This window comes from Phyllobates terribilis, unplaced genomic scaffold, assembly GCF_046119375.1.
Source record: "Phyllobates terribilis strain yellow unplaced genomic scaffold, ASM4611937v1 Scaffold_4__5_contigs__length_816908805, whole genome shotgun sequence".
In the NCBI taxonomy this organism is placed as follows: domain Eukaryota; kingdom Metazoa; phylum Chordata; class Amphibia; order Anura; family Dendrobatidae; genus Phyllobates; species Phyllobates terribilis.
Window position 1 is genome coordinate 212,466,915 of NW_027362764.1, and position 144,179 is coordinate 212,611,093.

Sequence of the window (144,179 nt, forward strand, 5' to 3'; positions counted from 1 at the left end):
GCTATACAGAACTTAGACTTATACTTATACTTAGAGAATGAAGGTACTTAGCGCAAAGATTGACCAATACCTGTGTGCCCATCACACTTGTTTTTTGTGTTAGGAAGTGCTGATCAGCTGTTTTTTTTTGTAGTATACATTTGGAGGTGATGACTGCGTTCTTAGTTGGTGGAGAATTTCTCCCATCAGACAACTGATTTTTTTATGTTTGAGAAAAATGGACCGATTATTCTGATCAGACTATGATCAGAGTGTGGTCCGAGTGCGGTCCGATTTTATTTTACTGACCCATTGACTTGCATTGCCGATTTTGATCCGACCTTCGGATCAAGATTGAACCTGTCTCCGTGATTTTCTGCAGTTCATCACAGACATGTGAATGGCCCAATAGACCTTAGAAATTCACGGATAGCACTTGTATGAAAAAAATCGGACGTCTGAATGAAGTTTAAGGTTGTTTTTAATTAGTGCTGGATTCCTTCTGTCCTTTATATTTGTAGACTTTTAGCCCAGGAGAGACATGTTTGATAAATATTAGGTTATTAGGCCACCTTATTTTGGCTAGTGGGCACACGAATTAGCCAATTTGTGCACTAAGTACCTTCATTTTATAAGTATATTTTATATAGCAGTAATTCAACTATTTAATGTCTGCATTCATCTTAGCGCATACAGACTGCTGCTGTATCCTTTGGTTTAACCTGAAATTCAGTCTTAGGCCACAGCCCTCACTATCAGTATTTGGTCAGTATTCTGTCAGTATTTTTTCTCAGGAGTGGGAGCTAAAACCAGGTGAGGAACAATCAGAGAAAAGGTATAATAGAAACAAGTCACCGATTCTGCATTTATCACCCACTCCTGGTTTTGGCTCCCTCTGCTGAGAAAAAGTATTGACCGAATACTGATAGTGGGGCCGTGGCCTTAGAGAAATGATTTTGTGGATCAAGGTCATTGGAGGGGACAATATTAGCCTCACCCCTGCAGCTAGGACCCACAAGATTAGAACTTCTAAGCTTTTTTTATATATGGAAGTAATGGTATGGCTGTGTAGTTGCTTGTCCACCATAGAAAATGATACCTTTTTTGTAAAGATCTGATTTGGCTGTCATAAGAAAGTGTAGAAGCCTTATGCAAATCAAGCAGGACGTGCACCTCTGGGCATGTCAATGCATTTGGACTCTGCTTTCAAGTGCACTGACACGCCCTGAGTGCACTACCAGCCTGATTTGCATAATGCTTCTACACTTGTTTTCTCAAGACTGTCACATCATATGTCTACAAAAAAGGCATCATTTTTATTGCGGGACAAAAACCTATACAGCCATACCATTACTTCCATTTCTAAAAATGTGCCAAAATGTTGCCTTTAATTGTAGATTTCACATACCCGGATTTCCACCTTTCACATTGTCAAGAGTATATGTGTAAAGAGAACGTTATGACGTCTGTTGCCTCTTCTGCTCCATCCTTCCTGTGTCTCTTTGTCTTTCCTTGCTCCTTGGGGATTTTCAGGAGCAATGCAGCAAATCATCTTTCATGGAACGATGACCTCAGGGAAGCTAACAAATTGAGGTGAACTAGCCGGAGCATAAGACACAGTACAGACAGAGCATGCTCAGAACTGGAGAAGGGGTAGAGCTGCAAATGACAGCTCAGTCTGCAGATGGTGCACTGAAAACAGCTATTACCATATGAATGAAGCAGGCTTGCTGAGATCTTTTCATGATTCTTCAATCACACTTAAAACAATAGGATCTCCTGTCGCTGTCATCCATTTTCCAAGCAAAGGACAGGCAGGTGGACCGTGTTATATAGGCTGTCCTCTGTGATCTTCCATCCTTGAAAGCTTCAGGACCTGAAGCCTTCAGCTACACCTGAGCCCTTCACAGTATGCTCTCATGGTGAGTACGGATGACATTGATGGCTTATATATATGTGTAATTAAGATTGCTAGATAAACTATAATACTCCTGATGTTACATAGTAAAGCGCATAATATACCCCATTCATATTTATATATGGATCACTGCACAATACTGGAACCCTCTAACTGATTTAGCATTGGAGGTGACATCCAAAGAATTAGCAGGGATGAAAATACATGTATGTATAGACTATATACATATACTGTATATAAAGACTAATGAACTTTTAGAAACACTTTCCTCCAATTACCACAAAAGTGTCCTTGTACCAATCGTATACAATAAGGTACACATTATTTCGGAATTTATGGAGAATGTACAGTACCTGTCAAAAGTTTGGACGCACCTGTTCATGCAATGGTTTCAATTGTTCTTATTGGAATTTGCACATTGTAGATTCAGACTGAAGGCAGCAGAGACAAGAAGCAACATATATGAAAACAAGGAGGAAAGAAATGTGTGAAGCAAACCAAAATATGTGTTAAACCATAGATTTCTCAAAGTACCCTCCTTTACCCCCTTTGGAATTCTGTTAAGCAGTTTCACCTGACATAGTCACCTGAAGTAGTCACCTGAAATGGCTTTCAAACAGTCTTCAAGGAGCACCACACAGGCACTGAGCATTTGTTGGCTGCTTTGCCTTCTTTCTGTTGATTACTCATTCCAATCCATCTCACTTGGGTTTAGGTCTGGTGATTGTGGAGGTTATGCCTGGAAATGTGTTTTAGGTCACTGTCCTGTTGCAACACAAATGATGGTCCTGCAAAGAGCAAACTAGATGGGATGGCATGTTATTGCACAATGCTGTGGTAGCTATGCTCTCTAAGCATGTCTTAAAATTGGAATAAATTACAGACAGAGTCACCAGCAAAGCACCTCCACACCATCATACCTTCCCTTTCACGCTTCACGGTGGTCATGACACATGTAGAAACCATCCATTCTCCTTTTCTGCATCTCACAAAGACATGGCAGTTGGTACAAAAGTTCTCAAATTTTGACTCATCAGTCCACAGCATAGTATTCCAATGATCCAATGACCAGTCCATGTGTTGCTTGGTCCAAACAAGTTTCCTCTTCCTGTATGCGGTCTTCAGTAGTGACTTTTATTCAGCTATTTGACCATAAAGGCCTGCTTCTTGCAGTTTATTATGGACAGTTGATGCTGAGATTTGTTTGCTACTTGATATCTGTGTATCATTTATGAAGACTGTTATCTGATAAAGTTATCCTCTGCATCAGAAGTAATTCTTGGTCTTCCTTTCTGGTCCTCATGAGAGCCAGGTTCATCAATGCAATTGATAGTTTTCATGACTGCATTTGAGGATACATTCCAAGTTCTAGCAATTTTACAGATTGACTTTATAGTACTGATGATTGTCACTAGTTGACTGGTTTTGCCTTAGTGTGGCGTAGGACAGTTGTTGCATATTGCTGTGCACTGACTGGAACTGTGAACCAGCACGGCCTCTGCAAACACTAGTGATGGTCCCACAAACTTTCTGAAGACAGGTGATTCCACCAATGAACTCTTGACTAGGCATACCTATTCATTAGGAGCCATTCCAGGTAACCACGTGATGAAACTGAGAGAATGCCAAGGGTATACAAAACTGTTATCAGTGTGAAAGGAGGGTACTTCGAGGAATCTAAGGTTTAACACATATTCTGGTTTGTTTTACACGTGTTTCTTTTCTTTTTGTTTCTATATGCGTTCCTTTGTGGTTTCGCTGCCTTCAATCTGAATCTATAATGTGCACATTCCAATCAGAAGAATGAAATCTATTGCATGAACAGTTGTGTTCAAGCTTCTGCCTGGTACTTACGTGGTAACATAGCTGGGCTCCTGTATGGAAAGTGTCCTGGGTAGGAAAACTTGTAGTTCACTATATAAATGCAGCACATGAATCTTACAAAGACATTAAAGGAGAATGAGATGTTTTTATATTTTATGATGCTACAAACAGCCACTGGCATCAGTGCTTGGTACATACATAAAACATTTCCTAACTCTTTGAAGTACACACAAGTATTGGAAAGTTATTCACAGCAAATAACAGTCAAGGCCGATCTTATATACATATTCTTCACATGAGACTTATGTAGTACAGTACACGCTGTCCATTAGAGACACATTTGTACCATTATTCTTGATGAAAACATTTTTTGTACAGAAGTGAATGTTTATATATAATCCCAAGAATCTTACTACAATCTACTGGTAAAAGAGGTATATGTCTTTAATCAGGCATTGCTTAAAGGGAACTTGTCACGTCCTAGCTGCCCTCTACACTGCCCCCATAGCGTTGTTAGTAATGCAATGTGCATCACTAACAAGCTGTTTTCCTGAAAATTTAATATACTTAGATCCTACCTGCGTTTTCAGTCATAGGGGATTGCTTGTCATATTCAATCATGGGTGGGTGCAGCATTCACTCACTGCTGGCGCCGTCCATGTATTAGAATCCTGCTCCCAGCAAGCGCTGATATTGTGGGGTGCAGGCGCACTTGTACATGTCCGGCCGCCTGCGCAGTGAGGCTGTGTGATTACCAGCTTCACTGCGCATGCGCTATGACGCGCTATGTTCCCTGCACATGCGCAGTGAAGCCGGTAATCACACAGCCTCACTGTGCAGGCGGCCGGACATGTAGTGAGTGAATGCTGCGCCCGCCCATGACTGAATATGACAAGAACGCCCCTATGACTGAAAAGGCAGGTAGGATCTAAGTATATTAAATGTTATAAAATCATTATAGCTGCACCAATTTTCATGAAAACAGCTTGTTAGCGATGCACATTTCATCACTAACAATGCTATGGGGGCAGTCTAGAGGGCAGCTAGGACGTGACAGGTTCCCTTTAAAGGTTTATTCCCATTTTGCTAAATGGGTACGTTTGTAAAGTTCTTCTAAATACAAATAACTTTGCAATTTATTAATTATTACGTGGTCTAGGAGTGGTGGCTTAATATATACAGTGCTTACAAGCTCTTTCATTGTGAGTTTGTAAGCGCTGGCTGTCCGGGATATCTGGAGCATGTTGTTAGCTCCTGATCTCACCAGCTTCACTAATTCATATATTACATGGTGGGTTGTTCATTTGAATGCAATACTAAGTATTCTCAGCAAAAGCTGCGGCAGAGGACTATCGGCCTGAGTGCATACTGTGCCAGTGATGGCTGCTGGCTGCCAGGTGACTGATGCCATACCCATTGTCTGATCACCAGGCATGCTTCAGTTGGTAAAGGGCTTACATGTGTGTGCCTGGTTATTAAATTCTGGAATATCAGATTGTCAGAATAGAAACATACTAGAAGGAATATAACATTTTCTGTTACATATTCCAGGAAGAAAAAGAACAGAATAACATTCAACGCTACTGTCTTTTTGTATTTTAACCCTTTAGTGACCAGGGAATGTTTCGCTTTGTGCTTTCATTTTTTCCTCCCCTTCTTCCAAGAGCTATAACATTTTTATTTTTTCCATAAACAGTTATATGATGGCTTGTTATTTTGTGGGGTGAGCTATACTGTTGAATTACACCATTCATTTACCATACAACGTACTGAAAAACGTGGAAAAATTCCTAATGGGATGGATGAAATAGTTATAAAAATGTAATTCCGCCATTGTTTTTTGGGTTATGTTTTTACAGCATTCATTAAGTGGTAAAAATGAACGGGAAACATGATTGTGCACACGACCATTTAAATCGGGCGAGTGCCATCCGTGGTTTTGATGGATAGCACTTGTACCAATGTCAATATATGCGGCCGTACACATGTCCGATTTTTTTTCTTTGGACTGAGTGTCCCGAGGAAAAAATCTTTGACATGTCCAATTTTGATCTGAGTGTCGAATCAAAATTGCCAATGCAAGTCTATGGGTCCGTGGAAAACATCGGACTGCACTCGGATGACAACCAAGTGCGGTCTGATTTTCACGGACTTATTGAATAGAGAAGGTAGAGAAACTTTTTTTTTTCCTCTCCACCTCCCAGAAAAACTGATGCCACTCTGATCTAAGTCTGATTAACATAATCAGGCCATTTTTCTCAGATGGAAAGAAAATGGTCATGTGACACTAGCCTTTAAGTGATGAGAGAAAAAATCTGAACTTTTGTAAAAAGTTTTTTGCTTTCTGTCACCAGTGTCTGACACCCAAAATGTTTTTTTTTCCCACCACGATGGGGCTGTGTGAAGGCTTGCTTTTTGCATGTTGAACCAATGTTTTTACTGATACCAATTTGGGATACATAGCGCTTTGATTGTTTTTTTTTGTTGTTATTTTTTTAGGTATGGAAGAGGGGCAAAGCATTTGCGGTATTGATTTTTTTTCTCTTTAATGTGTTTACCATACAGGTTAGTTAATTTTATATTTTGATAGGTTGTACTTTTATGTAAGTGGCGATACCAAATATGTTCATTTTTTCGTTTCTTTATTTTTAACGGGAGATTGGGGGGGGGATTTGAATTTCTATATTGTAAAAAATATTATTAAATTTTTTTTGTACATTACATTAGTTTTTAGTTTCCTTATAGACCTTGAACCAGTGATCGCTTGATACTAAACAATACTTGATTGCAGTATATAGTGAAAATCTCAGCAACAGAGGCTTTCACCAGCCCCAGCTGCAATGGTAAGCCACCTGCAAGCGTGATCCCGTTACAGAAGGAGCCGATGCATGCGAGTAACGACACACGTTAGATTTAAATGCTGCTGTCAGAGATTGACAGCAGCATTTAAAAGCTGTGGATAGAAGTCATCTCCGGTAGCAGCTCTTAGACAAAGTGTATGCTTGGAACATAGCTAGCATAGGCCGCATGTGGAGCGGGAGCAGCATCTGAGCCCCTTCCACATTTGCAAATCCCTTCCCAGAGCATTTATTAACTTCCTAATGTGTGAAGGGGATAAATGGAGTCTTTCACATTTAACCCCTTCATGACCAGAGCATTTTCCGTTTTCCTTTTTTACTCCCCTTCTTCCCACAGCCATAACTTTTTATTTTTTGATCAATATGGCCATGTGAGGGCTTATTTTTTGCGGGACAAGCTGTACTTTTGAACGACATCACTGGTTTTACCATATCGTGTACTGGAAAACGGGAAAGAAATTCCAAGTGCAGTGAAATTGCAAAAAAGTGCAATTCCACAGTTGTTTTTTTTTTTACCACGTTCACTGAATGCTAAAACTGACCTGCCATTATTATTCTCCAGGTCATTACAAGTTCGTATAGTAGTATAATCCCGGCACACAAAAATAGGAAGACCAAAGGATAATATGCAAATAAAATTCTTTTATTAGACAGATCGTCAGAAAAATCCGACGATCGTTTCAATTATAGCATGATTTTCATCAGGGACAAGGATCTATTATAGAAAACAATAACGTACTTCATGATATATACATACATTATTACACAACAACGTCAATAGATACTTGAAGAGGAGACATTGTACAATCAGTATGCTGCATGACAGAATAAACGGTAAGAATATATATGTCTACACATAAAAGAAGAGGAGAACTTCTTATATATACCTCAAATCAGAGCGTGTTTAGAAAAAGTCATTAATGTAGCTCAATAGAAAAAAAACCCTCATCTTGGGTCCTGTAATTAAAGAGATATGTCAAAATATGCACAAGCTCATTTAGTTTATATCAGAAAACAAGTGGAGGGGATATTAAGTAATTACCTAGGAGTCCATAGGAGTGAATTTACTAGAGTTCTCGTATGTTGTGTTTGAGTCTTCTCACAAGACTATATGTAATATAGGGGCCGAAAGGAAATCTCTTTATATGAAGAAAGCAAATCTGTGCTTAGAGGCCACTCACATTGGTGCAGGAACAATGTTCCGTTGTTCCCAGGAAAGAAGTATATGCTAAATATAGGGATGCGGTAAACAAGAAAAAAGAAGGGTAGTGATCTATATCAACATGTATCCAGAAACCATCGTGAGACATGGGGAACCCTTTTGCCTACCTTAGTGCTGTGCCTGATGGAGTATACGGGCCAACGCGCCGTCGGGTGTACCGTGCTCGCCGCATACCGCGGTTAAATACACTTTAGCGGTGAAAAGAGGAAGTGTAAGAAACATGTGACTTCCGGTTTCCGGTGTGTGGAACGCAGAAGTGGAACACAAGACGGCGCATGTGACGCGCCCCCTGGGCCGTGTATGAAAAGGGGAATACCCGGAACCGAGTCTCTGTGTAATACTGGGGGTTGTAGTCTCCGTGGCGGCGACCCGGTCCCGTTGCTCAGGGTGGTCAAACCAGTGGCAGATCTGTTTACTTGATTTTTGTAATACTTAAATGTCCGACTACGCCACCCGTGGATTGCGGTCATTGAGAACCGCCGCTGCGGGCAGACCGCTGAAGCTGATGTTGTGTGCGCAGCAGGGGGTAGTATGACTCCCCACAGGAGGAGTATAGCCTCAGGGCAGTGAGTGCGGATGGTGGGGGTGATGGTGCGCGGGAGTAGCAGTAATGACTCAGAGTCCAGTGATGCAGTTCAGGGTCTTTACTCACAGTTTACACTCCAAGCCACTTCTGCAGATGATGGCTATCCACGTCGTGCTGTGCTCACCAGGTGAGGGGCTCGGCCAACTCCCAGGTACCTTTGGAATGCTTTTCAGGACCCCCTTCGTGTGTTCTTTCTCTGGCCTGTCGTACCCCACAAGTGACCACATTTCTGTCCAGCTACCTCGGGCCTTGGCGGGCAAACGTATGTTCCGTTTCCCTGGGTCCTATGTGTTGCCTTCCTAATGGGTGTAGTGAGGGGCCGTGCATGTACAATGCCACGGCCTCCGGTTGCTAGCTGAGGGTAGATGCTCTCCTCCACTAGATGAGGGATCCGGTTCCCTTTTCTTGGCCTGACCCCCCTACTCTGGTAGCAGCGGGCGTGCGGTGGCGGCTGGCCGGTCCGCACCCCTGGGGTCCCTTCAGTCTTCTCTTAGAGCTTCCTCCATTCTTCTCCTCTCCGTTCCTCTCCTCCAGGACCAGGCCTTGAGACTTGGCCTACCTGCGGAGCAGAGCCCATGCAGAGCCTCTGCTCCCTCTCACTTGCTGCTACTTTCTCTTCTCTCTGCTCCTTCCTGCCTGACTCTAAGATGGTGCCCACCATATATACTCCTCTATACAGTGCACCCTGGATCTACTCTCCCCACCCACACACTACCGGGTTCCCCCTTTCTAGGTGTTCCCTCCCCCCACTCCAGCCAGGGACAGGGACTGTTGTGCTCACTCTTGGGAGCATTGTCGCCCTGCCCCCCGGAAATGTGGTGTAGTGCATGTGGGTGTTAGGGTCCTGAGCCACACTCCATCCTTACCTGGAAGTGAGATATCACACCTCTGGGTGAGATGCAACACCTCTGTAGCGACCGAACCCTCTGGGCGCTACACATGCGAAGAAGCGTTACACATAAAGGCATAGGCAGCATTGGAGAGCGATGACGGAGGTGTCCCCTGATGGTGACATCTTGTAGGACAGAGGGAAAATTTCAATTCTACAACAAAAGAGAATACGAAAACCATAAGACATATTAAAAACGGATATATAATACATATTGCGATTTTAACAGGCCTATACGGAGGTCAAAACACGTCACGACCCTTGGGGTACTGCATCATATTCCCTGTTTAGACCCATAGGTTCAAGTGTCCGTAGACGAGTTCGTAGACACCAAACATGTATAGGTTCTTCTTTATTTAAGTGCTGAAAAAAAATTCCACAGTTTGCTTAAAAAAAAAGTCACCATTTTCCGAGACCTTTAGCGTCTCCATTTTTCGTGATCTGGGGCCGAGTGAGGGCTTATTTTTTGTGCGACGACCTGACGCTTTTATTGATACTATTTTGGGGTAGATCCCATGTTTTGATCGCCCGTTATTGCATTTTATTGTAATGTTGCGGCGACCAAAAAAACATAATTCTGGCGTTTAGAATTTTTCTCTTGTTACGCCGTTTACCGATCGGATTCATTCTTTTTTTTATATTGATATATTGGGCGATTCTGAACACGGCGATACCAAATATGTGTTTTTTTTTTATTGTTTTATTTTGAATGGGGCGAAAGGGGGGTGATTTTAAACTTTTATATATTTTTTATTTTTTTAAAAACATTTGTTTTTACTCTTTGCATGCTTCAATGGCCTCCATGGCAGACTAGAAGCAGCAGTTGCCTGATCGGCTCTGCTGCATACAGGCGATGACCAGATCGCCTGTATGCAGCAGAAATGCTCACTTGCTATGAGCACTGATCACTGGGCGCCGCTCATATCAAACCAACCATGACAACCACAGGGGTCTGCTGCAGACCCCAGGTTGTCATGCCAAACCATCGGTGACCCGCGATCATGTGACGGGATCACCGATGTGCATGGTAAGTGACGCGCTTTCGTCACGCCAATGTTACCTGCTGCTGTCAGAGATTGACAGCAGCATTTAACTGGTTAACATCTGCGGGTGGATCGCGATTCCAACCGCGGCTGTTGCAGGCACATGTCAGCTGTATGAATCAGCTGACATGTGCCCGGTTTAGCGGGGGCTCAGCATCGGAGCCCGCGCTAAACAGGGGCTTATGACGTTGTGAGTACTATTATTTACCACATCATAAAGGGGTTTTTAAAGGGAATCTGTTACCAGGTTATTGCTATGTAATCGGAGATCACCATAATGAAGAGGCCCTGATTACAGTGATGTATCACTTACTGGACTGTGTTTTGCTGTTTTAATACAATAAGTGTTTTATCAGCATGAAATTATCATTACAGGACAACTGGCCTCATGCATCCTAGTACAACCAAGCCCTGCAAACTTAGTAGCTCTCTCTCACTATACAATGCAATCAGAAAGCTGTGGTGTGGATGGGGTTATACACAGCTCAACTGAGGTCTGCTAAAATTACAGCAGAGAAAACTGACTCTACCATAACTGCTGCACCAAGTAAACGAAGTGACACATTGCTGGAATCAGGGTCTCTGTCCCTACATCATACTGCTGTCAGGTTACATAGCAAAAACCAGCTGACGGATTCCTTTTAGGATGCTGCTTGAGTTACCAGCGGCTTATTATAGTCTGGGAGGAGCTAAGCAGATAGATATACTGTATAATGTTATGAGGAAAGTGTAAAAAGGCGTCCACTGGGTTGTCATAAAATTGATTATAAGCTTTCCCTGTATAAATGTGCATACACAGATAGCTGTAGTGAATATGACCTCTCATTGTAAGCCCATGAGAAGGAGAATAAATTAATAAATTACAAGCTCTACTGAATCTTTTATAGAGTTTTTAGAGACTATATACTATAAACCGCTCAGTTCCTTCTGCTCTATTCCATGCTGCTCAAAGCTAGTTCTCTTTCATGATATACAGTACAGACCAAAAGTTTGGACACACCTTCTCATTTAAAGATTTTTCTGTATTTTCACGACTATGAAAATTGTACATTCACACTGAAGGCATCAAAACTATGAATTAACACATGTGGAATTATATACTTAACAAAAAAGTGTGAAACAACTGAAAATATGTCTTATAATCTAGGTTCTTCAAAGTAGCCACCTTTTGCTTTGATGACTGCTTTGCACACTCTTGGCATTCTCTTGATGAGCTTCAAGAGGTAGTCACCGGAAATGGTTTTCACTTCACAGGTGTGCCCTGTCAGGTTTAATAAGTGGGATTTCTTGCTTTATAAATGGGGTTGGGACCATCAGTTGTGTTGTGCAGAAGTCTGGTGGATACACAGCTGATAGTCCTACTGAATAGACTGTTAGAATTTGTATTATGGCAAGAAAAAAGCAGCTAAGTAAAGAAAAACGAGTGGCCATCATTACTTTAAGAAATGAAGGTCAGTCAGTGCGAAAAATTGGGAAAATTTTGAAGTGTCCCCAAGTGCAGTTGCAAAAACCATCAAGCGCTACAAAGAAACTGGCTCACATGAGGACCGCTCCAGGAAAGGAAGACCAAGAGTCACCTCTGCTTCTGAGGATAAGTTTATCCGAGTCACCAGCCTCAGAAATCGCAGGTTAATAGCAGCTCAGATTAGAGACCAGGTCAATGCCACACAGAGTTCTAGCAGCAGACACATCTCTACAACAACTGTTAAGAAGAGACTTTGTGCAGCAGGCCTTCATGGTAAAATAGCTGCTAGTAAACCACTGCTAAGGACAGGCAACAAGCAGAAGAGACTTGTTTGGGCTAAAGAACACAAGGAATGGACATTAGACCAGTGGAAATCTGTGCTTTGGCCTGATGAGTCCAAATTTGAGATCTTTGGTTCCAACCACCGTGTCTTTGTGCGACGCAGAAAAGGTGAACGGATGGACTCTACATGCTTGGTTCCCACCGTGAAGCATGGAGGAGGAGGTGTGATGGTGTGGGGGTGCTTTGCTGGTGATACTGTTGGGGATTTATTCAAAATTGAAGGCATACTGAACCAGCATGGCTACCACAGCATCTAGCAGCGGCATGCTATTCCATCCGGTTTGCGTTTAGTTGGACCACCATTTATTTTTCAACAGGACAATGACCCCAAACACACCTCCAGGCTGTGTAAGGGCTATTTGACCAAGAAGGAGAGTGATGGGGTGCTACGCCAGATGACCTGGCCTCCACAGTCACCAGACCTGAACCCAATTGAGATGGTTTGGGGTGAGCTGGACCGCAGAGTGAAGGCAAAAGGGCCAACAAGTGCTAAGCATCTCTGGGAACTCCTTCAAGATTGTTAGAAGACCATTTCCGGTGACTACCTCTTGAAGCTCATCAAGAGAATGCCAAGAGTGTGCAAAGCAGTCATCAAAGCAAAAGGTGGCTACTTTGAAGAACCTAGAATATAAGACATATTTTCAGTTGTTTCACACTTTTTTGTTAAGTATATAATTCCACATGTGTTAATTCATAGTTTTGATGCCTTCAGTGTGAATGCACAATTTTCATAGTCATGAAGATACGGAAAAATCTTTAAATGAGAAGGTGTGTCCAAACTTTTGGTCTATACTGTACCTCCTAATTGTAAATCTTTGCAGATTTTGCAGATCTATACAGATAAGCATATAACCAATCTAAGAAAAAATACCAAAAAAAATGCCACAAAACACATGAAGAAAAACCAAAAACCAGGGTATAGAAACAATAATAATATACTCAAATACCCCAGTAATAAAAAATGCAGATAAACAAAAGAGTAATCTATCTCTTTATTAAATCTAACTGTTTTTAAAAACAACACAAGATACCACAAGACAAAATTAAAAGGTCAAAACTGGGAAAACAGGAGGAAAAATGAACAATATGTTATCAGAGGGGTATAAAGGTACAGGAAATAAATAATATTTCACAAAGGAGATGTAAAAAAATTAATTAAGCATCAAGACACCAGATCAAAGATTACAATCTAGCGGTCTGCAATAAATAATGTAACTGCAATAATAATGTAGAGTAATAATACAGCCAGGTAAATGAAAGACTTAAACCACTGATTTCCAGCTCCAGTCCTGAAAAGCCACCAACAGGTCATGCTTTCAGGATTTCCTTAGTATGGCACAGGTGATAATTACATATCCTGCACAGGCAATAATTCCATCACCCGGGCAATACTAAGGAAATCCTGAAAACATGACCTGTTGGTGGCTCTTGAGGACCGGATTTAGGGAACACTGACTTAGAGGGTTTTTCACATAATCATAAAGGGGTACAGTTGAATTGTGCTTGTAAATACAAGTAATTTTGCAGTTTACTGCAAATTAAAATTTTCAGCAGTACTTGAGATATTAACACTTTGTTTTCTTTTTGTTTACAGCTCATAGCCTTTGAGACCGACCACCACTTCTAGACATCAGAACATGGGCAGCACTTATAAGCTCTTTTCTGCTAAATGTGAAAGCACTGGTTTGAAGTTACCTAGGATTACTCTTACCTCCTAATCCTTGACAGCAGTGGTGGTCGGTCTCCCAGGCAACAAGTTGCAAGGGTAATTGTTTTTAGAAAATCTATCCAGTGGTATCCATTTATGAAGATGCAAATAACCCTTTAAATACAGATCCTCCATCATCATGGAATGATTCTCCTGTTTCCCAGTAATGCACCACGACGCGCGTTTTGCGTAATCTTCCTTAGGGAGTGACCTGTCTGTTATTTTTAAAGCCAATTATATTTAGCAAAGATATATATTTCGTTACTCTTTTGTTTTTCCTCTTCTTTGTTGTAATTGGGGTAGGTGAGCAAATCATCCATACAGATAGGTGTCTTTCACATTCCTTGGTAGATATCTCTGAAGGAAGCCTCTGTCGTATTCCCCTTCATAGGCATACACTGGAATACACTGGCTATTTACTCCTTTTTGCATGGTAGACATGTTTTTATTGTATACCTTTAGATAGGAAATCGACCAGAATAAAAAAATAAAGGTCGACACATACCAGCTAAGTGCATTTGCCAAATGGATGTGCTTTTGGAATTACGCGAGTTACGCTAGTTGCATGGGGGCTTATAGATAATTTCTGCATGTGCCTAGTAGCCTTCCTGATTCATATGCCAAATCAAACAAAAAAAAATTAAATATGAACAGACCTGAAAGGAAATCTGTCACCAGGTTTTTGCTATCTCATCTGAGAGCAGCCTGATATAGAGCCGCTGAATTCAACGATGTATCACTTAGTTTACTGGATGCAGCCGTTCTCACACAATCCGAGTTTTTAGAATGAAGCAGAGCAGAGAAACTTAACCCCGCCCACACCTGGCTCTGTATATACAATGTCCATAGACAGTGAGGGGCCTATCACAGGAGGGGGCGTGTCGGACTAGCATGCACACACTGCTAGACTCCCAGCAATAATAAGCTCCTGTTGATAAAACAATCATTGCAAGGAAACAAAACCACAGAGCTTGATAAGAGAGGCATAGCTGAAATCTGTATTGTAAGCCCTACTTTATGCTGTCTTCAGATTACATAGCAAAAACCTGTTGACAGATTCCCTTTAACAAGTGCTGGACTTTTGTTCTTAAGACTATAAAAGGCTAAATTATAGTAAGCTATCAGTATATCATTACTGCATTGGATAAAATGCATTTATTATTGTGGTATGATTTAAAATCCCTTGCCAGATTCGATTGCAGTTGTCTCATTTATCATTTAGATCTAGTGCTGTTAGATGATGTGTGAACTGTGGGCATGCTGCATATTAGATCACATAGCAGGGAATGCATTAAGATATGAACACTTGTTTAAGAGGGGAAGCTAGGTTTCAGTCCCAGGAGTAAAGGCCTGTAGGTCTTGAATGAATACAGATTTATGAGAAATATGTTTGTTTTTTTTAAAGTACAATGACTCCTAAAAGGCATGGGAATTTATTGCGGGTTGTTTAGCGGTAGAGATTCATGACACTGAATTAAAGATCTCTTACCCATTAAAGCCAGCCTGTCACATTTAAAGGGAATGTGTCATCAAATACACTTTTTTTTACAATTGAAGAAATGTAAAGTAATAATATTTAAATTAAAAAAAAAATATATTAACTTTATTTTTATTGATATTAAAAATGTGGAAAATAATTGCTGCTAGGGGGAGCAGCAGCTGAAATTTTCAATGAAAACCTAGAGTACTGATAGCTCGCATTGTGAATGCAGTAAATGTGGGTGGGGTCTGATCACGTGTGTGATGTCACTCCTCCCCTTCTAGACATCTGCAAAAGGATAAGGAAGGATGAAGTTTAGGATTACAGTGCAGAGACATTTTGTTGGTGACTGCAAAGTGATACTAAAATGTGGACATTGCCACTGAGGACATCTGGCAGCACTGATTCTGTTACTGGATGCTGCTTGCTGTATCATGCACTGAGATTTGATCCGCAGAGTGTATCATGCACTGAGATTTGATCCGCAGAGTGTATCATGCACTGGTGTTAGATCCGCAGAGTGTATCATACACTGGTGTTAGATCCGCAGAGTGTATCATGCACTGGTGTTAGAACCGCAGAGTGTATCATGCGCTGGGGTTAGATCCGCAGAGTGTATCATGCCCTGTGGTAAGATCCGCAGAGTGTATCTTGCACTGGTGTTAGAACCGCAGAGTGTATCATGCGCTGGGTTTAGATCTGCAGAGTGAATCATGCGCTGGTGTTAGATCCGCAGAGTGTATCATGCGCTGGGGTTAGATCCACAGAACGTATCATGCTCTGGGGTTAGATCCGCAGAGTGTATCATGCGCTGGTGTTAGATCCGCAGAGTGTATCATGCACTGGTGTTAGAACCGCAGAGTGTATCATGCGCTGGGGTTAGATCCGCAGAGTGTATCATGCCCTGTGGTAAGATCCGCAGAGTGTATCTTGCACTGGGGTTAGATCCGCAGAGTGTATCTTGCTCTGGGGTTAGATCCGCAGAGTGTATCATGCACTGGTGTTAGAACCGCAGAGTGTATCATGCGCTGGGGTTAGATCCGCAGAGTGTATCATGCCCTGTGGTAAGATCCGCAGAGTGTATCTTGCACTGGTGTTAGAACCGCAGAGTGTATCATGCGCTGGGGTTAGATCCGCAGAGTGTATCATGCGCTGGGTTTAGATCTGCAGAGTGAATCATGCGCTGGTGTTAGATCCGCAGAGTGTATCATGCGCTGGTGTTAGAACCGCAGAGTGTATCATGCGCTGGGGTTAGATCCGCAGAGTGTATCATGCGCTGGGTTTAGATCTGCAGAGTGAATCATGCGCTGGTGTTAGATCCGCAGAGTGTATCATGCGCTGGTGTTAGATCCGCAGAGTGTATCATGCGCTGGGGTTAGATCCACAGAACGTATCATGCGCTGGGGTTAGATCCGCAGAGTGTATCATGCGCTGGTGTTAGATCCGCAGAGTGTATCATACACTGGTGTTAGATCCGCAGAGTGTATCATGCACTGGTGTTAGTGACGCGCCCCCTGGGCCAGTGTTGTTGGGGATACCCGGAGCCGGATCAGATGGGGGTTGTAGTCTCCGAGTGGCTGTGACCCGGTCCGTGCCCAGGGTGTCAAGCTCAGTGTGTGGCAGTCCTTATGATGTTACTAGATGTTCTTTTGTGTCGACTACGCCACCCGTTGAATTGCGGTCAGTACGGCCGCCGCTGCAGCAGGGTCCACTGAGGCTGGTGATGTGTGTGCAGCTTAGGTAGTATAACCCCCAACGGGAGGGGTATAGCCTCAGGGGGTCAGTTGCAGAGGATGGGGGTTGTGGTGGTGCAGCGGGGATGGAAATGAGACTCAGAGTCGGGCTGTGCAGTTCAGGGTTTGTTTACTTACTGCAGTTGTTCTGGTCACTCCGGCCTTAGGTGACCACCCGAGCCGTGCTGCGTCCACCAGGTCCTGGACTCGGCCAACCCCCAGGTGATTCTGGAGCGTGGTCCTGAGCTCCCTTTCTGTCCTGTCCTCTTCTCTGGCCTTCCCCACCAGGGATCCACCTATGTCCGGCTCCCTCGGGCCTCTTGGTGGTGAACCCTTGTCTCTGGGTTCCCTGACCCTATTCCTGGTCTGCCTTCCGGGTGGATTTGGTGGGTGATCGTGGCAGATCGGTCCTGCCCACGACCTCCGGTTCCTGGCTAGGGTGTGCTGTAGCCTCTGCCAGCTTGGGATCCGGTACCCTGTTGCCAACTCTTCACCCTCTGGTCTAATTTGGGATCTTGGAGTTCCTTCTTTCTCCCCCTCTGGGTCTTTCTTTCTCCTCTCTCTCTCTCTTGGCCTTGGAGCTGCTCTTCTCCTCTGCTCTCTTCCTCTACAAAGACTGATGTCTCACTGACTGACCCTGATCTAAGATGGTTCCCACCTTATATACTCCCTCTATGTGTGAGTTCAGGTGACCAGCACCCAATGAGCTCCTAGCACTACCCAGACTGCTCCCCCTATCTGCCCCTACACTACTGGGATGTTCCACCCCCCTCCCACTCCAGCCAGGAACAGACTCTGTTGTACCTGCACATTTCTCTAGTGGGAGTACCATCGGTCTGTTCCTCGGAAATGGGATGTGTGTAGTGCATGCAGCTTACTGAGCTCAGTTCCACACTCCATCCTTACCCGGGAGTGGAATATCACACCTCTGGATTGAGGTGCAATACCCCTGTAGCAGCCGAATCCTCAGGGTGCTACATTCCCCCCTGGTAAATCACAGCACGTCCTCGGGCTGTAAGATATAAACATCCACAAACATACATTTTTTTTTTCATAAAACATAAACATATAAAACATATAAAATATCACATATATTATCAGCAATAAACTTTTCATATAAACATTCTTGTTTCTGGTTCCTCCGGTCACGGTGCAACTTGTGACCGGGTAAAGTGCGACAGTCTCTTGAAGAAACACGGTTTCCTATAAAACCGATAGGGGGCGCTTTAGGAAGCGCAACTATATACAAGGGGATATGGCCGCTCTCAGTCCTCGGCCAGGTATTAGGAAAGGAATGACCGCTCTCAGTCCTCGGTCAGTGGGAATAGGGACACACGGGATTAACAGTTCACTCTTGGCTGGTCCCAACGGGGACTATATTTTAACTAGAACAGTTCTTATACCCTGACGGGTAACTATGTACAGTCTCTCTCTACCGTACTTCAACGACGGCGTCCTCCTGCTCCTTCTTTAGATTCTTCAGACCCGTCCGGGTCCTCTTGCTCCTCCTCACACCGCAGCTCCTCCTCCGTCAGGCGATGCACATGGAGGGCGTAGGGTCCTTTGGCACACTTGTGCCGGGTGAAGGTGACCTCATCACCCAGGTAAAGGTCACGACCTCTGTGTCCCTCCGGTAGGTGGGACTCAACGTCTCTCCTGGTCACGAAGACGTCGCCTGGGGTGCGGTGATCCCTGATGAAACCCCACCCATGCTGCAGATTGAACTTTATCACAGTCCCGATGGTACAGGGACCATGCGCTGCACGGGGGTTTCTCCTGGTCCGGCTCTTCTGCTCCGCGCTCCTTATTTGGGCTTGTTGTTCCCGGACCCGCCTCTCTCTCCGCTCCCTCTCAAAGACCTCGAGCTGCTGGCGGCAGCACTCTGCACGCTCCGCTGCGGCTGCCCGAGTCTCCTGAGTGAACCCCATGAGGTCTTCTCCGGTGGGATCCCACTGAAACTGGGTCTCTTCTAGCGGGGGCGAGATCCTCTTCATGGGCTTTGGAGCCGGGATCAGGGGTTCGCACATGGCCCTTGCTTTTTGCAGCTCCAGCTGGATGTATTCCTGGGGCCATACGAAGGGCTGCCCATCCGGGCACGTATGCTGGGCGAACAGGTCCTCGCCCAGGTGCGGTACTTTAGGTGTTATGGGCGCCGTGGTGGTAGCGGCGCCCGGGTTAACCAGGCCTTGCGACCAGGCTTGGGGCACCTTGAAAGTAAAGGGCACCGTAAGAACGGCGGCGCCCTGTGTTACTTGGCCCTGCGACCAGGCCGGGGGCTCCGCGGAGGTAGGGGGCGCTGTTGGAATTGCGGCGCCCGGGGGTACTAGGCCTTGCGACCAGGCCGATGGTACTTCCTGCTTGGCCACGCTCGGGGTCGAGGCGTGTGACGTCACAGGGGTCGCGGCTTCCGTTTGAGGCCTAGTCGGCGGCGGTGACGTTGCAGCGACGGGCACGGCAGGGGGTACTTCGGGCTCTGCGACGGGGAGCTGGGGCAGGCACGCGGTTTCCCGGCTCGGGGTAGTGACGTCCCCTTTACCTGCCTCCATTCGTTCGGCTCCCTTCTCGGCGCCGTCTCCGGCCTTCAGTCCTCCTGCGCCATCCTCAGAGGCGGTCTGTCTCCTCGTCTCGGGTGGCGTGCTCCGCTGACGGGTGCCGGTCTGCTGGGCCATCTCTCGGCTCCACTCCGCCAACGTCTCCCGCTGCACCCGGGCCATCCTCCGTGCGAGGCCCTCCAGCGCGGTCTGTGCACACTCCCGGTCTCGGGGGAGCTGTGCTAGGATCTCCAGCAGGCCTTCTGGAGTGGCGACCTGCAACAGGCTCCTGACCACTGGGTCGGTGCTGCCTGCCTCTCCCTCCATCTCCGGGTGTGTTCTCTCTGGACTCTCCTCCAGACTTCTTGTCTCCGGGTGCGCTCTCTCCAGACTGCTCCAGGCGACACCCATCTTTGTTCTCTTGTTCTGTCTCCGCCCACATTGAGGGTGGTCCCGGGGCAACTTAGTGATTGTCAGTTCCAGGGGCAGTTCTCTTACGCTGATGGACACTTCCAGCATCACAGTCTCTGTTGGTGGGCGCGGTTTCCGCTTTTGGCGCCATTCTTCGACCTGGCCCACGATGGGAGGTGGCCTCTTGCCACCCTCTGGCACGCCCATAATGGCGTCCGCTCCCCCAAGGCGGGAAATCCTTGGAAATGGCGGGAATCGTCTCCCAGTGGCGGGAAACTCCATGGATGGCGGGAAAAAGCTGCAAATGGCGGACAACCGGCGGGAAACGACCTGTGATGGGGCCCGATGGCGGGGACCCTCCGGAACCGGCAGGAGACTTCTTTTTAAGGTAACGATGAACTTTTCATCAGGCACGCAGTACCCGGTTGTTGCGGGCACGTTATCCTGCCGACTACGCCAAAGTTGACGCGCCCCCTGGGCCAGTGTTATTGGGGATACCCGGAGCCGGATCAGATGGGGGTTGTAGTCTCCGAGTGGCTGTGACCCGGTCCGTGCCCAGGGTGTCAAGCTCAGTGTGTGGCAGTCCTTATGATGTTACTAGATGTTCTTTTGTGTCGACTATGCCACCCGTTGAATTGCGGTCAGTACGGCCGCCGCTGCAGCAGGGTCCACTGAGGCTGGTGATGTGTGTGCAGCTTAGGTAGTATAACCCCCAACGGGAGGGGTATAGCCTCAGGGGGTCAGTTGCAGAGGATGGGGGTTGTGGTGGTGCAGCGGGGATGGAAATGAGACTCAGAGTCGGGCTGTGCAGTTCAGGGTTTGTTTACTTACTGCAGTTGTTCTGGTCACTCCGGCCTTGGGTGACCACCCGAGCCGTGCTGCGTCCACCAGGTCCTGGACTCGGCCAACCCCCAGGTGATTCTGGAGCGTGGTCCTGAGCTCCCTTTCTGTCCTGTCCTCTTCTCTGGCCTTCCCCACCAGGGATCCACCTATGTCCGGCTCCCTCGGGCCTCTTGGTGGTGAACCCTTGTCTCTGGGTTCCCTGACCCTATTCCTGGTCTGCCTTCCGGGTGGATTTGGTGGGTGATCGTGGCAGATCGGTCCTGCCCACGACCTCCGGTTCCTGGCTAGGGTGTGCTGTAGCCTCTGCCAGCTTGGGATCCGGTACCCTGTTGCCAACTCTTCACCCTCTGGTCTAATTTGGGCTCTTGGAGTTCCTTCTTTCTCCCCCTCTGGGTCTTTCTTTCTCCTCTCTCTCTCTCTTGGCCTTGGAGCTGCTCTTCTCCTCTGCTCTCTTCCTCTACAAAGACTGATGTCTCACTGACTGACCCTGATCTAAGATGGTTCCCACCTTATATACTCCCTCTATGTGTGAGCTCAGGTGACCAGCACCCAATGAGCTCCTAGCACTACCCAGACTGCTCCCCCTATCTGCCCCTACACTACTGGGATGTTCCACCCCCCTCCCACTCCAGCCAGGAACAGACTCTGTTGTACCTGCACATTTCTCTAGTGGGAGTACCATCGGTCTGTTCCTCGGAAATGGGATGTGTGTAGTGCATGCAGCTTACTGAGCTCAGTTCCACACTCCATCCTTACCCGGGAGTGGAATATCACACCTCTGGATTGAGGTGCAATACCCCTGTAGCAGCCGAATCCTCAGGGTGCTACATTAGAACCGCAGAGTGTATCATGCGCTGGGGTTAGATCCGCAGAGTGTATCATACACTGGTGTTAGATCCGCAGAGTGTATCATGCACTGGTGTTAGAACCGCAGAGTGTATCATGCGCTGGGGTTAGATCCGCAGAGTGTATCATGCCCTGTGGTAAGATCCGCAGAGTGTATCTTGCACTGGTGTTAGAACCGCAGAGTGTATCATGCGCTGGGGTTAGATCCGCAGAGTGTATCATGCGCTGGGTTTAGATCTGCAGAGTGAATCATGCGCTGGTGTTAGATCCGCAGAGTGTATCATGCGCTGGGGTTAGATCCACAGAACGTATCATGCGCTGGGGTTAGATCCGCAGAGTGTATCATGCGCTGGTGTTAGAACCGCAGAATGTATCATGCGCTGGTGTTAGATCCGCAGAGTGTATCATGCACTGGTGTTAGATCCACAGAGCGTATCATGCGCTGGGTTTAGATCTGCAGAGTGTATCATGCGCTGGTGTTAGATCCGCAGAGTGTATCATGCGCTGGTGTTAGATCCACAGAGCGTATCATGCGCTGGGTTTAGATCTGCAGAGTGAATCATGCGCTGGTGTTAGATCCGCAGAGTGTATCATGCACTGAGATTTGATCCGCAGAGTGTATCATGCACTGGGGTTAGATCCCCAGCGTGTATCATGCACTGGTGTTAGATCTGCAGAGTGTATCATGCACTGGTGTTAGATCCGCAGAGTGTATCATGCACTGGTGTTAGATCTGCAAAGTGTATCATGCACTGGTGTTAGATCCCCAGCGTGCATCATGTGCTGGTGTTAGATCCGCAGAGTGTATCATGCACTGGGTATAGATCTGCAGAGTGTATCATGCGCTGGTGTTAGATCCGCAGAGTGTATCATGCACTGGTGTTAGAACCGCAGAGTGTATCATGCGCTGGTGTTAGATCCACAGAGTGTATCATGCGCTGGTGTTAGGTCCGTAGAGTGTATCATGCGCTGGTGTTAGATCCGCAGAGTGTATCATGCACTGGTGTTAGATCCGCAGAGTGTATCATGCGCTGGTGTTAGATCCGCAGAGTGTATCATGCGCTGGTGTTAGATCCGCAGAGTGTATCATGCGCTGGGTTAGATCCCCAGCATGTATCATGCACTGGTGTTAGATCTGCAGCGTGTATCATGCACTGGTGTTAGATCTGCAGAGTGTATCATGCGCTTGGGATTTGATCCGCAGAGTGTATCATGCGCTGGGGTTAGATCCGCAGAGTGTATCATGCACTGGTGTTAGAACCGCAGAGTGTATCATGCGCTGGTGTTAGATCTGCAGTGTGTATCATGCGCTGGTGTTAGATCCGCAGAGTGTATCATGGGCTGGGTTAGATCCCCAGCGTGTATCATGCACTGGTGTTAGATCTGCAGCGTGTATCATGCACTGGTGTTAGATCTGCAGAGTGTATCATGCGCTTGGCATTTGATCCGCAGAGTGTATCATGCGCTGGGGTTAGATCCGCAGAGTGTATCATGCACTGGTGTTAGAACCGCAGAGTGTATCATGCTCTGGTGTTAGATCCGCAGAGTGTATCGTGCGCTGGTGTTAGAACCACAGAGTGTATCATGCGCTGGGTTTAGATCTGCAGTGTGTATCATGCGCTGGTGTTAGAACCGCAGAGTGTATCGTGCGCTGGTGTTAGAACCGCAGAGTGTATCATGCACTGGTGTTAGAACCGCAGAGTGTATCGTGCGCTGGTGTTAGAACCGCAGAGTGTATCGTGCGCTGGTGTTAGAACCGCAGAGTGTATCATGCACTGGTGTTAGAACCGCAGAGTGTATCATGCACTGGTGTTAGAACCGCAGAGTGTATCGTGCGCTGGTGTTAGAACCGCAGAGTGTATCATGCACTGGTGTTAGATCCGCACAGTGTATCATGCAATGGTGTTAGATCCGCAGAGTGTATCATGCTCTGGTGTTAGAACCGCAGAGTGTATCATGCGCTGGGGTTAGATCCGCAGAGTGTATCATGCCCTGTGGTAAGATCCGCAGAGTGTATCTTGCACTGGTGTTAGAACCGCAGAGTGTATCATGCGCTGGGGTTAGATCCGCAGAGTGTATCATGCGCTGGGTTTAGATCCGCAGAGTGTATCATGCGCTGGGGTTAGATCCACAGAACGTATCATGCGCTGGGGTTAGATCCGCAGAGTGTATCATGCGCTGGTGTTAGATCCGCAGAGTGTATCATACACTGGTGTTAGATCCGCAGAGTGTATCATGCACTGGTGTTAGAACCGCAGAGTGTATCATGCGCTGGGGTTAGATCCGCAGAGTGTATCATGCCCTGTGGTAAGATCCGCAGAGTGTATCTTGCACTGGTGTTAGAACCGCAGAGTGTATCATGCGCTGGGGTTAGATCCGCAGAGTGTATCATGCGCTGGGTTTAGATCTGCAGAGTGAATCATGCGCTGGGGTTAGATCCGCAGAGTGTATCATGCGCTGGGGTTAGATCCACAGAATGTATCATGCGCTGGGGTTAGATCCGCAGAGTGTATCATGCGCTGGTGTTAGAACCGCAGAGTGTATCATGCGCTGGTGTTAGATCCGCAGAGTGTATCATGCACTGGTGTTAGATCCACAGAGCGTATCATGCGCTGGGTTTAGATCTGCAGAGTGTATCATGCGCTGGTGTTAGATCCGCAGAGTGTATCATGCGCTGGTGTTAGATCCACAGAGCGTATCATGCGCTGGGTTTAGATCTGCAGAGTGAATCATGCGCTGGTGTTAGATCCGCAGAGTGTATCATGCACTGGTGTTAGATCTGCAAAGTGTATCATGCACTGGTGTTAGATCCCCAGCGTGTATCATGCACTGGTGTTAGATCTGCAGAGTGTATCATGCACTGGTGTTAGATCCGCAGAGTGTATCATGCACTGGTGTTAGATCTGCAAAGTGTATCATGCACTGGTGTTAGATCCGCAGAGTGCATCATGCGCTGGTGCTAGATCCGCAGAGTGTATCATGCGCTGGTGTTAGATCCGCAGAGTGTATCATGCACTGGTGTTAAAACCGCAGAGTGTATCATGCGCTGGTGTTAGATCCGCAGAGTGTATCATGCGCTGGTGTTAGGTCCGTAGAGTGTATCATGCGCTGGTGTTAGATCCGCAGAGTGTATCATGCACTGGTGTTAGATCCGCAGAGTGTATCATGCGCTGGTGTTAGATCCGCAGAGTGTATCATGCGCTGGTGTTAGATCCGCAGAGTGTATCATGCGCTGGGTTAGATCCCCAGCGTGTATCATGCACTGGTGTTAGATCTGCAGCGTGTATCATGCACTGGTGTTAGATCTGCAGAGTGTATCATGCGCTTGGGATTTGATCCGCAGAGTGTATCATGCGCTGGGGTTAGATCCGCAGAGTGTATCATGCACTGGTGTTAGAACCGCAGAGTGTATCATGCGCTGGTGTTAGATCTGCAGTGTGTATCATGCGCTGGTGTTAGATCCGCAGAGTGTATCATGCGCTGGGTTAGATCCCCAGCGTGTATCATGCACTGGTGTTAGATCTGCAGCGTGTATCATGCACTGGTGTTAGATCTGCAGAGTGTATCATGCACTGGTGTTAGATCTGCAGAGTGTATCATGCACTGGTGTTAGATCTGCAGAGTGTATCATACGCTGGGGTTAGATCCGCAGAGTGTATCATGCACTGGTGTTAGAACCGCAGAGTGTATCATGCTCTGGTGTTAGATCCGCAGAGTGTATCGTGCGCTGGTGTTAGAACCGCAGAGTGTATCATGCGCTGGGTTTAGATCTGCAGTGTGTATCATGCGCTGGTGTTAGAACCGCAGAGTGTATCATGCACTGGTGTTAGAAACGCAGAGTGTATCGTGCGCTGGTGTTAGAACCGCAGAGTGTATCATGCACTGGTGTTAGAAACGCAGAGTGTATCGTGCGCTGGTGTTAGAACCGCACAGTGTATCGTGCGCTGGTGTTAGAACCGCAGAGTGTATCATGCACTGGTGTTAGAACCGCAGAGTGTATCATGCGCTGGTGTTAGAACCGCAGAGTGTATCGTGCGCTGGTGTTAGAACCGCAGAGTGTATCATGCGCTGGTGTTAGATCTGCAGTGTGTATCATGCACTGGTGTTAGAACCGCAGAGTGTATCGTGCGCTGGTGTTAGAACTGCAGAGTGTATCATGCACGGGTGTTAGAACCGCAGAGTGTATCATGCACTGGTGTTAGATCCGCACAGTGTATCATGCACTGGTGTTAGATCCGCAGAGTGTATCATGCACTGGTGTTAGAACCGCAGAGTGTATCATGCGCTGGGGTTAGATCCGCAGAGAGTATCATGCCCTGTGGTAAGATCCGCAGAGTGTATCTTGCACTGGTGTTAGAACCGCAGAGTGTATCATGCGCTGGGGTTAGATCCGCAGAGTGTATCATGCGTTGGGTTTAGATCTGCAGAGTGAATCATGCGCTGGTGTTAGATCCGCAGAGTGTATCATGCGCTGGGGTTAGATCCACAGAACGTATCATGCGCTGGGGTTAGATCCGCAGAGTGTATCATGCGCTGGTGTTAGATCCGCAGAGTGTATCATACACTGGTGTTAGATCCGCAGAGTGTATCATGCACTGGTGTTAGAACCGCAGAGTGTATCATACGCTGGGGTTAGATCCGCAGAGTGTATCATGCGCTGGGTTTAGATCCGCAGAGTGTATCATGCGCTGGTGTTAGATCCGCAGAGTGTATCATACACTGGTGTTAGAACCGCAGAGTGTATCATGCGCTGGGGTTAGATCCGCAGAGAGTATCATGCCCTGTGGTAAGATCCGCAGAGTGTATCTTGCACTGGTGTTAGAACCGCAGAGTGTATCATGCGCTGGGGTTAGATCCGCAGAGTGTATCATGCGTTGGGTTTAGATCTGCAGAGTGAATCATGCGCTGGTGTTAGATCCGCAGAGTGTATCATGCGCTGGGGTTAGATCCACAGAACGTATCATGCGCTGGGGTTAGATCCGCAGAGTGTATCATGCGCTGGTGTTAGATCCGCAGAGTGTATCATACACTGGTGTTAGATCCGCAGAGTGTATCATGCACTGGTGTTAGAACCGCAGAGTGTATCATACGCTGGGGTTAGATCCGCAGAGTGTATCATGCGCTGGGTTTAGATCCGCAGAGTGTATCATGCGCTGGTGTTAGATCCGCAGAGTGTATCATACACTGGTGTTAGAACCGCAGAGTGTATCATGCACTGGTGTTAGAACCGCAGAGTGTATCATGCGCTGGGGTTAGATCCGCAGAGTGTATCATACACTGGTGTTAGATCCGCAGAGTGTATCATGCACTGGTGTTAGAACCGCAGAGTGTATCATGCGCTGGTGTTAGATCCCCAGCGTGTATCATGCGCTGGGTTTAGATCTGCAGAGTGAATCATGCGCTGGTGTTAGATCCGCAGAGTGTATCATGCGCTGGGGTTAGATCCACAGAACGTATCATGCGCTGGTGTTAGATCCGCAGAGTGTATCATGCACTGGTGTTAGATCCACAGAGCGTATCATGCGCTGGGTTTAGATCTGCAGAGTGTATCATGCGCTGGTGTTAGATCCGCAGAGTGTATCATGCGCTGGTGTTAGATCCACAGAGCGTATCATGCACTGAGATTTGATCCGCAGAGTGAATCATGCACTGGGGTTAGATCCCCAGCGTGTATCATGCACTGGTGTTAGATCTGCAGAGTGTATCATGCACTGGTGTTAGATCCCCAGCGTGTATCATGCACTGGTGTTAGATCTGCAGAGTGTATCATGCACTGGTGTTAGATCTGCAGAGTGTATCATGCACTGGTGTTAGATCCGCAGAGTGTATCATGCACTGGTGTTAGATCTGCAAAGTGTATCATGCACTGGTGTTAGATCCCCAGCGTGTATCATGCACTGGTGTTAGATCTGCAGAGTGTATCATGCACTGGTGTTAGATCCGCAGAGTGTATCATGCACTGGTGTTAGATCTGCAAAGTGTATCATGCACTGGTGTTAGATCTGCAGAGTGTATCATGCACTGGTGTTAGGTCCGTAGAGTGTATCATGCACTGGGTTTAGATCTGCAGAGTGTATCATGCACTGGTGTTAGAACCGCAGAGTGTATCATGCTCTGGTGTTAGATCCGCAGAGTGTATCGTGCGCTGGTGTTAGAACCGCAGAGTGTATCATGCGCTGGGTTTAGATCTGCAGTGTGTATCATGCGCTGGTGTTAGAACCGCAGAGTGTATCGTGCGCTGATGTTAGAACCGCAGAGTGTATCATGCACTGGTGTTAGAACCGCAGAGTGTATCGTGCGCTGGTGTTAGAACCGCACAGTGTATCGTGCGCTGGTGTTAGAACCGCAGAGTGTATCATGCACTGGTGTTAGAACCGCAGAGTGTATCATGCGCTGGTGTTAGAACCGCAGAGTGTATCGTGCGCTGGTGTTAGAACCGCAGAGTGTATCATGCGCTGGTGTTAGATCTGCAGTGTGTATCATGCACTGGTGTTAGAACCGCAGAGTGTATCGTGCGCTGGTGTTAGAACTGCAGAGTGTATCATGCACTGGTGTTAGAACCGCAGAGTGTATCATGCACTGGTGTTAGAACCGCAGAGTGTATCGTGCGCTGGTGTTAGAACTGCAGAGTGTATCATGCACTGGTGTTAGAACCGCAGAGTGTATCTTGCACTGGTGTTAGATCCGCACAGTGTATCATGCACTGGTGTTAGATCCGCAGAATGTATCATGCACTGGTGTTAGAACCGCAGAGTGTATCATGCGCTGGGGTTAGATCCGCAGAGTGTATCATGCGCTGGGTTTAGATCTGCAGAGTGAATCATGCGCTGGTGTTAGATCCGCAGAGTGTATCTTGCACTGGTGTTAGAACCGCAGAGTGTATCATGCGCTGGGGTTAGATCCGCAGAGTGTATCATGCGCTGGGTTTAGATCTGCAGAGTGAATCATGCGCTGGTGTTAGATCCGCAGAGTGTATCATGCGCTGGGGTTAGATCCACAGAACGTATCATGCGCTGGGGTTAGATCCGCAGAGTGTATCATGCGCTGGTGTTAGATCCGCAGAGTGTATCATACACTGGTGTTAGATCCGCAGAGTGTATCATGCACTGGTGTTAGAACCGCAGAGTGTATCATACGCTGGGGTTAGATCCGCAGAGTGTATCATGCGCTGGGTTTAGATCCGCAGAGTGTATCATGCGCTGGTGTTAGATCCGCAGAGTGTATCATACACTGGTGTTAGGTCCGCAGAGTGTATCATGCACTGGTGTTAGAACCGCAGAGTGTATCATGCGCTGGGGTTAGATCCGCAGAGTGTATCATGCCCTGTGGTAAGATCCGCAGAGTGTATCTTGCACTGGTGTTAGAACCGCAGAGTGTATCATGCGCTGGGGTTAGATCCGCAGAGTGTATCATGCGCTGGGTTTAGATCTGCAGAGTGAATCATGCGCTGGTGTTAGATCCACAGAGTGTATCATGCGCTGGGGTTAGATCCACAGAACGTATCATGCGCTGGGGTTAGATCCGCAGAGTGTATCATGCGCTGGTGTTAGAACCGCAGAGTGTATCATGCGCTGGTGTTAGATCCGCAGAGTGTATCATGCACTGGTGTTAGATCCACAGAGCGTATCATGCGCTGGGTTTAGATCTGCAGAGTGTATCATGCGCTGGTGTTAGATCCGCAGAGTGTATCATGCGCTGGTGTTAGATCCACAGAGCGTATCATGCGCTGGGTTTAGATCTGCAGAGTGAATCATGCGCTGGTGTTAGATCCGCAGAGTGTATCATGCACTGAGATTTGATCCGCAGAGTGTATCATGCACTGGGGTTAGATCCCCAGCGTGTATCATGCACTGGTGTTAGATCTGCAGAGTGTATCATGCACTGGTGTTAGATCCCCAGCGTGTATCATGCACTGGTGTTAGATCTGCAGAGTGTATCATGCACTGGTGTTAGATCTGCAGAGTGTATCATGCACTGGTGTTAGATCCGCAGAGTGTATCATGCACTGGTGTTAGATCTGCAAAGTGTATCATGCACTGGTGTTAGATCCCCAGCGTGTATCATGCACTGGTGTTAGATCTGCAGAGTGTATCATGCACTGGTGTTAGATCCGCAGAGTGTATCATGCACTGGTGTTAGATCTGCAAAGTGTATCATGCACTGGTGTTAGATCTGCAGAGTGTATCATGCACTGGTGTTAGGTCCGTAGAGTGTATCATGCACTGGGTTTAGATCTGCAGAGTGTATCATGCGCTTGGGATTTGATCCGCAGAGTGTATCATGCGCTGGGGTTAGATCCGCAGAGTGTATCATGCACTGGTGTTAGAACCGCAGAGTGTATCATGCGCTGGTGTTAGATCTGCAGTGTGTATCATGCGCTTGTGTTAGATCCGCAGAGTGTATCATGCGCTGGGTTAGATCCCCAGCGTGTATCATGCACTGGTGTTAGATCTGCAGCGTGTATCATGCACTGGTGTTAGATCTGCAGAGTGTATCATGCGCTTGGGATTTGATCCGCAGAGTGTATCATGCGCTGGGGTTAGATCCGCAGAGTGTATCATGCACTGGTGTTAGATCTGCAGAGTGTATCATGCACTGGTGTTAGATCCGCAGAGTGTATCATGCACTGGTGTTAGATCTGCAGAGTGTATCATGCACTGGTGTTAGGTCCGTAGAGTGTATCATGCACTGGGTTTAGATCTGCAGAGTGTATCATGCACTGGTGTTAGAACCGCAGAGTGTATCATGCTCTGGTGTTAGATCCGCAGAGTGTATCGTGCGCTGGTGTTAGAACCGCAGAGTGTATCATGCGCTGGGTTTAGATCTGCAGTGTGTATCGTGCGCTGATGTTAGAACCGCAGAGTGTATCATGCACTGGTGTTAGAACCGCAGAGTGTATCGTGCGCTGGTGTTAGAACCGCACAGTGTATCGTGCGCTGGTGTTAGAACCGCAGAGTGTATCATGCACTGGTGTTAGAACCGCAGAGTGTATCATGCGCTGGTGTTAGAACCGCAGAGTGTATCGTGCGCTGGTGTTAGAACCGCAGAGTGTATCATGCGCTGGTGTTAGATCTGCAGTGTGTATCATGCACTGGTGTTAGAACCGCAGAGTGTATCGTGCGCTGGTGTTAGAACTGCAGAGTGTATCATGCACTGGTGTTAGAACCGCAGAGTGTATCATGCACTGGTGTTAGATCCGCACAGTGTATCATGCACTGGTGTTAGATCCGCAGAATGTATCATGCACTGGTGTTAGAACCGCAGAGTGTATCATGCGCTGGGGTTAGATCCGCAGAGTGTATCATGCGCTGGGTTTAGATCTGCAGAGTGAATCATGCGCTGGTGTTAGATCCGCAGAGTGTATCTTGCACTGGTGTTAGAACCGCAGAGTGTATCATGCGCTGGGGTTAGATCCGCAGAGTGTATCATGCGCTGGGTTTAGATCTGCAGAGTGAATCATGCGCTGGTGTTAGATCCGCAGAGTGTATCATGCGCTGGGGTTAGATCCACAGAACGTATCATGCGCTGGGGTTAGATCCGCAGAGTGTATCATGCGCTGGTGTTAGATCCGCAGAGTGTATCATACACTGGTGTTAGATCCGCAGAGTGTATCATGCACTGGTGTTAGAACCGCAGAGTGTATCATACGCTGGGGTTAGATCCGCAGAGTGTATCATGCGCTGGGTTTAGATCCGCAGAGTGTATCATGCGCTGGTGTTAGATCCGCAGAGTGTATCATACACTGGTGTTAGATCCGCAGAGTGTATCATACACTGGTGTTAGATCCGCAGAGTGTATCATGCACTGGTGTTAGAACCGCAGAGTGTATCATGCGCTGGGGTTAGATCCGCAGAGTGTATCATGCCCTGTGGTAAGATCCGCAGAGTGTATCTTGCACTGGTGTTAGAACCGCAGAGTGTATCATGCGCTGGGGTTAGATCCGCAGAGTGTATCATGCGCTGGGTTTAGATCTGCAGAGTGAATCATGCGCTGGTGTTAGATCCGCAGAGTGTATCATGCGCTGGGGTTAGATCCACAGAACGTATCATGCGCTGGGGTTAGATCCGCAGAGTGTATCATGCGCTGGTGTTAGAACCGCAGAGTGTATCATGCGCTGGTGTTAGATCCGCAGAGTGTATCATGCACTGGTGTTAGATCCACAGAGCGTATCATGCGCTGGGTTTAGATCTGCAGAGTGTATCATGCGCTGGTGTTAGATCCGCAGAGTGTATCATGCGCTGGTGTTAGATCCACAGAGCGTATCATGCGCTGGGTTTAGATCTGCAGAGTGAATCATGCGCTGGTGTTAGATCCGCAGAGTGTATCATGCACTGAGATTTGATCCGCAGAGTGTATCATGCACTGGGGTTAGATCCCCAGCGTGTATCATGCACTGGTGTTAGATCTGCAGAGTGTATCATGCACTGGTGTTAGATCCCCAGCGTGTATCATGCACTGGTGTTAGATCTGCAGAGTGTATCATGCACTGGTGTTAGATCTGCAGAGTGTATCATGCACTGGTGTTAGATCCGCAGAGTGTATCATGCACTGGTGTTAGATCTGCAAAGTGTATCATGCACTGGTGTTAGATCCCCAGCGTGTATCATGCACTGGTGTTAGATCTGCAGAGTGTATCATGCACTGGTGTTAGATCCGCAGAGTGTATCATGCACTGGTGTTAGATCTGCAAAGTGTATCATGCACTGGTGTTAGATCTGCAGAGTGTATCATGCACTGGTGTTAGGTCCGTAGAGTGTATCATGCACTGGGTTTAGATCTGCAGAGTGTATCATGCGCTGGTGTTAGATCCGCAGAGTGTATCATGCACTGGTGTTAGAACCGCAGAGTGTATCATGCGCTGGTGTTAGATCTGTAGCGTGTATCATGCACTGGTGTTAGATCTGCAGAGTGTATCATGCGCTTGGGATTTGATCCGCAGAGTGTATCATGCGCTGGGGTTAGATCCGCAGAGTGTATCATGCACTGGTGTTAGAACCGCAGAGTGTATCATGCGCTGGTGTTAGATCTGCAGTGTGTATCATGCGCTTGTGTTAGATCCGCAGAGTGTATCATGCGCTGGGTTAGATCCCCAGCGTGTATCATGCACTGGTGTTAGATCTGCAGCGTGTATCATGCACTGGTGTTAGATCTGCAGAGTGTATCATGCGCTTGGGATTTGATCCGCAGAGTGTATCATGCGCTGGGGTTAGATCCGCAGAGTGTATCATGCTCTGGTGTTAGATCCGCAGAGTGTATCGTGCGCTGGTGTTAGAACCGCAGAGTGTATCATGCGCTGGGTTTAGATCTGCAGTGTGTATCATGCGCTGGTGTTAGAACCGCAGAGTGTATCGTGCGCTGGTGTTAGAACCGCAGAGTGTATCATGCACTGGTGTTAGAACCGCAGAGTGTATCGTGTGCTGGTGTTAGAAACGCAGAGTGTATCATGCACTGGTGTTAGAACCGCAGAGTGTATCATGCGCTGGTGTTAGAACCGCAGAGTGTATCGTGCGCTGGTGTTAGAACCGCAGAGTGTATCATGCGCTGGTGTTAGAACCGCAGAGTGTATCATGCGCTGGTGTTAGATCTGCAGTGTGTATCATGCACTGGTGTTAGAACCGCAGAGTGTATCGTGCGCTGGTGTTAGAACTGAAGAGTGTATCATGCACTGGTGTTAGAACCGCAGAGTGTATCATGCACTGGTGTTAGAACCGCAGAGCGTATCATGCGCTGGTGTTAGATCCGCAGAGTGTATCATGCGCTGGGGTTAGAACCGCAGAGTGTATCATGCCCTGTGGTAAGATCCGCAGAGTGTATCATGCACTGGTGTTAGATCCGCAGAGTGTATCATGCACTGGTGTTAGATCCGCACAGTGTATCATGCACTGGTGTTAGAACCGCAGAGTGTATCATGCACTGGTGTTAGAACCGCAGAGTGTATCATGCACTGGTGTTAGAACCGCAGAGTGTATCATGCACTGGTGTTAGATCCGCAGAGTGTATCATGCGCTGGTGTTAGAATCGCAGAGTGTATCATGCGCTAGGTTAGATCCCCAGCGTGTATCATGCACTGGTGTTAGAACCGCAGAGTGTATCATGCGCTGGTATTAGATCCGCAGAGCGTATCATGCGCTGGGTTTAGATCTGCAGAGTGAATCATGCGCTGGTGTTAGATCCGCAGAGTGTATCATGCACTGAGATTTGATCCGCAGAGTGTATCATGCACTGGGGTTAGATCCCCAGCGTGTATCATGCACTGGTGTTAGATCTGCAGAGTGTATCATGCACTGGTGTTAGATCCCCAGCGTGTATCATGCACTGGTGTTAGATCTGCAGAGTGTATCATGCACTGGTGTTAGATCTGCAGAGTGTATCATGCACTGGTGTTAGATCCGCAGAGTGTATCATGCACTGGTGTTAGATCTGCAAAGTGTATCATGCACTGGTGTTAGATCCCCAGCGTGTATCATGCACTGGTGTTAGATCTGCAGAGTGTATCATGCACTGGTGTTAGATCCGCAGAGTGTATCATGCACTGGTGTTAGATCTGCAAAGTGTATCATGCACTGGTGTTAGATCTGCAGAGTGTATCATGCACTGGTGTTAGGTCCGTAGAGTGTATCATGCACTGGGTTTAGATCTGCAGAGTGTATCATGCGCTGGTGTTAGATCCGCAGAGTGTATCATGCACTGGTGTTAGAACCGCAGAGTGTATCATGCGCTGGTGTTAGATCTGTAGCGTGTATCATGCACTGGTGTTAGATCTGCAGAGTGTATCATGCGCTTGGGATTTGATCCGCAGAGTGTATCATGCGCTGGGGTTAGATCCGCAGAGTGTATCATGCACTGGTGTTAGAACCGCAGAGTGTATCATGCGCTGGTGTTAGATCTGCAGTGTGTATCATGCGCTTGTGTTAGATCCGCAGAGTGTATCATGCGCTGGGTTAGATCCCCAGCGTGTATCATGCACTGGTGTTAGATCTGCAGCGTGTATCATGCACTGGTGTTAGATCTGCAGAGTGTATCATGCGCTTGGGATTTGATCCGCAGAGTGTATCATGCGCTGGGGTTAGATCCGCAGAGTGTATCATGCTCTGGTGTTAGATCCGCAGAGTGTATCGTGCGCTGGTGTTAGAACCGCAGAGTGTATCATGCGCTGGGTTTAGATCTGCAGTGTGTATCATGCGCTGGTGTTAGAACCGCAGAGTGTATCGTGCGCTGGTGTTAGAACCGCAGAGTGTATCATGCACTGGTGTTAGAACCGCAGAGTGTATCGTGTGCTGGTGTTAGAAACGCAGAGTGTATCATGCACTGGTGTTAGAACCGCAGAGTGTATCATGCGCTGGTGTTAGAACCGCAGAGTGTATCGTGCGCTGGTGTTAGAACCGCAGAGTGTATCATGCGCTGGTGTTAGAACCGCAGAGTGTATCATGCGCTGGTGTTAGATCTGCAGTGTGTATCATGCACTGGTGTTAGAACCGCAGAGTGTATCGTGCGCTGGTGTTAGAACTGAAGAGTGTATCATGCACTGGTGTTAGAACCGCAGAGTGTATCATGCACTGGTGTTAGAACCGCAGAGCGTATCATGCGCTGGTGTTAGATCCGCAGAGTGTATCATGCGCTGGGGTTAGAACCGCAGAGTGTATCATGCCCTGTGGTAAGATCCGCAGAGTGTATCATGCACTGGTGTTAGATCCGCAGAGTGTATCATGCACTGGTGTTAGATCCGCACAGTGTATCATGCACTGGTGTTAGAACCGCAGAGTGTATCATGCACTGGTGTTAGAACCGCAGAGTGTATCATGCACTGGTGTTAGAACCGCAGAGTGTATCATGCACTGGTGTTAGATCCGCAGAGTGTATCATGCGCTGGTGTTAGAATCGCAGAGTGTATCATGCGCTAGGTTAGATCCCCAGCGTGTATCATGCACTGGTGTTAGAACCGCAGAGTGTATCATGCGCTGGTATTAGATCCGCAGAGTGTATCATGCACTGGTGTTAGAACCGCAGAGCGTATCATGCGCTGGTATTAGATCCGCAGAGTGTATCATGCACTGGTGTTAGAACCGCAGAGTGTATCATGCACTGGGGTTAGATCCGCAGAGTGTATCATGCGCTGGGGTTAGATCCGCAGAGTGTATCATGCGCTGGGGTTAGATCCGCAGAGTGTATCATGCGCTGGTGTTGGATCCGCAGAGTGTATCATGCGCTGGGGTTAGATCCGCAGAGCGTATCATGCGCTGGTGTTAGATCCGCAGAGTGTATCATGCACTGGTGTTAGATCTGCAGAGTGTATCATGCACTGGTGTTAGAACTGCAGAGTGTATCATGCGCTGGGTTAGATCCGCAGAGTGTATCATGCCCTGTGGTAAGATCCGCAGAGTGTATCATGCCCTGTGGTAAGATCCGCAGAGTGTATCATGCGCTGGTGTTAGATCCACAGAGTGTATCATGCACTGGTGTTAGAACCGCAGAGTGTATCATGCACTGGTGTTAGAACCGCAGAGTGTATCATGCGCTGGGGATAGAACCGCAGAGTGTATCATGCACTGGTGTTAGAACCGCAGAGTGTATAATGCACTGGTGTTAGAACCGCAGAGTGTATCATGCCCTGTGATAAGATCTGCAGAGTGTATCATGCACTGGTGTTAGAACCGCAGAGTGTATCATGCGCTGGGGATAGAACCGCAGAGTGTATCATGCACTGGTGTTAGAACCGCAGAGTGTATAATGCACTGGTGTTAGAACCGCAGAGTATATCATGCCCTGTGATAAGATCTGCAGAGTGTATCATGCGCTGGTGTTAGATCCGCAGAGTGTATCATGCCCTGTGATAAGATCCGCAGAGTGTATCATGCGCTGGTGTTAGAACCGCAGAGTGTATCATGCGCTGGGGTTAGATCCGCAGAGTGTATCATGCCCTGTGATAAGATCCGCAGAGTGTATCATGCGCTGGGTTTAGATCTGCAGAGTGAATCATGCACTGGTGTTAGAACCGCAGAGTGTATCATGCGCTAGGGTTAGATCTGCAGAGTGTATCATGCGCTGGGGTTAGATCCGCAGACTGTATCATGCCCTGTGGTAAGATCCGCAGAGTGTATCATGCGCTGGTGTTAGATCCGCAGAGTGTATCATGCGCTGGGTTGAGATCTGCAGAGTGAACCATGCGCTGGTGTTAGAACCGCAGAGTGTATCATGCACTGGTGTTAGAACCGCAGAGTGTATCATGCACTGGTGTTAGAACCGCAGAGTGTATCATGCGCTGGGGTTAGATCCGCAGAGTGTATCATGCGCTGGGGTTAGATCTGCAGAGTGCATCATGCCCTGTGGTAAGATCCGCAGAGTGTATCATGCGCTGGTGTTAGATCCGCAGAGTGTATCATGCGCTGGGGTTAGATCCCCAGCGTGTATCATGCACTGGTGTTAGATCTGCAGAGTGTATCATGCACTGGTGTTAGATCTGCAGAGTGTATCATGCACTGGTGTTAGATCTGCAAAGTGTATCATGCACTGGTGTTAGATCTGCAGAGTGTATCATGCACTGGTGTTAGATCCGCAGAGTGTATCATGCACTGGTGTTAGAACCGCAGAGTGTATCATGCGCTGGTGTTAGATCTGCAGAGTGTATCATGCGCTGGTGTTAGGTCCGTAGAGTGTATCATGCACTGGTGTTAGAACCGCAGAGTGTATCATGCGCTGGTGTTAGATCCGCAGAGTGCATCATGCGCTGGTGTTAGATCCGCAGAGTGTATCATGCGCTGGGTTAGATCCCCAGCGTGTATCATGCACTGGTGTTAGATCTGCAGCGTGTATCATGCGCTGGGGTTAGATCTGCAGAGTGTATCATGCACTGGTGTTAGATCTGCAGAGTGTATCATGCGCTTGGAATTTGATCCGCAGAGTGTATCATGCACTGGTGTTAGATCCGCAGAGTGTATCATGCGCTTGGGATTTGATCCGCAGAGTGTATCATGCGCTGGGGTTAGATCCGCAGAGTGTATCATGCACTGGTGTTAGAACCGCAGAGTGTATCATGCGCTGGTGTTAGATCTGCAGAGTGTATCATGCGCTGGTGTTAGAAGCGCAGAGTGTATCATGCACTGGTGTTAGAACCGCAGAGTGTATCATGCACTGGTGTTAGATCTGCAGAGTGTATCATGCGCTGGTGTTAGAAGCGCAGAGTGTATCATGCACTGGTGTTAGAACCGCAGAGTGTATCATGCATTGGTGTTAGAACCGCAGAGCGTATCATGCGCTGGTGTTAGATCCGCAGAGTGTATCATGCGCTGGGGTTAGATCCGCAGAGTGTATCATGCGCTGGTGTTGGATCCGCAGAGTGTATCATGCGCTGGTGTTAGGTCCGTAGAGTGTATCATGCACTGGTGTTAGAACCGCAGAGTGTATCATGCGCTGGTGTTAGATCCGCAGAGTGTTTCATGCGCTGGGGTTAGATCCGCAGAGGGTATCATGCGCTGGGTTAGATCCCCAGTGTGTATCATGCACTGGTGTTAGATCTGCAGCGTGTATCATGCACTGGTGTTAGATCTGCAGAGTGTATCATGCGCTTGGGATTTGATCCGCAGAGTGTATCATGCGCTGGGGTTAGATCCGCAGAGTGTATCGTGCACTGGTGTTAGAACCGCAGAGTGTATCATGCGCTGGTGTTAGATCTGCAGTGTGTATCATGCGCTGGTGTTAGAACCGCAGAGAGTATCGTGCGCTGGTGTTAGAACCGCAGAGTGTATCATGCACTGGTGTTAGAACCGCAGAGTGTATCATGCATTGGTGTTAGAACCGCAGAGCGTATCATGCGCTGGTGTTGGATCCGCAGAGCGTATCATGCGCTGGTGTTAGATCCGCAGAGTGTATCATGCGCTGGTCTTAGATCCGCAGAGTGTATCATGCGCTGGTGTTAGATCCGCAGAGTGTATCATGCCCTGTGATAAGATCCGCAGAGTGTATCATGCGCTGGTGTTAGATCCGCAGAGTGTATCATGCGCTGGGTTTAGATCTGCAGAGTGTATCATGCACTGGTGTTAGATCCGCAGAGTGTATCATGCACTGGGGTTAGATCCGCAGAGTGTATCATGCCCTGTGGTAAGATCCGCAGAGTGTATCATGCGCTGGTGTTAGATCCGCAGAGTGTATCATGCACTGGTGTTAGAACCGCAGAGTGTATCATGCACTGGTGTTAGAACCGCAGAGTGTATCATGCACTGGTGTTAGAACCGCAGAGTGTATCATGCGCTGGGGTTAGAATCGCAGAGTGTATCATGCGCTGGGGTTAGATCCGCAGAGTGTATCATGCACTGGTTTTAGAACCGCAGAGTGTATCATGCACTGGTGTTAGAACCACAGAGTGTATCATGCACTGGTGTTAGAACCGCAGAGTGTATCATGCCCTGTGGTAAGATCCGCAGAGTGTATCATGCGCTAGGTTAGATCCCCAGCGTGTATCATGCACTGGTGTTAGAACCGCAGAGTGTATCATGCGCTGGTGTTAGAGCCGCAGAGTGTATCATGCCCTGTGATAAGATCCGCAGAGCGTATCATGCGCTGGTGTTAGATCCGCAGAGTGTATCATGCGCTGGGTTTAGATCTGCAGAGTGTATCATGCACTGGTGTTAGAACCGCAGAGTGTATCATGCACTGGGGTTAGATCCGCAGAGTGTATCATGCGCTGGGGTTAGATCCGCAGAGTGTATCATGCGCTGGGTTTACATCTGCAGAGTGTATCATGCACTGGTGTTAGATCCGCAGAGTGTATCATGCGCTGGGGTTAGATCCGCAGAGAGTATCATGCGCTGGTATTAGATCCGCAGAGTGTATCATGCACTGGTGTTAGAACCGCAGAGCGTATCATGCGCTGGTATTAGATCCGCAGAGTGTATCATGCACTGGTGTTAGAACCGCAGAGTGTATCATGCACTGGGGTTAGATCCGCAGAGTGTATCATGCGCTGGGGTTAGATCCGCAGAGTGTATCATGCGCTGGGGTTAGATCCGCAGAGTGTATCATGCGCTGGTGTTGGATTCGCAGAGTGTATCATGCGCTGGGGTTAGATCCGCAGACCGTATCATGCGCTGGTGTTAGATCCGCAGAGTGTATCATGCACTGGTGTTAGATCTGCAGAGTGTATCATGCACTGGTGTTAGAACCGCAGAGTGTATCATGCGCTGGGTTAGATCCGCAGAGTGTATCATGCCCTGTGGTAAGATCCGCAGAGTGTATCATGCCCTGTGGTAAGATCCGCAGAGTGTATCATGCGCTGGTGTTAGATCCGCAGAGTGTATCATGCACTGGTGTTAGAACCGCAGAGTGTATCATGCACTGGTGTTAGAACCGCAGAGTGTATCATGCGCTGGGGATAGAACCGCAGAGTGTATCATGCAGTGGTGTTAGAACCGCAGAGTGTATAATGCACTGGTGTTAGAACCGCAGAGTGTATCATGCCCTGTGATAAGATCTGCAGAGTGTATCATGCGCTGGTGTTAGATCCGCAGAGTGTATCATGCCCTGTGGTAAGATCCGCAGAGTGTATCATGCGCTGGTGTTAGATCCGCAGAGTGTATCATGCGCTGGGTTGAGATCTGCAGAGTGTATCATGCACTGGTGTTAGAACCGCAGAGTGTATCATGCACTGGTGTTAGAACCGCAGAGTGTATCATGCGCTGGGGTTAGATCTGCAGAGTGCATCATGCCCTGTGGTAAGATCCGCAGAGTGTATCATGCGCTGGTGTTAGATCCGCAGAGTGTATCATGCACTGGTGTTAGATCTGCAGAGTGTATCATGCACTGGTGTTAGATCTGCAGAGTGTATCATGCACTGGTGTTAGATCTGCAAAGTGTATCATGCACTGGTGTTAGATCTGCAGAGTGTATCATGCACTGGTGTTAGATCCGCAGAGTGTATCATGCACTGGTGTTAGAACCGCAGAGTGTATCATGCGCTGGTGTTAGATCTGCAGAGTGTATCATGCGCTGGTGTTAGGTCCGTAGAGTGTATCATGCACTGGTGTTAGAACCGCAGAGTGTATCATGCGCTGGTGTTAGATCCGCAGAGTGCATCATGCGCTGGTGTTAGATCCGCAGAGTGTATCATGCGCTAGGTTAGATCCCCAGCGTGTATCATGCACTGGTGTTAGATCTGCAGCGTGTATCATGCACTGGTGTTACATCTGCAGAGTGTATCATGCGCTTGGAATTTGATCCGCAGAGTGTATCATGCACTGGTGTTAGATCCGCAGAGTGTATCATGCGCTTGGGATTTGATCCGCAGAGTGTATCATGCGCTGGGGTTAGATCCGCAGAGTGTATCATGCACTGGTGTTAGAACCGCAGAGTGTATCATGCGCTGGTGTTAGATCTGCAGAGTGTATCATGCGCTGGTGTTAGAAGCGCAGAGTGTATCATGCACTGGTGTTAGAACCGCAGAGTGTATCATGCATTGGTGTTAGAACCGCAGAGCGTATCATGCGCTGGTGTTAGATCCGCAGAGTGTATCATGCGCTGGGGTTAGATCCGCAGAGTGTATCATGCGCTGGTGTTGGATCCGCAGAGTGTATCATGCGCTGGTGTTAGGTCCGTAGAGTGTATCATGCACTGGTGTTAGAACCGCAGAGTGTATCATGCGCTGGTGTTAGATCCGCAGAGTGTTTCATGCGCTGGGGTTAGATCCGCAGAGTGTATCATGCGCTGGGTTAGATCCCCAGTGTGTATCATGCACTGGTGTTAGATCTGCAGCGTGTATCATGCACTGGTGTTAGATCTGCAGAGTGTATCATGCGCTTGGGATTTGATCCGCAGAGTGTATCATGCGCTGGGGTTAGATCCGCAGAGTGTATCGTGCACTGGTGTTAGAACCGCAGAGTGTATCATGCGCTGGTGTTAGATCTGCAGTGTGTATCATGCGCTGGTGTTAGAACCGCAGAGAGTATCGTGCGCTGGTGTTAGAACCGCAGAGTGTATCATGCACTGGTGTTAGAACCGCAGAGTGTATCATGCATTGGTGTTAGAACCGCAGAGCGTATCATGCGCTGGTGTTAGATCCGCAGAGTGTATCATGCGCTGGTCTTACATCCGCAGAGTGTATCATGCGCTGGTGTTAGATCCGCAGAGTGTATCATGCCCTGTGATAAGATCCGCAGAGTGTATCATGCGCTGGTGTTAGATCCGCAGAGTGTATCATGCGCTGGGTTTAGATCTGCAGAGTGTATCATGCACTGGTGTTAGATCCGCAGAGTGTATCATGCACTGGGGTTAGATCCGCAGAGTGTATCATGCCCTGTGGTAAGATCCGCAGAGTGTATCATGCGCTGGTGTTAGATCCGCAGAGTGTATCATGCACTGGTGTTAGAACCGCAGAGTGTATCATGCACTGGTGTTAGAACCGCAGAGTGTATCATGCACTGGTGTTAGAACCGCAGAGTGTATCATGCGCTGGGGTTAGAACCGCAGAGTGTATCATGCGCTGGGGTTAGATCCGCAGAGTGTATCATGCACTGGTGTTAGAACCGCAGAGTGTATCATGCACTGGTGTTAGAACCACAGAGTGTATCATGCACTGGTGTTAGAACCGCAGAGTGTATCATGCCCTGTGGTAAGATCCGCAGAGTGTATCATGCGCTAGGTTAGATCCCCAGCGTGTATCATGCACTGGTGTTAGAACCGCAGAGTGTATCATGCGCTGGTGTTAGAGCCGCAGAGTGTATCATGCCCTGTGATAAGATCCGCAGAGCGTATCATGCGCTGGTGTTAGATCCGCAGAGTGTATCATGCGCTGGGTTTAGATCTGCAGAGTGTATCATGCACTGGTGTTAGAACCGCAGAGTGTATCATGCACTGGGGTTAGATCCGCAGAGTGTATCATGCGCTGGGTTTACATCTGCAGAGTGTATCATGCACTGGTGTTAGAACCGCAGAGTGTATCATGCACTGGTGTTAGATCCGCAGAGTGTATCATGCGCTGGGGTTAGATCCGCAGAGAATATCATGCGCTGGGGTTAGATCTGCAGAGTGTATCATGCGCTGGGGTTAGATCCGCAGAGTGTATCATGCGCTGGGGTTAGATCCGCAGAGTGTATCATGCCCTGTGGTAAGATCCGCAGAGTGTATCATGCGCTGGTGTTAGATCCGCAGAGTGTATCATGCGCTGGTGTTAGATCAGTAGAGTGTATCATGCGCTGGTGTTCGATCCGCAGAGTGTATCATGCGCTGGGGTTAGATCCGCAGAGTGTATCATGCATTGGTGTTAGAACCGCAGAGCGTATCATGCGCTGGTGTTAGATCCGCAGAGTGTATCATGCGCTGGGGTTAGATCCGCAGAGTGTATCATGCGCTGGTGTTGGATCCGCAGAGTGTATCATGCGCTGGTGTTAGGTCCGTAGAGTGTATCATGCACTGGTGTTAGAACCGCAGAGTGTATCATGCGCTGGTGTTAGATCCGCAGAGTGTATCATGCGCTGGGGTTAGATCCGCAGAGTGTATCATGCGCTGGGTTAGATCCCCAGCGTGTATCATGCACTGGTGTTAGATCTGCAGCGTGTATCATGCACTGGTGTTAGATCTGCAGAGTGTATCATGCGCTTGGGATTTGATCCGCAGAGTGTATCATGCGCTGGGGTTAGATCCGCAGAGTGTATCATGCACTGGTGTTAGAACCGCAGAGTGTATCATGCGCTGGTGTTAGATCTGCAGCGTGTATCATGCGCTGGTGTTAGAACCGCAGAGAGTATCGTGCGCTGGTGTTAGAACCGCAGAGTGTATCATGCACTGGTGTTAGAACCGCAGAGTGTATCATGCATTGGTGTTAGAACCGCAGAGCGTATCATGCGCTGGTGTTAGATCCGCAGAGTGTATCATGCGCTGGGGTTAGATCCGCAGAGTGTATCATGCGCTGGTGTTAGATCCGCAGAGTGTATCATGCGCTGGTGTTAGATCCGCAGAGTGTATCATGCGCTGTTGTTAGATCCGCAGAGTGTATCATGCGCTGAGGTTGGATCCGCAGAGCGTATCATGCGCTGGTGTTAGATCCGCAGAGTGTATCATGCGCTGGTCTTAGATCCGCAGAGTGTATCATGCGCTGGTCTTAGATCCGCAGAGTGTATCATGCCCTCTGATAAGATCCGCAGAGTGTATCATGCGCTGGTGTTAGATCCGCAGAGTGTATCATGCGCTGGGTTTAGATCTGCAGAGTGTATCATGCGCTGGGGTTAGATCCGCCGAGTGTATCATGCGTTGGGGTTAGATCCGCAGAGTGTATCATGCGCTGGGTTAGATCCGCAGAGTGTATCATGCCCTGTGGTAAGATCCGCAGAGTGTATCATGCACTGGTGTTAGAACCGCAGAGTGTATCATGCACTGGTGTTAGAACCGCAGAGTGTATCATGCGCTGGGGATAGAACCGCAGAGTGTATCATGCAGTGGTGTTAGAACCGCAGAGTGTATAATGCACTGGTGTTAGAACCGCAGAGTGTATCATGCCCTGTGATAAGATCTGCAGAGTGTATCATGCGCTGGTGTTAGATCCGCAGAGTGTATCATGCCCTGTGATAAGATCCGCAGAGTGTATCATGCGCTGGTGTTAGAACCGCAGAGTGTATCATGCGCTGGGGTTAGATCCGCAGAGTGTATCATGCCCTGTGATAAGATCCGCAGAGTGTATCATGCGCTGGGTTTAGATCTGCAGAGTGAATCATGCACTGGTGTTAGAACCGCAGAGTGTATCATGCGCTGGGGTTAGATCTGCAGAGTGTATCATGCGCTGGGGTTAGATCCGCAGACTGTATCATGCCCTGTGGTAAGATCCGCAGAGTGTATCATGCGCTGGTGTTAGATCCGCAGAGTGTATCATGCGCTGGGTTGAGATCTGCAGAGTGTATCATGCACTGGTGTTAGAACCGCAGAGTGTATCATGCACTGGTGTTAGAACCGCAGAGTGTATCATGCGCTGGGGTTAGATCCGCAGAGTGTATCATGCGCTGGGGTTAGATCTGCAGAGTGCATCATGCCCTGTGGTAAGATCCGCAGAGTGTATCATGCGCTGGTGTTAGATCCGCAGAGTGTATCATGCGCTGGGGTTAGATCCCCAGCGTGTATCATGCACTGGTGTTAGATCTGCAGAGTGTATCATGCACTGGTGTTAGATCTGCAGAGTGTATCATGCACTGGTGTTAGATCTGCAAAGTGTATCATGCACTGGTGTTAGATCTGCAGAGTGTATCATGCACTGGTGTTAGATCCGCAGAGTGTATCATGCGCTGGTGTTAGATCTGCAGAGTGTATCATGCGCTGGTGTTAGGTCCGTAGAGTGTATCATGCACTGGTGTTAGAACCGCAGAGTGTATCATGCGCTGGTGTTAGATCCGCAGAGTGCATCATGCGCTGGTGTTAGATCCGCAGAGTGTATCATGCGCTGGGTTAGATCCCCAGCGTGTATCATGCACTGGTGTTAGATCTGCAGCGTGTATCATGCACTGGTGTTAGATCTGCAGAGTGTATCATGCGCTTGGAATTTGATCCGCAGAGTGTATCATGCACTGGTGTTAGATCCGCAGAGTGTATCATGCGCTTGGGATTTGATCCGCAGAGTGTATCATGCGCTGGGGTTAGATCCGCAGAGTGTATCATGCACTGGTGTTAGAACCGCAGAGTGTATCATGCGCTGGTGTTAGATCTGCAGAGTGTATCATGCGCTGGTGTTAGAAGCGCAGAGTGTATCATGCACTGGTGTTAGAACCGCAGAGTGTATCATGCATTGGTGTTAGAACCGCAGAGCGTATCATGCGCTGGTGTTAGATCCGCAGAGTGTATCATGCGCTGGGGTTAGATCCGCAGAGTGTATCATGCGCTGGTGTTCGATCCGCAGAGTGTATCATGCGCTGGTGTTAGGTCCGTAGAGTGTATCATGCACTGGTGTTAGAACCGCAGAGTGTATCATGCGCTGGTGTTAGATCCGCAGAGTGTTTCATGCGCTGGGGTTAGATCCGCAGAGTGTATCATGCCCTGTGATAAGATCCGCAGAGTGTATCATGCGCTGGTGTTAGAACCGCAGAGTGTATCATGCGCTGGGGTTAGATCCGCAGAGTGTATCATGCCCTGTGATAAGATCCGCAGAGTGTATCATGCGCTGGGTTTAGATCTGCAGAGTGAATCATGCACTGGTGTTAGAACCGCAGAGTGTATCATGCGCTGGGGTTAGATCTGCAGAGTGTATCATGCGCTGGGGTTAGATCCGCAGACTGTATCATGCCCTGTGGTAAGATCCGCAGAGTGTATCATGCGCTGGTGTTAGATCCGCAGAGTGTATCATGCGCTGGGTTGAGATCTGCAGAGTGTATCATGCACTGGTGTTAGAACCGCAGAGTGTATCATGCACTGGTGTTAGAACCGCAGAGTGTATCATGCGCTGGGGTTAGATCCGCAGAGTGTCTCATGCGCTGGGGTTAGATCTGCAGAGTGCATCATGCCCTGTGGTAAGATCCGCAGAGTGTATCATGCGCTGGTGTTAGATCCGCAGAGTGTATCATGCGCTGGGGTTAGATCCCCAGCGTGTATCATGCACTGGTGTTAGATCTGCAGAGTGTATCATGCACTGGTGTTAGATCTGCAGAGTGTATCATGCACTGGTGTTAGATCTGCAAAGTGTATCATGCACTGGTGTTAGATCTGCAGAGTGTATCATGCACTGGTGTTAGATCCGCAGAGTGTATCATGCGCTGGTGTTAGATCTGCAGAGTGTATCATGCGCTGGTGTTAGGTCCGTAGAGTGTATCATGCACTGGTGTTAGAACCGCAGACTGTATCATGCGCTGGTGTTAGATCCGCAGAGTGCATCATGCGCTGGTGTTAGATCCGCAGAGTGTATCATGCGCTGGGTTAGATCCCCAGCGTGTATCATGCACTGGTGTTAGATCTGCAGCGTGTATCATGCACTGGTGTTAGATCTGCAGAGTGTATCATGCGCTTGGAATTTGATCCGCAGAGTGTATCATGCACTGGTGTTAGATCCGCAGAGTGTATCATGCGCTTGGGATTTGATCCGCAGAGTGTATCATGCGCTGGGGTTAGATCCGCAGAGTGTATCATGCACTGGTGTTAGAACCGCAGAGTGTATCATGCGCTGGTGTTAGATCTGCAGAGTGTATCATGCGCTGGTGTTAGAACCGCAGAGTGTATCATGCATTGGTGTTAGAACCGCAGAGCGTATCATGCGCTGGTGTTAGATCCGCAGAGTGTATCATGCACTGGGGTTAGATCCGCAGAGTGTATCATGCGCTGGTGTTGGATCCGCAGAGTGTATCATGCGCTGGTGTTAGGTCCGTAGAGTGTATCATGCACTGGTGTTAGAACCGCAGAGTGTATCATGCGCTGGTGTTAGATCCGCAGAGTGTTTCATGCGCTGGGGTTAGATCCGCAGAGTGTATCATGCGCTGGGTTAGATCCCCAGTGTGTATCATGCACTGGTGTTAGATCTGCAGCGTGTATCATGCACTGGTGTTAGATCTGCAGAGTGTATCATGCGCTTGGGATTTGATCCGCAGAGTGTATCATGCGCTGGGGTTAGATCCGCAGAGTGTATCGTGCACTGGTGTTAGAACCGCAGAGTGTATCATGCGCTGGTGTTAGATCTGCAGTGTGTATCATGCGCTGGTGTTAGAACCGCAGAGAGTATCGTGCGCTGGTGTTAGAACCGCAGAGTGTATCATGCACTGGTGTTAGAACCGCAGAGTGTATCATGCATTGGTGTTAGAACCGCAGAGCGTATCATGCGCTGGTGTTGGATCCGCAGAGCGTATCATGCGCTGGTGTTAGATCCGCAGAGTGCATCATGCGCTGGTCTTAGATCCGCAGAGTGTATCATGCGCTGGTGTTAGATCCGCAGAGTGTATCATGCCCTGTGATAAGATCCGCAGAGTGTATCATGCGCTGGTGTTAGATCCGCAGAGTGTATCATGCGCTGGGTTTAGATCTGCAGAGTGTATCATGCACTGGTGTTAGATCCGCAGAGTGTATCATGCACTGGGGTTAGATCCGCAGAGTGTATCATGCCCTGTGGTAAGATCCGCAGAGTGTATCATGCGCTGGTGTTAGATCCGCAGAGTGTATCATGCACTGGTGTTAGAACCGCAGAGTGTATCATGCACTGGTGTTAGAACCGCAGAGTGTATCATGCACTGGTGTTAGAACCGCAGAGTGTATCATGCGCTGGGGTTAGAACCGCAGAGTGTATCATGCGCTGGGGTTAGATCCGCAGAGTGTATCATGCACTGGTGTTAGAACCGCAGAGTCTATCATGCACTGGTGTTAGAACCACAGAGTGTATCATGCACTGGTGTTAGAACCACAGAGTGTATCATGCCCTGTGGTAAGATCCGCACAGGGTATCATGCGCTAGGTTAGATCCCCAGCGTGTATCATGCACTGGTGTTAGAACCGCAGAGTGTATCATGCGCTGGTGTTAGAGCCGCAGAGTGTATCATGCCCTGTGATAAGATCCGCAGAGCGTATCATGCGCTGGTGTTAGATCCGCAGAGTGTGTCATGCGCTGGGTTTAGATCTGCAGAGTGTATCATGCACTGGTGTTAGAACCGCAGAGTGTATCATGCACTGGGGTTAGATCTGCAGAGTGTATCATGCGCTGGGGTTAGATCCGCAGAGTGTATCATGCGCTGGGTTTACATCTGCAGAGTGTATCATGCACTGGTGTTAGAACCGCAGAGTGTATCATGCACTGGTGTTAGATCCGCAGAGTGTATCATGCGCTGGGGTTAGATCCGCAGAGAATATCATGCGCTGGGGTTAGATCTGCAGAGTGTATCATGCGCTGGGGTTAGATCCGCAGAGTGTATCATGCGCTGGTGTTAGATCCGCAGAGTGTATCATGCACTGGGGTTAGATCCGCAGAGTGTATCATGCCCTGTGGTAAGATCCGCAGAGTGTATCATGCGCTGGTGTTAGATCCGCAGAGTGTATCATGCACTGGTGTTAGAACCGCAGAGTGTATCATGCACTGGTGTTAGAACCGCAGAGTGTATCATGCGCTGGGGTTAGAACCGCAGAGTGTATCATGCACTGGTGTTAGAACCGCAGAGTGTATCATGCGCTGGGGTTAGAACCGCAGAGTGTATCATGCACTGGTGTTAGAACCGCAGAGTGTATCATGCCCTGTGGTAAGATCCGCAGAGTGTATCATGCGCTGGTGTTAGAACCGCAGAGTGTATCATGCACTGGTGTTAGAACCGCAGAGTGTATCATGCACTGGTGTTAGAACCGCAGAGTGTATCATGCGCTGGGGTTAGAACCGCAGAGTGTATCATGCGCTGGGGTTAGATCCGCAGAGTGTATCATGCACTGGTGTTAGAACCGCAGAGTGTATCATGCACTGGTGTTAGAACCACAGAGTGTATCATGCACTGGTGTTAGAACCGCAGAGTGTATCATGCCCTGTGGTAAGATCCGCAGAGTGTATCATGCGCTAGGTTAGATCCCCAGCGTGTATCATGCACTGGTGTTAGAACCGCAGAGTGTATCATGCGCTGGTGTTAGAGCCGCAGAGTGTATCATGCCCTGTGATAAGATCCGCAGAGCGTATCATGCGCTGGTGTTAGATCCGCAGAGTGTATCATGCGCTGGGTTTAGATCTGCAGAGTGTATCATGCACTGGTGTTAGAACCGCAGAGTGTATCATGCACTGGGGTTAGATCCGCAGAGTGTATCATGCGCTGGGGTTAGATCCGCAGAGTGTATCATGCGCTGGGTTTACATCTGCAGAGTGTATCATGCACTGGTGTTAGAACCGCAGAGTGTACCATGCACTGGTGTTAGATCCGCAGAGTGTATCATGCGCTGGGGTTAGATCCGCAGAGAGTATCATGCGCTGGGGTTAGATCCGCAGAGTGTATCATGCGCTGGGTTAGATCCCCAGCGTGTATCATGCACTGGTGTTAGATCTGCAGCATGTATCATGCACTGGTGTTAGATCTGCAGAGTGTATCATGCGCTTGGGATTTGATCCGCAGAGTGTATCATGCGCTGGAGTTAGATCCGCAGAGTGTATCATGCACTGGTGTTAGAACCGCAGAGTGTATCATGCGCTGGTGTTAGATCTGCAGCGTGTATCATGCACTGGTGTTAGATCTGCAGAGTGTATCATGCGCTTGGGATTTGATCCGCAGAGTGTATCATGCGCTGGGGTTAGATCCGCAGAGTGTATCATGCACTGGTGTTAGAACCGCAGAGTGTATCATGCGCTGGTGTTAGATCTGCAGCGTGTATCATGCGCTGGTGTTAGAACCGCAGAGAGTATCGTGCGCTGGTGTTAGAACCGCAGAGTGTATCATGCATTGGTGTTAGAACCGCAGAGCGTATCATGCGCTGGTGTTAGATCCGCAGAGTGTATCATGCGCTGGGGTTAGATCCGCAGAGTGTATCATGCGCTGGTGTTGGATCCGCAGAGTGTATCATGCGCTGGTGTTAGATCCGCAGAGTGTATCATGCCCTGTGATAAGATCCGCAGAGCGTATCATGCGCTGGTGTTAGATCCGCAGAGTGTATCATGCGCTGGGTTTAGATCTGCAGAGTGTATCATGCACTGGTGTTAGAACCGCAGAGTGTATCATGCACTGGGGTTAGATCCGCAGAGTGTATCATGCGCTGGGGTTAGATCCGCAGAGTGTATCATGCACTGGTGTTAGAACCGCAGAGTGTACCATGCACTGGTGTTAGATCCGCAGAGTGTATCATGCGCTGGGGTTAGATCCGCAGAGAGTATCATGCGCTGGGGTTAGATCTGCAGAGTGTATCATGCGCTGGGGTTAGATCCGCAGAGTGTATCATGCATTGGTGTTAGAACCGCAGAGCGTATCATGCGCTGGTGTTAGATCCGCAGAGTGTATCATGCGCTGGGGTTAGATCCGCAGAGTGTATCATGCGCTGGTGTTGGATCCGCAGAGTGTATCATGCGCTGGTGTTAGGTCCGTAGAGTGTATCATGCACTGGTGTTAGAACCGCAGAGTGTATCATGCGCTGGTGTTAGATCCGCAGAGTGTATCATGCGCTGGGGTTAGATCCGCAGAGTGTATCATGCGCTGGGTTAGATCCCCAGCGTGTATCATGCACTGGTGTTAGATCTGCAGCGTGTATCATGCACTGGTGTTAGATCTGCAGAGTGTATCATGCGCTTGGGATTTGATCCGCAGAGTGTATCATGCGCTGGGGTTAGATCCGCAGAGTGTATCATGCACTGGTGTTAGAACCGCAGAGTGTATCATGCGCTGGTGTTAGATCTGTAGCGTGTATCATGCGCTGGTGTTAGAACCGCAGAGAGTATCGTGCGCTGGTGTTAGAACCGCAGAGTGTATCATGCACTGGTGTTAGAACCGCAGAGTGTATCATGCATTGGTGTTAGAACCGCAGAGCGTATCATGCGCTGGTGTTAGATCCGCAGAGTGTATCATGCGCTGGGGTTAGATCCGCAGAGTGTATCATGCGCTGGTGTTGGATCCGCAGAGTGTATCATGCGCTGGTGTTAGATCCGCAGAGTGTATCATGCGCTGGTGTTAGATCCGCAGAGTGTATCATGCGCTGTTGTTAGATCCGCAGAGTGTATCATGCGCTGAGGTTGGATCCGCAGAGCGTATCATGCGCTGGTGTTAGATCCGCAGAGTGTATCATGCGCTGGTCTTAGATCCGCAGAGTGTATCATGCGCTGGTGTTAGATCCGCAGAGTGTATCATGCCCTGTGATAAGATCCGCAGAGTGTATCATGCGCTGGTGTTAGATCCGCAGAGTGTATCATGCGCTGGGTTTAGATCTGCAGAGTGTATCATGCACTGGTGTTAGATCCGCAGAGTGTATCATGCGCTGGGTTAGATCCGCAGAGTGTATCATGCCCTGTGGTAAGATCCGCAGAGTGTATCATGCGCTGTTGTTAGATCCGCAGAGTGTATCATGCACTGGTGTTAGAACCGCAGAGTGTATCATGCACTGGTGTTAGAACCGCAGAGTGTATCATGCCCTGGTGTTAGAACCGCAGAGTGTATCATGCGCTGGGGTTAGAACCGCAGAGTGTATCATGCGCTGGGGTTAGATCCGCAGAGTGAATCATGCACTGGTGTTAGAACCGCAGAGTGTATCATGCACTGGTGTTAGAACCGCAGAGTGTATCATGCCCTGTGGTAAGATCCGCAGAGTGTATCATGCGCTAGGTTAGATCCCCAGCGTGTATCATGCACTGGTGTTAGAACCGCAGAGTGTATCATGCGCTGGTGTTAGATCTGCAGCGTGTATCATGCGCTGGTGTTAGAACCGCAGAGAGTATCGTGCGCTGGTGTTAGAACCGCAGAGTGTATCATGCACTGGTGTTAGAACCGCAGAGTGTATCATGCATTGGTGTTAGAACCGCAGAGCGTATCATGCGCTGGTGTTAGATCCGCAGAGTGTATCATGCGCTGGGGTTAGATCCGCAGAGTGTATCATGCGCTGGTGTTGGATCCGCAGAGTGTATCATGCGCTGGTGTTAGATCCGCAGAGTGTATCATGCGCTGGTGTTAGATCCGCAGAGTGTATCATGCGCTGTTGTTAGATCCGCAGAGTGTATCATGCGCTGAGGTTGGATCCGCAGAGCGCATCATGCGCTGGTGTTAGATCCGCAGAGTGTATCATGCGCTGGTCTTAGATCCGCAGAGTGTATCATGCGCTGGTGTTAGATCCGCAGAGTGTATCATGCCCTGTGATAAGATCCGCAGAGTGTATCATGCGCTGGTGTTAGATCCGCAGAGTGTATCATGCGCTGGGTTTAGATCTGCAGAGTGTATCATGCACTGGTGTTAGATCCGCAGAGTGTATCATGCACTGGGGTTAGATCCGCAGAGTGTATCATGCTCTGGGTTAGATCCGCAGAGTGTATCATGCCCTGTGGTAAGATCCGCAGAGTGTATCATGCGCTGGTGTTAGATCCGCAGAGTGTATCATGCACTGGTGTTAGAACCGCAGAGTGTATCATGCACTGGTGTTAGAACCGCAGAGTGTATCATGCACTGGTGTTAGAACCGCAGAGTGTATCATGCGCTGGGGTTAGAACCGCAGAGTGTATCATGCGCTGGGGTTAGATCCGCAGAGTGTATCATGCACTGGTGTTAGAACCGCAGAGTGTATCATGCACTGGTGCTGGAACCACAGAGTGTATCATGCACTGGTGTTAGAACCGCAGAGTGTATCATGCCCTGTGGTAAGATCCGCAGAGTGTATCATGCGCTAGGTTAGATCACCAGCGTGTATCATGCACTGGTGTTAGAACCGCAGAGTGTATCATGCGCTGGTGTTAGATCCGCAGAGTGTATCATGCCCTGTGATAAGATCCGCAGAGTGTATCATGCGCTGGTGTTAGATCCGCAGAGTGTATCATGCGCTGGGTTTAGATCTGCAGAGTGTATCATGCACTGGTGTTAAAACCGCAGAGTGTATCATGCACTGGGGTTAGATCCGCAGAGTGTATCATGCGCTGGGGTTAGATCCGCAGAGTGTATCATGCGCTGGGTTTAGATCTGCAGAGTGTATCATGCACTGGTGTTAGAACCGCAGAGTGTATCATGCACTGGTGTTAGATCCGCAGAGTGTATCATGCGCTGGGGTTAGATCCGCAGAGAGTATCATGCGCTGGGGTTAGATCTGCAGAGTGTATCATGCGCTGGGGTTAGATCCGCAGAGCGTATCATGCGCTGGGGTTAGATCCGCAGAGTGTATCATGCCCTGTGGTAAGATCCGCAGAGTGTATCATGCGCTGGTGTTAGATCCGCAGAGTGTATCATGCGCTGGTGTTAGATCAGCAGAGTGTATCATGCGCTGGTGTTCGATCCGCAGAGTGCATCATGCGCTGGGTTTAGATCTGCAGAGTGTATCATGCACTGGTGTTAGAACCGCAGAGTGTATCATGCACTGGTGTTAGATCCGCAGAGTGTATCATGCGCTGGGGTTAGATCCGCAGAGTGTATCATGCGTTGGGGTTAGATCCGCAGAGTGTGTCATGAGCTGGGGTTAGATCCGCAGAGTGTATCATGCGCTGGGGTTAGATCCGCAGAGTGTATCATGCGCTGGTGTTAGATCCGCAGAGTGTATCATGCGCTGGTGTTAGATCCGCAGAGTGTATCATGCTCTGGTGTTAGATCCGCAGAGTGTATCATGCGCTGGTGTTAGATCCGCAGAGTATATCATGCGCTGGTGTTAGATCCGCAGAGTGTATCATGCACTGGTGTTAGAACCGCAGAGTGTATAATGCCCTGTGGTAAGATCCGCAGAGTGTATCATGCGCTGGGGTTAGATCCGCAGAGTGTATCATGCACTGGTGTTAGAACCGCAGAGTGTATCATGCACTGGTGTTAGAACCACAGAGTGTATTATGCACTGGTGTTAGAACCGCAGAGTGTATCATGCCCTGTGGTAAGATCCGCAGAGTGTATCATGCGCTGGAGTTAGATCCGCAGAGTGTATCATGCGCTGGGTTTAGATGTGCAGAGTGTATCATGCACTGGTGTTAGAACCGCAGAGTGTATCATGCACTGGGGTTAGATCCGCAGAGTGTATCATGCGCTGGGGTTAGATCCGCAGAGTGTATCATGCCCTGTGGTAAGATCCGCAGAGTGTATCATGCCCTGTGGTAAGATCCGCAGATTGTATCATGCGCTGGTGTTAGATCCGCAGAGTGTATCATGCGCTGGGTTTAGATCTGCAGAGTGTATCATGCACTGGTGTTAGAACCGCAGAGTGTATCATGCACTGGTGTTAGATCCGCAGAGTGTATCATGCGCTGGGGTTAGATCTGCAGAGTGTATCATGCGCTGGGGTTAGATCCGCAGAGTGTATCATGCGCTGGGGTTAGATCCGCAGAGTGTATCATGCCCTGTGGTAAGATCCGCAGAGTGTATCATGCGCTGGTGTTAGATCCGCAGAGTGTATCATGCGCTGGTGTTAGATCCGCAGAGTGTATCATGCGCTGGTGTTCGATCCGCAGAGTGCATCATGCGCTGGGTTTAGATCTGCAGAGTGTATCATGCACTGGTGTTAGAACCGCAGAGTGTATCATGCACTGGTGTTAGATCCGCAGAGTGTATCATGCGCTGGGGTTAGATACACTCTGCGGATCATGCGCTGGGGTTAGATCCGCAGAGCGTATCATGCGTTGGGGTTAGATCCGCAGAGTGTGTCATGAGCTGGGGTTAGATCCGCAGAGTGTATCATGCGCTGGGGTTAGATCCGCAGAGTGTATCATGCGCTGGTGTTAGATCCGCAGAGTGTATCATGCGCTGGGGTTAGATCCGCAGAGCGTATCATGCGTTGGGGTTAGATCCGCAGAGTGTATCATGAGCTGGGGTTAGATCCGCAGAGTGTATCATGCGCTGGTGTTTGATCCGCAGAGTATATCATGCGCTGGTGTTAGATCCGCAGAGTGTATCATGCGCTGGTGTTAGATCCGCAGAGTGTATCATGCGCTGGGTTTAGATCTGCAGAGTGAATCATGCACTGGTGTTAGAACCGCAGAGTGTATCATGCGCTGGGGTTAGATCCGCAGAGTGTATCATGCGCTGGGGTTAGATCTGCAGAGTGTATCATGCGCTGGGGTTAGATCCGCAGAGTGTATCATGCGCTGGGGTTAGATCCGCAGAGTGTATCATGCCCTGTGGTAAGATCCGCAGAGTGTATCATGCGCTGGTGTTAGATCCGCAGAGTGTATCATGCGCTGGTGTTAGATCCGCAGAGTGTATCATGCGCTGGTGTTCGATCCGCAGAGTGCATCATGCGCTGGGTTTAGATCTGCAGAGTGTATCATGCACTGGTGTTAGAACCGCAGAGTGTATCATGCACTGGTGTTAGATCCGCAGAGTGTATCATGCGCTGGGGTTAGATACACTCTGCGGATCATGCGCTGGGGTTAGATCCGCAGAGCGTATCATGCGTTGGGGTTAGATCCGCAGAGTGTGTCATGAGCTGGGGTTAGATCCGCAGAGTGTATCGTGCGCTGGGGTTAGATCCGCAGAGTGTATCATGCGCTGGTGTTAGATCCGCAGAGTGTATCATGCGCTGGGGTTAGATCCGCAGAGCGTATCATGCGTTGGGGTTAGATCCGCAGAGTGTATCATGAGCTGGGGTTAGATCCGCAGAGTGTATCATGCGCTGGGGTTAGATCCGCCAAGTGTATCATGCTCTGGTGTTAGATCCGCAGAGTGTATCATGCGCTGGTGTTTGATCCGCAGAGTATATCATGCGCTGGTGTTAGATCCGCAGAGTGTATCATGCGCTGGTGTTAGATCCGCAGAGTGTATCATGCGCTGGGTTTAGATCTGCAGAGTGAATCATGCACTGGTGTTAGAACCGCAGAGTGTATCATGCGCTGGTGTTCGATCCGCAGAGTGCATCATGCCCTGTGGTAAGATCCGCAGAGTGTATCATGCGCTGGGTTTAGATCTGCAGAGTGTATCATGCACTGGTGTTAGAACCGCAGAGTGTATTATGTGCTGGAGTTAGATCCGCAGAGTGTATCATGCGCTGGGGTTAGGTGCGCAGAGTGTATCATGCGCTGGGGTTAGATCCGCAGAGTGTATCATGCGTTGGGGTTAGATCCGCAGAGTGTATCATGCGCTGGGGTTAGATCCGCAGAGTGTATCATGCACTGATGTTAGATCCGCAGAGTGTATCATGCGCTGGTGTTAGATCCGCAGAGTGTATCATGCGCTGGTGTTAGATCCGCAGAGTGTATCATGCCCTGGCGTTAGATCCGCAGAGTGTATCATGCGCTGGGGTTAGATCCGCAGAGTGTATCATGCGCTGGTGTTAGATCCGCAGAGTGTATCATGCGCTGGGGTTAGATCCGCAGAGTGTATCATGCCCTGTGGTAAGATCCGCAGAGTGTATCATGCGCTGGTGTTAGATCCGCAGAGTGTATCATGCGCTGGGTTTAGATCTGCAGAGTGAATCATGCACTGGTGTTAGAACTGCAGAGCGTATCATGCACTGGGGTTAGATCCGCAGAGTGTATCATGCACTGGTGTTAGATCCGCAGAGTGTATCATGCGCTGGTGTTAGATCCGCAGAGTGTATCATGCACTGGTGTTAGATCCGCAGAGTGTATCATGCTCTGGTGTTAGATCCGCAGAGTGTATCATGCACTGGTGTTAGATCCGCAGAGTGTATCATGCACTGGGGTTAGATCCGCAGAGTGTATCATGCACTGGTGTTAGATCCGCAGAGTGTATCATGCGCTGGTGTTAGATCCGCAGAGTGTATCATGCACTGGTGTTAGATCCGCAGAGTGTATCATGCTCTGGGGTTAGATCCGCAGAGTGTATCATGCACTGGTGTTAGAACCGCAGAGTGTATCATGCACTGGTGTTAGATCCGCAGAGTGTATCATGCACTGGTGTTAGAACCGCAGAGTGTATCATGCGCTGGGGTTAGAACCGCAGAGTGTATCATGCGCTGGGGTTAGAACCGCCGAGTGTATCATGCCCTGTGGTAAGATCCGCAGAGTGTATCATGCGCTGGTGTTAGATCCGCAGAGTGTATCATGCGCTGGGTTTAGATCTGCAGAGTGAATCATGCGCTGGTGTTAGATCCGCAGAGTGTATCATGCGCTGGGGTTAGATCCGCAGAGTGTATCATGCGCTGGGTTTAGATCTGCAGAGTGAATCACGCACTGGTGTTAGAACCGCAGAGCGTATCATCCACTGGTGTTAGAACCGCAGAGTGTATCATGCGCTGGGGTTAGATCCGCAGAGTGTATCATGCGCTGGGGTTAGATCCGCAGAGTGTATCATGCCCTGGTGTTAGATCCGCAGAGTGTATCATGCACTGGTGTTAGATCCGCAGAGTGTATCATGCACTGGTGTTAGAACCGCAGAGTGTATCATGCGCTGGTGTTAGATCCGCAGAGTGTATCATGCGCTGGGGTTAGAACCGCTGAGTGTATCATGCCCTGTGGTAAGATCCGCAGAGTGTATCATGCACTGGTGTTAGAACCGCAGAGTGTATCATGCGCTGGTGTTAGATCCGCAGAGTGTATCATGCCCTGTGGTAAGATCCGCAGAGTGTATCATGCGCTGGTGTTAGATCCGCAGAGTGTATCATGCGCTGGGTTTAGATCTGCAGAGTGTATCATGCACTGGTGTTAGAACCGCAGAGTGTATCATGCACTGGTGTTAGATCCGCAGAGTGTATCATGCGCTGGGGTTAGATCCGCAGAGTGTATCATGCGCTGGGGTTAGATCTGCAGAGTGTATCATGCGCTGGGGTTAGATCCGCAGAGTGTATCATGCGCTGGGGTTAGATCCGCAGAGTGTATCATGCCCTGTGGTAAGATCCGCAGAGTGTATCATGCGCTGGTGTTAGATCCGCAGAGTGTATCATGCGCTGGTGTTAGATCCGCAGAGTGTATCATGCGCTGGTGTTCGATCCGCAGAGTGCATCATGCGCTGGGTTTTGATCTGCAGAGTGTATCATGCACTGGTGTTAGAACCGCAGAGTGTATCATGCACTGGTGTTAGATCCGTAGAGTGTATCATGCGCTGGGGTTAGATCCGCAGAGTGTATCATGCGCTGTGGTTAGATCCGCAGAGCGTATCATGCGTTGGGGTTAGATCCGCAGAGTGTATCATGAGCTGGGGTTAGATCCGCAGAGTGTATCATGCGCTGGGGTTAGATCCGCCAAGTGTATCATGCGCTGGTGTTAGATCCGCAGAGTGTATCATGCGCTTGTGTTAGATCCGCAGAGTGTATCATGCGCTGGTGTTAGATCCGCAGAGTGTATCATGCACTGGTGTTAGATCCGCAGAGTGTATCATGCGCTGGTGTTAGATCCGCAGAGTGTATCATGCGCTGGTGTTAGATCCGCAGAGTGTATCATGCGCTGGGGTTAGATCCGCAGAGTGTATCATGCCCTGTGGTAAGATCCGCAGAGTGCATCATGCGCTGGTGTTAGATCCGCAGAGTGTATCATGCGCTGGGTTTAGATCTGCAGAGTGAACCATGCGCTGGTGTTAGAACCGCAGAGCATATCATGCACTGGGGTTAGATCCGCAGAGTGTATCATGCGCTGGGGTTAGATCCGCAGAGTGTATCATGCGCTGGGGTTAGATCTGCAAAGCGTATCATGCGTTGGGGTTAGATCCGCAGAGTGTATCATGCGCTGGTGTTAGATCCGCAGAGTGTATCATGCACTGGTATTAGATCCGCAGAGTGTATCATGCGCTGGTGTTAGATCCGCAGAGTGTAACATGCGCTGGTGTTAGATCCGCAGAGTGTATCATGCGCTGGGGTTAGATCCGCAGAGTGTATCATGCCCTGTGGTAAGATCCGCAGAGTGTATCATGCGCTGGTGTTAGATCCGCAGAGTGTATCATGCGCTGGGTTTAGATCTGCAGAGTGAACCATGCACTGGTGTTAGAACCGCAGAGCGTATCATGCACTGGGGTTAGATCCGCAGAGTGTATCATGCGCTGGTGTTAGATCCGCAGAGTGTATCATGCGCTGCTGTTAGATCCGCAGAGTGTATCATGCACTGTTGTTAGATCCGCAGAGTGTATCATGCGCTGGTGTTAGATCCGCAGAGTGTATCATGCGCTGGTGTTAGATCCGCAGAGTGTATCATGCGCTGCTGTTAGATCCGCAGAGTGCATCACGCCCTGTGGTAAGATCCGCAGAGTGCATCATGCGCTGGGTTTAGATCTGCAGAGTGTATCATGCACTGGTGTTAGAACCGCAGAGTGTATCATGCACTGGTGTTAGATCCGCAGAGTGTATCATGCGCTGGGGTTAGATCCGCAGAGCGTATTATGCGTTGGGGTTAGATCCGCAGAGTGTATCATGAGCTGGGGTTAGATCCGCAGAGTGTATCATGCGCTGGGGTTAGATCCGCCAAGTGTATCATGCGATTGTGTTAGATCCGCAGAGTGTATCATGCGCTGGGGATAGATCCGCAGAGCGTATCATGCGTTGGGGTTAGATCCGCCAAGTGTCTCATGCGCTTGTGTTAGATCCGCAGAGTGAATCATGCGCTGGGGTTAGATCCGCAGAGCGTATCATGCGTTGGGGTTAGATCCGCAGAGTGTATCATGAGCTGGGGTTAGATCCGCAGAGTGTATCATGCGCTTGTGTTAGATCCGCAGAGTGTATCATGCGCTGGTGTTAGATCCGCAGAGTGTATCATGCACTGGTGTTAGATCCGCAGAGTGTATCATACGCTGGTCTTAGATCCGCAGAGTGTATCATGCGCTGGTGTTAGATCCGCAGAGTGTATCATGCGCTGGTGTTAGATCCGCAGAGTGTATCATGCACTGGTGTTAGATCCGCAGAGTGTATCATGCGCTGGTGTTAGATCCGCAGAGTGTATCATGCGCTGGTGTTAGATCCGCAGAGTGTATCATGCGCTGAGGTTAGATCCGCAGAGTGTATCATGCCCTGTGGTAAGATCCGCAGAGTGCATCATGCGCTGGTGTTAGATCCGCAGAGTGTATCATGCGCTGGGTTTAGATCTGCAGAGTGAACCATGCGCTGGTGTTAGAACCGCAGAGCGTATCATGCACTAGGGTTAGATCCGCAGAGTGTATCATGCCCTGTGGTAAGATCCGCAGAGTGTATCATGCGCTGGTGTTAGATCCGCAGAGTGTATCATGCGCTTGTGTTAGATCCGCAGAGTGTATCATGCGCTGGGGTTAGATTCGCAGAGTGTATCATGCGCTGGGGTTAGATCTGCAGAGTGTATCATGCGCTGGGGTTAGATCCGCAGAGTGTATCATGCGCTGGGGTTAGATCCGCAGAGTGTATCATGCCCTGTGGTAAGATCCGCAGAGTGTATCATGCGCTGGTGTTAGATCCGCAGAGTGTATCATGCGCTGGTGTTAGATCCGCAGAGTGTATCATGCGCTGGTGTTCGATCCGCAGAGTGCATCATGCCCTGTGGTAAGATCCGCAGAGTGCATCATGCGCTGGGTTTAGATCTGCAGAGTGTATCATGCGCTGGTGTTAGAACCGCAGAGTGTATCATGCACTGGTGTTAGATCCGTAGAGTGTATCATGCGCTGGGGTTAGATCCGCAGAGTGTATCATGCGCTGGGGTTAGATCCGCAGAGCGTATCATGCGTTGGGGTTAGATCCGCAGAGTGTATCATGCCCTGGTGTTAGATCCGCAGAGTGTATCATGCGCTGGGGTTAGATCCGCCAAGTGTATCATGCGCTGGTGTTAGATCCGCAGAGTGTATCATGCGCTTGTGTTAGATCCGCAGAGTGTATCATGCGCTGGTGTTAGATCCGCAGAGTGTATCATGCACTGGTGTTAGATCCGCAGAGTGTATCATGCGCTGGTGTTAGATCCGCAGAGTGTATCATGCGCTGGTGTTAGATCCACAGAGTGTATCATGCGCTGGTGTTAGATCCGCAGAGTGTATCATGCGCTGGGGTTAGATCCGCAGAGTGTATCATGCCCTGTGGTAAGATCCGCAGAGTGCATCATGCGCTGGTGTTAGATCCGCAGAGTGTATCATGCCCTGTGGTAAGATCCGCAGAGTGAAACATGCGCTGGTGTTAGAACCGCAGAGCGTATCATGCACTGGGGTTAGATCCGCAGAGTGTATCATGCGCTGGTGTTAGATCCGCAGAGTGTAACATGCGCTGGTGTTAGATCCGCAGAGTGTATCATGCGCTGGGGTTAGATCCGCAGAGTGTATCATGCGCTGGTGTTAGATCCGCAGAGTGTATCATGCGCTGGGTTTAGATCTGCAGAGTGAACCATGCACTGGTGTTAGAACCGCAGAGCGTATCATGCGCTGGTGTTAGATCCGCAGAGTGTATCATGCGCTGCTGTAAGATCCGCAGAGTGTATCATGCACTGGTGTTAGATCCGCAGAGTGTATCATGCGCTGGTGTTAGATCCGCAGAGTGTATCATGCGCTGGTGTTAGATCCACAGAGTGTATCATGCGCTGGTGTTAGATCCGCAGAGTGTATCATGCGCTGGGGTTAGATCCGCAGAGTGTATCATGCCCTGTGGTAAGATCCGCAGAGTGCATCATGCGCTGGTGTTAGATCCGCAGAGTGTATCATGCACTGGTGTTAGATCCGCAGAGTGTATGATGCGCTGGGGTTAGATCCGCAGAGTGTATCATGCCCTGTGGTAAGATCCGCAGAGTGCATTATGCGCTGGTGTTAGATCCGCAGAGTGTATCATGCACTGGTGTTAGATCCGCAGAGCGTATCATGCGTTGGGTTTAGATCTGCAGAGTGAACCATGCGCTGGTGTTAGAACCGCAGAGCGTATCATGCACTGGGGTTAGATCCGCAGAGTGTATCATGCGCTGGTGTTAGATCCTCAGAGTGTAACATGCGCTGGTGTTAGATCCGCAGAGTGTATCATGCGCTGGGGTTAGATCCGCAGAGTGTATCATGCCCTGTGGTAAGATCCGCAGAGTGTATCACGCGCTGGTGTTAGATCCGCAGAGTGTATCATGCGCTGGGTTTAGATCTGCAGAGTGAACCATGCACTGGTGTTAGAACCGCAGAGCGTATCATGCACTGGGGTTAGATCCGCAGAGTGTATCATGCACTGGTGTTAGATCCGCAGAGTGTATCATGCGCTGGTGTTAGATCCGCAGAGTGTATCATGCGCTGCTGTTAGATCCGCAGAGTGTATCATGCACTGTTGTTAGATCCGCAGAGTGTATCATGCGCTGGTGTTAGATCCGCAGAGTGTATCATGCGCTGGTGTTAGATCCGCAGAGTGTATCATGCGCTGGTGTTAGATCCGCAGAGTGTATCATGCGCTGCTGTTAGATCCGCAGAGTGTATCATGCACTGGTGTTAGAACCGCAGAGTGTATCATGCACTGGTGTTAGATCCGTAGAGTGTACCATGCGCTGGGGTTAGATCCGCAGAGTGTATCATTCGCTGGGGTTAGATCCGCAGAGCGTATCATGCGTTGGGGTTAGATCCGCAGAGTGTATCATGAGCTGGGGTTAGATCCGCAGAGTGTATCATGCGCTGGGGTTAGATCCGCCAAGTGTATCATGCGCTTGTGTTAGATCCGCAGAGTGTATCATGCGCTGGGGATAGATCCGCAGAGCGTATCATGCGTTGGGGTTAGATCCGCCAAGTGTATCATGCGCTTGTGTTAGATCCGCAGAGTGAATCATGCGCTGGGGTTAGATCCGCAGAGCGTATCATGCGTTGGGGTTAGATCCGCAGAGTGTATCATGAGCTGGGGTTAGATCCGCAGAGTGTATCATGCGCTGGGGTTAGATCCGCAGAGTGTATCATGCGCTTGTGTTAGATCCGCAGAGTGTATCATGCGCTTGTGTTAGATCCGCAGAGTGTATCATGCGCTGGTGTTAGATCCGCAGAGTGTATCATGCGCTGGTGTTAGAACCGCAGAGTGTATCATGCGCTGGGGTTAGATTCGCAGAGTGTATCATGCGCTGGGGTTAGATCTGCAGAGTGTATCATGCGCTGGGGTTAGATCCGCAGAGTGTATCATGCGCTGGGGTTAGATCCGCAGAGTGTATCATGCCCTGTGGTAAGATCCGCAGAGTGTATCATGCGCTGGTGTTAGATCCGCAGAGTGTATCATGCGCTGGTGTTAGATCCGCAGAGTGTATCATGCGCTGGTGTTAGATCCGCAGAGTGTATCATGCGCTGGTGTTAGATCCGCAGAGTGTATCATGCCCTGTGGTAAGATCCGCAGAGTGCATCATGCGCTGGGTTTAGATCTGCAGAGTGTATCATGCGCTGGTGTTAGATTCGCAGAGTGTATCATGCCCTGTGGTAAGATCCGCAGAGTGTATCATGCACTGGTGTTAGATCCGCAGAGTGCATCATGCCCTGTGGTAAGATCCGCAGAGTGCATCATGCGCTGGGTTTAGATCTGCAGAGCGTATCATGCGTTGGGGTTAGATCCGCAGAGTGTATCATGCCCTGTGGTAAGATCCGCAGAGTGTATCATGCACTGGTGTTAGATCCGTAGAGTGTATCATGCGCTGGGGTTAGATCCGCAGAGCGTATCATGCGTTGGGGTTAGATCCGCAGAGCGTATCATGCGTTGGGGTTAGATCCGCAGAGTGTATCATGCCCTGGTGTTAGATCCGCCAAGTGTATCATGCGCTGGTGTTAGATCCGCAGAGTGTATCATGCGCTTGTGTTAGATCCGCAGAGTGTATCATGCGCTGGTGTTAGATCCGCAGAGTGTATCATGCACTGGTGTTAGATCCGCAGAGTGTATCATGCGCTGGTGTTAGATCCGCAGAGTGTATCATGCGCTGGTGTTAGATCCACAGAGTGTATCATGCGCTGGTGTTAGATCCGCAGAGTGTATCATGCGCTGGGGTTAGATCCGCAGAGTGTATCATGCCCTGTGGTAAGATCCGCAGAGTGTATCATGCACTGGTGTTAGATCCGCAGAGTGCATCATGCCCTGTGGTAAGATCCGCAGAGTGCATCATGCGCTGGGTTTAGATCTGCAGAGCGTATCATGCGTTGGGGTTAGATCCGCAGAGTGTATCATGCCCTGTGGTAAGATCCGCAGAGTGTATCATGCACTGGTGTTAGATCCGTAGAGTGTATCATGCGCTGGGGTTAGATCCGCAGAGTGTATCATGCGCTGGGGTTAGATCCGCAGAGCGTATCATGCGTTGGGGTTAGATCCGCAGAGTGTATCATGCCCTGGTGTTAGATCCGCAGAGTGCATCATGCGCTGGGGTTAGATCCGCCAAGTGTATCATGCGCTGGTGTTAGATCCGCAGAGTGTATCATGCGCTTGTGTTAGATCCGCAGAGTGTATCATGCGCTGGTGTTAGATCCGCAGAGTGTATCATGCACTGGTGTTAGATCCGCAGAGTGTATCATGCGCTGGTGTTAGATCCGCAGAGTGTATCATGCGCTGGTGTTAGATCCACAGAGTGTATCATGCGCTGGTGTTAGATCCGCAGAGTGTATCATGCGCTGGGGTTAGATCCGCAGAGTGTATCATGCCCTGTGGTAAGATCCGCAGAGTGCATTATGCGCTGGTGTTAGATCCGCAGAGTGTATCATGCACTGGTGTTAGATCCGCAGAGTGTATCATGCGCTGGGGTTAGATCCGCAGAGCGTATCATGCGTTGGGTTTAGATCTGCAGAGTGAACCATGCGCTGGTGTTAGAACCGCAGAGCGTATCATGCACTGGGGTTAGATCCGCAGAGCGTATCATGCGCTGGGGTTAGATCCGCAGAGTGTATCATGCGCTGGGGTTAGATCCGCAGAGTGTATCATGCGCTGGGGTTAGATCCGCAGAGCGTATCATGCGTTGGGGTTAGATCCGCAGAGTGTATCATGCGCTGGTGTCAGATCCGCAGAGTGTATCATGCACTGGTATTAGATCCGCAGAGTGTATCATGCGCTGGTGATAGATCCGCAGAGTGTAACATGCGCTGGTGTTAGATCCGCAGAGTGTATCATGCGCTGGGGTTAGATCCGCAGAGTGTATCATGCCCTGTGGTAAGATCCGCAGAGTGTATCATGCGCTGGTGTTAGATCCGCAGAGTGTATCATGCGCTGGGTTTAGATCTGCAGAGTGAACCATGCACTGGTGTTAGAACCGCAGAGCGTATCATGCACTGGGGATAGATCCGCAGAGTGTATCATGCACTGGTGTTAGATCCGCAGAGTGTATCATGCGCTGGTGTTAGATCCGCAGAGTGTATCATGCGCTGCTGTTAGATCCGCAGAGTGTATCATGCACTGTTGTTAGATCCGCAGAGTGTATCATGCGCTGGTGTTAGATCCGCAGAGTGTATCATGCGCTGGTGTTCGATCCGCAGAGTGCATCATGAGCTGGGTTTAGATCTGCAGAGTGTATCATGCACTGGTGTTAGAACCGCAGAGTGTATCATGCACTGGTGTTAGATCCGTAGAGTGTATCATGCGCTGGTGTTAGATCCGCAGAGTGTATCATGCGCTGGTGTTCGATCCGCAGAGTGCATCATGAGCTGGGTTTAGATCTGCAGAGTGTATCATGCACTGGTGTTAGAACCGCAGAGTGTATCATGCACTGGTGTTAGATCCGTAGAGTGTATCATGCGCTGGGGTTAGATCCGCAGAGTGTATCATGCACTGGTGTTAGATCCGCAGAGCGTATCATGCGTTGGGTTTAGATCTGCAGAGTGAACCATGCGCTGGTGTTAGAACCGCAGAGCGTATCATGCACTGGGGTTAGATCCGCAGAGTGTATCATGCGCTGGTGTTAGATCCTCAGAGTGTAACATGCGCTGGTGTTAGATCCGCAGAGTGTATCATGCGCTGGGGTTAGATCCGCAGAGTGTATCATGCCCTGTGGTAAGATCCGCAGAGTGTATCACGCGCTGGTGTTAGATCCGCAGAGTGTATCATGCGCTGGGTTTAGATCTGCAGAGTGAACCATGCACTGGTGTTAGAACCGCAGAGCGTATCATGCACTGGGGTTAGATCCGCAGAGTGTATCATGCACTGGTGTTAGATCCGCAGAGTGTATCATGCGCTGGTGTTAGATCCGCAGAGTGTATCATGCGCTGCTGTTAGATCCGCAGAGTGTATCATGCACTGTTGTTAGATCCGCAGAGTGTATCATGCGCTGGTGTTAGATCCGCAGAGTGTATCATGCGCTGGTGTTAGATCCGCAGAGTGTATCATGCGCTGGTGTTAGATCCGCAGAGTGTATCATGCGCTGCTGTTAGATCCGCAGAGTGTATCATGCACTGGTGTTAGAACCGCAGAGTGTATCATGCACTGGTGTTAGATCCGTAGAGTGTACCATGCGCTGGGGTTAGATCCGCAGAGTGTATCATTCGCTGGGGTTAGATCCGCAGAGCGTATCATGCGTTGGGGTTAGATCCGCAGAGTGTATCATGAGCTGGGGTTAGATCCGCAGAGTGTATCATGCGCTGGGGTTAGATCCGCCAAGTGTATCATGCGCTTGTGTTAGATCCGCAGAGTGTATCATGCGCTGGGGATAGATCCGCAGAGCGTATCATGCGTTGGGGTTAGATCCGCCAAGTGTATCATGCGCTTGTGTTAGATCCGCAGAGTGAATCATGCGCTGGGGTTAGATCCGCAGAGCGTATCATGCGTTGGGGTTAGATCCGCAGAGTGTATCATGAGCTTGGGTTAGATCCGCAGAGTGTATCATGCGCTGGGGTTAGATCCGCAGAGTGTATCATGCGCTTGTGTTAGATCCGCAGAGTGTATCATGCGCTTGTGTTACATCCGCAGAGTGTATCATGCGCTGGTGTTAGATCCGCAGAGTGTATCATGCGCTGGTGTTAGAACCGCAGAGCGTATCATGCACTGGGGTTAGATCCGCAGAGTGTATCATGCGCTGGGGTTAGATTCGCAGAGTGTATCATGCGCTGGGGTTAGATCTGCAGAGTGTATCATGCGCTGGGGTTAGATCCGCAGAGTGTATCATGCGCTGGGGTTAGATCCGCAGAGTGTATCATGCCCTGTGGTAAGATCCGCAGAGTGTATCATGCGCTGGTGTTAGATCCGCAGAGTGTATCATGCGCTGGTGTTAGATCCGCAGAGTGTATCATGCGCTGGTGTTAGATCCGCAGAGTGTATCATGCGCTGGTGTTAGATCCGCAGAGTGTATCATGCCCTGTGGTAAGATCCGCAGAGTGCATCATGCGCTGGGTTTAGATCTGCAGAGTGTATCATGCGCTGGTGTTAGATTCGCAGAGTGTATCATGCCCTGTGGTAAGATCCGCAGAGTGTATCATGCACTGGTGTTAGATCCGCAGAGTGCATCATGCCCTGTGGTAAGATCCGCAGAGTGCATCATGCGCTGGGTTTAGATCTGCAGAGCGTATCATGCGTTGGGGTTAGATCCGCAGAGTGTATCATGCCCTGTGGTAAGATCCGCAGAGTGTATCATGCACTGGTGTTAGATCCGTAGAGTGTATCATGCGCTGGGGTTAGATCCGCAGAGCGTATCATGCGTTGGGGTTAGATCCGCAGAGCGTATCATGCGTTGGGGTTAGATCCGCAGAGTGTATCATGCCCTGGTGTTAGATCCGCCAAGTGTATCATGCGCTGGTGTTAGATCCGCAGAGTGTATCATGCGCTTGTGTTAGATCCGCAGAGTGTATCATGCGCTGGTGTTAGATCCGCAGAGTGTATCATGCACTGGTGTTAGATCCGCAGAGTGTATCATGCGCTGGTGTTAGATCCGCAGAGTGTATCATGCGCTGGTGTTAGATCCACAGAGTGTATCATGCGCTGGTGTTAGATCCGCAGAGTGTATCATGCGCTGGGGTTAGATCCGCAGAGTGTATCATGCCCTGTGGTAAGATCCGTAGAGTGTATCATGCACTGGTGTTAGATCCGCAGAGTGCATCATGCCCTGTGGTAAGATCCGCAGAGTGTATCATGCACTGGTGTTAGATCCGTAGAGTGTATCATGCGCTGGGGTTAGATCCGCAGAGTGTATCATGCGCTGGGGTTAGATCCGCAGAGCGTATCATGCGTTGGGGTTAGATCCGCAGAGTGTATCATGCCCTGGTGTTAGATCCGCAGAGTGCATCATGCGCTGGGGTTAGATCCGCCAAGTGTATCATGCGCTGGTGTTAGATCCGCAGAGTGTATCATGCGCTTGTGTTAGATCCGCAGAGTGTATCATGCGCTGGTGTTAGATCCGCAGAGTGTATCATGCACTGGTGTTAGATCCGCAGAGTGTATCATGCGCTGGTGTTAGATCCGCAGAGTGTATCATGCGCTGGTGTTAGATCCACAGAGTGTATCATGCGCTGGTGTTAGATCCGCAGAGTTTATCATGCGCTGGGGTTAGATCCGCAGAGTGTATCATGCCCTGTGGTAAGATCCGCAGAGTGCATTATGCGCTGGTGTTAGATCCGCAGAGTGTATCATGCACTGGTGTTAGATCCGCAGAGTGTATCATGCGCTGGGGTTAGATCCGCAGAGCGTATCATGCGTTGGGTTTAGATCTGCAGAGTGAACCATGCGCTGGTGTTAGAACCGCAGAGCGTATCATGCACTGGGGTTAGATCCGCAGAGCGTATCATGCGCTGGGGTTAGATCCGCAGAGTGTATCATGCGCTGGGGTTAGATCCGCAGAGTGTATCATGCGCTGGGGTTAGATCCGCAGAGCGTATCATGCGTTGGGGTTAGATCCGCAGAGTGTATCATGCGCTGGTGTCAGATCCGCAGAGTGTATCATGCACTGGTATTAGATCCGCAGAGTGTATCATGCGCTGGTGTTAGATCCGCAGAGTGTAACATGCGCTGGTGTTAGATCCGCAGAGTGTATCATGCGCTGGGGTTAGATCCGCAGAGTGTATCATGCCCTGTGGTAAGATCCGCAGAGTGTATCATGCGCTGGTGTTAGATCCGCAGAGTGTATCATGCGCTGGGTTTAGATCTGCAGAGTGAACCATGCACTGGTGTTAGAACCGCAGAGCGTATCATGCACTGGGGATAGATCCGCAGAGTGTATCATGCACTGGTGTTAGATCCGCAGAGTGTATCATGCGCTGGTGTTAGATCCGCAGAGTGTATCATGCGCTGCTGTTAGATCCGCAGAGTGTATCATGCACTGTTGTTAGATCCGCAGAGTGTATCATGCGCTGGTGTTAGATCCGCAGAGTGTATCATGCGCTGGTGTTCGATCCGCAGAGTGCATCATGAGCTGGGTTTAGATCTGCAGAGTGTATCATGCACTGGTGTTAGAACCGCAGAGTGTATCATGCACTGGTGTTAGATCCGTAGAGTGTATCATGCGCTGGTGTTAGATCCGCAGAGTGTATCATGCGCTGGTGTTCGATCCGCAGAGTGCATCATGAGCTGGGTTTAGATCTGCAGAGTGTATCATGCACTGGTGTTAGAACCGCAGAGTGTATCATGCACTGGTGTTAGATCCGTAGAGTGTATCATGCGCTGGGGTTAGATCCGCCAAGTGTATCATGCGCTTGTGTTAGATCCGCAGAGTGTATCATGCGCTGGGGTTAGATCCGCAGAGCGTATCATGCGTTGGGGTTAGATCCGCAGAGTGTATCATGAGCTGGGGTTAGATCCGCAGAGTGTATCATGCGCTGGGGTTAGATCCGCAGAGTGTATCATGCGCTTGTGTTAGATCCGCAGAGTGTATCATGCGCTGGTGTTAGATCCGCAGAGTGTATCATGCACTGGTGTTAGATACGCAGAGTGTATCATGCGCTGGTGTTAGATCCGCAGAGTGTATCATGCGCTGGTGTTAGATCCGCAGAGTGTATCATGCGCTGGTGTTAGATCCGCAGAGTGTATCATGCGCTGGGGTTAGATCCGCAGAGTGTATCATGCCCTGTGGCAAGATCCGCAGAGTGCATCATGCGCTGGTGTTAGATCCGCAGAGTGTATCATGCACTGGGTTTAGATCTGCAGAGTGAACCATGCGCTGGTGTTAGAACCGCAGAGCGTATCATGCACTGGGGTTAGATCCGCAGAGCGTATCATGCGCTGGGGTTAGATCCGCAGAGCGTATCATGCGTTGGGGTTAGATCCGCAGAGTGTATCATGCGCTGGTGTTAGATCCGCAGAGTGTATCATGCGCTGGTGTTAGATCCGCAGAGTGTATCATGCGCTGGTGTTAGATCCGCAGAGTGTATCATGCGCTGGTGTTAGATCCGCAGAGTGTATCATGCGCTGGGGTTAGATCCGCAGAGTGTATCATGCCCTGTGGCAAGATCCGCAGAGTGTATCATGCGCTGGTGTTAGATCCGCAGAGTGTATCATGCGCTGGGTTTAGATCAGCAGAGTGAATCATGCGCTGGTGTTCGATCCGCAGAGTGTATCATGCACTGGTGTTAGATCCGTAGAGTGTATCATGCGCTGGGGTTAGATCCGCAGAGTGTATCATGCGCTGGGGTTAGATCAGCAGAGCGTATCATGCGTTGGGGTTAGATCCGCAGTGTATCATGCGCTGGTGTTAGATCCGCAGAGTGTATCATGAGCTGGGGTTAGATCCGCAGTGTATCATGCGCTGGGGTTAGATCCGCAGAGTGTATCATGCGCTGGTGTTAGATCCGCAGAGTGTATCATGCACTGGTGTTAGATCCGCAGAGTGTATCATGCGCTGGTGTTAGATCCGCAGAGTGTATCATGCGCTGGTGTTAGATCCGCAGAGTGTATCATGCGCTGGGGTTAGATCCGCAGAGTGTATCATGCGCTGGTGTTAGATCCGCAGAGTGCATCATGCCCTGTGGTAAGATCCGCAGAGTGCATCATGCGCTGGGTTTAGATCTGCAGAGTGTATCATGCACTGGTGTTAGAACCGCAGAGTGTATCATGCACTGGGGTTAGATCCGCAGAGTGTATCATGAGCTGGGGTTAGATCCGCAGAGTGTATCATGAGCTGGGGTTAGATCCGCAGAGTGTATCATGAGCTGGGGTTAGATCCGCAGAGTGTATCATGCGCTGGGGTTAGATCCGCCAAGTGTATCATGCGCTGGTGTTAGATCCGCAGAGTGTATCATGCGCTTGTGTTAGATCCGCAGAGTGTATCATGCGCTGGTGTTAGATCCGCAGATTGTATCATGCACTGGTGTTAGATCCGCAGAGTGTATCATGAGCTGGTGTTAGATCCGCAGAGTGTATCATGCGCTGGTGTTAGATCCGCAGAGTGTATCATGCGCTGGGGTTAGATCCGCAGAGTGTATCATGCCCTGTGGTAAGATCCGCAGAGTGCATCATGCGCTGGTGTTAGATCCGCAGAGTGTATCATGCGCTGGGTTTAGATCCGCAGAGTGTATCATGTGCTGGGGTTAGATCCGCAGAGTGTATCATGCGCTGGGGTTAGATCCGCAGAGTGTATCATGCCCTGTGGTAAGATCCGCAGAGTGCATCATGCGCTGGTGTTAGATCCGCAGAGTGTATCATGCGCTGGGTTTAGATCTGCAGAGTGAACCATGCGCTGGTGTTAGAACCGCAGAGTGTATCATGCACTGGGGTTAGATCCGCAGAGTGTATCATGCGCTGGGGTTAGATCCGCAGAGTGTATCATGCGCTGGGGTTAGATCCGCAGAGCGTATCATGCGTTGGGGTTAGATCCGCAGAGTGTATCATGCGCTGGTGTTAGATCCGCAGAGTGTATCATGCACTGGTATTAGATCCGCAGAGTGTATCATGCGCTGGTGTTAGATCCGCAGAGTGTATCATGCGCTGGTGTTAGATCCTCAGAGTGTATCATGCGCTGGGGTTAGATCCGCAGAGTGTATCATGCCCTGTGGTAAGATCCGCAGAGTGTATCATGCGCTGGTGTTAGATCCGCAGAGTGTATCATGCGCTGGGTTTAGATCAGCAGAGTGAACCATGCACTGGTGTTAGAACCGCAGAGCGTATCATGCACTGGGGTTAGATCCGCAGAGTGTATCATGCACTGGTGTTAGATCCGCAGAGTGTATCATGCGCTGGGTTTAGATCTGCAGAGTGAACCATGCACTGGTGTTAGAACCGCAGAGCGTATCATGCACTGGGGTTAGATCCGCAGAGTGTATCATGCGCTGGTGTTAGACCCGCAGAGTGTATCATGCGCTGGGTTTAGATCTGCAGAGTGAATCATGCACTGGTGTTAGAACCGCAGAGCGTATCATGCGCTGGTGTTAGATCCGCAGAGTATATCATGCGCTGGGGTTAGATCCGCAGAGTGTATCATGCACTGGTGTTAGATCCGCAGAGTGTATCATGCCCTGGTGTTAGATCCGCAGAGTGTATCATGCGCTGGTGTTAGATCCGCAGAGTGTATCATGCGCTGGTGTTAGATCCGCAGAGTGTATCATGCGCTGGGGTTAGATCCGCAGAGTGTATCATGCCCTGTGGCAAGATCCGCAGAGTGCATCATGCGCTGGTGTTAGATCCGCAGAGTGTATCATGCGCTGGGTTTAGATCTGCAGAGTGAACCATGCGCTGGTGTTAGAACCGCACAGCGTATCATGCACTGGGGTTAGATCCGCAGAGTGTATCATGCGCTGGGGTTAGATCCGCAGAGCGTATCATGCGTTGGGGTTAGATCCGCAGAGTGTATCATGCGCTGGTGTTAGATCCGCAGAGTGTATCATGCGCTGGTGTTAGATCCGCAGAGTGTATCATGCGCTGGTGTTAGATCCGCAGAGTGTATCATGCGCTGGTGGTAGATCCGCAGAGTGTATCATGCGCTGGGGTTAGATCCGCAGAGTGTATCATGCCCTGTGGCAAGATCCGCAGAGTGTATCATGCGCTGGTGTTAGATCCGCAGAGTGTATCATGCGCTGGGTTTAGATCAGCAGAGTGAATCATGCGCTGGTGTTCGATCCGCAGAGTGTATCATGCACTGGTGTTAGATCCGTAGAGTGTATCATGCGCTGGGGTTAGATCCGCAGAGTGTATCATGCGCTGGGGTTAGATCAGCAGAGCGTATCATGCGTTGGGGTTAGATCCGCAGTGTATCATGCGCTGGTGTTAGATCCGCAGAGTGTATCATGAGCTGGGGTTAGATCCGCAGTGTATCATGCGCTGGGGTTAGATCCGCAGAGTGTATCATGCGCTGGTGTTAGATCCGCAGAGTGTATCATGCACTGGTGTTAGATCCGCAGAGTGTATCATGCGCTGGTGTTAGATCCGCAGAGTGTATCATGCGCTGGTGTTAGATCCGCAGAGTGTATCATGCGCTGGGGTTAGATCCGCAGAGTGTATCATGCGCTGGTGTTAGATCCGCAGAGTGCATCATGCCCTGTGGTAAGATCCGCAGAGTGCATCATGCGCTGGGTTTAGATCTGCAGAGTGTATCATGCACTGGTGTTAGAACCGCAGAGTGTATCATGCACTGGGGTTAGATCCGCAGAGTGTATCATGAGCTGGGGTTAGATCCGCAGAGTGTATCATGAGCTGGGGTTAGATCCGCAGAGTGTATCATGAGCTGGGGTTAGATCCGCAGAGTGTATCATGCGCTGGGGTTAGATCCGCCAAGTGTATCATGCGCTGGTGTTAGATCCGCAGAGTGTATCATGCGCTTGTGTTAGATCCGCAGAGTGTATCATGCGCTGGTGTTAGATCCGCAGATTGTATCATGCACTGGTGTTAGATCCGCAGAGTGTATCATGAGCTGGTGTTAGATCCGCAGAGTGTATCATGCGCTGGTGTTAGATCCGCAGAGTGTATCATGCGCTGGGGTTAGATCCGCAGAGTGTATCATGCCCTGTGGTAAGATCCGCAGAGTGCATCATGCGCTGGTGTTAGATCCGCAGAGTGTATCATGCGCTGGGTTTAGATCCGCAGAGTGTATCATGTGCTGGGGTTAGATCCGCAGAGTGTATCATGCGCTGGGGTTAGATCCGCAGAGTGTATCATGCCCTGTGGTAAGATCCGCAGAGTGCATCATGCGCTGGTGTTAGATCCGCAGAGTGTATCATGCGCTGGGTTTAGATCTGCAGAGTGAACCATGCGCTGGTGTTAGAACCGCAGAGTGTATCATGCACTGGGGTTAGATCCGCAGAGTGTATCATGCGCTGGGGTTAGATCCGCAGAGTGTATCATGCGCTGGGGTTAGATCCGCAGAGCGTATCATGCGTTGGGGTTAGATCCGCAGAGTGTATCATGCGCTGGTGTTAGATCCGCAGAGTGTATCATGCACTGGTATTAGATCCGCAGAGTGTATCATGCGCTGGTGTTAGATCCGCAGAGTGTATCATGCGCTGGTGTTAGATCCTCAGAGTGTATCATGCGCTGGGGTTAGATCCGCAGAGTGTATCATGCCCTGTGGTAAGATCCGCAGAGTGTATCATGCGCTGGTGTTAGATCCGCAGAGTGTATCATGCGCTGGGTTTAGATCAGCAGAGTGAACCATGCACTGGTGTTAGAACCGCAGAGCGTATCATGCACTGGGGTTAGATCCGCAGAGTGTATCATGCACTGGTGTTAGATCCGCAGAGTGTATCATGCGCTGGGTTTAGATCTGCAGAGTGAACCATGCACTGGTGTTAGAACCGCAGAGCGTATCATGCACTGGGGTTAGATCCGCAGAGTGTATCATGCGCTGGTGTTAGACCCGCAGAGTGTATCATGCGCTGGGTTTAGATCTGCAGAGTGAATCATGCACTGGTGTTAGAACCGCAGAGCGTATCATGCGCTGGTGTTAGATCCGCAGAGTATATCATGCGCTGGGGTTAGATCCGCAGAGTGTATCATGCACTGGTGTTAGATCCGCAGAGTGTATCATGCCCTGTGGTAAGATCCGCAGAGTGTATCAAGCACTGGTGTTAGAACCGCAGAGTGTATCATGCGCTGGGGTTAGAACCGCAGAGTGTATCATGCCCTGTGGTAAGAACCGCAGAGCGTATCATGCGCTGGGGTTAGATCCGCAGTGTGTATCATGCGCTGGGTTTAGATCTGCAGAGTGAATCATGCGCTGGTGTTAGATCCGCAGAGTGTATCATGCGCTGGGTTTAGATCTGCAGAGTGAATCATGCACTGGTGTTAGAACCACAGAGCGTATCATGCACTGGGGTTAGATCCGCAGAGTGTATCATGCACTGGTGTTAGATCCGCAGAGTGTATCATGCGCTGGGGTTAGATCCGCAGAGTGTATCAAGCTCTGGGTTTAAATCTGCAGAGTGTATCATGCGCTGGGGTTAGATCTGCAGAGTGTATCATGCGCTGGTGTTAGAACCGCAGAGTGTATCATGCGCTGGGGTTAGATCTGCAGAGTGAATAATGAGCTGGTGTTAGATCCGCAGAGCGTATCATGCACTGGGGTTAGATCCGCAGAGTGTATCATGCACTGGTGTTAGATCCGCAGAGTGTATCATGCGCTGGGTTTAGATCTGCAGAGTGAACCATGCACTGGTGTTAGAACCGCAGAGCGTATCATGCACTGGGGTTAGATCCGCAGAGTGTATCATGCGCTGGGGTTAGATCCGCAGAGTGTATCATGCTCTGGGTTTAAATCTGCAGAGTGTATCATGCGCTGGGGTTAGATCTGCAGAGTGTATCATGCGCTGGTGTTAGAACCGCAGAGTGTATCATGCGCTGGGGTTAGATCTGCAGAGTGAATAATGAGCTGGTGTTAGATCCGCAGAGTGTATCATGCGCTGGGTTTAGATCTGCAGAGTGAATCATGCACTGGTGTTAGATCCGAAGAGTGTATCATGCACTGGTGTTAGATCCGCAGAGTGTATCATGCACTGGTGTTAGATCCGCAGAGTGTATCATGCACTGGTGTTAGATCCGCAGAGCGTATCATGCACTGGGGTTAGATTCGCAGAGTGTATCATGCGCTGGGGTTAGATCTGCAGAGTGTATCATGCGCTGGGGTTAGATCTGCAGAGTGTATCATGCGCTGGTGTTAGATCCGCAGAGTGTATCATGCGCTGGTGTTAGAACCGCAGAGTGTATCATGCGCTGGGGTTAGATCCGCAGAGTGTATCATGCGCTGGTGTTAGAACCGCAGAGTGTATCATGCGCTGGTGTTAGATCCGCAGAGTGTATCATGCGCTGGGGTTAGATCCGCAGAGTGTATCATGCGCTGGTGTTAGAACCGCAGAGTGTATCATGCGCTGGGGTTAGATCTGCAGAGTGTATCATGCGCTGGTGTTAGATCCGCAGAGTGTATCATGCACTGGTGTTAGAACCGCAGAGTGTATCATGCGCTGGGTTTAGATCTGCAGAGTGAATCATGCACTGGTGTTAGAACCGCAGAGTATATCATGCGCTGGGGTTAGATCTGCAGAGTGAATCATGCGCTGGTGTTAGATCCGCAGAGTGTATCATGCGCTGGGTTTAGATCTGCAGAGTGAATCATGCACTGGTGTTAGAACCGCAGAGTATATCATGCGCTGGGGTTAGATCTGCAGAGTGAATCATGCGCTGGTGTTAGATCCGCAGAGTGTATCATGCGCTGGGGTTAGATCTGCAGAGTGTATCATGCACTGGTGTTAGATCCGCAGAGTGTATCATGCACTGGGGTTAGATCCGCAGAGTGTATCATGCGCTGGGTTTAGATCTGCAGAGTGAATCATGCACTGGTGTTAGAACCGCAGAGTGTATCATGCGCTGGGGTTAGATCTGCAGAGTGAATCATGCGCTGGTGTTAGATCCGCAGAGTGTATCATGCGCTGGGGTTAGATCTGCAGAGTGTATCATGCACTGGTGTTAGATCCGCAGAGTGTATCATGCACTGGGGTTAGATCCGCAGAGTGTATTAATGCTCTGGGGTTAGATTTGCAGAGCTTATCATGCGCTGGGGTTAGATCCGCAGAGTGTATCATGCGCTGGGGTTAGATCCGCAGAGTGTATCATGCGCTGGGGTTAGATCCGCAGAGTGTATCATGCGCTTGGGTTAGATTTGCAGAGTGTATCATGCGCTGGGGTTAGATCCGCAGAGTGTATCATGCGCTGGGGTTAGATCCGCAGAGTGTATCATGCGCTTGGGTTAGATCCGCAGAGTGTATCATGCGCTGGGGTTAGATCTGCAGAGTGAATCATGCGCTGGTGTTAGATTCGCAGAGTGTATCATGCGCTGGGGTTAGATCCGCAGAGTGTATCATGCACTGGTGTTAGATCCGCAGAGTGTATCATGCACTGGGGTTAGATCCGCAGAGTGTATTAATGCTCTGGGGTTAGATTTGCAGAGCTTATCATGCGCTGGGGTTAGATCCGCAGAGTGTATCATGCGCTGGGGTTAGATCCGCAGAGTGTATCATGCGCTGGGGTTAGATCCGCAGAGTGTATCATGCGCTTGGGTTAGATTTGCAGAGTGTATCATGGGTTGGGGTTAGACATGCGGCTCTACAGCCTGTATCACATATCATGGGATTATATACGCGTCTCTGAGGGCTTTATCACAAATGATGGGAATACATACACATCACTGTGGACTGTATCACACATCATGGGATTAGCTACGTATCTCTGCAGGCTGTATTATAGGTGATTGGATTAGATAAGCATCTCTGCAGGCTGTATCACACATAATAGGCTAAGGTACGCAGTTCTGTGGTCTGTATCACACATAATGGGATTAGATACTCGTCTATCACACATGATGGGATTAGAGTCGCATCTATCACACATGATGGGATTAGATATCTGTCTCTGCGAACTGTATCACACATGATGGAATTAGATATGTGTCTGCAGGCTGTATCACATGATGGAATTAGATAATTGGCTCTGCGGGCTATATCACATGATGAAATTAGATACATGGCTTGGCTATGTAACTGTGAAGTCTCCTTCAGATGTCTGTAATGCAGGGACCTTTGAATAAGGCTTATAGTGACATAGCAGAACTCAGTCAGTGTTCAGAGCACAGCAGCGTGAAAATTACACTGCTGTGCTCTGAACACTGCAGCGCTAATAGCGGCGATGAACACAGGTTGGCAGCCTGGTATTGTACTACTAATACCAGGCTAACGAGCTGTTCTTACCGCTTGAAGAAGTCTCCACCATACGCAGTGTTCTCAACTCTCAGAGCAGCCCTGCAGCGGTGACTTCTGCATTAAGAACAGCTCAGTAGCCTGAGTATTATGTCAGGCTGGCGAACACTGCTCAACACTCGACGCCCTGATGCTCTGCTCACTGCATCCAGGACTTCCTGTCACCGCTTGCTACAGTACACTCTGTGATCGGTGACAGAGAACAGCTGTGGACTACAACAAAATAGCACCTGGCTCCACCCACAGCTGTGATCTGAACAGGGCTGGTGACACACACCAGCAAATAATGATAATAACCAGCAGTGGCTGCAGAAAAAAATAATAAATAAAAAAAATGTTAAGACATGACATTTCAATTTGTATTAAAAATAATTGGATATATAATCAATAATTATTATTACAAAAAAAATCGCAACACATTCCCTTTAAAGGGAATCTGTCAGTAGAATCAACCCTCTTAAGGGTTAAAATGATACCTTAAAGAAGCACTTCCATCAAAATTGTTATCCTCTTAATCTATTGTAGTCACCATATTATATATCAGTTTTGCTTAAAAACTGACTAGTTGAATCCTTCTAAGCTCTATGTAGAAACACTAAATGTCTTTTCCATGCATGAGTCATAAGTCACTGCAAAATACCCTGGCAGAGGGGAGGATGGAGCAAGCTGGGTCAGGCATTGAAGAGAGGAAAAGAGAATTCCTGTTTGTACATAGAACAGAGAAAAGAGAAGAATTAGCTTGGTAGAAAGGCAAATTGAACAATTTTAAGTACACAGCGGTATATAATATGATGCACTATATTATATATTAAGAGGATAAAAACTTAGAGGGGAGTACTTCTTTAAGCTCTATGGGCCGGACACAGATGTCCCTGAGAATCTGCCTTTAGAGCTGATTTTAAAATAAAGGGGGCATTACCAGTGTGAGACAAGTAATGACTGACAGTCTGCTCACCTGACCTACATGTCTGACACTGGTAATGTGCCCTTTAATTTAAAATAATCTCTGGAGGCAGTATTCTCAGGTAGATTTGTGTCTGGCCCATAGTCCTGAACAGCTCATTTACATATTAAAAAATATGTAGATTTCTTGGGAATAAGACATTGGATCTTAGATATCAAGGTATCATTTTTTTCAGCTTTCCATGACCTACAGTTGAAATCAGAAGTTTACATGCACTATATAAAAAGACAATATATTGATAGGAAAAGACGGCACTGCATACCAGTCAATAAAATTCCAAAGTGCTTGTTTATTAATCCATAATTAAATGATGGAATACAGCCACATCATGCGAAGACAACTGACGTTTCATAGAATAAAAGTGAACTGTGCTCAAGTGAAATTTAAAATCAATGGCATGGCAATCCCACCCCTGAAAGGGGAGGAGGAACAATGAATTATTTATGCTATGCATATGGATGCTTGAGTTCAATATAGTGCAAATCGCATATATAATTTTATACACCAGCAGTATGCATACCAAAATGGACTTACTGAATAGACCAATATCACATCACAAAAGATATATACTGTATATATATAAAACTGGAGATATCTGAAACAATCAAAACAACATTTTTCTTTAAAACAAAAAAATATATATTTTGTTTTATTTTTTTCTCATACCAGGTCACACCTAATATACATCTTGCAATTAAAAATTGCTACAAGTGACCGGTTGAAGGGCAGGCGTACAAAGCAACTAACGTTTTTTCACTTTCCGTATTGTGCACCCTATATACTTTACATTGCACGCCTGACACTCCACACAGTAAACTATATGACGAGAATTGCAGTTCATAAATGAATATATAAGAAAATAAGAACCAACTGATAAGAACACTTATTTCTTTTTATCTTCTGCAAACTTGCACAAATTGCACCTGGAGCCTGAACATCTGTAAAACCCTGTGGTAGAAATCCATGTGGTTTTTGTCACTTTTTCACTAAATAAACTTGGTGCTAATAAGCTTGCTAGGGTGTTACCTTTTTTAGCTACAAAATTACACCCCCCCTGTAGGATTTTTCTATGTATGGGGTCTTGGTTTAAGGTAGGGAGATATTTGAAAACAATCTTTTTAATCTCATGAAACTGCCTGCTGTATGCAGTACTGACAGTAATGGAGTTTTTTTGATTATCAGAATTAGTTTTTTTCTTATGCAAGATTGATTTTTGGAGATCATATTCACCCCTTTTCCGCTGAATTTATTGAATATTTTTTGTAACCTCTCTTGATAGTGGAACATTCCTCCAAAAAGGCATCCTCCCTAGGACAAATCCGTAGGGCTCTGATTAGTTCTCCATATGGAATAGCCCCGATTGTGTGGCTTGGGTGACAACTGCTGGCCAGCAAAATGGTATTGCCAGCCATTTCTTTAAGACATAATGATGTATCTACTGTTTTATTTACTACATTGCCAGTCAAAAGAATGTCCAGGAAGGGTACACTCTTAGCAGGTTCACTTAATGTGAATCGGAGGTTTGGGTCTTTTCCTATCAACATATTTTCCTTGGATGGTTTGCTGGAAAGATGTGAAGGACGGGCACCTACCAGGACATTGAGGCTGAGGCTGTGAAATCATCTGCAGTGTGGTGAGCTTTTTTTCCTCTGTTTTTTATTTATATAAAAAGACACATATAGTTACATAGTTACATACATAGTTTATAGTTACATAGTTTATAAGGCCGAAAAAAGACAAGCGTCCATCCAGTTCAGCCTATTTCTTGTGCACTGCAGCTATTCCGCAGCGTTGATCCAGGGGAAGGCAACAAAAAACCATGCGGTATAGGCCAACTTACATCATTGAGGAAAAATTCACTTCCCGACACCAATCTGGCAGTCAGATTAAATCCCTGGATTAATTAACTATCACTAAGCATAAGATGTAATTTTATTGTTCTCAAGAAAGGCGTCCAGGCCTCTCTTGAACTCATTAAGTGAGTTGGACATCACCACTTCCTCTCCCAGAGAGTTCCAGAGTCTCACGGCTCTGACCGTAAAGAATCCCCTTCTATGCTGGTGCAGGAACCTCCTTTCCTCCAGACGCATAGTGTGCCCCCTCGTCTTTGTCACCATCCTTGGTATAAACAGGTCATGGGAGAGATCTCTGTACTGCCCCCTGATGTATTTATACATGTTTATGAGGTCTCCCCTAAGCCTTCTCTTTTCCAACGTAAATAGGCCTAATTTTGACAACCTCTCTGGGTATTCTAGTCCCTCCATTCCCTTTATTACCTTAGTCGCCCTCCTTTGTACCCTCTCTAGCTCCAATATGTCTTTCCTGAGCACCGGAGCCCAGAACTGTGCACAGTATGCTAAGTGCGGCCTTACCAGCGCTTTATACAGAGAAAGAACAATGTTCTCATCATATGCCCCTATTCCTCTTCTGATGCATGCCATGACTCTATTTGCCTTCGCAGCTGCTGCCTGACACTGGGCACTCCAATTTAATTTGCTATTAACCAAGACGCCCAGGTCCTTCTCCATGTCAGATTTCCCCAATGGTTTCCCATTTAATATGTATGGGTGACTGCTGTTTTTCTTTCCCATGTGCATGACCTTACATTTATCGGCATTGAACCCCATCTGCCATTTTTTGGCCCAACTCCCCAATTTATCTAAATCCTCCTGTAGCTGTGCCCTATCCTCATCTGTATTAACTACTTTACAAAGTTTAGTATCATCTGAAAATATTGCTATTTTACTATGCATCCCTTCCACTAGATCATTAATAAATATATTAAATAATATAGGGCCCAAGACAGACCCTTGAGGCACCCCGCTAGTAACCCTGACACACCCTGAGCTTACTCCATTGATAACCACCCTCTGCTTTCTATCACTCAGCCAGCTATTTACCCACTTGCACACATTATCCCCCAGACCAAGCATTCTCATTTTATATACCAACCTTTTGTGTGGCACGGTATCAAACGCTTTGGAGAAGTCAAGGTATACAACATCCACTGACTCTCCCCGGTCCAGCTGAGAGCTCACCTCCTCGTAGAAGGCGATCAGGTTTGTTTGGCAGGAGCGATCCCTCATGAATCCATGTTGATATGGAGTTAGACAGTTATTATCATTAAGATATTCTACAATAGCATCTCTAAGAAATCCTTCAAACAATTTACCCACAACAGACGTTAAGCTGACTGGTCTATAGTTCCCAGGGTCACTTTTAGACCCCTTTTTGAATATTAGTACCACATTTGCTTGGCGACAGTCTAGTGGGACAGTCCCTGCCCATAAAGAGTGCTTGAATATAAGATACAGCGGTCTGTCTATCACATTACTTAATTCTTTTAGTACCCGGGGATGTATGTCATCTGGGCTTGGTGACTTGTCTATTTTGATATTATTTAGGCGTTTCTGAACTTCCTCCTGGGTTAGGTGGGTGATATTTAGCGGAGGGTTTACTTTATCACTCTGCATTTCCTCCGATAAATTGTTTTCTTTTGTGAAAACAGTGGAGAAGAAGCTATTGAGTAGGTTTGCTTTACCCTCATCGCCCTCTATGATTTTACCCAGGTTATTTTTCAATGGGCCAACTCCATCTGTTTTAATCCTTTTTTTTTTAATCCTTTTTTTTAAACATATACATGTTTTTCTCTATATCGGACATGAAATCAGAATAAATTTTCCTGTTTTAGGTCAATTAGGATTACCATAATTTTTAATATTTGCCTAATGCCAGAATAATGAAAGAGAGAGAATGTTTTAAGGCGTTTTATTACTTACTGCAAAGTCAAAAGTTTACATACACTAAAATTACTATACTTTTAAACAATTCGGGACTGCCCATATGGTGATGTCATGTGTTTGGAAGCTGAGTTAATTAGAGACACACCTGTGGATGTATTTTAATGCACACCTGAAACACACTGCTTCTTTGTGTAGCACCATGGGAAAGTCTAAAGAAATTAGTCAAGATATCAGGAAGAGTTTTGTGGACTTGCACAAGTCTGGCTCATCCTTGAGTACAATTTAAAGATACCTGAAGGTGCCTCGTTCATCTGTACAAACAATTATACGCAAGTAAAAACAAGATGGGAATGTCCAGCCATCATACTGCTCACGAAGGAGACGGGTTCTGTGTCCCAGAGATGAACGTGCTTTGGTTCGACATGTGCATATCGACCCAAGGACAAAAGCAAAAGACCTTGTGAAGATGATGGCGGAAACTGGTAAGATTGTGTCAATATCCACAGTGAAACGAGTACTGTATTAACATGGGCTGAAAGGCCACTCTGCCAGGAAGAAGCCATTACTCCAAAAGAAACATAAAAAAAGCCAGATTAATGTTAGCAAATGCACACAGGAACAAAGACCTTATTTTTTGGAGAAATGTCCTGTGGTCTGATGAAGCTAAAATTGAACTTTTTGGGCATAATGATCACCGTTACGGTTGGAGGAAAATCCAGATAACCCCTTTAAGAATGGAAAATCTGATAGGATCTTTGTTGTTGATGATAAAAGCGATGACATCAACAGCAAAAGAACAGCAACAACAAAGTAGAAGTAATAACTTTAGCCTCCATAAGAATAAAAGACAAAACGCCATCTCGTGATAACAGCCATGAGGTTTTATTCCCACTGCGTTTGGTAGTTTTGTCTCATTGATACCAAAAGAATAAACTTTTGGTACAGGAAAACCTTTTTTTCCACTATCAATCACCACTGAGTGGAAGTGAAGTGCACTGTTTATTATTCTTTTTTTGCAGTGGTGTTTCATAGCACAACACTTCATAATTCGAGGCTCTATGTTTGAAGCAAATGTAAGATTTTCCGAGCATTTGTGCTGAATACAAAGCTTAAATGTGCACAAATTTAAATAGGATCAGCGTATTTGACTGAGCATTACAATCCAAGGATAAGCGGAAAACACACAAAGAGAGTTAAAATGAACACACTGACAGTAAGGTCTCACTCAGATGCACGTGTTTTCTCGTATGTGTTCTATACAAACGAGGAGACATGTACGTATAGAACACATGTTTCTCACAGACAGAAGATGTAGCCATTATAGTGTAAGGTGCTTTTCACATGTCCGTATTTTTTATGGTCTGAGTGTCTGCAAAAAAAATAAAAAAACAAGATGTGACTGTTTTTTATCCAAGCCATAAAAGAAACTCAACAATGCAAGTGTGGGTTCTTAAAAAAACAGATAGCACTCAGATGCCACACTGAAGGCAAAAATGGATGAAAATTAGATCTAGCACAATTATGAAAATTGAATGGAAGCTACAGAGAGAAAACCAATAATGGAAAAATGTGTACCTTTTCTATATCTTTGACCCAAAACCAGGTTATGGCTTATAAATACTGAGCAAAATACTGTGAAAGTAGCCTTAGAGTATGTGTCCACGTAGCGTTTTAGAAGCGTATATGCTGCGGAATTTCCGCAGCGTAAACGCTTGGGAAACGCTTGGTAATTCGCCCCCCATGGTCCCCAATGACAAGCCGCAATGTCAATGCCCATTCTGCGGATTTTTCCGCAGCATTTATGCTGCGCTCAAAAATCCACAGCATGTCCATTAATTTTGCGGACACGCAGCGTAATCGCCGCCATTGACTTGCATTGAAACGCATAATATCCGTGTCAGTACATTTGTACACACGGATATTATGCGTTTCTATGTGCGGATGGTACCCAAGTCTGAGGAGAGGAGACTCTCATCCAGACCTGGGTACCATAGAAACTGTAAAAAAAAGAATAAAAAATAAAGTTTATACTCACCTTCTGATGTCCTCCCGGTGTTTTGTCCACGCCGTCCGGTCTATTGCAATGCTCCCGCTGTTGTGAAGGACCTGCCATGATGTCACTGACGACACATGGCTCAATGATGTCACCGCAGGTCCTTCACACCACCGCGAGCCGCCCAACACACCGGACGCGGCAGAGAGAACATCGGGAGGACACCAGAAGGTGAGTATAAACTTTATTTTTTTATTTTTTACCATTTTATTCTTTTTTTTTAACTAACTTGGTCACACTACTATAAATCCTTGCCGGTTGCATGGATTTATATAGTGTGACCAAGTTGTCCAGCACTTTTCCAAGTGATGCTAAAATCGCTTGATAACCCGCATGCGGAAATGCATGCAAAGACACTTTACAAACGCTTCTACCTGGCGGGAAAAACGCATGTAAAAAACGCATGCTTTTTTCCTGCCAGGGAGAAGCGTAAAAAATGTGCAGCATTTCTGCATCGTGGGCACATAGCCTTAGGATGAGTGGGGCAGACAGCGCACAAAACTTCACCCACTCGCAGTCGTCAATGGCTGAATGATTTTAGGTTCAAGATTGTATAGCCATTGGCCATTGCAGGTGGCTGCGCGGCCATAGCCACAATGCCTGATCTCATCCTTAGGCTAGCTGCAGACAGACATATTTTTGATCCATGTGCACAGGGACAGCCCACGGATCTATGTTAGCCTATATGCTAGTGCACATTATTATTATGTATTATTATAGCACCATTAATTCCATGGCGCTTTACATGTTTAAAAGGGGTATATATAGCATACAACACGCACAATAATATGAACAAAAACGAGTCAGCGACTGGTACAGGAGGTGAGAGGACCCTGCCCATGAAGGCTCACAATCTACAAGGGATGGGTTAAACTATTTCCACATGGACCTAAGGATTGCAAGGAAAAAGTCTGACATGCGCTATGCTGGGCTAATTTACAGACCAATGCAGAAGTGTTGATGTGTTTCTAGTAGACTTTTCCTCTGATTGTTCCTCTGCTGATTTTAGCTTACAGATACTGATGTAAAATATGGACCAAATACTGAACGTATGAACGTGGCCTAACACTCACATACATGATCCCTAAGACCTCTTTCACACGTCAGTATTTCCGGTACATGTGGTGACAGTTTCCACACGTACCGCAGACACTGACACATGTAGACCCAATTCATAGTCCCTTGCCGGCGCTGCGATCAGCTCCAGGAGGGACAATAATGAGAGTAGTAGTGTCTGCTCCTGCAGTGTCCACCTGTAAAAATAAGAAAATAAAAAAATCCTTATACTCATCTGTCTTAAGTGTCCCACGCTGTAATTCATACGATAGATCACGCTGTGGATGCAGGGAGAATGACTCCTGCAGCGAGCGGGCCCCGGACCACCGCTGAGCTCAGTGAGGGATAGGACACCGCTCGCTGAGCGCAGCTCCAGGGCCTGCTCGCTGCAGGAGTCATTCTCCCCTGATCCTTGGTGTCAGCGGTCACATGGATTACAGCAGGGGACACTTAGGACAGGTGAGTATATTGATTTTTTTATTTTATTCTTATTTTTACAGGTGGACATTGCGGGAGCAGACACTACTACACTCATCATTGTCCCTTGCACGTGCTGATCGCAGCGCCGACAGGGGAGTATGATGAGGGCAGCATTCGTACCCAGTGCTTGGGAATAGCACTAACTGTGCCGCTGATTCCCAAACGCCGGTGCGTGTGCTCCTGATGCGGCACACGGGCGGCACATGGTTGCCACACGTGTGACACACATGGACATACGGGACACAGATATCACCTGGAATGGGTTTTTCCGGACGTGTGAAACCGGTCTCACAAAGGGATAAAAAGAAAAGAAAAACACGTTGGAGTGGTGCTTTAAGTCAGGTATGTGTATTAAAGCAGCTAATTGTCAGTGCCCAGCTGTCACAGACCCAGGAGAGAGGACAGTGGTGTATTTTAGTAGCAGCCATTTACTAGCAGTCATGGTGTATCATTTCCATGATCATGTCTCTTGCAAGCTGCGTACTTACTTGACAATTTATTAATGCTTTCAGCCAGTTGTCAGCCTAAAAATAATGGCTTCACATTGCTAGTACTGTATTATTCATCAGACTACAGATCTCGTCATTTGATATGCCTTATTGTGTTTTAATTCAGCTCTTGCTGAGTGGAGAATGACTTTATCTAATACACAGCTTTGCGCTGGCTGTAGCCTTTATGTGGTGATACTGACCATCAATCCAAATATGATTTTAGCATATACGGATTAGGGATATGGTAAACTGATCGGCTGCTGGGTAGTCAAGATCCTAATATAACAGCTAGATCCAATGACTGTCAGTGAGCACACATTACTACTCACCATGACCACAGCTGCAATTTTACTACAAAGGGGCAGTTGGGGGTACGAACCTACAAATTTTCTGCTGCAGAAAATGTGCCGCGAATTCGGCAGCCACTAAAACTGCTGTGGATTTTGCTGAGGAAATACAGTGGATCTGATGCCACTGTCTCACATTTTACTCCTGACACTGAAAAGGATGAAATCCGGCGTGACATCAGCAGTATAAATTGACATGCTGCGGCTTTCAAATCTGCCGCACTGGCGAGTTCACACTGGAGATTTTCTCTGCAGTGTGTTCAAGAAATTTCCAAAATTCTCATGATGACACTCCTACTGTAATACGCAGTGGATTTTCCATCTGCTAAACTGTTATTATACAGCTGCACACCCACTGTAGGGTGACATAGGACACCCACACAGGAGTTTTTCTTCTGAAGTAGTCAAACAGCAATGTAGAAGGCTTCATATTTATTGCTGCAATGTTGTGTTCACACATTGAGACCGCAGAGCATTTTTTCATAAAATCTTCCAAAATTACTACAAAAATGACAGCTTAGCTCCACCGTACAGCAGCGATTTCAGAACATCTAATATTTATGTGTCAACTCAGCACTTAAAGGCAAATGGGTGATCATTAGGAGGTTAATCAGGATGAATGTCAGAGCTGCAACATTTTTGTATACTTGATGCTATAAATACCTTTTATTTGAAGGCACTGAATACAGTGTCTACAGTCGTGGTCAAAAGTTTTGAGACTGACACAAGTTTTGTTTTTTCACTAAGTTCGCAGCTTCGGTGATTTTAGATCTTTTTGTCAGATGTTTCTATGATTACTGAAGTACAATTAGAAGCATTTAATTTACTTTTATTAACAAATACATCAAGATTATAAAAAGACTCAATATTTACAATAAAGATGAACAGCACAACCAGTCCTGAGTCAGTAGTCTCCTGGTCCGGGTTTGGCCAGTCCTGAGTCCGCAGTTTCCTGGCCCCAGTATGGCCAGAGTCCTGTTCACGAATCCTTGGTTCCAGAGCAGCCAGTGCCTGAACCCGTGCCCCCTGGTCCCGGAGCAGCCAGTGCCTGAACCCTCGTCCCCTGGTCCTGGAGCGACCAGTGCCTATACCCTTGTCCACTGGCCCTGGAGCGGCCAGTTCCTGAACATTGTCCCCTGGTTCTGGTGCCGCCAGCCCTGTCCCTGAGTTTCCTGTCCCCTGGTCCTGGTGCGGCCAGTCCTACGTCTGAAGTTCCCTGGTCCCAGTGTGGCCAGTATCTGAACGTTCCCCTATCTGACTCTCCGTGTCAGTGATCCTGGAAAGTATCTACTGAGTCTGAAGGAGCCATAATGGAGCAGCTCACCTAACTCCTGGGGTCAGCTGCTGCAGTACCGGCATCTGCCTAGTAGAGGTACCTGGCGGCTACCTGCAGCCCAGCCTGTCTCCACCTTCTGGAACGGCAGTGAACACCAGGTAGCCACTTAGCTACGCCCCTACCTAGGCAGACCCGGCCCTGTGGCACAGTGGGTCCACAAATTCACATGCGCCAAGGTTGGGCATAACACCATTCATGTGTGGGGTTGCTATTCATCCAAGGGAGTTTTCTCACTCACAATTTTGCCAAATAACACTGCCAGGAATAAAGAATCGTTTCTAAACATCCTCCAAGAGTAACTTCTCCCAACTATCCAGGAGCAAGTTGGTGATGAACAATGATTTTTCCAGTATCATAGAGACCATGTCGCAAGGCAAAGGGGTCTTAATATCTCCGTATTGGGGTTCCCGAAGGTGGGCTGACACCCAAAAGAGGGGAACTAGACTCACATCTGGGGGGAGTCCAAGAGCCCAGGAGGTATCTTAGTTGTTGCCCAAGGCCCCATCTAATAACGTAATTTGTTGGAGGTGCCATACCCCAGGTCACATAGCTACCCGTTGCCCCATGACCACCGAGCCAATGGACTGCAGCATAGGACGGCGCTGCTCGTATTTTGCATATCCTGCCAGCAGTGATATCCCTCAACCAGGCGAGGGACTGCAGGCATGTCCCGTATTAGTGAATGGCGTGCAAATGACTGATCTGTTAGACTCTGGTAGTTTGGTAACCTTAGTAAGGGTCACTATTCCTCATCGGCTGATTCCTGGGAAGATGCTGTGCATATCCGCTGTATCTATGGGGAAGCTAAAGACTACCCTGTGGCCCGAGTGATCATAGACACAAACTGTGGCACCGAGTCCCATGAGGTGAATGTAGTCAAGATCCTACTGCACCCTGTTATAATAGGGCGGGACTTAGCATTATTTTGGGACTTGTGGGCGAAAGGGAGCACGCCTGGTTACCCGGACCACAGCCAGGTCACCCCTATAGAAACCTCGCCGCATAATAAAATTATTAAATAATAAAATTGACATGATCCAGAGTTGGCCACAACCTCTATCAAAGAAGCAGGTCAGAGCATTCCTGGGCATCATGGGCTACTACCGTCCGGTTTATCCCTAATTTCGTCATGATAGCCGCCCCTCTGACGAACCTCCTTAAAGAGGTTTTCCCACGAACAAAAGTTAATTTTAATAATTGGCTGTGTCTGACCATGTACGGAACATATCACATCTCCTAGGCGGGGGAGGAAGCAAAAGATAATACAGACATTACAGCAGGGGATCGCAGAGGATTCATTTTCTGAGGTAAAACATGTTCCTGCCTGTTTTTAAACAATGTTTTACCTCACAAAATGAACTTTGGTTTGTGGGAAAACCCCTTTAAAAGGACGAAGTCGGCTATGGCTAAGTGGTCTCCAGAAGCTGAGACGGCCTTCCAGGAACTGAAGCTAACCCTGTGTAAACAGCCAGTGTTGGTGGCACTGGATTTCTCTAAGGAGTTTGTGGTCTTGACGGACACGTCACAAGGCGGGCTGGGCGCTGTCTTATCACAAGAGGTGAACGGGGAAGAGCACCCCACAATGTATCTAAGTCAGAAGTTGTCATCCTGCAAGAAGAATTACTCCACAGTAGAGAAGGAATGTTTGGCCATCAAGTGGGCATTGGATACTCTAAGTTACTACCTCTTAGGCAGGAAATTCAGGCTAGTGTCAGTCCATGCCCCACTGAGGTGGATGAGGGAGAAGAAGGGGAACGATGCCCAAATGACCAGGCGGTTCCTAGCACTTCAGGATTTTAGCTTCCATGTAGAACATAGGCCCGGAAACTGCATGGCAATGCTGATGCTCTGTTGAGAGTCCACTGTTTGATGGCAGGAGGTACCAAGCCCTCTGGCTTTGGGCAGAGAGGTGATATGTAAGATGGCCGCGGGACAGGTCCTTGAGGGGAGATATGTATCATCGAGGTTGGTAGCTTTGGTGATGTAAGCCTGGGAGAGCAGACTCCAGTATGTATAGTGCTGAAAGAGTTAATAAAGCGTATCAGGGCCCAGTTTTCGAGCAGTCAAAGAGATGGGAGGGAGTGGCTGCTCACATATTCCCACCCCAGGGACGTGGTATGGCAGATAAAATGGAGGCCAAGTGTCTCATTCAGTGTCTGTGATTGGAGGTGTGGAGACCTCCAGTGTGTTTGCTATGATCTGAGCGGGCAAACCCTCATTACTGTATGAACGACTTACTTTCTGTTTTTCACTCTGTGCTGGAAAGGCTGTCTTTTTGTTTGCTTATGCTGAGTGGTTTATGAAATCTGAATAAACCAGACTGGACTTTTTAATGAAAGCGCTTCCTGTGCCTACCTCAACCGCAGCTGAGTGAGTAAAAAACCCTACAAAACATATATGCTGTGGGGAAAATAAGTATTTGAGACACTGCCGATTTTGCAAGTTTTTCCACCTACAAAGAATGGAGAGGTCTGTAATATTTTTCGTAAGTACACTTCACCTGTGAGAGACAGAATCTTAAAAAAAATCCAGAAAATCACATTGTATGATTTTTACATAATTACTTAGCATTTTATTGCATTAAATAAGTATTTGATACAATAGAAAAATAGATCTTCATATTTTTCACAGAAACCTTTGTAATTATGAAGGTCAGACGTTCCCTGTAGTTCTTGACCAAGTTTGCATATACTGCAGCAGGGATTTTGGCCCACTCCTCCATACAGATCTTCTCCAGATCTTTCAGATTTCAGGGCTGTCTCTGGCCAACATTGAGTTTCAGCTCCCTTCAAAAATTTTCTATTGGGTTCAGGTTTAGAGACTGGCTAGGCCACTCCTGGACCTTGAAATGCTTCCTACAGAGTATGACCCATCTTTAATGTTCTTACTGAGGGAAAGAGGTTGTTGGCCAAAATCTTACGATACATGACCCCATCCATCCTCCCTTCAATACGGTGCACTCGTCCTGTCCCTTTGCAGAAAAGCACCCCTAAAGTATGATGTTTCCCCACCATACTTCATGGTTGAGACGGTGTTCTTGGGGTTGTACTCATCCTTCTTTTTCCTCCAAACACGGCGAGTGGAGTTGATACCAAAAAGTTATATTTTTGCCTCATCTGACGACATGACCTTCTCCCATGCTTCATCTGGATCATCCGGATCATCCAGATGGTCACTGTGGACAGGTGTCTTTTATACTGGTAACGAGTTCAAACAGGTGCAATTCATACAGGTAATGAGTGCAGAGTAGGAGGGCTTCTTAAAGAAAAACTAACAGGTCTGTGAGAGACAGAATTGTTGCTGGTTTGTAGGTGATCAAATACTTATTTCATGCAATAAAATGCAAATGAATTATTTAAAAATCGTACAATGTGATTTTCTGTTTTTTATTTTTAGATTCTATCTCTCACAGTTGAATTGTACCTACGATTAAAATTACAGACCTCTCCATTCTTTGTAGATGTGAATACTTGCAAAATCGGCAGTGTATCAAATACTTATTTTCCCCACTGTATGTATGTATATATATATATATATATATATATATATATACATATAATGTAGCTCTTGTGCTCGACGTGGTGATTAATAACGTGATCTTACTATGCAGTTTTGCAACTCAGTTTTCTAGTGTGTAGCCAGGTGAAGCACATAAACACATTATGGGAATTTATTAACGCTTTCAAGCCATGGCCAAGTTTAAATTTTTGTACTTTTGTTTTTTCCCCCCATTCTTCCAAGAACCATAAATTCTACATTATTTCGTTGACATACTTATGTGAGGGATTGTTTTTTGCGGGACGAGTTGTAGTTAAGAAAAACAACTTTCATTTACAACATAGGATACTGAAAAATTGGGAACAAAACCTAAATGTGGTGAAATTGTGAAAAAAAATTAATTCGGACATCTTTTGGATTTTGTTTCCATGCCGTTCAGTCCACGATGAGAATGACTTAGCAACATGATTCTTCCAGTTAGTGTGATTACGGAGATACCAAACTTTAGTAGTTTTATTTTTAAATTCTAGTGGTTAAAAAAAAAAACGAAATGTGAAAAATAAAACGTTGGCTTGTGTTTCCATTTTCTCAGGCTATACTTTTATTTATTTAGTTTTCTGTCTATGGAGGTGTGTGAGGGCTTGTTTTGTGAATGGCAAGCTGATACTTTTATTCATACTATTTTGTACTACGTATTCTTTAACTGCATTTTTCTGAGGCGCTGCGGAGACCAAAAACCACCAATTCTGAATATTTGATTTATTGTTGTGTTATGGTGTTTACCGTATAGGGTAAATAATTTCGTATTTTGATAGAGTGGACTGTTGTGGACGTGGTGATAACAAATATGTGTAGTTTATATATTTTTTTTATTTTTAACTAGAGAAAAGTGGGAAATCTTTTTTTTTTTAATTTAGTTCCCCTAGGGGACTGGAATATATATTGTAGTATATAGTCAAAATGACGATCTCTTATAAAGTCCAATGACAGGAACACAAAGATTGCAGCCAGGAAGGGCTTCAGCAGGCCACCAATTGCCAAGGCAAGCCATCAGCACCCTGCTAGCTCTAGAGGACCGCTGCTGTCAGAGGCAGATGCTGGTTGTATAATACAGCCGTGTGTGGAGCAGGCTCAGCTCCTCAGCCCGCACCATAGACGCGTAACTGACATGCGCTGTACATGAAAGGCAGATGTCGGGAAGGCTTGTCCCATTTATTGTTTTTTAGTCAATATGGTTCAAAAATAACTGCCTGTGGTCAGTGTCCAGTAATGCCTTTCCACAGCTGTTCCAGGTTTGGCTGCAGCAGTTACAAGCACTGTAGATGTATCTCCGCTGCCGCTGTACCACTGCAGCTGATCAACAAAGACCCAGAGAGTGTGAGTAAAAGCTCAGTTATAATATGAGGTTGGAAGCCTATGGATGAAAATGAATTGAAATAGGACAACCCCTTTAAGTGGCAAAAGCAGCTACAAGACATCTCTGGCGGCTTATTTCCTGGAAAACAAAAGGGTCTGGAACCTAAAACTCAAATTGCCCGACCTTTATCTCAGTTGGACGGTTCAGCCATCTTTAATCACTTAATGCACAAGGAAGTAGAGGTAAATCATTTCTGGGGTTCCCATTTGTGAATGGGGTTTACAAGCTGAGCTTTGATTGCTGCTGTTAACCATTTAAATGCTGCTGTCAGTGTGATAGTGGCATTTGGTTCCCCAGTGATGCGATCACAAGGCAACAATGACTTACCACAGCCAATAGTCATGACCAATAGTCATGTTTATGGGAAGAAGAAGATGAGGAAAAAATACTACTGTAAGAAAAGGGAGAATAATCTGCGGGGACACAGTGCAGGCGGCCATTACTCCTCACTCTTCTTCCCTTTGCATTGTATTTCGGGCTGCAGTAAATCCTCAGTGACACGCGAGACCGTCTGCAGCCTGCACTGCACTGGGACTGTCACTACTGCAAGAAGCGCGCTCCCTCCAGCAGCACCAGCTGGAGCCTGACTCCTCCCACCCACGTGACTGATCACATGGTCATGACATCTCTGAAGGTCCTTAAGCTTTAGGAGCTGGCGTGTGACATCATCAGAGGTCTTTCAGCCGCTAGACGCAGCTGCAGTGAGGAGGACTGTGTGAACGCGGCCTCATTACAGGTAATGGCACTGCGCGCTTCATCAGGGAGCAGCGGTGCTGACACGTGACACACGGATCTCTGACTCTGGAGACAACTGGAGCCTCCTACACGTACAGGTCACGTGGTCGTGACGTCATCAAAGGTCCTGTAGCCTATTGTGATTTAGCCTCTGATGTCATTAAAGGTCTTTTAACTCATTATGACCCAGCACCTCTAGCCTGCTGCTAGTATGAGTGCTAGTTGCCCAGAGAAGCTGTCATATTGCAGTATTCTCATTATATCGTAGCATTCTCACTATTATTATCATAGCGCCATTTATTCCATGGCGCTTTACATGTGAAAAAGGGGGTATACAGAGCAAAAACAATTACAAAAATTTGAACAAAAAACGAGTCAGCGACTGGTACAGGAGCGAGAACCCTGCCCAGGAGGGCTCAGAGTCTACAAGGGATGGGTGAGGATACAGTAGGTGAGGGTAGAGCTGGTCGTGCAGCGGTATGGTGGAGCGGTGGTTACTGCAGGTTGTAGGCTTGTCGGAAGAGGTGGGTCTTCAGGTTTCTTTTGAAGGTTTCCACGGTAGGCGAGAGTCTGACATGTTGGGGTAGAGAGTTCCAGAGTAGGGCAGAAGCATGGGAGAAATCTTGTATACGGTTGTGGGAGGAGGAGATAAGAGGGGAGTAGAGAAGGAGATCTTGTGAGGATCGGAGGTTGCGAGTAGGTAAGTACCGGGAGACTAGGTCACAGATGTATGGAGGAGACAGGTTGTGGATGGCTTTGTATGTCATGGTTAGGGTTTTGAACTGGATTCTCTGGGCAATGGGTAGCAAGTAAAGGGATTGACAGAGGGGAGAGGGCGTGGAATAGCAGGGGGGACAGGTGGATTAGTCGGGCAGCAGAGTTTAGGATAGATTGGAGGGGTGCGAGAGTGTTGGAAGGAAGGCCACAGAGCAGGAGGTTGCAGTAGTCGAGGCGGGAGATGATGAGGGCGTGCACTAGTGTTTTTTCAGATTCATGGTTGAAACATTGGGGGGTTCATATAAAGTAGTGGAGAACTTCTTTAATCATTATTGGGGCCTTTAATATCATTTTCTCCCACAAATAACAGTTGGTCGCTGGAGGTCCCAGCACCAGGATATTCTGTAACACTCCAGGTTCTTACATTTCCACTCACTACAACATATTCACTGCTAGACTGTGCCTTGTGCCTCATTCACATGTCTGTGTTTCCAGTACTTGTAGTATCTGTTTTTTTCACGGACCTATTATAACTAGTGATGAGTGAACGTGCTTGGTACTCGCCTGAGCATCTCATTGCTCGAGATGCTCGGCAAGTATTTCCAGGGTTGCTCGACGTGAGCTCGGGTCTCATCCCTGCATGTTTGGCACTCTTTAGAGAGCCAATGAACATGCAGGGATTGCGTGCCACACACTGTAATGCCGTAGCCATGTTGGTTGTGGGCATTACAGTGATTGGCTGGCTGCACAGCGTGAACAGGTGTATATAAGACCGGGCGCCGCCATGCTCGTCACAGTCTACCTTGGAATCAGGCAGAGTAGGGAGAGGTGCTGCTGCATCAGGGAGAGATTTGCTTGTTTAGAGTTAATATAGGTATTCCACAACATATATCTATATCCATCTGAACTAACAGTCCTTCTGAGGACTAATCCAGCTGTATATAATCAGTGCTAGGCAGGCAGGCAGTTTATGTGGCAGACTGCAGTGTATGATACAGCACAAGAGGGTCCATTTAACGTCCTGTTTGATGCTGCTGTAGTAATTACAGATATTTCTAGACATAGAAAGGCAAAAAAATTTTTTATCTTAATCCTGGTTATTTACTTCAAAAGCAATCCAGAGAACACAATTTTTCTGCTCAATTTGCTTGTTGGCACTGCAGAATACAGCCAGATCCTTTCCATATTACAGCGATAAAAATCCAGAAATTTGTAGTGAACATGGAAAATATTGGCCTCCATTTAAATTTTGTTGCAGTGTGTCAGTGAAGTTATTGACACGAGGTCTCTGTGAAAAATAGTAACCTACAGGCCAGCTATTTAAAACTGTGTTTTCCATCACACGTATCACATATCACTGCGGTTCAAATACAGCCATTTGTAGTGAACGTGGAAAATATTTTCCTTCATTTAAAATGGCCAAGGTGCGTGGCAAGGGACGGGAAAGTGGACTTGATGGTGCATGCAGAGGATGAGGTCGAGGCCATGGGCAAGCTGAAATTGTGCCATAACAAACACCCACATCTTGTCGCTCGACCTTCCTGTCCCAATTAATAGGGGACCGCAGAACACCACTATTGAACACAGAGTAGTGTGAAAAGGTTATTGATTGGATAGCAGATAATGATTCCAGTCACTTAACCACCACCACCACCACCCTGTCTTCCACACGGTCAAGTCTCAGTAGCCGTGAGTCTGGACTGCATATTCCTCACCCTGATCCTCCTTCCTCCCACCATGCCGAGTGCCCGGAGACAACTGATCCCACACTTGGACACTCCGAAGAGCTGTTCACGTTTCCATTTATAGATTCGGGCCTCTCGCCTGGTCCACTTGAAGCGGGGCAAGAGGAGATCGCATGTAGCAATGCCCAAATATTTGAGCAGCCACGATCACACAAAGGCGACGGTGGGAAACTGTCACAAGAGGTGGATGATGATGAGACACAATTGCCAGAAAGTCAGGAGGAGGACCAGGGTGCGGAAGTGTAAGATGAGGTGGTGGACGATGAAGTTACTGACCCAACCTGGCAAGGTGACATGCAAAGCGAGGACAGCAGCACACAGGGGGAGGAAGGCGTAGCACCACAACAGGCAAGAACAAGCAGTGTGGTGGCCGCAGACAGAAGGCGGGCAACCTTTCCCCATAACCTCAACACGACGGAAGTTGCCAGTACAACTGTTAGGTCTTCCCGAGTCTGGTTGTTTTTTTAAAGGTTCTGCCAATAACCCCAAAAAGGCCATTTGCACCAGCTGCCAGGCCGGCATCAGCAGGGGTAGCAACACAGCAAAACTGCCAGCCTGACCACCATCAGCATGATCACATGGTCACATGGCAGCAAAGCACCCGACTAAGCAGGCCAAACCCCAGGGTCCAGGCACAGTGTCTGCGGTTGACACCACTGCCTGTTCCGTTGTTGTGCATGCACACCAATCCCCTGTCCATGGTGCATGCCAAGATGCCGCCCGCCCTGCACCTGTCATTGCACACACTCGACTAGCACCATCAACAAGCACGTCTACGTCCTTGTCCCAGCGCAGCGTTCAGTTGTCCCCACCCCAGTTCTTGGAACGCAAGCGCAAATACGCAGCTAACGACACACAGGCCACACTACTAAATTCACACATTTCGCGAATGCTTGCGCTCGAAATGTTGCCTTTTAGGCTCGTGGAGACAGAAGCTTTCCGCAACCTGATGGCAGCGGCCGCCACTATTTCTCCCTCTGTGCTGTCCCCACATTACACAAGCAGGTGTCCCACAACATTAGCCGTGCCCTCAACAATGCAGTTACTGGGAAAGTCCACCTAACCACGGACACGTGGACAAGTGCTTGTGGGCAGGGACGGTACATCTTGCATCCCGCTGACAGCACACTGGGTTAACATAGTGGAAGCCGGGACCCAGTCGCACCTTGGGATGGAACACGTCCTCCCGACGCCGAGGATTGCGGGCTCTGGGTCAGTCAGGTTTGCCCCCACATTCTACAGCTCCTGCACCTCCTCCTCCTCTTCAGCCTCCATCTCTGAAATGACCACATCAGTCACAAGCTGGAAGCACTGCAGCACTGCCTCAGCTAAACGGCAACAGGCTGTGCTGAAGCTAATATGCTTAGGTGACAAACCGCACAATGCTGAAGAGTTGTGGACAGCTCTGAAAGAGCAGGCAGATCTGTGGCTGACACCGCTGAACCTACAGCCAGGTATGGTCGTGTGTGACAATGGCCGGAACCTGGTGGAGGCTCTGAGGAGAGGCAAGCTCACACACGTACCATGCCTGACCCATGTGCTTAACCTCATAGTTCAACGGATTCTCAAAACCTACCCGGATCTGCTTGTCAAAGTACGCTGCCTATGTGCCCATTTTGGAAAGTCAGCTACAGATTCCGCCGCCCTTGCCGTGCTTCAGCAGCATTTGCAGCTTCCGACTCACAGACTGGTGTGTAATGTCCACACTCGTTGGAACTCTACACTGCAGATGTTAGGAAGGATTTGTGAGCAGAAGAGGGCAGTTGTTGACTACCAGCATCAACAAGGTCGTCGGTATTCAGGTCAGACTCCACACATAAGACCTCAAGAGTGGACATGAATGTCAGACATCTGTACCATCCTCCAAAACTTTGAGGACTCCACCAAGATGGTGAGCGGTGATGATGCCATAATTAGCGTCACCATCCCGCTTCTCTGTCTTCTGAAACTCTCTCTGCTCTCAAAGAGGATGCATTGCAGGCGGAGCACGATGAGATGGAGCAAGGAACCATACAGGGTGATTACACACAGCCCAGCCTCATCTCATCCCAACGTGGATTGGGTGACAATGAGGAAGAAGAGGAGGAAGAACAGGAGCTAGTTTCCTAAGCTATAGATGGTACTACCTGCACAACTGTCATACAGTCTGTCCAGCGTGGATGGATGAGGAGGAGAGCATGGTCAGTTGTCCTCTTGGTGAGGACACGGAAATCTTGCCTCTTTGCAGTCTGGCATACATGGCTGAGTTTATGTTACGCTGCCTTTCCCGTGACCCTTGTGTTGTCCAAATTTTGGGTGATAGTCATTACTGGTTGGTGAGACTTCTAGACCCACGCTACAGGGAGAACTTTATGTCTCTTATTCCCTTACAGGACAGGCCTAATAAAATGGTTTAGTACAAGAAGGCCCTTGTTGCGGAATTATTAAAAAAATTTCCATCTGAAAACGCTGGCGGCAGAGGTCACAGTTCGTTGGACAACCAAGGCGTACAGGCGAGAGAGCCACAAATGCAATCCAGCAGAGGTAGGGGAACACTGTCAACGTTCTGGGACAGTTTTCTCAGACCCTCCCATCGCACAGGTCCAAGGAGTGCAAAGTTTCGGAAGATGGTGAGGGAGTACCTTGCTGACTGTACGAACGTCCTCCGTGATTCCTCTGTGCCTTATAATTATTGGGTATCCAAGCTGGACACGTGGCATGAACTGGCTCTCTACGCCTTTGAGGTCCTGGCCTGCCCTGCCGCTAGCATTTTGTCAGAGCGGGTTTTTAGTGCCGCCGGTGGAATTATAACCAATAGGCGCATCCGCCTGTCAACTGAAAATGCTGATTGGCTGGCTATTATAAAAATGAACAAGGGCTGGATTGGGCCAGACTTCTCAACACCACCGAATGATAGCAGCGTAACATAAACTCAAATACAGTGTCTTTTTTTGGGGAGGTCTAACTCTATTCCCATGCACCTCTGTCTTCACACCCAGACATGGGTATACGCTTCCTGATTTTGTCTATTTGCTCTTGTCCTCCTCATTCTCCGCATCCTCATCCTCCACCACCATATCACCACCATATGTACCATATCAACATATCTACGTCTCTTGCAACAAGCATTGTAGTTCCTCCAAATTTTTGGTAGCCATTGCTTCAGTGCCTAGGCAAACAGTATATGAAACCCACTTCTTAATAATGGGAACATTGTTTTCAGGAGGCCCTCCGACCTCTACGTCTCTTGCAAGGGGCATTGGAGCTCCTCCAAATTTTTGGCAGCTGTTGCTTCACTGCATAGGCAAACAGTATGGGAGACCCACTTCCTAATAATGGGAGCATTTTTTGCAGGAGGCCCTCCAACCTCTACATCTCTTGCAAGGAGCATTGGAGTTCCTCCAAATTTTTGGCAGCCGTTGCTTCACTGCATAGGCAAACAGTATGGGAGACCCACTTCCTAATAATGGGAGCATTTTTTGCAGGAGGCCCTCCGACCTCTGCGTCTTTTGCAAGGGGCATTGGAGTTCTTCCAAATTTTTTCTGCCGTTGCTTCACTGCATAGACATACAGTATGGGGGAGAAACTTCCTAATATTGGGAACATTGTTTTCAGGAGGCCCTCTGACCTCTACTTCTCTTACAAGGGGCTTTGGAATGCCTCCAAATTTTTGACAGCCATTACAGTCACTGCATAGGCAAACAGTATGGGAGACCCTCTCCTTTCTAATGGGAATTTGTCGTTACTGTGGCCCTGCTCTATGTATCTTTAAATTCTTAGTGGGTTTTTCCTAAATTTTGGCAGTCGTTGGACTCACTGCATACCCTATAACTTTATAGCAGATCCTCTGCTTTCTAATGGGAACATGTCCATACTGTGGCCCACCTCTATGTATCTTTAAATTGTTAGAAGGGTTTTTCCTACATTTTGGCAGCTGTTGTACTCACTGCATACCTTATAACTGAATAGCAGACCCTCTCCTTTATAATGGGAACATGTCATACTCGTTACTGTGGCCCAGCTCTATGTGTATTTAAATTGTTAGTGGGGTTTTTCCCAAATTTTGGCAGCCCTTGCAGTCACAGTATGGGCATTACCACTATAGGAGACCCGCAGCTGGCAGTTTACTATTGCGGCCTGTGGGTGGGTGACTGCATACTTGCACTTGCATTCCAAGTAACAGAAAACTAAGCAGATGGTGGCCTCTATCATCATCATGGCCTCACTTCGACACTATGAACTCTCCCGAAAGAGAAGCCAGGGCCCACCGGAGTATTCTCTGGTGGGCCCATCCAACCCTGCCGAGAAGCAGCCCTGGATAAGAAAAATGTGTGGGTGTGGGAAGGTTCCCACTCTATGGCTGCTTTTTTAATGTGGATTGCACGTAGTTATGCTTGTTATTTCTGAAACCGCACTGCAGATCAAGCCATTGCCCAACTCTGTAGTCATGAAATTAAAGGCGTAAAGAAAGATGTTTGTGTGTCGAAGCACCACCGACAAGTGCGAGTTGATGTTGGATGGACTGCCATTGCCTATGCGCATTAGAGGACTTGCTGGGAGAAATGACAGCTGTAGTAGATACGGTTTCCCAAGTCCTTTCACCGAGCTAAAAAATATGGCTGTGGTGAAATACAACTCTCACCAACAAGCTGTGGACTGGCTCCATACCGTCCCTGGCCACATTCACTTGACAACGTGTTTGTGGGTAGGCGGTCCTTCCCAGTAAGTTCACTGGGGATGGCACGGGTAATGTTTTGGGACCCGTGCTTGTGGAAGGCAGAAACGATACCGGGAGAAATAGCGGCGGCTGGGGACTGAGTGTGGACACCCGGCCGCCGCTGCCATTAGGTTGTGGACAGCTTCCGCCTCCACGAGCTTAAAAAGCCACATTTCAAATGCAAGCAGCTGTCAAAAATTTGGCAGTATAGTATTGCAGCCTGTGGGTGGGTGGGTGGCTGGCTGCATACTTGCGCTTGCATTCCAAGGAATGGGGTAGTGACAACTGAACGCGCTGGGACAAGGACGTGGACGGTGATTGTTGCAAGTCTGCAACGACAGGTCCATAGCAGGAGGCATCTTCGCATGTGCCAAGTATCACTTATGATGGGCACACTTTTAGGCAGTGACCTCGGAGTCATAGATGCTTCAAGGGGTCTTCCCCATGCTGTTCCCATGTCTTTTCAGCACTGTATGCATGTGTCTGATGATGTGTCACACACCACATGGCCAGATAAGGTTGTAAAATGTTAAAATGACATTCCCAGTGAATGCATTTGTCTTGGTTGAAAGCAGTTCAATAGTGCATCAAAAACGCTACGTGTAAACATAGCCCAAGGTGTGGAGGAGCATTTTTGTTTTTGGTTATTTATTTTGCCCTATATACAAGTCATCATTACCCTGGAAAGGATGTTCCTTAACATTTTTCCCAGGAAAATCCATTTTGGTTTCGTTTTTGTATGTTTTATTGTGAGTCCGTAAAAGTGGTGTAATACCTCTGACAACATTGTTGACAGCAGTAACCTGGGCATCCGAAATGCTTCCAGGGGTCTTCCCCATGCTGATCCCATGTCAGTAAAGCACTGTTCCCATCGATTTGGCCAACTTTTAGGCCCCCTGCAGACCACCGGAAAAATGCTTGAGTTTCCCATAGACTTCTATTGGGCTCGTTGCTCAGGTCGAGCACCCGAGTATTCCAATTTGCTCGACCCGAACAACCAGTACCCGAGCATTTTAGTGCTCGCTCATCATTAATTATAACCTATGTCCGTGTTTTTACATGGATCGCGTGTCCGTGCAAAACAAACCCAGACATGTCAAAAGGGCCAATACAAGTCTATAGGTCCGTGAAAAACATGTACAGCACACGGATGACATCAGTGTACCATCTGTGTGCTGTCTGTGTTTAACATTACAAAGTATAGGAGGAACTTTGTAATTTATTTCTTTCTTTATCCATACCGGAAAAATACTGATGGTAAAAACAGACCTATGGATGACACTCGGATGTAATACACTGATGACACCGGTACCATTTTCTTACGTACGTGTTTCGTACAGACGTGCGAAGGAGGCATTAAAAGGGAATTCTAAAAATATTAAGGTAGCCCATTTCCCTAGGAGAGGCAATACTTTATTTATCACTGAGGGTCTGAATCAAAGATTCAGGATGAGCAACAAAGCACCATTCATTGTCTATAAAACAATGTGTACAGTCGAGTAGAGCGCGCAGCTTTATCCAGCAGTCCCATAGACAGACAGCCCAAATATCAATAAAGAGGGACATACAGGTACAACCCTCTGCAAAGTGCCAGAGTCACTTTATTGCAGCAGTCAGTATGCCAACCCCAATAGTTATTGAGATGAAACATAAAACTATATAAAGAGAATACCAATGACAGTGAGGTGATTATCATGTGAAAATAACTCATAATATATTTTGTCATGAACCAGTTTATTATTTTACCCTGCAAACCTTGAACTCAGTGTTTTCCATCCGCTTTGAATGGAGTAGCAATGCGCATGTATGACTGCTGCTCTATGTAAATGGTACATGGGAACCCCAAGATGGCGGGTGCATAATCCTGTAGATTGGTGATGAGTCTGTAAAACCTAGTTTTTACGATAATGTACATTGCATTAGACCACCATGTTTCTTTTGGCTGATAATGTCCTTTTCTTCTTTCTCAGGTTTCCTCTACTATGTTAAGGTGGATTAATTATGACTGTGACTCCTATTAGGCTTCCTTCTGGATATCTTTACCCAGCACATCTGCAGAATGAACATATCTGCCGTGTTTAATGCTCTGCTTGTGTCAGTCCTGGCTGCAGTATTGTGGAAATATGTCAAGTTATGGGAACAGTTTTCTTTCATTGAGGAGGAGTTGGACCTTACGCGTCAATCCCAGGAGCTGTCACAGGTCCGCATAGACTATCAGGCAGCTCTATATGCTCTTGTGGAAGATGGCACTAAAATGGTTTGCACAGGTAGGATGCATACGGATCGCGTGTGTCGCTTTGAATCGCTTTGTTACTCTACAGAGGCGGAGGAGTTTGTCTTTTTTCATAGTAACTCGTCCATCATGTTGCCCAGCTTGGGTTCTAGACGCTTCCAGCCTGCTCTGCTAGACCTCTCTTCAGTGGATGACCACAATACACAATATTTCAACTTCATTGAGCTTCCAGCTGCTGCACTGAAATTTATGCCCAAGCCAGTGTTTGTGCCAGATGTTGCCCTCATAACGAACAGGTTTAATCCAGATAACCTCATGCATGTGTTTCATGACGACCTTCTGCCCATATTCTACACCATGCAGCAGTTCCCGGACCTAGACCTGGACTCTCGTCTGTTCTTTATGGAGGGCTGGGTGGAAGGCTCTCACTTCGAGTTGTACAAGCTTATGAGCAATAAGCTGCCTCTTTTTAAAGAGCAGCTAAAGACTTTGGGCAGGCTATTATGTTTCACCAAGTCTTATGTTGGTTTAACAAAGATCACCACATGGTATCAGTATGGCTTTGTCCAACCGCAAGGTCCAAAGGCCAATATACTAGTGTCTGGTAATGAAATTAGGCACTTTGCTAAATTCATATTGGGAAAATTGAATATTAGCACTGATCAAAGTGCATCTGAAGACTATATAGTTCTCTTCAGCCGAACAATGGATCGACTAATTGTAAATGAGGCCGAATTACTCCTGGCTCTTGCTCAGGAATTTCAGATGAAAACCATCACCGTGTCTTTAGAGGACCACACTTTTACAGACATTGTGCGCTTGATCAGTAATGCTTCCATGCTTGTCTGTATGCACGGAGCACAGTTAGTTATGTCTCTCTTTCTGCCAAAGGGAGCTGCAGTGGTAGAACTCTTCCCTTATGGCGTAAACCCGGATCATTACACACCATACAAAACTCTGGCAACTCTTCCCGGCATGGAACTCCAGTATGTTGGCTGGCAAAATAAGGAAATAGCAAATACAATCACATATCCTGAAAGGCCATGGGAGCAAGGTGGCATTATCCATCTAGACGCCAGTGAACAGGAACGTATTAAAAAAAGCAAGGAAGTGCCGCGTCATCTTTGCTGCCGTAACCCAGAGTGGCTTTTCCGTATTTACCAGGACACAAAGGTGGATGTAACATCTCTTATACAAGCTATAAGAAGCGTTGTGAAAACTAAGCCTGGTACTAGGAAGCAGAAGTGGGCAAATGGATTATATCCGGGGAAGGTAAGGGAATCCAGGTGCCAGGCTTCTAGCTCTGAAGCCAGCGTAACAAAGCTGTCTGTGACCTGGCATATCCCGTGGAATCTCAAGTATTTGAAAGTAAGAGATGTGAAATATGAAGTATGGATTCAGGAGCAAGGAGAAAACACGTACATGCCTTACATGTTATCTTACCAAAACCACACGTTTTCTGAAAACATTAAACCATCAACGACCTATTTGGTTTGGATCCGATGCATATTTAATAAAACTCTACTTGGACCATTTGCAGACGTCTTGGTGTGCAAAACTTAACACTAAACTATTTATCTACTATTTATGTCCATCCATTACTAGGCAAGTTTTAAATGCATTGTCGCTGAGATTTGCTGCACAATTGACAGTCTGGATTTTATATGTGTAGAATTGTTTTTCTATAAGACAAGATACAAAAATTCTGTTTGGTAAAATTACTCAATGCACCACAATAATTGGAAGATTTGGACTCCACAAGGGATAATCCTATGGTGAAAAACTGCTGTATGAGCACTATGTATATACCGTAATCATAATTTATTTGTTTTTCTAGAGTCGACTTCTACAGAGTATTTGCTGTGATGTGGATCGTGAACTACATTTCATTATATGTTAATTTATTTTTAGGAAGAAAAAAGGATGAGCAACAAGCCAGTTTGACATATCCAACATTCATGGGACAGAGTAAGGACTGTGATGTCTACACTGGTTCGTGGACCTCCTGAACTAATCTCAACAACCTCATATATGCCTATGAGGTTATTGAGTTCGGGTCAGAAGACCCCCAGCAAGTCCAGACATCATGATCTGTACATGGTTTAAGAATGTTGGATGTATAAAGCTGTCCTTAAAGGGGCAATCTCCTGTAGTCCCATAGACAATGAATGGAGCGGAGGCCAACATGTGCAGCCATTGATTCATTCTAGCAGGACATTTCTGAGCCTCGTAGTCAGGATTTCTTTAGGGGTCAGAGCGATCAGTAAGTTGTCACCTATCCTGTGAATAAGTGATAACTTGCCAAGATGGGAGTAAGCCTTTTAGTTAGAGGTTATGTGTACATTTGGACATTAATATATAAATGTTATCTGTGGATCTTGCAAATACTTCACTAACTCATGCACTTGTCTTATGATATAACACGTGTTCTAGACAGGTTCTGCATTTACACATATGTTGGTTGCTATTGGGATCACAGACAAATCCCCTAACTACTAAGAAAAGCTCCAATAAAAACGTATCAGTTGCTACTCTAGATCACCGTATAGGTCTCAACTGAGATAACAAGTCATTAGAGCAGTCTGTGCAGATGTTGATCCAGTGAGCATGTTGGGAGATTTCAGCTCTGAAGCTTGAGAAACTTTGAGTGCAGTAACATAATATTTATTTTATGTATTTATTTTTTTTAAAAGGTTGGTCACTACATTTTATTAATTGCCTATCTGTAGGCCTATCCAGCAATATGTGAGCAGTAATGGTGCGACACCCGGCATCCACAACAACTAACTTTCTGGTGGCCGGAAGTTCTCAGATGCTACCAGAACACAGCAGCTCCATCATTTCTATAGTGGCCGTGTACTGTAGATCTGAAGTGGATCTACAGTACCCTGCCACAGCCACTATAGTTTTGACAGAGCTTCTGCATCTGAAAATTTTTTCCTGCTGCATCTGAAAATTTTGGACTGGATAGGCAATCAATCTTTAATGGTGTAAGGCTACAACAGCAATATCGGGACATCTTATGGTTGAGCTGAACTGAATTAAGCTCCCCTTAGGACGCTATGATGATGTAAGTACACTACAGGTATCTGAAACTGACTTAATTCAAAATCTCTTACATGTTTATCGAGCAATCATGCTACTACTTCTTCAATGAATTGGTACACATGATGTTATATGCATCTGAAAATTAAAAGTGTATTTTTTCAAAACTTTGACAACATTTTAGTAATTATTCTTGGTGCCATGTGTATTTTATCTGTAATGAAATAATAGATTATATAATTAGATTACAATTCATAAATTCAAAAAAAAATCATATTATATAAAGTAGCTATTATAACGTATCTCTTGTGGTCATTTCTAAACGGCTCGTTCTTTCTTAGTCAGCTATTTATACACAGTGTACAGTACTCTATTTTACGATAGAATTGTTTTTATTGGGCATTAGCCCATTATAAAATGTACATATGGCATGTGTGGGACCCCATCGATCACTAGAAGTCCCCCATCCCCTCAACACATGACCACTTGACCATTGAATAAAGCAGAAGGATGCAGATATTATATCCTATGTGACTTGGTTACTGCCATATTCCTTTGCAGTTACCCCTTCTCCTCCAAATGATGTTGGTTACTTGAGCCTCGTCTGTACAAAGACCTAAGTGTCCGATTCACCAACAGTAACTCAGGTAGGAGCCAGAGAGACAACAAGACATGTAGATTCCAATCATGAAGGCAGAAGCAGTTATGGAAGATGTAAAGGGCTATGGTGGAATGATTGGTGGCTAAAAAGAATGGCGTACAGAGAGGCGAATGAAAGATTGTAATTAGAGTTGGTGTGAATCAATTTGCAGGACCAAATCCAGCTGTCAGTAATCTGAGCCGCCCTACCTCCTGGCATCCACCACTTTTCATGAGCTTTTTTGAACCCAGAACCCAGCGCTACAACACTACAGTGCTAACCACTGAGCCACCGTGCTGACAGTGAATTGCTGTGGATTTACTGTGCAGGTTTCTGGAGGGGCTTTGTATCTTGGCCAGTTTCACATACTGTTTATGAAACTGCAACCCGTCCTAGTCAGATGTTAGGATGGTTGCAGCTTGAAAAAACACAGATCTTGATGTGTCTGAAGGAAATAGGAGCAAATTTGTACACACACACACACACACACACACACACACACACACACACACACACACGTACCTGTTCTGATCAGTCAGCTGTGAACCAGAGCTGAAGCAGGACATAAAAAACTGTTCCATGACTGAAGGAGCATATGAGGCTATTTTTTCCTGTCCTGCTGCGTGCTCCGTTAGTCTCCGTGCCCTGCTGTAAACTTGTCTGGCTCAGTGAGAAGAACAGGTTTACAACTGAGGAGGACTTAGGCTGGAGAAACATAACCTCTTCTGTTAACTCAGCTGAGGAGGGTTTTTTCTCCCATTACAGCTCTGCTCCATAGCAGACATGTCTCGAGCTGTGTTTCTTCAGTCTGGACCTATCCTGACACATGACTAGCAGGAGCTGCAGTTTGAAATATGTGATAGGGACTGTTTTTATCACATTCTCTGAGACCACTTTAAGGCTGCTTTTGCGCTTTGCATGCGAGCCATGGCCAAGGTGATGCCGCTATATGGTTGTAAACCCCGTCGCTCAGCATGACCGCACCGAAAAGCAATTTCATTTTTAATGGCTGTGCGGAGAATAGCTGTTGAAGAACCGCATAGCCAGTAACAAGTAAATTTCTTTCAGGTCCTGTCATTTGCAAATGCGCCATTCAGCATGTTGGTTTGGTTTTTAGCAGCCCCTCCGGCTGTAGTATGTCCGCATAGCCTCAGGCTTTAGACCAGTATCACATAAGCATATGGTTATACATCCCTAATATGAATGTGCAATACATACCTACAATGTCACAGGATGCATTAGTACTCAATATTCTCCCAGTAATGGATCAGTGCATTTGTATTTTCATTCATTGCTCTTATTTTATATTGGACAAAAATAGACCCATTTAGAATAGTGAATACGTATTGATGCATCTGTATGTTAAGCACTTTCCATAGACTTCAATGGGCATCTGTAAAACTGCCATATGAATAGCCCTATTGGGTTACATTATCGTTGTATATCAATTCCTGAAAAGCAAACTGATAAAATAGCTTACAATCAGTCCTGTGTGAAAGAAGCCACAGGCAAACAAAGCAAATCAGATTGATAACAAGACTGATGTGATATCATAAGAGACGTAGATGCCAAGTTGTCAGGAAGAACTGAGGTCGCGTGTAACAATTCAGGGTCCATTTAGACTGAAATGTGAAAATAGTCCTTCATCGTGGACCTGAGTGATCTTGTAGCTGAATGTAAGACACTCAAGCGCCTTCTATTGTACTTTACATTTAATGCTGGTCTGGTTTACTGCATTAATCTTCTCACTTATCGTTTTCTCGCGCCGTGTCCATGTCTGTTTCAGTAGAGGTCATGACCATTAACATCGGTGATACACCAGTTTTACACACCAGTTTTTTTCTCATACGTAAAGAGCAGACCATGTTTATTTCAGTGTGCTGGACCTATTTTTGATCCGTTTTTTCGTATGAATTTTTTTTATAATGATCTATTACTCATTAAACAGTAGAATACTGACAACACGGGTATGACATCGGTGTGATATCCTTTTTTTTTCACAGGGCCATTGACTTGCATTGGCAAATTTGATTCACAACATGGATCAAAGCAGGACGGGTATCCACTTTATTTTTTTATCAAGTACCATCAGTACACAAAAACCGACATTTGAAAATGCCCATTTATTGTTATTGGTCCTTTGTACGTAGCACCAGCTGAAGACATAAGACGGCCGTCTCTTGCCCTCCAGCTCCTTGGTGCTTTCAGCAGCGTCAGATCCTGTCTTTCTGTATTCCTGCTGACAGTAACTACATAGCCTGAGGCCATGATGTATAGTCTGCTGATAAAATCAGGGGGGTTTTTAAAGTTACACATACTAGAAATGTGTGTCTAATGTGTAATATCCAACTAGTGACTGTATGTCCTTGAAACTGCTCGGCCTGTCAGTCTTGTGCAGTGTTCTACTGTACCTATAGCGACATAGAGGGAACAAAAATGATCAGAATCATAAAATATGAAAAAAATATTGAAAACTAGACATCAATATCATGTAAAAAATAATTACATATAGAAAAAATAAAGTAAATAATATGTAGACAAAAACATAAATCAATGATGCATGAAACAGACTAGAAGGCACAACATACAAAAACTCACATTAAACCCCAAATAGTACAAGTGCCATGTACTTAGTCTAAATCACTGCACATTAAATAGATGAGCTATAAAAAACAGTCTCTTGGAATTCTGTGACCCAAGCATGGGCAGCATAGATAACTGCAGGCGGTGGTAAAACGCGCGTCGGGATGTTCTCATACCCCGCTTTACACTATGGCTAAAGGTAGGTGTTATTGTACTATTGCTGCACCTATTATTTGTTATGCTTGTTTCATATATGCCATAACTATATTTAAATGAATGTGTCTGTGGCATGTGAATCATTTGTCAAATATACACATTAATTGTTTATATTTTATATATGGGACATTGAGATGTAAGTGTGGCTATTATACCACTATACACTGTGTGCAGAATTATTAGGCAAATGAGTATTTTGATCACATGATACTTTTTATACATATTGTACTACTCCAAGCTGCATAGGCTTGAGAGCCAACTACCAATTAAGTAAATCTGGTGATGTGCGTCTCTGTAATGAGGAGGGGTGTTGACTAATGACATCAACACCCTATATAAGGTGTGCTTAATTATTAGGCAACTTCCTTTCCTTTGGCAAAATGGGTCAGAAGAGAGATTTGACGGGCTCTGAAAAGTCCAAAATTGTGAGATGTCTTGCAGAGGGATGCAGCAATCTTGAAATTTCCAAACTTTTGAAGTGTGATCACTGAACAATCAAGCGTTTCATGGCAAATAGCCAACAGGGTCGCAAGAAGCGTGTTGGCCAAAAAAGGCGCAAAATAGCTGCCCATGAATTGAGGAAAATCAAGCGTGAAGCTGCCAAGATGCCATTCGCCACCAGTTTTGCCATATTTTAGAGCTGCAACGTTACTGGAGTGTCAAAAAGCACAAGGTGTGCGATACTTAGGGATATGGCCAAGGTAAGGAAGGCTGAAAAACTACCACCTTTGAACAAGAAACATAAGATAAAACGTCAAGAATGGGCCAAGAAATATCTTAAGACTGATTTTTCATAGGTTTTATGGACTGATGAAATGAGAGTGACTCTTGATGGGCCAGATGCTGGATCAGTAAAGGGCAGAGAGCTCCACTCAGACGCCAGCAAGGTGAAGGTGGGGTACTGGTATGGGCTGATATCATCAAAGCTGAAATTGTGGGACCTTTTCGGGTTAAGGGTGGAGTGAAGCTCAACTCCCAGACCTACTGCCAGTTTCTGGAATTCAACTTCTTCAAGCAGTGGTACAGGAAGAAGTCGGTATCGTTCAAGAAAAACATGATTTTCATGCAGGACAATGCTCCATCACATGCATCCAACTACTCCACAGCGTGGCTGGCCAGTAAAGGTCTAAAAGAAGAAAAAATAATGACATGGCCCCCTTGTTCACCTGATCTGAACCCTATAGAGAACCTGTGGTCCATCATAAAATGTGAGATCTACAGGGAGGGAAAACAGTACACCTCTCGGAACAGTGTCTGGGAGGCTGTGGTGGCTGCTGCATGCAGTGTTGATCGAAAACAGATCAAGCAACTGACAGAATCTATGGATGGAAGGCTGTTGAGTGTCATCATAAAGAAGGGTGGCTATATTGATCACTAATTTTTTGTTTTTGCATGTCAGAAATGTTTATTTCTAAATTTTGTGCACTGATATTGGTTTACCTGGTGAAAATAAACAAGTGAGATGGGATTATATTTGGTTTTTATTAAGTTGCCTAATAATTCTGCACAGTAATAGTTACCTGCACAAACAGATATCCTCCTAAGATAGCCAAATCTAAAAAAAAAAAGCACTCCAACTTCCAAAAATATTAAGCTTGGATATTTGAGTCTTTTGGGTTGAATGAGAACATAGTTGTTGATCAATAATAAAAATAATCCTCTAAAATACAACTTGCCTAATAATTCTGCACACAGTGTATATCTTCCTTTTTGATCTATGCTGCCCATGCTTGGGTCACACAATTCCAGGAGACTGTTTTTATAGCTTATCTAGTAATGTGCAGTGATTTTGACTAATTACATTGCGTTCCTACTATTTGGGGCATTATGTTAGTTTTTGTATGCTGTGCCTTCCAATCTGTTCCATGGATCATTGATTCATGTTTTTGTTTACATATTATTTACGGTCCTTTTTTCTTATATATTTAATTAATATTTTTTTTGTATAATATTGATGTACATTTTTCAATAAATCTTTGGGATATTTTATGATTGTGATAATTTTTGCTTCCTCTATGTCGCTGTATTTCCTATGTAATTTGTAGGAGGGGATCTGTCTATCTTTGTGAAGAGTTCCTTTTTTTGTTGTGCAGTGTTCTGTTCTGATCAGGACTCAGAAGAGGAGGATGACCAGTGTTATAGGATCTGCAGGGGGTAAAGTTGGACTGAAGATTGTGAATGGGTGATAAGATTAAATAAAAAGGAATCCATTTAATTACAGCATTATGTTTCCTGTTTGTCTTTTGCTGAAATTTCTGTTGCATTAACAAATTTTAACCACACGATGGTGTAAAATAGTCACTGGTCTGGATTTACCTATAAAATAATCTTTTCTTTACAAAAGGAGAAGCAGTGAAGAATGAAAACTTGTATCTTTCTAGAGTAAGTAAGGTTAGTTGATGTAAAGGCTCCCAGATACGTGATGTACACTATGTTGACTGAGAGTGACAAAAAGCTCACATAAGGCATTAACCAGATAGCATGGGGTGTTAACGCGTTTATTTACGCCCACCTCATTATTCTGTGGGACCACAGCTCCCACAACTCTCCCTTCTGGACAAACTTATTGGGACACCAGTTACACCTGCAGGAGATTTTATCACATCTCATTGTAAATCTATGTGCATTAATATGGAGCTAGTCCCCTCTATAGTCACAGCATTCCATTCTTCTGGGAAGATGTTCTGTAAGATTTTAGAGGTGTCTTTGGGAATGTTTGCTCATTTATCCAAAAAAGCATTTGTGAGGTAAGGCGAGATGTTGGACTAGAGGGCCTGTCTCAATCTCCTTTCTAGTTAATCCTAAGGGTACGTGACCACGATCAGGAATAGTAATGTCTTGGATGTAGAGTATTTTCGCTGCATCCAAAACACTGGCGTTCTAATAAACGCGTGTATTTAGGTTACTATACGGATTTACCGCATCTAATGGCAATATATTGGGCAAAATACGCAGAAATTGACATGTTGCGGCTCGGAAACCTGCGCAGCTGGTGAGTTTATGCAGCGTCAAATAGAAGCACAGTGGGCATGGGATTCCTATAAATCCATCCACTGCGCTTGCAATGTAGAATGCAGCGTTTTGGAAGCAGAGAAAATACACTGCGGCCAAAACACTACTATTTCTGATCATGGGCACGTACCCTAATGGTTTTCGTTGCAGTTGAAGTCCATGCTTTGTATGGTAAAATAAAAAGCAAAGCCACCATAAAAGATTTCCCCAAAATTCAAGAATAAACAGCAAAAAACGGCAGCTGTGTTTACCTGCCCAGAACTATTGCTCTACCAGGATGCAGCAAACCCACATAATAAAGATGGCGGCAACACAGGTGTAAAATACTGATGAGATAACCACTCACAGCCTACCAGTTCATGGAGGGGGTGATTGTTAAGTATTAAAATTGCACACAAAAAAAAAACAACTTGTATAGGGCGCTGGTCACACATAAGTAATGCACAGTATCTGGCTTACAGCCTATTAGTAACGCCCATACTATTAGATTAGGCAGGCTGCCCAGCACTATCTATCCCCATGAGGACAGACACCCTAGTTTACAATGCCAGCACTGATGGGCTTGGTTGCATCCTGCCCTAATATACAGCAATATATGGCAGATATCCCATGTAGTTAGAAGGGGAGGGCGTGTGCATGTGTCATCAGCCGAGTGTGTGCATGCGTGGCACGAGCTGGAAGCTTCATGTCCAAAACACTAAATTACTTACCGATAATGTGATTTTCCTGAGCCCATGACAGCACCTACAACGAGAGAGGGGATCCGCCCTTCCAGGACAGGAAACCTACAGAATAAACGTGCTTCTCCTCTCCACCACCTCAGTTGTTTACAGAGCATGAGAGGACACTAATTAATAGTTATATATCCCATGATTTTTCCTTCTACACACCACGTGAATCAAACACCATGAAGGAAATGAAGTGATCAACTTCTGCCAGTAATGGGAGGGAATATAAGGGTGCTATCATGGGCTCAGGAAAATCACATTACCGGTAAGTAATTTGGTGTTTTCCTATCACCCATGACAGCACCTACAACAAGAGATTTACAGAGAAAAAACTTTAAAGTTAGGGTGGGACCACAGCCTGTAGAACAGTTTTCCTAAAGGAAAGGGCAGCAGAAGATCCCAGATCAAGCCTATAGTGTCTATAGAAGGTGCAAGGTGAAGACTGAATCGCAACCTTACATAATGCTTGATGGGGACATCCTTTTTCTTATTGTTCTGCCATGGATTCCCCGGATTAGCACAGAAAGTAGGGTGCACAAGTTCCTGACTTCTATGGAAATTGGAAGCCATCTTCGGAAGATAGGGTAGCTCCGGAACCGGCCCATCTTCTAGGATCTGTATAAACAAAGGATTAACCGACAAAGCTTGAATGTCACTAACTTACCATGTTGAAGTCAGGGCCACCGGGATAATAGTCTTTAATGTGAAGACCCAGAATCTATAAGTTCAAGTGAAGGCTTGTTAGAGCCGTAAGCACTGGATTCAGATCCCAGGGTGCCATATTTGGACTGAAAATGGGCCTAGATCCAAAACTCACTTTCACATTCCTTGCTTATTCAATGCAGGTTGGACACTGTTCCAGTAGTCTACGGCTAAAAAGGTCCACTTGCAATTCTCTTCCTCTTTATATGAGGTGCTGTTAAAGATAAAAGGTGAGACTTCGCCATCTGAATTGATTAGACATAAGTGTCATTAGGGATCTTGGCAGAGTTCCTCCATAATGGTTTACGTAAGATAAAGCTACTCTGTTGTATGACAAGACCTTTACATTGTGACCATACATACTGTATATGAATGGAGCTTTCTTATATACGCATTGTCCGACCCGTCTGTGTCCGTCTCTGGTCAAACAGCGCCTGCTTCCGCGGCACCACAACCCAGTCCTATTATGGCGTCCGGCTATGGACCCCGGTTCTCGGCACCTCCACGTTTTGCTGGCAACCCCGCTTTAGCTCGAGGTTTCATAAACCAGTGCACCCTGCACTTTGAACTTTTGGCACATCAGTTCATCTCCGACCGGGCCAAGGTGGCTTTCATCATGTCCCATCTCACTGGGGAAGCACTGGCATGGCTAAATCCCGTGTGGGAGAGAGGGGATCCCCTGGTGTCCGATCTATCGTCTTTCCTCGCTGCTTTCTGGAAAGTCTTCGATGAACCAGGACGAAAGTCCTCTTCAGCCTCCTCTCTGCTACGTCTCTGCCAAGGGAGTCTCACCGTGGGCCAATATGCCATACGGTTCCGTACCCTCGCTTCTGAGCTTGCCTGGGACAACGAGGCTCTGGTGTCCGTCTTCTGGGAGGGTCTTTCCGGTCGGATTAAGGACGAGTTAGCCGGTCGGGACATTTCTACCACCCTGGAAGACCTGGTGTCACTAGCTACCCGGATTGACATCCGTTTCCAAGAACGTACCAAGGAGGTTGCCCGGGAGAGAAGATTTCCTCGTCTTGCTCCTGTTTTTCAGAAACCGGTTTCACAACCAGCAATTCCCCGGGCATGCTCGCCCGAACCTATGCAGATTGACCAGACCAAGATGGTCAAGTCTTGCCTAGAAACTCGCCAAACCGAGGGGAGCTGTTTCTACTGTGGTAGTAAGGAGCACCTGATCCGTTCCTGCCCGGTGAAGCCGGGAAACTCCACTCGGAGAGGTCGTCCTAGGCATAAGTAAATCCTCTCCGTCCTTGACTTTATCCGTCTCTATCTTCTGAGGAGAGAACCGCTACTTTGAAATTGCTCACCTGGATTCTGGAGCTGCTGGGAACCTCATTTCCTGGTAGAGAAATATCACATTCCCACCAAACCTCTGGCTGAACCATTGGCAGTCGCCTCCATGGATGGAAGACTCCTTCCAGTGACCATCCTGCTCGTCACAGAACCTATAACCCTGCAGGTGGGAATGCTGCACTCTGAGAGGATCTCGTTCCATGTGCTTTCCGGTCTCTCTCACTCCCTATTGCTAGGTCTACCCTGGCTTAAGAGACATGAGCCCGTGCTGAACTGGCAATCCGGTGAAGTTCTCCATTGGGGGCAGGATTGCCATAAGACCTGCCTGGTCCCGGTTCGTCCGCCCCTTACCCCGGCTAATCTACCCGGTTTACCGGCACTTTACTGGCCCTATGCAGATGTCTTCGACAAAAAGAAAGCAGAGACACTGCCACCTCATAGGCCATATGATTGCCCGATTGACCTGGTACCCGGTGCCACTCCACCCCGTGGGCGTATTTACCCATTGTCGTCGGCCGAAACCCGGGCCATGTCAGAATACATTAAGGAAAATCTGGCTAGGGGATTCATCCGGAAATCTACTCTCCGGCTGGAGCCGGATTCTTCTTCGTCAAGAAGAAGGATGGTTCACTACGCCCCTGTATAGACTATCGAGGACTCAACCAAATCACGGTCGAAAATAAATACCCCCTGCCACTCATCTCCGAGTTGTTTGACCGCTTTAAGGGCGCTAGGATCTTTTCCAAGCTGGATCTACGTGGGGCGTATAACCTGGTCTGGATCCGTCAAGGAGACGAGTGGAAGACTGCATTCAATACCCGGGATGGTCACTATGAATACCGTGTAATGCCCTTCGGTCTCTGCAATGCTCCCGCAGTCTTCCAAGAATTAGTCAATGACATCTTCCGTGATCTTCTATATTCTTGCGTGGTGGTGTACCTAGACGACATCTTGGTCTTCTTTCCGGACCTTCCCACACCAGAGGGATATTCGTCAGGTCCTGCTTAGCCTCAGGCCGAATCACCTCTATGCCAAATTTGAGAAGTGCCTCTTCGAGCAGACCTCCCTTCCGCTCTTGGGCTATATTATCTCCCAGACAGGTCTACGAATGGACCCCGAGAAGCTCTCTGCCATCTTAAAATGGCCCCGTCTGGAGGGGTTGAAGGCGATTCAGCGATTCCTGGGCTTTGCCAACTACTACCGTCTCTTCATCCCGCACTTCTCTTCCCAGACTGCTCCCATCTCTGCGCTCACCCGTAAGGGAGCAAATCCCAAGGTATGGCCGTCCGAAGCTGAGGAGGCCTTTCTTTCCTTAAAGCAAGCCTTCTCCTCTGCCCCAGTGCTGCACCGTCCGGACTGCAACAAACAGTTCTTCCTGGAGGTTGATGCTTCCTCCTCCGAAGCCGGAGCGGTGCTCACCCAAAAATCTTCATCCGGGAGAATGGTAACCTGCGGCTTCTTCTCCAAACTCTTCTCCTCGTCGGAGCGCAACTACTCCATAGGACACAGTGAACTGCTAGCCATCAAATTGGCGCTGGAGGAGTGGCGTTACCTGCTTGAAGGGGCTCTATACCCAGTGATCATCTATACTGATCACAAAAACCTTGCATATCTTCAGAATGCCCAAAGACTCAATCTGCGTCAGGCCCGGTGGTCTTTGATCTTTGCTCGCTTCGACTTTATCCTACATTTCCGTCTGGCGGACAAGAATGTTAAAGCTGACGCCTTGTCCCGATCCTTCCTGTCCTCCGATCTAGAGGAGGAGCCTATGCACATTATCGACCCCTCCAAAGTAATGACTATGGCCCCCTTAGATCTGACTCATCTCCCACCCGGTAAGATGTTGGTAGCAGTTCCAGATCGGGAGAAGATTCTTCACTGGGGTCATTCATCTAAACTAGCCGGCCATGCCGGACAAAAGAAAACTTTCCTGCTCATTACCCGGCATTACTGGTGGCCTACCCTGCGCAAAGATGTGGTAGACTTCGTCTCGGCCTGTTCATCTTGTGCCCGCAACAAAGTTCCCAGACATCTTCCAGCCGGTCACCTCTTGCCCCTTCCCGTACCTGCTGCCCCGTGGCAGCACATTGCCATGGACTTTATTACAGACCTCCCTGTTTCTGCCGGTTGTACAGTCATTTGGGTGGTCGCCGACCGCTTTTCTAAAATGGCCCACTTCATTCCCTTGCCTGGTCTCCCGTCTGCATCGGAGCTGGCTAAGGACTTCATCCTTCACATCTTCAGTCTCCATGGCCTACCCCTCCACATTGTGTCGGATCGAGGAGTTTAGTTCACCTCACGCTTCTGAAGAGCTACGTGTAAGCTGCTGGATGTCACCCTGGATTTCTCCTCCGCTTACCATCCACAGTCCAATGGCCAAGTGGAGTGTATCAACCAGATCCTTACCAGCTACCTCCGGCACTTTGTTAATGCTCACCATACCAATTCGGTGGACCTCCTACCATGGGCTGAATTCTCCTACAACAACCATGAGAGCGAATCGACTTCCAAGTCCCCGTTCTTTGTAGTCTATGGTCAACATCCCCGGATTCCGTTTCCCGTCTCCGCTTCTGTGGACAACCCTGCCGTGGAGTCTCTGGCCAGCGAATTTTCCACCATTTGGGAGAATACTAGGTCCACACTTCTTCAGTCCTCTGAGCGGATGAAGAGATATGCTGACAAGAGACGTCTGGATCCTCCTCAATTCCATCAGGGAGACAAGGTTTGGCTCTCCTCCAAACATGTTCAGCTCAAAATACCCTCCTACAAGTTGGGTCCTTGGTTCGTCGGTCCATTTGAAGTCCTCAAACAAATCAACCCAGTGGCCTACAAGTTAAAACTCCCAGCCACCTTACGGATTCCCAACTCCTCAACTCCTTCCACGTATCTCTCCTCAAACTAGTTGTGTTTAATTCTTTTTCCAGCAATCCAGGTACTCCCCCTGCTCCGGTTTCCGCTGAGGACGTTTTTGAGGTAGAGAACATTCTGGCCACCAAGAGGGTAAGAGGAAAAACCTTTTTTCTGGTACATTGGAAGGGGTTTGGCCCAGAGGAGAGAACTTGGGAACCCAGGGAGAACATTCATGCCCCGCTTCTTCTTGAAAAATTTCTTTCTGGCCTAAAAAAGAGGGGGCGTAAAGGGGGGGGTACTGTAGAATCGGCGTCTCTGCCCCCTGCCAGGCAGAGACGCCGTCCCTCTCACCGCTGCGCTCCCTGCCCGGTGTCCTCCAGCGCTCCTCTTCCTGCTTCTGCTGCCGGTGCGCGGAGCTTCCCGGGCACTGTGCTTAGGGCGCGCGCTCCCTCCCTCTTAAAGGGGCCACGCGCGCCGCCCTAAGGAGTCCCCGGCCAATTGCCGGAGGTCCTCCCATATATAAGGCACCTCCTCCAAAATGGAGGTGCCCGAAAAATAGTTGATGCACAGTGTACTTACATCTGCTTCAGCCCTCAGGTCCCGCTGCTAGCCTGACTACTAGTCCTGCACGCCAGCCTGACTACTAGTCCAGTCCGCCAGCCTGACTACTCTCCAGCCCGACAGTCTGTCTTCCGCCAGTCTGTCTATGGGCTTTGTCCGCCTGCTTACCTGGAAGCACCTGCTTGCTACCTGCCGTGCCTACCGAAGAGGAGGAGCCTGTTGGTGCTGGGAGTTTGTGCTGCTGTAGGAGCTGGGAAGGAGGGAAAAACATCTCCAGGACTTTTTCATCTGACCCCTTCCCAGCTACAGAGAGAGCACGTGACCGGAAGTGAGAGCGCTCGTGGGGTGTGAACACGTGGGCTGTGGTGTGGCTGTGGTGTGCGGCGTGCAGCGAGGTCCGACTCGGCTCGCGGCCCTCTGGCGAGGGAGCCAGGCGGAGGTGACCGAGTGGACCGGTAGGGGGCGACCGGAGGAACGAGCGCAAGAGAGCGCTGTGATAGCGTGCAGCGCCGACCGGCGGAGGGCGCCAGGTGGTGGTGACCAGGAGGTGACCAGGAGGACCAGTAAGAGGCGACCGGAGGGGCGAGCGCGCTGTGATAGCGTGCAGCATCCCTAGAGGAGGTGAGTGAGGGGCAGGAGGCCGCGATAAGCGGCCCTACTGAATCCGAGTGTGTACTGTACTGTACTGTATTGTATTTGTATTGTAATTGTATTATATTTAAGTGCTCCCCCCCGGCCTTATTTAAATTAATCCCCTGTCCATACTTGATCGATCTCCCCCCTATCCATATTTAATGCAACTCCCCCGGCCATCTTTAGTGATCCCCCAGTCCATATTTAATTGATCACCCCCTGTCCATATTTAAATTGATCCCCTGATCACCCCCCGTCCATATTTAACTGATCCCCCTGACCACATTTAAACTGACCCCCCGTCCTCATTTAATTGATCCCCCAACCACCCCCGTCCATATTAAATTGATCCCCCCGACCACATTTAACTGATCGACCCCCCCCAGCCCATAATCAATTGATCCCCCTTGTCCATATTTAATAGATTCCCCCTGTCCACTTTTACTGATCCCCAGTCCCTATTTATTTGCCTTATCCCCATCCATATTTAATTAACCCCCTGTCCATAATTAATTGATTGATTCCCCAGTCCACAATTAATTATTTCCCCAGTCCATATTTATTGATCCCCAGTCCATATTTATTGATCTCCAGTCCATAGTTAATTGACACACCGTCCATACTTAATTAATCCACCTGACCTACTTAGCTGATTCCCCCGTCCATACTTGATACTTAATTGATCCCCCGTCCATACTTAACTGATCCCCCGCCGATATCTAATTGATACACTTGCACATCCCTAATTGATCCCCCTCCATACACCTATATATAAATAATTGTGTTTTGGACTTGTATATATATACTGACTGCATCCCCATATTTAGAATGACGTCCATGTTGGCCGGAGCCATGCAGTGTACATCTTGCGCAATGTATGCATTCTGTGAGCAACCGCTCGAGGATCCATACTGCTGCGAGAGATGTGAGCATATCGTGCACTTGGAAGACCAAATTCTGGATCTAAGTGCTCAGATAGCGATACTGAGGAGCATCGACAACATGGAACGGAGTTTGCTGCTCACCGAGCAGACACTCAATGGGTCAATACTGGGGGTGGAGCATAGCGGGGAAGTGCAGGCTGAACAGGCAGGGAGCTGGATAACAGTTAGGAGGGATAGAGGGAAGAAGTATAGGAAGGCTGGTTCAGAACCGGCATTATTGGAGCACGACAGATCCTCTGACCGCCGGGGGAGTGTATGCTCCAGTAATGAGGGGGAGGGGGGAAGTGTAGGGCAGGCAAGACAGGTCCTGGTAGTGGGTGACTCTATTATTAGGGGGACAGACAGGGCAATCTGTCACAAAGACCGGGATCGCCGAACGGTGTGCTGCCTCCCTGGTGCTCGAGTCCGGCACATCGTGGATCGGGTTGACAGGTTACTGGGTGGGGCTGGCGAAGACCCAGCGGTCATGGTCCACATCGGCACCAATGACAAAGTGAGTGGTAGATGGAGGGTCCTTAAAAATGATTTCAGGGACCTAGGTACAGTGCTGGCCAAAAGTATTGGCACCCCGGCAATTCTGTCAGATAATACTCAGTTTCTTCCTGAAAATGATTGCGATCACAAATTCTTTGGTCTTATTCTCTTCATATAATTTGCTTGCAAGGAAAAAACACAAAAGAGAATGAAGCAAAAATCAAATCATTGATCATTTCACACAAAACTCCAAAAAAGGGCCGGACAAAAGTATTGGCACTCTCAGTCTAATACTTGGTTGCACAACCTTTAGCCAAAATAACTGCGAACAATCGCTTCCGGTAACCATCAATGAGTTTCTTACAATGCTCTGCTGGAATTGTAGACCATTCTTCTTTGGCAAACTGCTCCAGGTCCCTGATATGTGAAGGGTGCCTTCTCCGAACTGCCATTTTGAGATCTCTCCACAGGTGTTCTATGGGATTCAGGTCTGGACTCATTGCTGGCCACCTTAGAAGTCTCCAGTGCTTTCTCTAAAACCATTTTATAGTGCTTTTGGAAGTGTGTTTTGGGTCATTGTCCTGCTGGAAGACCAATGACCTCTGAGGGAGACCCAGCTTTCTCACACTGGACCCTACATTATGCTGCAAAATTTGTTGGTAGTCTTCAGACTTAATAAGCCATGCACACGGTCAAGCAGTCCAGTGCCAGAGGCAGCAAATAAATCCCAAAACATGAGGGAACCTCCGCCATGTTTGACTGTAGGGACCGTGTTCTTTTCTTTGAATGCCTCTTTTTTTTTCCTGTACACTCTATGTTGATGCTTTTTCCCAAAAAGCTCTACTTTTGTCTCATCTGACCAGAGAACATTCTTCCAAAACGTTTTAGGCTTGCTCAGGTCAGTTTTGGCAAACTCCAGCCTGGCTTTTTTATGTCTCGGGGTAAGAAGTGGGGTCTTCCTGGGTATCCTACCATACAGTCCCTTTTCATTCAGATGCCCATGGATAGTACGGGTTGACACTGTTGTACCCTCGGACTGCAGGGCAGCTTGAACTTGTTTGGATGTTAGTCGAGGTTCTTTATCCACCATCCGCACAATCTTACGTTGAAATCTCTCGTCAATTTTTCTTTTCCGTCCACATCTAGGGAGGTTAGCCACAGTGCCATGGGCTTTAAACTTCTTGATGACACTGCGCACGAAAGACACAGGAACATTCAGGTCTTTGGAGATGGACTTGTAGCCTTGAGATTGCTCATGCTTCCTCACAATTTGGTTTCTCAAGTCCTCAGACAGTTCTTTGGTCTTCTTTCTTTTCTCCATGCTCAATGTGGTACACACAAGGACACAGGACAGAGGTTGAGTCAACTTTAATCCATGTTAACTGGCTGCAAGTGTGATTTAGTTATTGCCAACACCTGTTAGGTGCCACAGGTCAGTTACAGGTGCTGCTAATTACACCAATTACAGAAGCATCGCAGGATTTTTCAAAGGGTGCCAATACTTTTGTCCACCCCCTTTTTTAGGTTTGGTGTGGAATTATATCCAATTTGGCTTTAGGACAATTCTTTTTGTGTTTTTTTCATTGAAGACAAATTAAATGAAGAGAATAATACCAAAGAATTTGATTGCAATCATTTTCAGGAAGAAACTGAGTATTATCTGACAGAATTGCAGGGGTGCCAATACTTTTGGCCAGCACTGTAGGAAGCTTAGGGCAAGGACCTCCAAGGTAGTTTTCTCAGAAATACTACAAATCCCGCGAGCCACTCAGGAGCGCCAACGGGAAGTTAGGGAGGTGAATAAGTGGCTAAAGAGTTGGTGCAAGGCAGAAGGGTTTGGGTTCATGGAGAACTGGGCCGACTTCGCGGTCGGCTACAGGCTCTACCGTAGGGACGGGCTGCACCTCAATGGGGAGGGTGCAGCGGTGCTGGGGAAGAAGATGGCTAATAGGTTGGAGGAGTTTTTAAACTAGAGACGGGGGGGGGGAAACCAAGGAGATAGGTGGGATGTGAGGCAAGCAAGGGGGAAGGGGAGAAGTGAATATAATGAGGGTGGAGAGGGGGGTGGGGATAGTACAGTTAGATCGTTAGAGAAGAATAGGATGCTAAATAACCCCAAAGTTTTATCTTGCATGCTGACCAACGCAAGAAGCCTGACCAATAAGGCGGATGAGCTGCGGGCGCTTATATCGGAGGAGAGATATGACATCGTAGGTATAACAGAGACTTGGCTAGACGATAGCTACGACTGGGCGGTAAATTTATTAGATTATAGTTTATTTAGAAGGGACCGGAAACAGGGGAAAGGCGGAGGAGTCTGCTTATATGTAAAGTCATGTCTAAAGCCCAGACTAAGGGAAGATATAGGAGAGGGAGAAGAGGGGGTCGAGTCCATGTGGGTAGAGATAGAGGGGGCAAAAAATAATAATAAAATATTACTGGGGGTCTGCTATAAGCCACCAAATATAACAGAGGAGAATGAGAATCTGCTATTAGGACAAATAGACAAAGTAGCAAAACATAATGAAGTGATTGTAATGGGGGATTTCAACTACCCGGATATTGACTGGGAAACAGAAACCTGTAGATCTCAGAAAGGAAAAAGGTTCTTGACAAATATTAAGGATAATTATCTCTCCCAACTAGTGCAGGAACCAACGAGAGGGAAGGCCGTGTTGGACTTAATATTGACTAATAGGCCTGATAGAATAACTGAGGTACAGATAGGGGGGCACCTAGGTAATAGTGATCATAATATTATCGACTTCAAAATGCCCTTCAGTAGGGTTATCAATAAGGGAACAACAAAAACATTAAACTTTAGGAGGGCGAAGTTTGATCAGCTGATAGAAAACCTTCAACTTATTGACTGGGACAAAGTTCTTAATCAAAGGAATACGAATAGTAAATGGGAAACCTTCAAAAGAATTCTGAATACTCAGTGCGAGAGATATATACCGTATGGGAATAAAAGGGCCAGAAATAAGAGGAAACCAATATGGTTGAACAAGAACGTAAAAGGGGCGTTAAATAGCAAAAAAGAGGCATTCAGGAGATTAAAACAGGAAAACAGTAAGGAGGCACTAATGTGTTACAAGGAAAAAACGAGAACCTGTAGAAAACAAATAAAAATAGCGAAGGAGGAAACAGAGAAACGTATTGCTAGGGAAAGTAGATCAAATCCCAAACTGTTCTTTACGTATATAAATAGTAAAAGGATTAAATCGGATAATATTGGACCGATAAAATGTGAGGAAGGCAAAATCATAGAGAAAGATGAGGATAAAGCTAATCTATTAAATAATTTTTTTTCGACAACTTTCACAAAGGAAATAGAACTAACAGGAGAAATGAGAAGTGACAAGCTTAATCCTCCACTAAGTATGACTAATCTAACCCAAGTTGAGGTACAGAAACGCCTCAGTAACATTAAAATAAACAAATCACCAGGACCTGATGGCATACACCCACGGGTACTAAGGGAACTAAGTAATGTGATAGACAGACCGTTATATCTTATATTTAAGGACTCTGTTGAGACTGGGTCTGTACCACTTGATTGGCGACAGGCGAATGTAGTGCCAATATTCAAAAAGGGAGCGAAAAGTGACGCCGGAAACTATCGGCCGGTGAGTCTGACGTCCGTTGTGGGCAAAATTTTTGAAAGCTTCATTAAAGAGGCAATTACGGAGCATCTTGATGCTAATAATCTTTTAATCCCGAACCAACATGGATTCATGAGGAATCGCTCCTGCCAAACAAACCTGATTGACTTCTACGAGGAGGTTAGCTCTCGAGTAGATCAGGGGGAACCAGTGGATGTCGTGTATCTCGACTTCTCAAAAGCGTTCGATAGCGTGCCACATAATAGGTTGGTATACAAAATGAGAATGATGGGGCTGGGGGAAAATGTTTGCAAGTGGGTAGCAAACTGGCTAAGGGATAGAAGGCAGAGGGTGGTTATAAATGGAATATACTCAGATTGGGTAAGCGTCACTAGTGGGGTACCACAGGGGTCTGTACTAGGCCCAATGTTATTTAATATCTTTATTAACGACATAGTCAACGGGATAAATAGTAAAATATCAATATTTGCAGATGACACAAAGTTATGTAAAACAATTAATACAAAAGAGGACAGTGCAGACCTACAGAGGGCTTTGGATAAGCTGGGTAGGTGGAGCATTAAATGGCAAATGAGGTTTAATGAGGAGAAATGTAAGGTCATACATATGGGAAGGAAAAATGGAAGTCACCAGTACTCACTGAATAGGAAATCATTGGGGAATTCAGAGATGGAGAAGGACTTGGGCATCTTAATTGATAGTAAACTAAATTGGAGTGCCCAAAGTCAGGCCGCTGCTGTAAGGGCAAACAGGGTAATGGGATGTATCAGAAGAGGTATAGCTGCAAAGGATGAGAACATTGTTCTTCCATTGTACAAAGCACTGGTCAGACCACACTTGGAATACTGTGCTCAGTTATGGGCCCCAATATATAGAAAGGATATAAATGAGCTTGAAAAGGTACAAAGGAGGGCAACAAAATTAATAAAGGTAATGGAGGGACTACAATACCCAGAGAGGTTGGCAAAACTAGGACTATTCAGCCTGGAAAAGAGAAGGTTGAGGGGGGACATAATAAATGTGTACAAATATGTTAGGGGACAGTATAGAGATCTTGCCCGGGATTTGTTCAAAAGGAGGGATCTTACAGTAACAAGAGGGCATTCACTAAGAATGGAAGAGAAAAGGTTTCAGCACCAGCATAGGAAGGGGTTCTTTACGGTAAGAGCAGTGAGAATATGGAATTCACTGAGTGAGGAGACGGTAATGTCGGATTCACTACACCAGTTCAAGCGGGGACTGGATGCATTTCTAGATACCAGGCAGATTTCAGCGTATACTTAAAAATAAAATAAAATAGTAGGTTGATACAGGGATTTATTCTGACTGCTGGTTTCAGAGTTGGGAGGGAATTTTTCCTCAGGTGAAGATTGGCTAAATCATTTGGGGTTTTTGCCCTCCTCTGGATCAACTTTAGCAATTACAGAACTAACAGGTCGAACTTGATGAACGCAAGTCTTTATTCGGCTTTACAAACTATGTTACTATGTTACCTGGAGGCTCCTGCTGTCACTTGCCGTGACCACCTGTCAGGCTACCCAGAGGCTCCTGCCCGTCACTTGCCGTGACCACCTGACAGCCTACCTAGAGGCTCCTGCTGTCACTTGCTGTGACCACCTGTCAGCCTACCCGGAGGCTCCTGCCCGTCACTTGCCGTGACCACCTGACAGCCTACCTAGAGGCTCCTGCTGTCACTTGCCGTGACCACCTGTCAGCCTACCCGGAGGCTCCTGCCCGTCACTTGCCGTGACCACCTGACCGCCTACCCGGAGGCTCCTGCCCGTCACTTGCCGTGACCACCTGACAGCCTACCTAGAGGCTCCTGCTATCACTTGCTGTGACCACCTGTCAGCCTACCCGGAGGCTCTTGCCCATCACTTGCCGTGACCACCTGACAGCCTACCTAGAGGCTCCTGCCTGTCACTTGCCGTGACCACCTGTCAGCCTACCTGGAGGCTCCTGCCCGTCGCCTGCCGTGCCTGCCAGTCCATCCACCAGGACCACTCGTCAGCCTGCCTGCTGTGCCCATCTGCTATACCGGTCAGTCCCAGCCATCTGACCCGTGGGAGTCACCTGCTCTCTTACAAGGTCGTCCCCAGAGTAGCACCTGGTCCCTCTGCTCGGTCCCACCTTGGTCACAGCCGCCGTACGACCTAGGTCGGTCCGAGTTGATACTTAGTTACGCCCCTCTGGGTCCCTCCTTGCACCGCAGCACAGAGGTTCCACCACCCGGATCCGTAACAACTATGAAGAGCCATAAGGCGCTATGAAGTGCTATGCGGCACTATGCCATGAGGCACTATAAAGCACTATGAGACGCTATACGACACTATGATGTGCTTTGAGACACTATGATGCATTATGAGGCACTGTGAAGTGCTATGAGGCACTATGATGCGTTATGAGGCACTGTGAAGCGCTATGAGGCACTGTGAGGCACTATTATGTGCTATGAAGTGCTGTGCTATGAGGCACTGTGATGCGCTATGAGGCACTGTGATGCGCTATGAGGCATTATGCTATGTGCCACGAGGCGCTATGAGGCACTATTAAGTGACATGAAGCGCTATGCCATGAGGCAGTATGCTGTGATGTGCCATGAGACACTATGCTATGATTTGCCGTGAGGCACTATGCTATGATGTGCCATGAGGCACTATGGTATGAAGTACTAAGATGTGCTATGAAGCGCTATGCTATGACGCACTATGATGTGCCATGAGGCACTATGATGTGCTATAAAGCGCTATGCTATGAGGCACTATGCTATGATGTGCCATGAGGCACTATCATGTGCTATGAAGCGCTATGAGGCACTATGAGGTACTAACAGGCGCCATACGGCACTATGAATGCACCAAAAGGCACTATGATATGCTATGAGTGTTATGATCTGCAACATGTACTAAGGAAAGATAGGGGAAAGCTGTCCCTACAGTAAGACTAAGCTGAATCCCTATGATGTAGCGGGCTGCCTGTTCCTAGTGAACAGACCCGCCTTAGTCCTCGGCTAGTCTGAACAAAGACCTATAGAATTAAGGGAGGGGTCCCTAGAAGAACTAAGGACTGGGACAAAAATGGGATACCTCCTAAACAGAAGTTGTTGCAGAACACAAAAAGACAAACTGACAAAAAGTACTAGAGGTCCCAGAGGACCAAGCGAACTTGACAGAGAAAGGCACAGAAGCACCAGACTAGAGAAACAGTCAAACACTGAAGTCCAGCACAGCCAGAAGGGCAGAGCTGGAATATAAAGGCAGATGGTCACGTGACCGCAAACCACAAGATAGAAAAAACAAACAGGAGGGTTCTAACAGTACCCCCTCTTTTATGAGGATCCTCCGGATCCTCCAGGCCCAGGCCTATCCGGAAACCTCCTGTGGAAAGCTTTAACAAGCCTAGGAGCAGAGACATCATCCGTCCTTACCCAGGAGTTGTCTTTGGGACCGAAACCCTTCCAGGAGACAAGATACTGTAATCTCCCTCTATGCCATCTAGAATTCAAGATACGAGAAATTTCATATTCGCTGTGACAGTGGCGTCCCTATCAGATACATCAGACTTTTTCAACAAGGAAACATGAAACACAGGATTAATCTTCCAGGAAGTAGGGACATCCAACCTAACAGCAGACTGGTTAGCAACCTGAAGCACTTTAAATGGACCCACAAACTTAGGACCCAGTTTTTTAGAGGGAATCCTCAACTGCAGGTTCTTCGAGGACAACCAAACCATGTCACCCACAGTAAACAAAACCTCTTTATGTTTCTTGTCAAAATACTTCTTGGACTTCTTGTTAGCCTCTTGAAGGTTACAACTACATTAGTCCAAACTCTCTCCAAATCACCGGAAAAATTATCCTCCTCCGGCACCGCCGACCCCAATTTGGAGAACGAACCAAAGGACGGATGTCTCCCAGTACAACAAAAAAATGAGAACACCCAGCCGAGGAGGATGTATGATTGTTAAGAGCAAATTCTGCGAGAGGCAGAAACTCAGACCACACCTCTTGATTGTCCGCCACAAAACAACGCAAAAACTGTTCAACATCCTGGTTCTTTCTTTCAGTCTGTCCATTAGACTCAGGATGATAACCAGACGAAAATGACAAATGGACTCCCAACCTGTCACAAAAAGCACGCCAAAAGCGAGCCACAAACTGAGGTCCTCTATCGGAAACAATATCCGTGGGAACGCCATGGAGCTTGACAATCTCCTTAACAAACGCTTTAGCGAGTGTCTTGGCGCAGGGCAACTTAATGAATGGAACCAAATGACACATCTTACTAAAACGGTCCACGACCACCCAGATGACAGTAAAACCCTCGGACACAGGAAGATCAGTAATAAAATCCATAGTGAGATGCGTCCAAGGCGCACTAGGAACCTCCAGAGAGCAAAGCAACCCCGCAGCAGGAGTATGTGAAGCCTTTGACCTAGCACACACAGTACACTGACGCACCCACTTGATGACTTCCTTCTGCCATCCAGGCCACCAAAAACTGCAACTGATAATTCTCTTAGTCTCTGAAATTCCTGGATGACCTGCCAACCGAGGCTCATGACACTCCACAAACAAATCTCTCCTAAAGGCTCTAGACACGAACAACCTCCCATGGGGAGTGTTAGATGGAGCATCATCTTGAGCTTTCAGAATCCCATTCTCCAAAACGGAGTCCAAAGCCGCCACCACAACTCCTTTCTGTAAAATGCTCTCCTCCTCGGCACCGACCGTACGAGAGAAGCTGCGAGATAAGGCATCGGCTTTAACATTCTTAGTACCAGGGATATAGGTAACAGAAAAATGAAACCGAGAAAAAAAAAGTGCCCACCTAGCTTGACGGGCATTCAAGCGCTTGGCAGCATCCAGATAGATCAAATTCTTATGATCTGTGAAAACCTGAATAGGAAATCTAGCGCCTTCCAAAAAATGACGTCAATGTTCAAACGCGAGTTTAATAGCCAGCAACTCCCGATTTCCAACATCATAATTCAGTTCGGTTTCCGAAATTTTTTTCGAAAAGAAGGCAAAAGGATGTACTCCACCCTTGTTCTCCTGAGACAAAACTGCTCCGACCCCCACCGATGAAGCATCGACCTCTACCAAAAAAGGCTTGGTCTCATCAGGCTGCATAAGGATAGGGGCAAAACTGAACCTCTCTTTGAGATACTCAAACGCTTCAATGGCCTCAGTAGTCCACTGGGCCGTATTCGCACCTTTCCTGGTGAGATCGGTTAGAGGTTTAACAATTACAGAAAAATTCTTAATGAATTTCCTGTAATAATTGGCAAAACCCAAAAATCTCTGTATAGATTTCAAACCAATAGGCCTAGGCCATTCCTGCACAGCATGAACCTTCACAGGGTCCATATCAAAGCCCTCGCTGGAGACAATGTAGCTCAAAAAACTAATTTTCTGCACAGCGAACTCACATTTCTCCAGCTTAGCCAAGAGTGAATTATCACTCAATAACTGCAAAACTTCACGTACACTCTGCCAATGGGACTCTAGATCTAGTGAATAAATCAAAATGTCATCCAAATACACAACCACATTCTTACCAATCAAAGGTCTGAGGATGTCATTAATTAGGTTCTGAAAAAATGCAAATGCATTGGTAAGACCAAAAGGCATCACCAGATTCTCAAAATGACCTACCGGAGTGTTAAAAGCAGTTTTCCATTCATCACCCTCCTTCACACGTAACAAATTGTATGCCCCCCGGAGATCAATTTTGGAGAACCATTTGGCTCCCACTAACTGGTTAAACAAGTCAGGAATTAACGGCAATGGGTAGGAATTGCGTACGGTAATCCTGATTCAGCAGATGAGATTCGATCAGGATCGTCATATAATAGCCCCATAGCAGAAAAAAATTCTTCAACAGACCTTAAACACGGATCATTAGGCTGGAGAGAAAAGGCCCACCCCTATGGTTCATTGCGCAAAAGTGACCTAATAAAACCAATGCGCTGTGATTCATTCCAGAGGATCTTGGTCTCAAACGAAAATATAACAAACAAGCATTTTTAAAGGAAAAAAAATCTTGCTGTTTACCATAAAAAACATCAGGCAGTCCTACCTTGGGTTCCACAAAATGCGCTCACGTGTTGCTGAAGCTCGGCCACCTCCAGAGACAATCCCTGCAGGTGTTGAGCCAAATCCTGGACAGAAACCATACTGATCCCCGAATTTCTTTCCTTTTAGTTTTTTGGGCTGGACTTACTGTTATGATCTGCAGCATGTACTAAGGAAAGATAGGGGAAAGCTGTCCCTACAGTAAGACTAAGCTGAATCCCTACGATGTAGTGGGCTGCCTGTTCCTAGTGAACAGACCCGCCTTAGTCCTCGGCTAGTCTGAATGAACACCTATAGAATTAAGGGAGGGGTCCCTAAAAGAACTAAGGACTGGGACAAAAATGGGACACCTCCTAAACAGAAGTTGTTGCAGAACACAAAAATACAAACTGACAAAAAGTACTAGAGGTCTCAGAGGACCAAGCGAACTTGACAGAGAAAGGTACAGAAACGCCAGGCTAGAGAAACAGTCAAACACTGAAGTCCAGCACAGCCAGAAGGGCGGAGCTGGAATATAAAGGCAGATGGTCACGTGATCGCAAACCACAAGATAGAAAAAACAAACAGGAGGGTTCTAACAATGAGTCACTATGATATGTTATGCTATGAAGCACTATGAAGAACCATAAGGCGCTATAAAGTGCTATGAGGCACTATGCCATGAGGCACTATAAAGCACTATGAGACGCTATACGGCACTATGATGTGCTTTGAGACACTATGATGCATTATGAGGCACTGTGAAGTGTATGAGGCACTATGATGCGTTATGAGGCACTATGATGCCTTATGAGGCACTGTGAAGTGCTATGAGGCACTTTAATGTGCTATGAGGCACTGTGAAGCGCTATGAGGCACTGTGAGGTGCTATGAGGCACTAGTATGTGCTATGAAGCGCTGTGCTATGAGGCACTGTGATGCGCTATGAGGCACTGTGATGCGCTATGAGGCACTGTGATGCGCTATGAGGCATTATGCTATGTGCCACGAGGCGCTATGAGGCACTATTAAGTGACATGAAGCACTATGCCATGAGGCACTATGCTATGATGTGCCATGAGGCACTATGCTATGATGTGCCATGAGGCACTATACTATGATGTGCCATGAGGCACTATGCTATGATTTGCCGTGAGGCACTATGCTATGATGTGCCATGAGGCACTATGCTATGAGGTACTAAGATGTGCTATGAAGCGCTATGCTATGACGCACTATGATGTGCCATGAGGCACTATGATGTGCTATAATGCGCTATGCTATGAGGCACTATGCTATGATGTGCCATGATGTGCCATGAGGCACTCTGATGTGCTATGAAGCGCTATGCTATGAGGCACTAAGATGTGCTATGAGGCGCTAAGATGTGTCATGAGTCGCTATGAGGTACTATGATGTGCTATGAAGCGCTATGATGTGCCCAGAGGCGCTGTGAGGCACTATGATGTGATATAAAGCGCTATGACGTGCTTTTTGTGAAGCGCAAAGAGGCTTTATAAGGCACTGTGAGGCACTGTGCTCAGATTTTTATTTAATAGAGTAACCCATCTGAATGAAGCATAAACCTTTCCTTTGGGTGGTAAATCTCAACTGTCAGACTAGCCCCTCCCGAAGGAGCCAACTGATGAGACGCAGCTGGACAGCAGACCTTCACAGAGACCATGTGCTGTATTAACACCATGTGCTGTCCTGTGGATGGAGTAAACAGACTGGAGGACAACAGTAAAAAACCTCTGAGTGTTACTTTAACATTTACTGAGCAGATTGAGGCTCATCTTTGTGGTAAATTCTGAAGGGCAATCATGAGGCTCTGTGCGGCCCAGACATGTGGCTAACTTTAGCCTAGAGGTCTAAGGTCCTGCTTCCGTCCTGAAGCCAAATTTAAAGCACGAGGCCCTTGGCCAAGATGGGGTCTTACAGCGCGCACATACACCCATTTTTGAGTTTTGCGCTAACATCCTTCAGCCTTTCCTAGTAACCATAACAAGGAAAGGGCCCCATAAACAAGGGCACCACCTGCTGTACGGATTCAGAGGCTGCACCAAGTCACAGGCCTGTTCCTCTCCATCCGTCCATGCCTGAGCAATACTGGGGTGGTCAATCCCAGGCAGGGGCGCCTCCAATAGTGCGCCGATCAAAGCTGGAGCAGCTGACCCCAGACAGGGGCGCAGTTCCACAGCTGCTCTCTCACTGATGTGCAGAGCTGGATCTGCCGACCCCAGACATGGGCGCAATTCCACAGCAGCTTCTCCACTGATGCACGGAGCTGGAGCTGCCGACCCCAGACAGGGGCGCAGTTCCACAGCAGCTTCTCCACTGATGCACGGAACTGGAGCTGCTGACCCCAGACAGGGGCTCAGTTCCATAGCTGCTCTCTTATTGACGTGCAGAGCTGGAGCTGCCGATCCCAGACAGGGGCGCAGTTCCACAGCAGCTTTTCCACTGATGCACGGAGCTGGAGCTGCCGACCCCAGGCAAGGGCGCTGCTCAGTCATATCCGGATCTTCAACAGGTAAGCCTGTCTAAGGTTCTCCCATCAAGGACCCTCTGGTACGCTCGTCATCAGGGCCGCAGGCTGGTACAAAACAGTAGCCGGAAACATGTTGGAAGACATGGGTCTCCGGTACTTCTTTTTTCACCGGCGTGCGTCTTAGGACGCAATTTCCTGGATAGCGTCCTGCGCAATCGGGATGCGCGGCTGCCAGGCCACCTAAGGTAATAGTGCGGCTGATGCTCGCGCCCGTCCGATGGAACAGGCCCCCTTGGACCCACCATGGCGCTTGGAAACCGAGCAGCCCAGGTCTGGGAATAATCTTCTCTTCTTTCTTCTGGCGCCGTTTTTACAAGATTCCCCCTCAAGGACAGGAAACCAACTGAGGTGGTGGAGAGCGTCCGCCCTTTTATTCTGTAGGTTTCCTGTCCGGGAAGGGTGGATCCCCTCTCTCGTTGTAGGTACTGTCATGGGTGATAGGAAAATGGTGCTCTTTTGGCTACAATCATATGTTCCCATCAGTTAAATATTTAATCAGTTTATCATCAAATATCTGCTACCGCCATGACCTCTGCGCTTTCTTAAAGTGCACCTGTCAGCAGGATTGCGCTTAGTAAACTACATACACTGTCAGGGGGACAACATTACACTGATTAAAATGATAACTTGGCTGATGAAACCCGTCCAGTTGTTCTTGTGTAATATTTACTTTCAGTGTGGAGATAATGATATGCTTGTGCTCCAGGGCTGACCTGTGGGGGGGGCGCTCTTCTCTTTCTGGTGCTCTGCTTACATAGTCATCTGTATGCTCTTATGACAGCTCACTGTGCCTTCACTGACCTGCCTCCTATTTTACATAATGCATCTAGTAGTCCGAAGCTATGTAAAATAGGAGGCAGGTCAGTGAAGGCACAGTGAGCTCTCATAAGATCATACAGATGAATATGTAAGCAGAGCACCAGATAGAGTGCCCCCACAAGCCACCCCAAAGCACAAGCATATCATTATCTCCAAACTGAAAGTAAAGATACAAGAATCACAGGACTGATTTAATCAACCAAGGTATCATATTAATCAGTGTAATGTCACCCACCTGACTGTGTATGTGGCTTACTGGGCACAATCCTGCTGACAGGTGCGCTTTAAATCCAATCTCCTGTAGCAGAATCTATCTCTGCACACCTGTGAAACTTCAAGGCACCATGCGGAGTAACTAATGATTGTTAATCCTGGTTGATTCTTATAGTTTCATCTTCGCTTGCTGACATTACAATCTTACTGGGGTTTCATTTGTGAAAATGTGTATGAGGGTTTTTGCAACCTATTAATTCATGTTATGATCCATATTATAACGCTAGATTTCAATATGTTAGGCAGATGATACACCTTTATCAGGTTTTTTTAATATTTGAGTGCATATTTAATTGTAAACAGATCAGTGGGGTATTAGGACCTGGACCCTCATCAATTAAATTTCAATTAAAAGTTCATTCAAATACAAAAAATATATATATAAAAAAATATAGGCCCCGATTCATCATTGATAGAGATGAGTAGATCGATCCTCAGAGGATCGAGATCAAGACAAATTTCCTGAAATTCACGCAAATTCATACATTTTGAGATTCGATTTGCAGTTAAAAAAAAAAAAAACTTTTCTATCACAATTTCCCACACTGCTGAAGCATCAGAGAGCAAGCTAAAGTCTTTTTGTTGGGCCACGTGGGCATGCCCATAATGCTCTGCAGCTACTGTATGACACCTAGTGGATTATCACACCTTGTACAGTGGGGTCAGTACTGGACCATCACAGATCAGCGGTTCTCAGTGGAGAACAGTTCTTATGGCAAAGTTGTTTTCTATCTCCAGAAACACTGGGTAAGTCTCTTTCTTCTGTAGAGTGTAAGCTCTAAGGGTGCGTGCCCACAATGCGTTTTTCAAACGTTTTTGCTGCGGAATTTGCGCAGTGTAAATGCTTGTAAAACGCTTGTTAATCCGTCCCCCATGGTCCCCAATGACATTCCGCAAGTTCAATGCCCATGCTGCAGAATTTTCCGCAGCGTTTTTGATGTGCGGAAAAATTTGCTGCATGTCCATTATTTGTGCGTTTACGCATGCGGAATTGCCTTCTTCAATGCATTAGAAAAACGCAAGGCAATTCCGCATGTACAAAACGCTTCAAAAACGCATGAAAAAAGCATGTGAAAATCCGCATGCGTTTTTCCGGGCATGGACATGCAGAAATGAAGCGGAAATTTTCCGCTTCATTTCTGCATTATGGGCACATAGCCTTATGGTCAGCAGGAATTTCTCTTTCTCTTGCTTGAAGAGTGCGAGCCCTTATGATCAGCAGGGTCCTCTTTCTCGCTCTCTCCTGTAGAGGGTAAGCTCTTATAGTCTTTTGGCACAGTTTGTACGACAGAGTCGTTTTCCATCTCCAGAGTCACTGGGTAAGTCTCTCTGTTCTGTAGAGTGTAAGCTCTTATGCTCAGTACAGTTCTCTCTTTCCTCTCCCCCATATGTATTTTTTCAGCCGTTACAAGCTTTGCAGTGTTGAAGTTGCCGCAAATTTATTTGTGGCAAATCAAATTTTGGGGGAAAATTCAGTGAAGTCGGTGAACTTAAGTTAGTTTCAAAAGATCCGCTCTTCTCTAATCATTGCTGCTTCTCCACTTTTCTTGAGTAATTTTCTCTTTTTAGTGGCTCTGGTATTTGCACCTTAGTCTCTATTGTCTTTCTTTATTAAGTCTTTTTATATTTCCTTATCAATTTTGCTCATCCAGATGTTTTAGATCAGTGTTCCCCAACTCCAGTCCTCAAGGCCCACCAACAGGTCACATTTTCAGGATTTCCTTAGTATTGTATAGGTGATTAGTAGTGTTGAGCGAGCACTAAAATGCTCGGGTGCTCGAAGTTCGGGCCAAGCTCGCCGTGATACTCGGGTGCTCGACCCGAGCAACGAGCCCAATGTTAGTCTATGGGAGACTCGAGCATTTTTGCGGTGGCACCCCCGGCAGTCTTTTAAAAGCCTAACAAGTGCCCAAAACGATAGTGACAGTGCTCAAATGACATGGGGACATCATGGGGATCGCCCCAGGAAGCATTTCTGACCCCCAGGTCACTGCTGTCAACAACGTGGTCAGAGGTATTAAGCCACTTTTACGGGCTCACAATAAAACGTTCAAAAACGAAAGTGAAACTTTTTTCCTGTGAAATATGTTAAGGAACATCCTTTCCAGGGAAAAGACTTGTGTATAAGTTAAAATAAATGACTCCTCCACACCTTCGGCTATGTTCACAAGTAGCATTTTTTATGCGTTTTTGCACTTTTGTATTGCTTTCAACTATGACAAATGCATTCACCGTGAAATGTTATTTTAACATTTTACAACCTTATCTGGCCATGTGCTGTGTGACACATGCATAAAGTGCTGAAAAGACATGGGAACAGCATGGGGAAGACCCCTGGAAGCATCTCTGACTCCCAGGTCACTGTCTAAAATTGTGCCCATCATAAGTGATCCTTGCTGCATCAGAAGATGCAGACTTGTAACTATCCCCATGCAAGTTCTAGTCCCAGGGCAGTGTTCAATTGTACCTCCCCCATTCCTTGCAATACAAGCGCAAGTATGCAGCCTGCCACCCACCCACCCCCAGGCTGCAATACCATACTGCTTGCTTGCTTGAACTTGAAATTGGGCCTTTTAGGCATGTGGAGGCGGAATCTGGCCACCACGTCATGGCTGTGTTGGCGGCCTGGAATCCATACTCAGTCCCCAGCCGCCCGGCGGCCGGGTGTCCATACTCGGTCCTCAGCCGCCCCGCGGCCGGGTGTCCACACACGGTCCCCAGCCGCCTGGGGGCAGCCGGGTGTCCATAAACGGTCCCCACACATCCCCCCACACACTTTTCTTAGCCCGGCCTGCTTTAGGCAGCATTGGACGAGCCCACCAGAGAACCAGACTCCTCCGGTGGGCCCTGACTTCTCCATCGGTGGAGTTGAGAGTGCCAAGGTGAGAAGCATGATGATGATGACAGAAGTTAGCATCTGCTATGTTTTCTTTTAATGCCAGTGTAAGTGTGCAGCCTGCCACCCACCCACCCCCAGACTGCAATTCCATACTGCTAGCTTGCACTTGAAATGGGGCCTTTTAGTTTGGAGGAGGCCGAAGCTGGCCACTACCTCATGGCTGCTTCGGCAGCGAGGTATCCATACTCAGTCCCCAGCCGCCCATATTTGTCCTGGTGTGCCTTATACATAAGATTAAGCGCGTATACCAAAACATTACCTGTGCCCTCCCCAGTGCATTTAGTGGGAAGGAGAGCCTATTCCGCTGTAGTGTGTGCATGCCAAACCCCTGTTCATGGTACATGCGAAGATGCCTCCCACCTTGCACCTGTCGTTGCAGACTTGCAACTATCCCCATTCAAGTCCTTGTCCCAGGGCAGTGTTCAATTGTACCTCTCCCATTCCTTGCAATGCAAGCGCAAGTATGCAGCCTGTTACCCACCCACCCCCAGGCTGCAATACCATACTGCTTGCTTGCTTGCACTTTAAATTGGGCCTTTTAGGCATGTGGAGGTGGAATCTGGCCACCACGCCATGGCTGTGTCGGCGGCCTGGTATCCATACTCAGTCCCCAGCCGCCTGGTGGCCGGGTGTCCCCGCTTGCTCCCCAGCCTCCAGGGGGTGGCCGGATGTCCATACTCGGTCCCCAGCCACCCCTATTTGTCCCGGTAACCTTTCCCACACTTTTCTTAGCCTGGCCTGCTTTAGGGCAGCATTGGCCGAGCCCACCGGACTATCAGACTCCTCCGGTGGGCCCTGGCTTCTCCATCAGGGGAGTTGAGAGTGCCAAGGTGAGGAGCATGATGAGGATGATAGAAGTTAGCATCTGCTTTGTTTTGTTGTAATGCAAGCGCATGTATATAGTAGCGGCTAGGCCTGAGGTGGTCAGCGTTTTGGCGCATATCCTACCTCCTCCGAGGATTGCTGGATGTTTTCCTGCTACTATCCAAGTTCTATGACTCCCGTTAAAACAAAGCTTCAGGTGATAAATGATGGATGAGGTAGTGGCAAAGGAGAAAGAGCAGGAGGAACAGGGACCATTGACATCAATATCAGGCCAGTCAACCAGATATGTCTTGTAGGATATGTTTCTGTAACAAAAGGAGCAGTTCGGCTACACAGTTATAGGGCATACAGTGAGTGCAATGCCTACCAAAAATTTCGAGGCACTCCAATGCCCCTTGGAAATGACATGGAGGTCAGAAGGCGTTAACTAAACCTTTTTTTCCATTTATAGCAACTGGGTCTCCTGTGCACTGTTGGCCTAAGCAGTGAATGGAAGGCTTTCCAAAAATTATGAGGAACTGCAATGCAAGAGCCATGTGTGGCACCCCAGGGGTCTGGTCACCACAGTAATAGAGATATTACATCGGAGAGCAAGTGGGAGGTTTCCTGGTCAGGATCCCTTAAACATGCAACATCCTCCTGCCCCAGTCCTGGGAGGGGAGAATTCTGCCCTTATAAACTGGATCTGGGGCGGGGTTGAGTGAGTCAGAAAACAGAGAACAGTCAGAGTCAGAGTGAGAGCAAGGGAAAGTAAAAGCAAGGAGCTCTGTAGGAGCTAGGAGCTAAAGACCAGGGGCTGGAAGCTGAGCAGAGCTCGCCCTGGCAGAAGACAATAGGAACCGGACACAGGAGTCCGAAGCTGTGAGGACTTATATATCCAGCAGCAGAAACCAGCCGGCAGGGGATTTCAGGTCCTCTGGCCATAGAAGCCCGGAGGCTCAATCACAAGCAAGGGACCAGCACCGCCGTCGTGGAGCGGAGGCTAACAGAAGGCCCCAAGTCACCAGCCATACGGGTGAGCACTACACGGTACACTCAGGGACGTGGGCTACTTCTACCCGCTTACAGCAAGGTAGCCAGGAAGAGTGCAGACAGACGGGGAGGCCTACAACTCCACCTGGCCAGGGGAACTCCTGCTTGCTCACAGACTGACCAGGCCTCTTATGCTAGCCAGTACTCCCGGGAGGGTCTACCTTATAATCATCAGTAAAGACCCTGAACTGCACTGCAAAGACTCTGAGTCGTTCCTGCTGCGCTCGTGCACCATCACCCCCATCATCCACACTCACTGCCCTGAGGCTATACTCCTCCCGTGGGGAGTTATCCCATTCTCTGTTGCGCACACAACACCAGCCTCAGCGGTCTGCCTCGCAGCGGTGGTACTCCCTGACCGCAATCCACGGGTGGTGCAGTCGGACAATTAACCTCAAAACCTAAGAAAGACTGCCACTGGTTTGACCAGCCTGAGCCACGGGACCGGGTCACCGCCACGGAGACTACAGACCCCAGAGACCCGGCACCGGGTATCCCACACACGTGTACACACGGCCCAGGGGGCGCGTCACATGCAGTACAGCATATTACAAACATAAGTCCCATTATTGGGGAGTGGGTCTCCCATAGTATTTGCTTATGCCTTGCAAGCAAAAGCTGCCAAAAATTAGGACGGAGCAACTTGCAATGCCCCTTACAAGAGCCATGCAGTACAGGATATTACAAACATAAGTCCCATTATTGGGGAGTGGGTCTCACATAGTATTTGCTTATGCCTTGCAAGCAAAAGCTGCCAAAAATTAGGACGGAGCAACTTGCAATGCCCCTTACAAGAGCCATGCAGTACAGCATATTACAAACATAAGTCCCATTATTGGGGAGTGGGTCTCCCATAGTATTTGCTTATGCTTTCCAAGCAAAAGCTGCCAAAAATTAGGACGGAGCAACTTGCAATGCCCCTTACAAGAGCCATGCAGTACAGCATATTACAAACATAAGTCCCATTATTGGGGAGTGGGTGTCCCATAGTATTTGCTTATGCTTTCCAAGCAAAAGCTGCCAAAAATTAGGACGGAGCAACTTGCAATGCCCCTTACAAGAGCCATGCAGTACAGCATATTACAAACATAAGTCCCATTATTGGGGAGAGGGTGTCCCATAGTATTTGCTTATGCCTTGCAAGCAAAAGCTGCCAAAAATTAGGACCGAGCAACTTGCAATGCCCCTTACAAGAGCCATGCAGTACAGCATATTATAAACATATGTCCCATTATTGGGGAGTGGGTCTCCCATAGTATTTGCTTATGCTTTCCAAGTAAAAGTTGCCCAAAATTAGGACGGAGCAACTTGCAATGCCCCTTACAAGAGCCATGCAGTACAGCATATTACAAACATAAGTCCCATTATTGGGGAGTGGGTGTCCCATAGTATTTGCTTATGCTTTCCAAGCAAAAGCTGCCAAAAATTAGGATGGAGCAACTTGCAATGCCCCTTACAAGAGCCATGCAGTACAGCATATTATAAACATAAGTCCCATTATTGGGGAGTGGGTGTCCCATAGTATTTGCTTATGCCTTGCAAGCAAAAGCTGCCAAAAATTAGGACGGAGCAACTTGCAATGCCCCTTGCAAGAGCCATGCAGTACAGCATATTACAAACAGAAGTCCCATTATTGGGGAGTGGGTGTCCCATAGTATTTGCTTATGCCTTGCAAGCAAAAGCTGCCAAAAATTAGGACGGAGCAACTTGCAATGCCCCTTACAAGAGCCATGCAGTACAGCATATTACAAACATAAGTCCCATTATTGGGGAGTGGGTCTCCCATAGTATTTGCTTATGCCTTGCAAGCAAAAGCTGCCAAAAATAAGGACGGAGGAACTTGCAATGCTGGCACCCTGGTGGTATAGTGGTGGTGGAGGCTGAGGATAAGGAGATGAAGATAAAACAGCCGAAATGAGGAAGCGTATACCCATGTGTGGGTGTGAAGCGGTGCATGTGAATACACCTCCCAAAATAACACAGTGGATTTAGCTTTATATTACTCTGCTGTCATTTGGTGGTGATGAGAAGTCTGGCCCAATCCAGCCCTTGTTCATTTTGATAAGGGTCAGCTTGTCAGCATTGTCAGTTGACAGGCGAGTACGCTTATCAGTTATAATTCACCCAGCGGCACTAAAAACACGCTCCGATAACACGCAAGCGGCTTGGCAGGCCAGGACCTCCAAGGCTTACAGAGCGAGTTCATTCCAAGTGTCCAGCTTGGATACCGAATAATTAAAAGGCACAGAGGAATCACGGAGGACGCTGGTACGGTCGGCAAGGTACTCCCTCACCATCTTTTGAAACTTTCCACTCCTTGTGAGAGTACCCCGCACCTCAGGGCCTGTAAGCTGGACGGGTGTCAGAAAACTGTCCCAGAACGTTGACAGTGTTCCCCTGCCTCTGCTGGATTGGAGTTGCATCTCTCTCGCCTGTACGCCTTGGTTGGGCAACAAACTGTGACCTCTGCCGCTAGCGTGTTCAGATGGGAATTTTTTTAAGAGTTCTGCAGCAAGGGCCTTCTGGTACTGCCCCATTTTTGTAGACCTCTCCACCTCAGGAATAAGAGAGTGAAAGTTCTCCTTATAGCGGGGGTCTACAAGTGTCACCAACCAGTAATGACTGTCACCCAACATTTTGACAACGCGAGGGTCACGGTTAAGGCAGCGTAACATAAAGTCAGCCATGCGTGCCAGACTGGTAACGGGCAAGATTTCCGTGTCCTCACCAAGATGACGACTGACCATGCTCTCCTCCTCCTCCTCCTCTTCCTCCTCCCCCCTGTCCTCAGGCCACCCACGCTGAACCGACGGTATGACACTTGTACAGGTACTAACGTCTACAACGCATAATAGCAGCTCCTGTTCTTCCTCCTCCTCCTCCTCTCCCTCATTGTCCCCCAATGCACATTGGGATGAGATGAGGCTGGGCTGTGTGTAATCTCCCGCTACGGCTTCTTGATCCATCTCATCATACTCTGGCTGCAATGCCTCCTCTTTAATTCTCTGCAGAGAGCGTTGCAAAAGACAGACAAGTGGGATGCTGACACTAATGAAGGCGTCATGGCCACTCACCATCTTGGTGGCCTCCTCAAAGTTTGTCAGGATGGTACATATGTCAGACATCCAGGTCCACTCCTGAGGTCTTATGTGTGGAGTCTGACCTGAATATCGACGGCCTTGTTGCAGCTGGTACTCCACAACTGCTCTCTTCTGCTCACAAATCCTTTGCAACATGTGGAGGGTAGAGTTCCAACGTGTGGGGACATCACACACCAGTCAGTGTGCCGGAAGCTGCAAACGCTGCTGCAACACAGCAAGGGAGGCGGAAGCTGTAGCCGACTTGCGAAAATGAGCTGACAGGCGGCATACTTTCACGAGCAGATCTGGCAACTCGGGGTACGATTTAAGAAACCGCCGAACCACGAGGTTAAGCACATGAGCCAGGCATGGTACGTGTGTGATCTAATCTCGCCTCAGAGCCGCCACCAGGTTACGGCCATTGTCACACACGACCATGCCGGGATGTAGGTTCAGCGGTCTCAGCCACAGATCTGCCTGCTTTTTCACAGCTGTCCACAACTCACAAGCAGTGTGATGTTTATCACCTAAGCTTATGAGTTTCAACACAGCCTGTTGCCGCTTGGCGGAGGCAGTACTGCAATGCTTCCACCTTGTAACTGATGTGGTGATATCTGAGATGGAGGCTGAACATGAGGAGGAGGAGGATGCGCAGGAGCTGTACACTGTGGGGGCAACTCTGACTGACATACCAATCCTCGGTGTGGGGAGGATGTGTTCCATCCCAAGGTCCGACTGGGTCCCGGCTTCCACTATGTTTACCCAGTGTGCTGTCAGAGAGATGTACCGTCCCTGGCCACAAGCACTTGTCCACGTATCCGTTGTCAGGTGGACTCTCCCAGTAACTGCGTTGTTGAGGGCACGGCAGATGCTTTGGGACTCGTGCTTGTGTAGTTCGGGGATGGCACACCGGGCAAAATAGTGTCGGCTGGGGACTGAGTACCGAGGGACGGCCACCGCCATAAGATTGTGGAAGGATTCCGTCTCCACCAGCCTAAAAGGCAGCATTTCCAACGCAAGCAGTCGTGAAATGTGTGAATTTAGGACTGTGGCCTGTGGGGCGTTAGCTGCGAATTTCCGCTTTCGTTCAAAGGTCTGGGATATGGACAATTGAACGCTGCGGTGGGACGTGGACGTGGACGTTGATGCTGTTTCTTGAGAAACTGCCATAACAAGTGAAGACTGAGAGGAGGGGGCATCTTTACATGCAGTATGGACAGGGGATTGCCTTGCACACACAACAGGGGGTTCTATTGCACGCACAACAGTGCAAGAAGCAGTGGTGACACCCGCTGACACTGGTCGTGGACCCTGGGTTTCGCCCCACAAAGTCGGGTGCTTTGCTGCCATGTGCCTGATCATGCTGGTGGTGGTCAGGCTGGTAGTTTTGTCACCCCTGCTGATGCTGGCATGGCAGGTGGAACGTATGGCCTTTTTGGGGTTATCAGCAGACTCTTTAAAAAAATTCCAGACTCTGGAAGACCTACCGCTTGTACTGTCAACGTCCCTCGTGTTGGTGTTACTGGGAACGGTTGCCTGCCTTCTGTCTGCGGCCACCACACTGCTTCTTCCTGCCTGTTGGGGTACTCTGCCTCCCTCCCCCTGTGTGCTTCTGGCCTCATTCTGCATGTCCTCCTTCCACGTTGGGTCAGTTACTAGATCATCCACCACCTCCTCCTCTTCCACTTGCGCACCACGATCCTCC

At 47.6% G+C, this 144,179-nt stretch overlaps 1 protein-coding gene across 2 annotated transcripts; it reads left to right on the forward strand.

Annotated features, from left to right (window-relative positions):
- Positions 1–1,584: 1,584 nt before the first annotated feature.
- POMGNT2 (protein O-linked mannose N-acetylglucosaminyltransferase 2 (beta 1,4-)) lies at positions 1,585–112,097 on the forward strand. Of its 2 annotated transcripts, none has more exons than XM_073678054.1 (2): positions 1,585–1,901; positions 103,362–112,097. In XM_073678054.1, exon 2 carries the CDS (start codon positions 103,451–103,453, stop codon positions 105,185–105,187), a length of 1,737 nt encoding a protein of 578 aa, XP_073534155.1. In that variant the 5' UTR covers positions 1,585–1,901; positions 103,362–103,450; the 3' UTR covers positions 105,188–112,097. The 2 variants fall into 2 exon arrangements, with proteins under 2 accessions (XP_073534155.1, XP_073534154.1); XM_073678053.1 differs by lacking the exon at positions 1,585–1,901 and adding an exon at positions 94,100–94,234.
- The last annotated feature ends 32,082 nt before the right edge of the window (positions 112,098–144,179 follow it).

Bases quoted from the DNA above. Each gene is read 5' to 3' on its own strand.
- POMGNT2 (XM_073678054.1), top strand. From the start codon at position 103,451: ATGAACATATCTGCCGTGTTTAATGCTCTGCTTGTGTCAGTCCTGGCT.